The 121,896-nt window shown below is 38.4% G+C and overlaps 4 protein-coding genes across 5 annotated transcripts; 3 read left to right on the top strand and 1 right to left on the bottom strand.

Moving 5' to 3' along the window:
* Positions 1 to 369: 369 nt before the first annotated feature.
* Positions 370 to 15,844, top strand: LOC586735. Of its 2 annotated transcripts, XM_030997901.1 has the most exons (14): positions 370 to 652; positions 2,485 to 2,671; positions 3,725 to 3,917; positions 4,721 to 5,028; positions 5,496 to 5,639; positions 6,682 to 6,896; positions 7,673 to 8,062; positions 8,737 to 8,908; positions 9,971 to 10,090; positions 10,687 to 11,166; positions 11,608 to 13,338; positions 13,864 to 14,051; positions 14,560 to 14,740; positions 15,461 to 15,844. In XM_030997901.1, exons 2-14 carry the CDS (start codon positions 2,536 to 2,538, stop codon positions 15,703 to 15,705), a joined length of 4,503 nt encoding a protein of 1,500 aa, XP_030853761.1. In that variant the 5' UTR covers positions 370 to 652; positions 2,485 to 2,535; the 3' UTR covers positions 15,706 to 15,844. The 2 variants fall into 2 exon arrangements, with proteins under 2 accessions (XP_030853761.1, XP_030853762.1); XM_030997902.1 differs by lacking the exons at positions 6,682 to 6,896; positions 7,673 to 8,062; positions 8,737 to 8,908 and having other exon boundaries at positions 373 to 652.
* A 5,016-nt stretch (positions 15,845 to 20,860) lies between these two features.
* LOC105438121 (enteropeptidase) lies at positions 20,861 to 28,096 on the top strand. Its single transcript, XM_030998175.1, has 6 exons — positions 20,861 to 20,996; positions 22,350 to 22,497; positions 25,618 to 25,822; positions 26,687 to 26,988; positions 27,279 to 27,410; positions 27,860 to 28,096. The coding sequence occupies exons 2-6, from the start codon at positions 22,374 to 22,376 to the stop codon at positions 28,015 to 28,017; spliced, it is 921 nt and encodes a 306-aa protein (XP_030854035.1). The 5' UTR covers positions 20,861 to 20,996; positions 22,350 to 22,373; the 3' UTR covers positions 28,018 to 28,096.
* Positions 28,097 to 28,108: 12 nt separating this feature from the next.
* LOC100893543 lies at positions 28,109 to 38,509 on the top strand. Its single transcript, XM_030998174.1, has 8 exons — positions 28,109 to 28,481; positions 29,207 to 29,378; positions 30,137 to 30,253; positions 30,962 to 31,393; positions 32,262 to 34,172; positions 35,666 to 35,853; positions 36,758 to 36,932; positions 37,924 to 38,509. Exons 1-8 carry the CDS (start codon positions 28,116 to 28,118, stop codon positions 38,187 to 38,189), a joined length of 3,627 nt encoding a protein of 1,208 aa, XP_030854034.1. The 5' UTR covers positions 28,109 to 28,115; the 3' UTR covers positions 38,190 to 38,509.
* Positions 38,510 to 44,593: 6,084 nt separating this feature from the next.
* On the bottom strand, positions 44,594 to 96,082 carry LOC582179 (target of rapamycin complex 2 subunit MAPKAP1). The gene is made up of 11 exons (XM_782141.5): positions 96,000 to 96,082; positions 92,643 to 92,938; positions 81,173 to 81,346; positions 75,912 to 76,054; positions 64,096 to 64,271; positions 58,648 to 58,833; positions 53,340 to 53,449; positions 52,401 to 52,508; positions 51,333 to 51,473; positions 45,930 to 46,070; positions 44,594 to 45,074 (listed from the first exon to the last, which is right to left on the bottom strand). Exons 2-11 carry the CDS (start codon positions 92,830 to 92,832, stop codon positions 44,878 to 44,880), a joined length of 1,566 nt encoding a protein of 521 aa, XP_787234.2. The 5' UTR covers positions 92,833 to 92,938; positions 96,000 to 96,082; the 3' UTR covers positions 44,594 to 44,877.
* Between the last annotated feature and the right edge of the window lie 25,814 nt (positions 96,083 to 121,896).

Here is a 121,896-nt window from a genome sequence, read left to right as displayed (position 1 = left end):
AAGGCTTCTGATGGCTGAACTGGCAATCGCTTTAATTGATTTTTCAAGCATAAAACATGATGTAATTTGAAAGCGATTGTGTTTGGAACAAGGCATAATGAGGAAAATATTATGAAAACAAAACTATTTACGTAGCAACAGCATGCTCCTTGTTCGGAACATAATTACGAGGTATTGAATAATGCACTAAGGTGCCTTGTAGTACCATGGTACCAACTTTCAGGGGGGAGGGGGATTAAAAGAACTTGGGTTCGTTAAAGAAATCGCATGAAAAGACTTTGTTAACGAGATGTAAACCACCTTGGGGAACCCGTGGGAAAGAATAGGCAAATGAAGCGGTTGAGACCCCGGGAAGGTCGGGGTGAACTTCTTCAATAGCTCGCTTATCCGTACCTGCTGCTTTCCGAGGACTATTTAAATAAACCTGGGACGAAGTAAGACCCAGTCTCTGTCTGGATTTGCACGAGAGTCGAGATCTCAGGGTTATCGTCTGGATTTTTAGGATAAGTATAGATTGCAAGCATTCTGCAAAAGCATTTTAAGGCCGGATGAGCTCCGAGAGCGGGTGTTAATTGGACCAAAATTCAAGATCGCTTTCTAGAGTTCGGCTCCACAAGATTTTCCGGTCCTTTTTGGTGCTTGAGGTTTAGGCGTAAGTAAGACTACTTAATTCCATTTTCAATTTTTCGTATAATATTCTAAATTACGTCGAAAATTCGTTTGGCCCCTCCTTTGAGAGAAATAAATTCACGACTTTAGTAAATACACTTAATAATGAGTTACCAAAATTATCCCTTTGTTTTCAATGCAATAAGTTATCCCTTAATATAAATAAAACAAATTTCATGTATTTCAAGCACGCAAATTCTCATGTCATTGACTTTCCTTACAAAATAATTATAGATAATGTCCCTCTCGAAAGAAAGAGAACAAAAAAAAATCGGGTGTCATTATCGATGAAATCTTAACTGGAATGAACATATTCGTCATATCACTACTTGTATTTCTAGGAACGTTGGTTTATTATATAAAATGAAGAAATTAATCCCATGTTATACGCTTGTTACGCTTTATAATTCATTGATATTACCGTATATAACATAGTGCAATTTAGTATGGGCCACCAGCGCCAAAACCAGAATCAACTCTATTTATTTATTGCAAAAGAAAGCCCTTCGTATATTATGTACTTGTTCACCATTTTTATCTCACACAAGTCCAATATTTTACAAACTGAAAACCCTAACAGTATTCGACATAACTTCGCTACAAAGTTTAAGTATTTAAATAATATGCTCCCTCTTTCATTTTTACACTATGAATAAAGCTATTCAATCTTAATTCCGTAATTCCTAAAATTTTGATCTAGTAAACCCGAAATTACCTATTGTCCATGGATCCATAAGACACCATGGTCCTGACTTATGGAGCTCTCTCCCAGAATCTATTAAATCATGTTGTTTCCTCTACTCATTTAATGTTTTAATGTTATTATCTGAATGATCAAGGTAGAATTTCTGTGTCAACTCTTTATTCCTTATCATGTCATCTCTTCTTTCATTCGAATCATTATCACCATCGTCATCATCATCATTATCATCATCATCATCCTCATCATCTTCTTCATCATCATCATCATCATCATCATCATCATCATTATCACCATCGTCATCATCATCGTCATCATCATCATCATCATCATCATCTTCTTCTTCATCATCATCATCATCATCATCATCATCATTATCACCATCGTCATCATCATCATCATCATCATCATCATTATCATCATCACCATCTTCTTCTTCATCATCATCACCATCATCCTCATCTGCATCACCATCATCGAAATTTGTATTTTCAATTACCTATCCGTTTCTGCATAATAAATGTTTTAATATATTTCATGAGTTTTGTCTGGGGGTGTCGTATCATCAAGCAATTATGCTTACAACGACAGTCCTTTTTCCGCAAATAATTTTATAATGTGTACAAATGTTTGAGGAAATTTAGTATTTGTGACAGTTTATCATTTCGTTTTTTAAATTAACATTTTACATATAGGCCTATATGTATTTGCTAATTTATGATTCATTGTCAGAAAAGTACTTTAAAAAAATGCAAACTTACATGAATGCAGAAGAAAATCAAAATCAAATCAAATATTATACTTAGGAATATTATCTTGTTCAAATTATTCTCTGATTAGATATTTTTATATAAATGTATAAGAAGATGGCTTTGTCGGTCTCTGAATGACCTATTATTTAGTCTCCCTCTCTCTCTCTCTCTCTCTCTCTCTCTCTCTCTCTCTCTCTCTCTCTCTCTCCCCCTCTCTCTTTATCTCTCTATCTCGAATGTAACCCTCCTTTTCTCACTCATCTTGTTTCCGTTTCTCTATCATCTTTCTCTCTGCCTCTTATCTTTATAACGACGTCTCTGTGTGCGCATTCTTCTCTCCTATTTTACCCTCTTTTACCCCAGAACGTCCATACACAAGTCAAAAGATAAACCTCCTATATTGATGAGGAGAGCATGGCCTGTCGTGATCGCGTAACCATGATCGCCTACGTGTTGTTGCTGGTGGTCGCCTTCTCGACCGTCGACGCTATGGACTTTTTCTCCAACTTCGATGGCATGTTTGACGACCCCTTTATGCTCATGTTTCAGAGTAAGTGAAGCCATCATCGAATCATTTATGAATACATTGACGAAATTACTTTTTTTTTTCATCACCATCATCACAACCATCATCACCTTCTCATTCATCGTTATAATCATTATTAATAATGATCGCACATCATTATCATCATTATTGTTATCATCATTATCATCATCATCATCATCCTCAGCTATCATCATCAACAACCATCATCATACATCATCATGTTTACCATAATCAAGCCTACCAATCACCATCGTTGTCGTCATCATTGCCATCCCTACAATCATCATCTTCATTATTATCACTATCATCCTCCTCTTCACATCCATCGTTTTAATTATTATTAATAATAATCACCAATCATCATCTTCATCATCATTACAATTATTATTAATAATAATCACCAATCATCATCTTTATCATCATCATCATATTCATCATCATTACAATTATTATTGATAATAATCACCCATCATCATCGTCATCATCTTCATCATCATCATCATCTTCATCAATATCATCATTATCATCATCGTTATTATTATTATTCCTACCATTGTAATCATCATCATCATTACTTTCATCAATATTTTCGTATCAATCGTTATTGCTATTTTTATTACTCATCACTATCGCCATAGTCATCATTTTTTTTTTTCTTTAGGCTTCGTCATTGTTTTGTGTTATAATTTCAAGGGAGGGGGTTATTACCATAAAATTTATTTATTCAAACTAATTGAGTTGTGTATATTGTGTACTTTATATGTTATGTATTTGAAATAAGTTGCATAATGTACATGTATTGAGTGAATACGATAAAGAATACTACAAAAACAAAACAGTATGATTACAATCTACATCATTAATTTTCTTCCATCATTATGTCCAAGTTAAATTATTTGATCTTACCGACCAAATATCTTGTAAAATCTACTTCGTTATAAGCAAATGCACGAAATAATATACATGTACAACAAGACCAATTATGTTGTTTCATGAAATGCCATCATATTTTTGTCGGGAAAAGAGATAACAATTGGACTCCTTTTTTCCCTGTAGATCGGTCGACCTGTGGGCGTCGTACCGTTGCTTCGACGATGACGGGCCCGACCACGCAAGCGGGCGATGGTACGGAGCACGAGGTGGTAGCCGGCGAGTACCCGTGGCAGGTCGCCCTGTATAACGGCGAGATGAAGCTATGCAGCGCCGTACTCATCCACGAGCAATGGTTGCTGACTGCCGCAAGTTGTATGTAAGTTTGGACTTGAGAAATATTCAAAACTTTTAGAACTCTGTTTATCCGTTGTCCTTAATTTCCTACTTATTATTGTATTAAATTAAATTAATTTACTGGTATTTCTCTATGTTTGTTTTAAAAAGAAACATAATGAATAAATGTTATTTTCCCTTACAAAAAATTTCAGTCTTTTCATTCAATTTGATTTTATTTCATTTCATATTTCACATAAAAGACAATTATAATATTGAAACCTTGAAACCTTTAAATGATCACTTTCAGCAGCTCCTAAAGGCTATCCCGGGAATAGGGAGTATTTTATCAATCTAATGTCTGCCTACTCTACATTAAGTTGAGAAATTGAGATCAAAATGAATAGGCTGAAATGTAACTACCTCCTTTACAGTCATTAGTGAAACGTATACAAAAAAATATAATAAGTTGAAGTACGCATCCCTGAGGAAACACTACACTCGACATTTGAATATTCATCATAATCTGTATAATTGTTTATCTTAAATTTGTTTTACTTCAAGACTTCATTTTAATAAAATGCGTGTTTGAAAGATGGCAATCGCTTGATAATAATCACGATAGCAACTCCTCGATTAAGAGTAAAATCGTCCTGGGTGTGAGGATATCCGCTGGTGATTGTCCTAGGGGAGTGATTGTCCTGGTGTTTACCTATACAACTGATCACCGGACTACTATCTCGGGGAGTAGTTGTCCGGAATGGTAGTCGAGAGATCAGTTGTCCTAGAAATTAAACAAAAAAAAGATATGCCTTATGCAACTCATTATTTCCTCGTCGATCTCAGCCCGTACTTAAAGGAACCATACACGGTGATCGCAGGCGCTATCTCACTGCTCCATTCCGACGATGATACCGGCAATGATGACGGTAGTCAACACACGCAGAGGAGAATGACGTCAGAAATCTACATACATCCTGGATACGATGCCCGACGAATGGAGTCGGACATCGCACTCGTCAAGGTCATGATTCCTTTCGAGCTCAATGATAACGTCAACGTCATATGTCTGCCGAATCCCAAAATGCATCGCGACTTCCGCCCAGGGTCCAAAACCGGAATAGCGGGGTGGGGTCACTTACCCCCTGTTACTGGTATGCTTTGACTACTTGTTTTGGGACGGGGTCTATGTATATATTTTTACGTTCTCGAGATATTTTCGAGATAAATCGGAGAAGGGGCTTTTCATCATTCCCTTTCCAATCGTATCAAATGATTTTATAAATACTATGAATAATATTCAAAAACACTTTTATGGTGCTTTTGCTCATAGATTTTTATAAATTTAAATGTTTTTTATATTCATTAGTTATATGTAAAAGTTATTGCATTTTAACAATAGGTTGATACGAGTGATATAGGAAAACACTGAGTGAGTTGCTTTGATATAGTAATTATGTAAAATATGGATTATGTTATGAACAATTTTTTTTTTTAATCCTTAATAGGTTTCTCTTGGTGAGGAGCAAAAATATTGAAACCATTGATGGTGAAATGCCCACTTACCCTTCATAAAAATAGATCGAGTGACAGAAATTTTCGAATCTTTTCTTTCTTAAAGAGCGACCAGGGATGTGCCCCAAACCCACGGGTGACATCCTGAACGAGTGCGACGTCGAAATGTGCGAGACAGACGCCGAGTGCTCAGAAGGAGAGAAATGTTGCCGCAATGGCTGTGACGTCATGACTTGTATGGAGGCTTCACGTAAGTTATCTAATGTATCATGTAGATCTGAGCTGAATTGAATTAATTTGAATTTATTTCCTCCTTTTCATTCAAAACAACATTTATAGAACATGAAAACAAATATTTAAAAACAATATCATGGTAAAACCAAATGTAGAGATAAAACAAGATTAATATCAATGTGGGGGATCATAAAAAATTGGTACAACTTGTAAACATGATCCCATTAACATGAAAACCAAATATACAACAAATTATGTCTTGTTTGTTTGTATGTAACATGCTTGTTTGTTTGTTTGTTTTGTGTGTAAAATGATATTTTAAAAAATAATGTCAGCATAGTTCCTTTACGAATGACTGTCTAAAGCCATGGAGCTACTCTATGCTAAAGCACACCATATGGCAACGAAAGGTGTTCCCCGTCTCATCGTTCGTGCGATTTTTTTTTTCTTCTTCACAATGATGATACTAGTGACAAGGTAACATGCTACATCGACATGGTTACTTGTTTTGGATTTGAATCAAATATCAAATCTCCATCTGAGTTCGTTTTTACTCATATTGTCTTAGCGACCATTCGGTTCTTCCCAGTTTCTTAAAAACAAGTACAAGCAATACAATGTACTCTGCAATCCTTCCAACACCCGAATAAGGTGTCGAGGTTAAGCGGATACGTCACCGGATTGTGAATCACATGGTTCGCGGTTCGAGTCTCGCTGCGACGCTATGTCCTTTGACAAGATATTAATCTACATTAGCCACTCTCCACCCAGGTGTAGTAAATGGGTGCCCGGTAGGAAGAAATTCCTTGAATGCTCTAGCGCCCTATTATGGCAGGTACAGCCGGGTAATAGTATGATACCTTATATTAAGCGCAGTAGAGTATATTCATTAAGTAGCTGCGCTATATAAACTGACCTATTATTATCATTAATATAAAAGCCATCAAGTAACAAGGGGACTAGGAAATTGTGATATCGAGTATAATTAAAATAGAGTAATGTATGCCGAGAAATTTAACAATTGTTACAATTATACTCCTTCCTCTCGTTTCGCACAGCTCCTGGACCGGGGCCACGCCCTGGTGCTCTCATGGGTGGGGTTATCCCCCTCATCAACCACACCATGTGTAACCAAACAATGATGGGAGCGATCCCAAAGGGGGTCATTTGCGCCGGGCCTACCCCTATGAAGCATGAGGGTGGGGGTAAGGAGATGATGGAAGAAGGGGGCATCGTGGCTCTTTTGAAATGGAAGAGAGAGATGAGAGAGATGGTAAGGTTTTTTCTTTGTGATATGAAGCATACGATATCAATTAATTTTCATTATTTAAAGCCCGTCTGCACCAGTTTGGCCAGGAGGGATTAGACCTCCCTGCATGGTCACTGACAGGTGGTTATCTCATCAAATCAGCTCTCACTTAACATATGAAAAAGAGGATCATGGGAGACCAATGGTCACCGATTAGGCATTGTTCGCTATAGCTATAAGTAGTGCAGTGGGACTTTAACACAATCAAAACTATTTTCGAAAACTCAACTCAAGGGCAATTATTATTACGTAATACCTTATTGTCATGTTGACACCTTTTAATGGATGACGCACAAGGTTATTGAAATGACCTCAGTATGATTTTACAAAAGTAGTTGCAAATCTTGTAATTTTATAAATTTGTTAGTTTGTAGTTCATGTCGAAAAGTAAACACATGGATATTGGCTATTGAAATCGACTTACACCTAACATGCATTTTTTTACACTGTATTTTGTTCTTCTTAATCTATATTTTGGGAAGGGGGGGGGGGGGTCAGTGGCCCATAATCATTTTTAAAACCATGAATAGGAAGAAAACCACGAAAAAAAACAAAAAAGAATCATGCTAAAAAGACATTTTAAGTATCCTGTAATTCATGATATTCTCTTCCTAATTTGTTTCGTAAGAAAGTTTCTAAAATTTCTTCGATTGCAGAATATACTGATCTGTTTTCCTTCTATCATTCATCTACGGTGGTAACCATTCATCTCTCGAATATAATGATATTTTTTCATAAAGGAACAAAGAAACGGCGACGACACCGACGATGATGACCGGAATGTTCTGTTCCGTGGCGTCGATTTGGTGCAGACGATGTCTCTCATCGTGAAGCGCATCGAAGGGTCCGATGGCAGTGCCGACGCCTACGGAAGACGACAGAGCGGGGTGTGGTCGATCGGTATGACGGGCGAAGTGATGCGATCACGAACTGTAAGCGACGGCGATGACGATGGTGATGATGGGATGGAGGATGGATGGATGAAGGAAGGAATGGAAGGCGAGGTCGACGATGTCGAAGGAGCATGGATGGGTGACGGAATGGAAGGCGGGATGGAGGATAAGATGAAAGAAGACGTAAGAGCCACGAAAGAGAAGATGATGATGACGATGATGAAAAAGAATTGCAGGGTGAGTCTTATTTGATGTCCATTTCTATACAGTGATGACTAATGATTATATACAAATCAAGCTTAGTTCACTGGGACATTTCTCTGATTTTCATTTAAAAATTTACCATTTAACTTCTTGTTGGACTGAAATTTCTTCAGAAGACTTTTTTAAAGATCCGAAATTTTCTAGATAAAGCAGTTAATACCTTGTAATTGTGTACATCGGTAGAGAAAGGTTTCTAAACGATTCAACTGAAGCAATACTTTTTATATGCATATTTTGGGGGAAATATATCACAAGCTCTCAAACAAATAGTCATTTTCCATCACCCCAATTATTTCAACTGTTTTCCCTTATCCTCATGATTTCTTTCTCTCTGTCTCTGTCTGACCCTGTCTTTGTCTCTGTCTCTTTCTTTCTTTCTCTCTCTCTCTCTCTCTCTCTCTCTCTCCTCGTATCTGTCCCTCTTCCCTCTGCTTTTCTTCCTTCCTTCCTACTTTTTTTTCTTCTCTAAAACGATTTTTTTTTTAACCGCCCCTCTCCTTTTTTGATCGCTCTCCCCCCTCTCTCTCTCTCTCTCTCTCTCCCCGTCTCTCTCCCTCTCTCTCCCCGTCTCTCTCCCTCTCTCTACACATTTTCGTGATGCCCATACCAACGCTTGTTCTCTTGTTTTCAACAACATCTTATGACAGGGGGACTTGGGCAGTCCGCTGGTAGCCGAGTTAGAGGGGCGGTCGTACCTTTTAGGGGTGACCACCCTCCCCCGTGGGTGTCTCTTCGGGGCCTCCCCGGGTCTCTTTACCCATGTCTTCAACCTGCATGAGTGGATCCGACCGATCTTCAACAGAAAAGAACCAAAACGAAGTACGTAATTTGGATTTGTATTATTATTATTACTACTAAGTATTTGGCGTCACATGTGCCTGGGAGGCGAAAAGCGAACTGAATCTCTATAACCCTCGGGTCTCTCCTCCCGGTATAACTGCTTGTAAGTGTGCAGGTGGACTACTACACTGGGGTTTCCCCCTACTCTGATACGAATAGTGCAGTGGGTTCTTAACGTACAAAGGTGGTGACTCTCCTCTACACGGGGCCTCCATTTAATGTCCTATCCGAGGGACAGGATATTTAGGGGTTGTGTTACCATCGAGGCTTATGGTTATAGGTATCTAGTGTTGGGTCCTGGATCGATGAATCGAACAGTTTTAAGAATAAATCAAGTATATCATGCAGTCGGAACCAAGAGATACTCGTTCTGCTTATTTTACCTAATGGCACTATTGCAAAATATTTTTAAAAATCAAACACAGGCCAAGTTCGAAACCGTTTCGTATTGTCCGTTAAAACAAAATTGTGTTCGGATAATGTCATCATACTTATCTACGGGTGATGTGCGCTGCTATCGAATTTATATTTGGTGTCACAAAAGTCTTTCCGATGGCGTTCCTTAATTCGTCTACTGTGCGCAATACAGCTGTAACTGCTGTAATGCCTTCTTGCGCCCAGCCGACGCGACGAGGTCGCGAAGATGGTGCCTTTGCCAAAAGAAAAAAGAAACGTTGGGTCCTTTGGCAAGACAATGATCTACATTTGGCACTCTCCACCCAGGTGTTAAATGGGTACCCGGTATGATGCGAAAACCAATGTAGTATTCTTAGCAATTTGAGCCTAGTAGCTCTTGCTGGAATGCTCCCCATGGAGGGGAGAACAGGCATACATTGTGTGCAGGCAAGCCAGAATCAGATGACAGGGGGTAATAACTGTAAAGCGCTTAGAAAATCTGACTTGCCGATGCATAAAGCGCTATATAAGCAGAAATATTATTATTATTATTGTTTTCTACAATATAACTTGTATAGCATTGATATCAAATTTATTTGAATCGAATTCATACCTTTAATTGTCTGTCCCGGGTTTTTTTTGAAGAGCGAACGATGTGTACGGCTGGAGAGTTCTCCTGCGGCGATGGTTGGTGTATACCTGAAGAGTACAGATGTGATGGGAAGAAAGATTGTAAGCTGGGTACAGACGAAGGACAATTCTGCAGTAAGTAGCTTTAATCTTTCCCATCTTTTATTATATATATCTCCCTCTCCCCCTCTCTCTCTCTCTCTCTCTCTCTTTCTCTCTTTGTCGCTTTGTTTTCTGTCAGTGGTTCTGTGTCTTCCTCTCGGTCAATTTTATGAGTAGTTTGTCTGATATATGCAAAGCAATATTAATCAGTTTTGGTTTCGTGTTATACCCAAGAAATAGCTGATAAAAGGAACGACTTTTGTTGAAAGAACCTTACAGCTATTGACAATGTATTACAGCGAGACGATGATATATTTTATTTTTCTTTCTTTTTTCCTATTTTTTCTTCTCCTTTTCCGGACCTATTTAGTAGAGCAAAGCCATTAATTGATCTGAATAGATCAATGCAGCCGTATTTGTTGATGTTCATAAGTACGTATTAAACTTACATGTATGTTGTTTTTTGTTGTTGTATAAACTGTTATACGGAAAATAAAACCAAACCAAACCAAAATTTCTGAGTTTAATATGTACCTCATGTAGACATTGTGTCGTCATATCAATTCCCCTCTCGACATCGTAAGTCGACACTTCCTAATGCGATCTGAACACCTTGTCCACCTTTTCAGAGGGAGCTATGAAGGGGTTCAACATCTATCTCGATCAACACCTCAACCGGTCGACGGTCGCCCGGCCCTTCCCCGTGACGTCTTTCTCCCAGTGTGCTCAGGCTTGCCTGATGGAACCGTACTTATGCCCGGGGTTCGATGTCATCCTCCTGCCTACAGAGGCGGACTCGCCACCCATCGTTTCTAAACCCTCAACCGACGACGGCGGCGACTATGACGACGACGATGGTGATGACGATGTTGACGATGGGACGAAAGATGTACCCTACGATGTGGAGGATGAACGTGGAGATAAGATGCCAATGATGATGGACGGGATGACGATCATGTGCTTGCTTGCGAATTCAACGTCGAGCGTCGTCGGAAACAAAGGCAAAGACATATCGATTAGCCGTCTGAACAAGGCCATGATGGGGAAGATGCCATTGGCAAAGCCAGTTTATTTGCACTTCAAGCTTCCAAGACATGCTCCTTTAGCAGGTATATACTTCGAGTAAAATACTCGAAGGAAAGATCCGTCAAACTATCAATCAACGTTTCTTTATTTTTTTCTATAGAACATAAATGGAATCTTAATTATGAATTCCTTATCCTAACACTAACCCTCATAAGTCTTCTCCCCGAACCTAGTCACAATCCTTATGCGGACCCAGCCGTAAACCATAAACCTGAATTTCAATCGTTATCCGCGCCCTTCTCAAAATCATAAACAAACCTTAACCTTAAACCCTAACCCAAATCTTAACCCTTACCTTATAAAACCAAGGAAGTAAATTTGTATGTGTTTGCCCTTATATTTCCGTAATCGGGACAGTACGACCACGACAAACCCTTTGATGGGTTAGATTAAATCGTTTCTTGATGAAGTGGTAAAAAGCGAAACAGTGTCATAATCGGAAGTTTTTATGTTCGTCTTTGCAGCTCTCTTTTCTCCTATCATGAATCTGTATCTTCCAACTGGGCTCATCGTTTCGCCATCCTACATCCTTGGTCACGACCTCGCCGCTCTCCTAGAAGACAAGTCGATGGCACTCCGCTTCATCAAGAAACTCCTAATGGAGGACCTCGTCCAAACGAGCTGCATCTTCTGCTTCATGAGTCATCCACGCTGGGGTGCCGTCCGAGAGATGGAGGAGAGGGTGAAGATGATGCGTGAGGAGGCAAAGAATGTGTTGGGGGTGATGATGGACGAAGAGGGGGCAGGTGGAGGGGATGGAGGGATGGAAGGATACGTGATGAGGGTTAGGGAGATGAAGATGCAGATGAGGCAAATGGCGAGGAATTTCACCAGGGTGATGAACGGCATGCAGGCGGACTGTGACGTCATGGATATTAAAAGAGGACTGATGATGAGAATCAGAAGGATGATGGGGAACGCATCTTGCGATATGATGGGGGAGGATGGGGACATGGTAGACGGGGAGCTTCGGGAGATGGAGGGCGGGGAAGACAAAGAGAAGCCGGATAGCGTGATGGCGGTTGTGATGGAGATGATGGAGGAGCTAGGGGAAGTGATGCCGGATCTACTGATGGAGAACATGTACCCTGAGCGGGATGGGATGATGACGATGATGGAGATGGGCCTTGGTGTTAAGATGATGATGGGACGGGGGAGCATGATGGGGGATTCCTGGGGCATGCTGGGAAATGGTGACGTCATGTCGTCTTTCCTGACGGAGAAGGTCGAGACGATGATGGGGATGGACCCAGAGGACCTCGCCCAAAATGTTAATACCAGTAAGCTGGTGACGATGATGACGAGGGAGGTCGTGATGATTGGTCACGCCCTAGCAACAGAGAGATGCAACCAAGGAAACATGACATCGGGCGACGCCCAAGAGGGATGGACGCCTGCTATGGATGCTGACATGGACGCGGATGACATGCCCGAAGCAAACACGTTTGATACGATGAGGATGAAGGAACTTGGAATGAGAGCCAAGGTTGGGCATCAGAAGTGGTCCATCGCTCTGTCTCCTCGCCAAGTCAACACCGTAAACTTCAGGGTCCTTGACGTGAGGGGACCTATGCGCGGGGGCGGAAATATCGGCAAGGGCTTCGGGATGGTTGTTGCGAGAGGACTCGGAGGCGTTCCCATGGCAACGGATATGATCGTGAGTCACGTGATCAGAAAGATGGCGATTACGGATCAGAAGATGATGGATAGGGACTGGGGAAGTCGCGAAGACATGGATGGAATGTCAGACGGGATGGGTTCCCCAATGACCGAGGAAGAGAGGGGTGCAATGGACTGGGACCGGTCAACCGAGGATGCTGACACGGCTGCGATGGGTGGAGTTCTTCCAGGAAACATCGACGAGGATATCTTCTGGAAGGTCGTCGAATCGCTCACCGAAATGACCATCACATCAGAAATGGACCGCGGTTCTGATCTCACTCACCTCATCGAAGCCATCTGGAACGGCGACATCGGTAAGGAGGCGTTCATCCACGGAGTCGGACCATCCGTCTTCCATCGCCTTTACGCTCGTGTGATGATGCAGCAAAAGATGCTCGATGCACCGGGTCGGGCTTATCGATTGGGCGATCTCCATCGGGGGAAATCATTCGACGTCTACGGATCCCTGGTCGATGTCGAGCAGTATACGACCAACGAGAGCGACCACGGTATTCTCATGGAATACAAAGCAGGTAAAGTTCAGTTCAGACTTCAAAACAACCACAAATATCACACTTGATTAGGCCTGAAAAAGATGTTATCTTGCCTGCCAATTCCTTTACCTGAGGGACCGATAAAGCATTCTTTACTTAAAGATTGTCCACGCTTTCCCGGAAAAACACATGCAAGCTTGACGGAGGTTTGTCTGACCAAGTAACAAATAAAAGGAGGCAATTTTTTGGATTGTCGAATTAAAATTTGCCGTACATGAATTAATATATAATATCCGTTTGTTCAAAGCTAAGGTATACGAAAACATCTATATTAATTATATTAAACTAAAAAGAATTACCTGATGATTTCATAATAAAGTGATAAAGTGTTGTTAAAAAGATTGGTGCGTAAAATGTAGCAGTCCCTTTAACCGATACTTTTATTCTCACAATTTCGGACCTGTATTATAATATAACAAACTGGAACTGTTTCAGGGCAAGTAGTCCTACAAAAGAAAACTTAATTGACCTGATACATTATATTACCTTCTCTTTTTTTGGCAGGATGGTCGTGTAACCAGAAGAACAACAAGAACATGAGGGTTCTGACTTCACCGAACTTTCCCAGGGCGTATCCTAGCAACGCGCGATGCAACTCCTTCATCTCGGCACCACCCGGTCACGTGGTTGTTCTCTTTGTGATGCGGTTCAAACTCCAATGGAGTCCCTACTGTCTTCAGGATAGTCTAACGGTAATACAGGGAGATCATAGCGAGAAGAACAGAGAGAGAGAAGAAAAGAGAGAGAGAGGGAGAAAAAGAGAAAGAGAGAGAGAGAGAGAGAGGAGAGAAAAGAAAAGGAAGAGATAGAGAAAGAGAGAGAGATAGAAGAAAAGAGAGACACAGAGAGAGAGAGAGAGAGAGAGAGAAAGAGGAAGTCACACATACATTTTATTCCCAAATAAGTTTTGAATGATTGAGCGGTGAACTTCCATATAACGTAGTACTTTATATGCCATTTTGAATCATATTCACTGCAGCTGCGAATAAATGTAAATTTAAATCAATAATTGCGTAGTATGTGTAGCTATAGCTTACATACATGCCCATCTTTGAATAGGATTTTTTTGTGTGTGAAACCCCTAACGATAAATTACTGAGTATTAAGCTTTTCATATCATTAACATTAACGATAATATTGTTTGGGAAATAAAACAACATTGAAATAATTTTATCTTGATTATGTTTGACTTATCATCAGGTATATGACGAGACGACCCCGCAGAACTGGGTCAAGCTGGGTCAAGGGCCATTCTGCGGGACCACGGTGCCACACATCTTTCGGTCTTCGGGTCAGAATCTTCTGGTGAAGTTCGTGTCTGACGTCTACCATGTTGGAAGCACAGACAAAGGATTCAAAATCATATACGCCTTCCAACCAGGTACTTTAACTATTCGGGATATAACAACCTGAGAAGGGGGTTTTTGCATTTAAAAATTTGCAACTAAAATGGAAGAAATGGAGTCATGTGCAGATGAGCGATTATGATTGGTTAAAAGTCAAGTCGCAATTGATTTTTTTTTAAACCTCAGTTTTATGTCTAAAGGTGACCATGTTGGCTCAGTCAGTAAAGCTCCGCCTCACAACCGGGAGGTCGTAGGTTCGAACCCCGGCCGCGTCATACAAAAAGACGCTAAAAGACGGGAGTTGCTGCTATAGCTTGTTTGGCGTTCAACAATAAGGGATAGAGCAACGTCGATCTGGCGCTGCTCAGTGGCTGCCGGGCTCACGATCAATTGGGCAAAAAGAAGTTCCATTTTCGGTTTAACTTAATACAATTTGGAGTGGATTTTAAAATATTGTTATTATTATTATTATTATTATGTTCAGAGGGTCCAAGATGATCTTAGCCTCTTGTCGCCCTTGCGCCTTGGCTTTCTGGATCGCTTTGCTCGCCAGAATTTTCGCTTCGATGTCGACTACGGACTACGGACTACGGACTCCAATCAGGGGTTATACTTTCCAGATTCAAAGAAAAATATGCCTCCGGCTCCAGGCGTATGTTATTTAGTGCTGCTTTAACCAGTTTTTCATCTACTCTATTATGTAACTCATCTCAAATCACCAAATATTTATCACATTTCTACCTTACAAATCACAGTCGCTAGAGCAATGGCCGACCAGGAGGCGGGTCCCTCGTCGTCCAGTTCGGAGCCTGAGATGACGCGGACCGACGCCCAGACCAACATGAAGGTAATGAGGGACAAACTGATGTGTATGCAGATTTCCCTGGGCGTGATCAGCGGTGTCCTCTTCCTCGTCGTCGTCGTCGGTCTCGTCTGGATCCACTCCCACTCCAAGACCAGGCGAGAGAAGGCCAAGGAAGTCTATGACACAAAATTTTAGATGCTTTATTTGCAAAATTACGCTGTTCACCCATAGCTGTTCAGAGTTTTCTTATTTTCTAAACTAATCAGTGCTCCACTTCCTCAAATTGGCATTTTTTTTTTCTTATTTTCCACTCCATCAAAGGAAAATGTGTTTATTAAAGCCACACTGCACTAGTTGGCCAGGAGGGATTAGACCTCCCTGCATGGTCACTGACAGGTGGTTATCTCATCAACCAAGCTCTCAATTAACATACGAAAAAGAGGATCATGGGGGACCAATACACAGTTAAAATTTTTGTGAACAAGTTGTTTAAAAGTTTAAACAACTCTTGATTAACGGGTGACCTGATCTAAGAGTTGTTTAAAATGTTAAGCAACTCGAGTTGTTTAAAGTTTAAACACTTAGTTGATCAACATTTTGAACAACTTGTTTAAAATCACAATTTAAACAACCGGTGTTGTTTAAAGACGGTTGTTTAAAACGGAGCTGTTGTTCAGTGGAGGTTGTTTACACCAACTGGGTTGTTTAAAGAAAGTTGTTTAAAAAGGAGCTGTTGTTCAGTGGGGGTTGTTTACACCAACTGGGTTGTTTAAAGAAAGTTGTTTAAAAAGGAGCTGTTGTTCAGTGGGGGTTGTTTACACCAACTGGGTTGCTTAAAGAAAGTTGTTTAAAATGGAGCTGTTGTTCAGTTGGGGTTGTTTAAACCAACTGGGTTGTTTAAAGAAAGTTGTTTAAAAAGGAGCTGTTGTTCAGTGGGGGTTGTTTACAACAAAAGGGTTGTATAATGGGGTATAATTTGGGTTTGATACTCTGAATAAGTGCACCACTACTTCTGGGTCTCTATATAGGTATATGAAGACTAGGGTAATTCTGCAATTCATGAATTAGCGCCAAAACAATGCCCATTTTGCATGAGCGCGCATGCACGCACTTATAAACTATAGGGATGCATGCAATCCCTATGGCAAGGAATTTAGCACACGTTATAACCGAGCGCGCGATCAGTGCCGCACTGCATGACGCGACGATTTTAAGTCTACCTGTATTCTGACATTTGCGTACAGATACCGAAAATTTTAACTGTGAACTTACGCTATAAATTAAAAACTTCAAAGTGGTTAATAGAAAAGTGATTTCAATTAAGCCATTGAATCCCCAGTCACTTAGAAGCGCGTCGGTAGCTTGGTCGGCCATGATGTTGTGTTGTGGGTTGGAAAGTAATAACTATTAAGCTAAATAAATGTAAGTATAGAGACAAACAAAATGAAGCCTGCAGAAACACGTGTGGTTGCTTTGGTAGTTTAATCCAGACTCAATGTCCATGTGCTTTTACATATGTATCAATCTGTGTAGTCAGCAAAAGACCCTTGCATACACTTGCATTGTGTGTATGCATCTAATATGAATAACAATGAGCTGTGCCTTAACAGCTGCACTGCATTTCTAAGTGGCATGTCAATTTCAATTGCATGTTAGTTTCAAGGAACCTGTTTCTAAACATAACAATGTGAAATAAAGCCTTTAGCCAACACGCACTTAACTGGCACGAGACACATGACGTCATATGTAAACAACACTGTCTAAAAGCTCTCGTATAGTAAATATAGCAGTCATTAAATTTTAAACAACGAATGTTTAACAAAATTACTTCTGTTTCGAGCAACATTGTTTACAATTTGATCAACTGTTGTTTAAGATAGTGTACAACTGTAAGTGAACATCACTTTTTTAAACAGCGTTTTTACTGTGTAATCACCAATTAGGCATTGTTTGCTATATATAGGGCGCAAATAGCTATAAGTAGTGCAGTGGGGCTTTAAATGAACCAATGTGACAGAAAATTGAAACATTTAACCGAAAATTGCCAATTTGTACACTAAAGTAGTGATTGTATATTTTGATGTTACTTTGATTATGGTGGTGCAGTCCCCTATCTCTTATGTACATAGTTGCGATTGATAATTAATAGTAAAGAAGCTGCCATTAATGTAAACTCGACGGGCCCCAGATCAATTTTTTTTTCTTTCTTTTTTCAACGGCGCACGGGCAGAGTTTAACTAGGGGTTGCCCGAATATTGACTTATAAACTGTTGATACTTTTGAGCGTTTTATGTCTTTACATTGGAATATGTTTTTTGTTCTTAAATAGAAAGAGATCATCGCGCTACTCGAATAGTGGTTTGATGAATAGATTGTCCCACACAAAACATTACTAACCATGCGTGCTAGAAGCCTTGGCTTTCCAGTAATTCAAAATGAATGGTTTATCAAGTTGATCAATAGCTCTCGAAACCGACCCCACAATCTCGGTTCGTGAACTCTCCGAGATATTTTGTGATATAATGCATGCAAGACCATTATACCAGTCTCGTGGGCTGTCACGGTCTCGTAAACATTCTCAAAAACTCCTCAAAATGCTTTTTGTCATCTTAGCTGTAAATATTGATGGCAAACAACGCTTTGAAAACGTGACGGATTTTGTCATGAACATCGACAATGTTGATACATTAACTAATATCAATGAACGACATAGTATTATCCAGTCATTTAAGGCAACAATTTTTGTTTAACATTGTTGTACGAAAGTTGTATGTCAAAATAATGTGGAAATATGATCTCGATGAGGCATATTATTCTCCTATTTCTTGTACATAAGATACATGTAAATCGTACCTTATTTAGACAACCTAACACTATTGTTTGGTAACTAGTTCACAGATTTACATGTCCAATGTTTGCTTATGTATCTTAAGGTTAGTGAATTATAAGATTAATTGATACTGCGTATATTTAATGAAAAAGGAATATGCATTGTTTATACTAATAAAGTAACAATATAGTTGCTAAAAAACTTGTATTTTTTAAAAATAAATATTTATAGATGAATGGCAAAAATGAGAGAGCAAAGCAAGATATGGGAGAGAGAGAGAGAGAGAGGGAGAGAGAGGGAGAGAGAGGGAGAGAGAGAGAGAGAGGGAGAGAGAGGGAGAGAGAGAGAGAGAGAGAGAAAAAAAAAAAACAAGAGAGAGCGAGAGAGAGAGAGAGAGAGAGAGAGAGAGGAGACAGGGTAAGACAGGGAGAGAAAGAGAGAGAAAGAGACACGGAGAGAGATAAAGTGGGAGATAGGCAGAAGTGGAAACGAGGTGTAGCAATAATAAGTGACGATGACATTATTTTTAAGCCGAAAAAAATTCAAAGCCAACATCATCGTTACGAGACAGTCTTTTCTTTTCTTCATCTGATATTAGAGAGGGTGAGAGGAAGGGAGGGAGGGAGAGAGAGCGGGGGAAAATAATCATGTTGAGAGGATGGGGAGTGAGATGAAGAGAGAGAGAGAGAGAGAGAGATTACTCCATTATACACTTCCACACTACCATTACCACTTCCATACTCCTCGAATGAGAACAGCTTTGGCACACACACAAAGGTCCAGTGTTTTGGAATAACATAGATCCAAAGTAGCCTACCAGTCATACACATTTTTAAAAAAGATGAAAATTTAATTTGTAAACACATATGCATGAATGTATACATGTGCTGTCGCCGGTCAGCTGCATTGTTGACATTGCTAACACGTCGCTATATGAATCTCGGTTTGTTTGACTCTCAACTCAATCCCTTTCTTCCTCTTCTGCTGATCTAACCTCCTCTTTCTAGAGCTTTGCAATCATTCATTTTCCTTTTCTATCTTTATTTATTTTTTGCCTTCTACTATTTTCCTCTCTTTTATGTTTTCCCCAAAATTCATAATTTCTTTGCCACATATTTGTTAATTTATTGATTTTCTAAATGTATTTGTCAAACAGCATCTGAGTAATACTTCAACAAGCTCTGCTTCTAGTTAGTTCCTCTTTTCTCGTGCTATTACTACCATATTTTTCGCTGCATTGTATATTTGTTGTAATATACTTATTCATTGTATTATGTTTTGCATGAGAAATAAAAATCATTTTGAATAATTTTATGTGTCAAGGTCTAAATATAGAATATTGACTGTAGGTTGAAAGGCATGGACAAACATTCACAATACCAAGTATTTATGCTTGACAAGCAAAGTATAATAAGTGTTCTCATATTTGTTCGTCAGCAACTGCTGTAAATAGATGATATGGCAAAACTTGAACAGATTATCAATAAGTACGCAAAAGCAGGTCAAGAAAAGACATCATCTCATATCAAGAGATATTAAGAGTAAACAAAGCTTTGTTCTTCTATGTTGATTATTAGCCGTACATGGTTCTATGTAGAACGACAATACACCCGATGGTAGAATGTACTTTACAAAAAGAGAATGAGGAAGAAGAAGAAGAAGAAGAAGTAAAGAAGCAGAGGAAGAATAAGAAGGAGAAGGAGAAGGAGAAGAAGAAGAAGAAGAAGAAGAAGAAATGAAAAAGCAGAGGAAGAATAAGAAGGAGAAGAAGAAGAGAAGAAGAAGAAGGAGAAGAAGAAGAAATGAAAAAGCAGAGGAAGAATAAGAAGGAGAAGAAGAAGAGAAGAAAAAAACAAGAAGCACAGGAACAAGAACAAAAACCAAAACAAGAACGAGAACAAGAACATGAACAAAAAGAAACCCTTTGCCTATTTGGCCTTCTGATAATTTGTGTATATTTTGATATTAATTGCAGCCTTTGCGTTCATTATGCCCCGCCTTTCTCCGGATAGGCCTACACTTTCCATATAAATAATAGTAAAAAAGGTGCTTATATAGCGCTTACCACCGAATTCTCTTAGCGCTATAACAAACAAAATTCAATGATAAACAATTAAATATTAAACAAAACAAAACATTACAAATAAACCTACAAATTACAATACATATCTGTGAACAGAGAAAGTGAATTATCAAAAGCAATTTTGACTAAAAAGTTTTGAATCAGTTGACAGTCTGACAGTTTTCGACATGTAAAAGTAGTTTGTTCCAAAGTTCAGCAGAAGCTTTGCACCTGGTACCTGCCGGTGCCTCTCAAACATAACCACCCATTGTCAATTTGTCCTGTAAAAACGTGAGACAGACAGAAGAAGAGACCTTGGCACCCTGTTTTTAACCAAAGTAACAACAAATGTGTGAAGTAGCATTCCGTGACAACCAATCAAAAGCGTCGACGCACTTCACAATTATTATTCATATTTTGCGATATCGTCGCGACCGGCGTAGATGTTTATCAGCAGATCGTCCGCTGGAAGCAGAGACGATAGCGGTGACATTTTTGTGTTTCTGCTGCTTCAATTTGGCCAGAATTCTCTTGCATTGAGTGACTTAGGCTTTTAAGGATATAAGGGTTTCTGCTCGTTTATTCTGAATTCAGGTAGGTAGAATTATATGTTATACTATCCCATCCGGGATGGCATAAACTATATGTTACTTACGTTATTTCATAATTCTTTATGAAAATTTGATCAAGCATGATTACAAAATTTGCCCGGCTGCAAACTGTTTGGTAATGATTATAATAATAAAGATGGTGGCTTATTATATAGCGCACATGTACGTCACGTCATGACGCTCCTTGCGCTGCCCCGATTATTATCCTGGCTTTAACAAGGCGGACATTACGGAGCTCTAGCATTTCGAGGAATTAACTCCTGTCAGGTACCCGTTTACATCACCAAAGGAATTGTTTTGGGGGCTAAGCGTCATTAGTTTAAATAATCATGAAAACTATACTTTCAATCAATTTTAAATTGAATTTAAAATACCATCGTGTTTAATGTAGTGGATCATTCACTAAATTCTCAATCGACGGATTGAGAGTTTGACTACCAGCCCGGCACTAACGGCTTTTTGCAAGACATTAATCTATATTTGGCGCTCTCTACCCTGGGGTAAATGGTTACCGTGCAATTGCTTTGGTAATGATAAATGCAGGACCCTCTGGGGGAGAGAGAGAGAGCATTGTTGCTGATGAGGCTTCCCTGCATGGGTAAATGCAATAATTATCATTATTAACGTTTACATCATTGTTTTATAATTATTATGATTATTATCATTCTTATCATTATTATTATCATTATAATACTATTATTGATGATAATAACAATAAAAAATAATAAAAATATGATAATAATAATGATAATAATTATATTATTGTTTTGTAATGGTCATTATTACTAGTAATGTTATCATGGTTGTTGTTGTTTGTTGTCATTTGTTATCATCGTTATCATCATTATTAACAAATAACAATAATGATAATAATGATAATAATAATAATTGATTGATTGAAGGTGGACTGGTGGATTAAGGGCCTTCTTAGAATACCTTTAGATGTAAGCTTTAATGTTTCCAGAAACCTTACTCGGGACAAATCAATTTTTTTCACATACTTTTTCACTAAAAAATTATAAAAGTTGGTAAGAGTCGGAACAATTTGGTTATTAACTGTATATGAATTTCTTGGGACTGACTAAGCAAGTCCTTTTAGAGGGGAAATTATGTCATGAATGGGTTATATAATTCAATACTTTATTCATCTTCCACCAGTTTAATTATTCTAAAGCAGATAGTATTACACTGAAATGAAAATTGAGACAATGATAAAGCATAATTTAAAGGACGTTGTCGGGAAATGCACAAGGGCCAAAATATACAGGTAACGTTGTAAATTTATATTTCGATAGATACTGACAGAATAATTACACTATCTTTGTGCTTTTTTCAGACAGGGTAGCCTTTTAGACCAATCATGGCGAGTCTTTCATTGAAACACTTGGTTTTCATTTCGGCTATGGTAGCCTGCTTCTCATTGGCCAATGCAGCGGAGGTAATGGATGACGAATTCTGGACCAATTTCATGTTCATGTATCAAAGTAAGTTCTATTTTGTTTGTTTGTTTGTTTGTTTTCATTTCTATAGGAATAATTAAAAAAGTTAAGGTATACATGCATGGTTTTGAAAAAATATATATATATAAAATGGTGAATAGCCCGTTTGAGGGTCAGGCACATACTGTTCTGCAGTGGGCATTGATCTCTGCAACCCCCCCCCCCCCCCACCCCCTGCCCCTTCTCTCTCTCTCTCTCTCTCTCTCTCTCACTCTCTCTCTCTCTCTCTTTCTCTCGCTTTCTGTCTGTCTGTCTGTCTTTCTCTCTCCTCTGTATCTTTCACTCTTGTCATTTTCTCCCTTTTTCCCATATTCTCCGTTCTATTATCTTTTAAAACGATGACCTATAGAGTAGTTGACTTTAAATTTCTCTGATGGGGATTGTGACTATGGTAAAGTATATTTAGAATATGATACGCTAAGAAGAAGAAAAAGAAGGGAAATAGAAGGAGAGAAAGAATTTTTTAATTTATTTTATTTTATTGAAATATATTTATTTCGGATAACAAGAATCAGATATACATTGTAGATACAAAATCTGTTTTACATCATGGTCCTGAAGAAGAAGGAGGAGGAGAAAAGGATGATGGTGATGATAGTGACGATTATGAAGATGATGATGTTGAGGAAGATGATTATGAGGATGATGACGAAGACGACGACGATGATGATGACGATGAAATTTATGAAGATAATGATGATCACAGTGATGAAGGGGTGCATGGTCGATGAATATTTATCTACAGTACTGAGCTATACAAATCATACAGCTCTAGGTTTCTTGCTCGATGTATCATTTTAATAGGGATCTGTTTATCAGTAAAGCTCTACATTTCTCTCAAGCGTTCTTCATCCTCAAACATATTAGTGTATATACGAATCCATTGAAGTCATTGAAGTGAGAATATAAGGACTAATCAAAAAGATTGATTAACCCAATAGGGCGAATAGTGCCTAAATCCAATCCGCAAAATTACATCATGGGCCTCCTCCGCTGAAATAACCAGTTATAAAACGGGTTTACATAACTTGCCAGAAAGGGAATAACACCTCTACATGTTCAGGTATTGAATATGTACGCGTCAACCTTGACCGTCTCGAGTTTACTTAGTTTTCAGACATTCTTTTGTCACTTGAGACACCATTGTGTATAACCTGAAAATACAAGCACCGAGTCAACATTTACCGACGTTATTGAATATTATTCGATTTGTGGTTGAGCTTGAATTACAATTATTCTGGAAGTTTTTGTTCACGGAAGGCAGGTACCGTGTTTGCGGTACCAGGCAGCGATGTGGGAGAGTGGGTAGGCCCCTCGGAACGTTTTTCAAAGTGGGGGGGGGGGGGGGGCTAAAGTATTTAAGATCAGTTAGAGCGTAGCGAGCAAAGCGAGAGGAGCGTAAATTGGCGTGGGATCCAGGGGGCGGAGCCCCTTGGAACTCAGGGGCTTTAGGCAAATTGCAGTCAAACGAGCATACTTTGAATCCTTATTTGTGACACTGGCAGGTCACTTTATGTTTGTTTAAAGCTACAGTCCCATATACGTCCCGGACCGTCCCGGACCATCCCGGACCCCATCCGGGGTGATCCGGGATTCGGTCCGTGTTGACACCGTGTTGGCACCGGGGTGGTCCTGGATGGTCCTGCATGGTCCTGGATGGTCCTGGGCGGTCCGGGAGTCGACCCCGGATGTTTTTGACGGTCAAAAACTGCCGGGGTGGTCCGGGACGGTCCGGGACAATAGTTTGATTCGGGGTGATCCGTGTAGCCACCGTGCTGGGTCCGGGGTCATCTGTAGTGGCGCCGGGGCGGTCCGTGTTGATCCGTGGCAGTCCGGGAGTGAGTTATTGACCCCGGATCACCCCGGCGCCCCTACGGATGATCCCGGACCCAGCACGGTGGCGACACGGATCACCCTGGACCAGCACGGGATGATCCGTGTTGGCACCGGGATGGTCCGGTGTCATCCGTGTTGGCACCGTGTTGGCACCGGGGTGGTCCGGGACGGTGCGTGGCGGCTCCGTGCTGGGTCTGGAATGATCTGTACTGCTGCCGTGGCTATGCCCGGACGGTCCGGGGCGGTCCGTAGTGGTACCGTGTTGGGTCCGGGGAGACGGTCGGTGGTTGCGATTTTTTGAACAAAACATCCCGGACCATCCCGGATCACCCCAGACCATGGTCCGGGATGGTCCGGAGTGGTCCGTGCTCGTCCGTGCTCGTCCGGCTTTATATGGGACTGGGGCTTATTGATGTAAATCAAGGTCTAAAGCAATGTTTTTGCCGGGGCCTGGGGACCCTCATATTTACTTGAGGACCCTACATTTTTGGATTTTTTGCCACCTCAGAGGTCACTTTCTTTCTTTCTTTTTTTCTATATCTTTAACATACTTTTTCCCCCAAAAAAAATGTGGGGGGGGCTCGAGCCTCCCGAGCCCCACCGTTTCGCGGGACCTAGTGGTTATGTGTGTGTTAGAGAGAGAGAGAAAGAGAGAGAGAGGGAGAGAGGGGGAGAGGGAGAAGGGGAGCGAGAGGGAGAGGGAGGGAGAGAGAGAGAGAGAGAGAGAGGGGGCAGAGAGAGGAGATATAAAGAATGATAGATAAGTATAAGTAACTATTGTAATACATACTTGCTCCGGTGACAATCACTTGTTGATTTGAACTTCTACCCTGTACCCAACATTATACACACTGGTAGAGTGTGGGGAAGGGGATATGTTAACTAACAACAGAAAAAATGTGCCCCTTTCACATTTCCGACCCCAGAGGTACTTGAACTACTCTAAATAAACGCATCCCGATCTCTAACCCTAAAATCTTTGTCGAAATTAAGCCGGTGTTTGGAGGGAGAGCCGCCGAAGCAGCGTTATCACACTAAAATGAATAGATTAATTAATGTCTGAAACGATTTCAAATTGATAAATGATAAATAAGTATTGCCTCTTTCTCTCCTCTTTCCCTTTTTGATACTCCCTCTCTCATTCTCATTCTCTCCTTTTATCTATATCTATGTCACCTTATCTGTCTCTCATTATCTCTATCCCTCCCTCCCACCCTTTCTCTATTTTTTTTTCTCCCTCTCTCTCCCTCTCCCTCTCCCTCTCTGCAGATCATACCACGTGTGGACACGGCATGATGCCGACCACCGACGATGTGGAGCCCGAGATGGAGGGTGACGGGCCTATGATGATGGGTGCTGTGAACGCGATGGAGGGCGAGTTTCCATGGCAGGCCGCCATCTTTCTTAACTCCTACAAGGTCTGCAGTGCAGCTCTGATTCACGAGGAGTGGCTCCTCACTTCAGCAAGCTGTCTGTGAGTACACGATTACAGTCTATGAGACTGACATCCAATGAGACCGACAGCCTGTGAGGCCGACAGTATGTAAGACCGACGGTCCACAAGACTGACATACCATCAGACCAACATGACCGACATCTTGTAGGCCTTTTGACAACGTGTTTAGAGGGTTCACCTGGCCCACCCGCGAGTTGATTGCCTCAAGAATGGTCGGTCCTGAAATGTCGGCCTCATGGCTTTCGGTCTGCGGGGATGTCCCATGTGATATAGGGCCATGCAGGCACAGAGAACCATACTTCGTTGGACCAACATCGGCAAGGACTGGCGTCGGCCTTGAGCTGACGTCGGTCTAACGTTGCGCTATTGTCCTATGCCCGTTGCATGCGAGCCGTCATTCCGAATGCCGTTTTCGTAATGTAATCAAATTTAATGCACAAATCTTTGTTTAGTGCATCGTTACATATTTTTTAATTCATCATACGAATAATATTTTGTATTACTCAGAATGCGATTTGCAATCATTACGACACAAGCAACACACGCATTCTGACGATTGAAACACAATTATTCGTGACAGGTGAATAATATTAGTTTCAAAGCACTTTACAATGATTTGTGCATTAAATTTGATTATATCACAAAAATGGTATATTAGCCCATACTATAAAGTATACACAAAGTTTGTTTTGTTTATGTTGCATCGACTTTGTGCAATATCTTTCTCTTATAATACCTTTAATGGAATTTCTGAATTTGCACATTTTAACAATGGAAACTTGGAGTTTAGGTTTGGTTTATGGTTAAGGTTTAATGTGTATTATAAGACGCTTTTTGAAACTCTGAATAACTCGATGACAAAATATTGATTTCTTGGTCCAGCCCTTTCCTGTACCCAGATAAGTACAAGGTGGTCGTCGGGACGACATCCGTGATCATGAGCGACACCATGGCCGCGGACCACCCCAATATGCAGTACAGCATGGTCAAGGAGTTCTACGTCCATCCCGACTACGACGCACGACGATGGGCCCACGATGTCGCCCTCGTCAAGATCGAAACGGCCTTCGTGCTCAACGACTACGTGAATGTGATCTGCTTGCCGATTCCGACAATGCAAGGTCACTTCCACGGCGGCGTGAAGGCGACCGTGGCTGCCTTTGGGAATCCCATGATGAAGATGGGTAGGATTGAATAATAATTTGTATTCTTCTTCCTAGTATTATTATATTTGAATTATTAAGAGTCTAAGAATATGTTAGATTTAACGCCACCTGCACTTTCTTCGATATTCCCCCTACACCAGTTTGTGTAAGTCATGTTTTATCTCACAAAGGCCTCATTAATCACCAGCGGGCATGCACAAATCGAGGAACACAATCTTAAATCTTCATTGGCGAAGAAAAGGCAATAAAAATGTATTTTGTTTTGCTCTAAATATTAACACATGTATAACGGTGTTTGTATATGATAGAACCACAATGCCCGGATGTAGAAGAGAGCGCTTTTGGAATCTGCACCGAGTCGTGCACGTCAGATGAAGAGTGTCAAGATAATGAGAAATGTTGCAGCAACGGTTGCGGCCACCAATGTACGACGTTGCCAGGTAAATAAAACTACAACTATAACAACCACTGATCCTACTAATAGAACAGCAACAATTACACTAATGATAGAAGCAATGTCGATATCATATGATATAATATAATAAATATTAAATTGCTTCTTTTATAGCGCTATATCCAATTAGAACTGATCAAAGCGCTTTGCAAAACAAATACATCCTGTCGCCCAATCATCAACAACCATATCAACTTAATCATCGACAGCAACAACAACAACAACATCATCGACAACAACAACAATATTCTCAACATCAACGACATCGACAATATCAAGAAAAATATCAACAATATCAGCAACTAATATTGTTTATTCAATATGTTTTTTGTTTTGTACACAAGCTTGAACGAACGATATCATTATTTGCTTCGAACAACCCCATTAACTGTCTGTTAAATTCTTCCGGTTGTCTTTCTCTTTTTCTTTTTTTAGCCCAACCCACAATGATGCCAGAGATGGAAGGGGGCATCACGCCTGGCATTCTCCACAAGTTCAAACTGCCCCTCCTCAACATCTCAACGTGCAGGGGCATGTTCAGCGACGACCTCCCCGACGGTCTCTTCTGCGCCGGGGGATGGGGTACAAGATGAAAGAAGGCGGCCTCCTCCCTTTCCTCAAGAAGAAGATGACGATGATGAAGATGATGGAGGGAGGGATGGATGAAGAGGAAATGATGGGAGAGGAGGGGATGATGAGGATGATGGAGAAGATGGAGATGATGACGGAGGAGGGAGAATTCAACTTTGACCTACTCAGCGTCTTGACGCACCTTCAAAGCAGCGTGGATATGATGGAGGGCGGGGTCGGACGCAACGGGATGCGGGAGGCTGGTACCTGGTCGCTAGGATACGAGGAGATGATGAAGGGGATGGGAGGAGGGATGATGGAGAGAGAAGGCATGGAGGAGGAGGTTGAGGAGGAAGAACATGAAAGGGATGGCGGTATGATGATGGGAGAGAAGGACATGGAGATGGAGCTTATGATGAAGGAGATGATGGAGCATGGCATGGGCAAGGAGGAGATCATGAAGATGATGATGATGAAACAATGCAAGGTACTTTCATATTGATTGATTTATTGATTGGTTGATTGATTGGTTGGTTAGATGACTAGATCGTTCTTTGATTGGTTGGTTGGCTGGTTGGTTGGTTGATTGGATGGTTGGATCGTTCTTTGATTCGTTGGTTGGTTGGCTGTCTCGATGGTAGGTTGGTTAGTTGGTTCATGGTGGGGATTAGTGGTGGGTATGTGGTTTTTCGTGTGAGGGTTGACTGACTGATCGAAACCTACATCAGAAAATTGAATATCGTTTCACACCCTCTTATTTCACGAGAACAGTTTTTAATGTGACTCGTACTTTAGTATTGTACAAGTGTTTCAAGCTCAGCAAAACAATTTACAATTTATTTTGTTTCCTTGATGTATTGAGTACTTCTTGTTCTGTATACATGTATATATCTCCCAATTCCCTTCCTTCGACCCCCCTTACTTTCGTTCTGTCACTCTATCTCTCTCTCTCTCTCTCTCTCTCTTACTCTCTCTCTCTCGTTCACTCGCTCTATTTCACTCACCTTCCCTCTTTCTTTCTTTTATTTCCACATTTCTCTCAAAATGCAACCCCTCCCCTTTTCTTTTCTTTCTCTCTCACTTAACTCTCTCCTTTCTCTTACTTTCTCGTGCACATACCCCTTCCCCCCCCCCTCCCCATGGCCCTCTTCCACAACTCTCCCCATTTCACTTTCTCCCTCTCCCCTTCTCTGCCTGCTTCTTCCACCTCAGGGTGACAAAGGTGGTCCCTTGGTGGCACAGGTGAAAGGCCAATGGTACCTGCTCGGAGTGACCAGCCTTCCCGTCGGGTGCCTTCATCAAAGCTCTTCCGGTCTCTTCACCCAAGTGGACGTCCTAAAGGAATGGATCATGCCAATCTTCAACGGCAAGATGCCCAAAGGAAGTAAGTCTAAATGTCACATTCAGATAAATCAACGACCCCCCCCCCCCCCCATCAAATAACTATCAAAGACTTTATGAAGCTGACTTTCGGGTGACGAGTAGATAAGTCGAACAGACTGTTTATCTCGCCAAAGATATAGATGTTGAAAAGGATATCAAGGATTGTTAGTCGTTTTGTCAAGTTAACAAACTGAGATCCCGACTTATTGCCTTACTGCCCTCAAGAAAGAGACATGATTATATCTCTTTTTTCTCGTCATCTCGGTCACACTTGTTAGGTTAACTTCTGTCATTAGTGATTTAACAGTTTTTTTTATTAACATATTTCTTCTTAAGCATTTTCCCCTAAGGTTCCAACGCCCCATAACGGGGCGTTGTGGTGTGCGCCTGTAATCCAGCTAAAAATTGAAGTTACAAACTGATTCAGCCAAGGACGCAGGTTCGAAACTGAGTCACGTCTTTCGGATGGTGACGTTAAAGGTCGGTCCCCAGAAGTAAAAAATCATATCTGATTGATACACATCTGTAAAAACTCAATTACACACACACACTCCAGGGATTTTAGTCATTTTTGTCAAGTCAATGATGACTGACATCGTCATGCTTCCTTAAAAAATTCAACATGTCAACAACTTTCTCTTCTTTTTGATGGCACTTTTTATTTTCCATTGCTGAGTAAATTTGACATTAAAAAACCCACCAAACAAGACAAAATCATAAACAAAAATCATATTGCTCTTCTTAACCATTTTCCCGAAGAGGACTCGTATTGCCGTATCAGCGAGTTCTGCTGCGGCGATGGATGGTGTATCCCTGAGGAACGCCGATGTGACGGTATCATGGACTGTACTCTAGCAACGGACGAACACTTCTGTGGTAAGTGCGATAATTTATTGTATCAACATAATTATGTTGGCTTCAGCCCACGAGGCCGACAAGCACCAGAGCGACAGCTACAAGATCGAAAACTCAAGAGGCTGATAGTCCACGAGACCAATATCTCACGAGGCCAACGGTAAGTGAATTCACCAGACAGTGGAAGAAGAAGAATACGGCCCATGAGTCCGACATGTTTAGCCTTTCTTGCCTTGCGTAAATTTGTCTATGGATTTACGTACGAGTCAGTCTTGTGGACTGACAATCAAATGAAATGTCCCGAAAGAGGATATTCAACAAATTCAACGAACTTAATACGTGGTAATGCCTCTGACAATATATTCACCAAAGGATATACAGAGAGAAAAAAGTTTTAAGGATACACAAAAGATATCGTTTGGCAACATATCCTTTACATGGTGATGTGGCCTACACTGCCTATGACTCATTTGGAGATTTTTTATTTTTTTTTTTTTTTTTTTTTTTTTTTTTGGGGGGGGGGGGGGAGGGGGGCGTGAGGTATCCAATCCAATCCAGATGATATTGGCGCATTTCTCTTGCACTAACTCAGCGCTACACATATCGATCCACATGTTTTTGCCACATAAAATAAAATCTCACTTCAAAAGACAAGAATAGCTTTCATCGAAAAAAACGAGTACATTATTTTCTTATCTCTCTCATATTTCTGAACACCTCCATGAACAGATGGTGCTCTGAAGGGCTACAACGTCTACTTCAACCAGGCCATCGAACACGAGACCATCGCCCACAACTTCACCGTCACCTCCAAGGCCCAGTGCGCTCTGGCTTGCCTCAAGGCACCCTTCCTCTGTCCCGGCTTCGACGTCTGGATTGTGCCGGAGGGGATGATGATGCCGGGTATGCCAAGCATGGAAGATGCGATGCCGGGATTAATGGGCGGCGAGGAGGAGATGGATGGGGACCACGACGACGATATGCCGATGCCGCAAATGATCTGTGTGCTTGCTGATACGATGTCGAAGGTCCATTACGTCAGTGCGTCGTTGGACATAAGGCTGAAGAAGAGGAACGTGACGATGTTGATGGATGATGATGTGGATGATGATCAGAAGATTAATGTTCACTTCAAGCTGCCACGCATGGCACCTTTCGCAGGTATGTAACTATTGATACAGTGTATAACTTAAAGCCCCACTTATAGCTTCTTGCACCCTCTATATAGCAAACAATGCCTAATCGGTGACTATCGGTCCCCCATGGTCCCCTTTTTCTTATGTTAATTGAGAGCTGATTTGATGAGATAACCACCTGTCAGTGACCATGCAGGGAGGTATAATCCCTCCTGGCCAAACTAGTGCAGAGGGGCTTTAGTGTATGATGGATAAATTCACTTCATAGCTTTTAAAAAGAACTTAAATTTTACGATGCAATTGATTTGAACTCCAGGGACTGTACAGCACAGCAAGGTATACTGATTTGCTACACTATATGGTAGGATCTTCCTGGTTAAAATATATCGTGATTCATTTTGGGAAAGGGTTTCTTAAATGGTTCTCATAATTTTATGAATGAAAAGATTATCACTACGGTAGAAGTCAACGCGGCTGTTAATCTAGAAGGCATATTTCGTTGGAGAGAAATTTATCACTATTATGACAGTACTCATTGCATAAACTAAAGTCTGGAAGCGCGATCAATACAACAACATCAACCTTTAAAATTATTGACCTTTAACACATACACACTAAGAAATAAGGGTGTAATTGGGTGCAGATTTGCATCCACCGACATGTACGCGTATTTGGCAGAAGGTGCTGCTATTGTAGCAGAATTGTACCTTTATTTATTAGTGTGTACATATGGACCTGAAAGTTTTTCTTTTTCTTCATTAAGTCAGTATATTGAGTTTATTCACTGGTTCTCAGAAGAAGAAAATAAATCATAGTGAAAAAGTTCTACAAAGTAGATGAAGAAAAAAAATCACATCGACCTAAAATCCTGTTTTTAATCCGCTTCTTCACAGCTCTGTTGTCACCCTCCCTGAACCTGCGTTCCCAAAAGGGTCTGATCGTCTCTCCATCCTTCATCCTGGGGGAGAACATCTCCAAGCACATTGGCGACCCCCACCTCGTCCTGATGCTGGTGAAGAACGCCCTCATCGAGAAACTGGTAGAGCTGGCCCACAAGGGGTGCTTCATGCATCACGAGCAGTGGCCGCAGATCGAGGAACTGAAGATGAAGCTCAAGCATCTCGGTATGGTTGCCAAGGAGATGAAGCATGATATGATGATGATGATGACCCCAATGGAGGAGGAGATGAACGAAGCGATGAAGATGGAGATGATGAACATGGTGGCGGAGATGAAGAAGAACATGACGTGGGTGAAGGAGCACGTGTACGAGTTGCACAAAAACGCCTCCATGTTGCTTATGGAGGTCGGCATGTCGTGTGACCTTCACAACATCACCAACCACGTCCATGAGATGATACACGGCATCGTTTCTAATTTCTCCTGCGTGATGGGTGATGGTATGGGTGATGGAATGAATGGTACAAGCATGTTTGAGATGCTGATGAAGAAGATTGGACTGTACAACATGTACCACGCGGACATGATGGGAGGAAACATGACGATGGGCGGAGACAATGGAACGAGTGCAGACATGAAGATGAGCATGATGAGCTACCTTAAAGAGATGATGACGGAAAGCGGAACCTTTCTTGGTGATATCTGGGGTATCTTTGGCAACCACGACATGATGTCGATGATGATGACGGAGATGATGGTGTCGTCTGATGAGGGCATGATGCCATCCGAAGACGGTATGATGTCGGAAGATGAAGGCATGATGCCGGAGGATGAGGACATGATGCCGGCGGGTGAGGGAGACATGAAGATGAACATCACGGAGATGAAACACAAGCTGGTGATGAAGATCAAGACGATTGCAGCCATACTGATGATGGGCAAATGCAACATGACAGGTTACTTTGAGAAGATGGGTATGGGCGATATGATGGATATGATGATGGGCGGAGACACGATGATGGGCGGAGACACGATGATGGGCGGGGACACGATGATGGGCGGGGACATGATGATGGGCGGAGAAATGATGGGCGGAGACGTGATGGGAGGAGACGAGATGATGGGCGGCAACATGACGATGAAAAACTGGACGAAGGACCATCACATGATGTTTGAGTTCATCATGATGCTGAAGTCCTGGCCTATGGGACACCACACATGGTCCATCCTCCAATCTCCGCATCGCGCCAACAACTTCCACCTCCGAGCCTTGGCTTCCAGGGGTCCCTACACCTGCGACAACGTGCCCTATGACTTCGGGCTGCTGACGGCCAAAGGAGGAAAGCTCCCAGTGCCGGCGCTGATCTCCGGCGAGATCATGAGGAAGAAGGCGATGATGATGAGGAAGGCTGGTGATGGAGAGATGCCGGAGGAGATGAAGATGATGATGAAGGAGGGTTTGATGCATTACATGGTGTCCATGATTCCGCCAGAGATGATGATGATGATGATGGAAGGAGAGGGAATGGGTTACATGGAGGAGATGATGGGTGACGTCATGGGCATGATGCTTGAAAACATGATGGGCGGGGACATGATGATGGGCGGAGACATGATGATGGGCGGAGATATGATGATGGGCGGGGACACGATGATGGGCGGGGATGGAATGATGGGAGGAGAAGAAATGAAAAAGGAGATACCGGAAGAAATCAAAGAAAAACTTCACGCTGCGTTCGAAAAACTCTTCAAGTACATGAAGATGAACGAGGGCCAGGGAATAGACAGATGCATTGGAGAACTGCACAAGAACCCATCCATTTGGTTTGCAGGATCACACGCCCTCGTCACACAATACTCAAACAAACCAGACCACCATGGCGTCGTCATGGAGTACTATTCAGGTGTGTATTAGTATTCAAATAATACACATCATTTTGTTCGGGCACTAGTTAGAATTACCCCCACACGGTACCTAGTTTGGAACAGTCTAACACGCCCGAGGCGGTAGCCGAGGGTGTTTGGACTGTTTTTGAAGGTACCGAGTGTGGGTAATTTTATGATGTGTATAATTTGTTTTATAAGATTTTATAACATGATTTTACTAATGACCGGTCATTATCAAAATTACGTGTTAGGCAAAATAAATGCCTTGTCACGTGTACGCTCTCAACCAATCATTTGATGAGAATCCACGTCATCATCTTATAATGCATCGTATTTGACTCGCTTTTACAAATTAATTAAGAAATGTTCGATTAATGTGTCACTTTTTAATTTAATTTGACAAATTTTTCTAATTTTAGAGCAAGTACCTTCAATACACTATTCATATATTTCAGTTCTGTCCATAAAGTTCCTTTTCCAAATGACATGATTTTCAGATTATGAACCCTGTCAAAAATTGATGAACCAATAATTAACGTTATAAAAATATGTTTGCTTTGTCATTAAAGAGCAACAATTTGTAATATAATTGGACATAAGGACTGTCAACTAATAACTGCTTAAATAATGACAAATCATCAATCAAATTCATTTGGAATTGCTTTTATTTCATCGAGCTAGCATCCCTTAAATTGATTTTCTCAAGCGACCATTTTCTAATCTACCGATATCTTGATTCTGATCAGAATGAAGAGCTTGTAATTCGATTTTAAAAAATAGTTTGATATTGCCTTTTACACGCTGATGAATTATTATATTTGAAGTGCAATTGTTCATAATAATTCTAATCAACTTTTGGTATTTACAGTAGAAATGGATACAAAGTCATCATGGTGTCGGATTTAGTAATAAAGATGAAATAATTAATGTAACTTAAAATGGAAGCGTTCGTTAAAGAGATCTGTCACCAGTAATAATGAATTGTATTTTATTAGTAGACATAAGATCATACCTTTAACAAAAACACATTCTTATTGTTAAGAATTAAAGAGCATAAAGGGAAAGAAAAAATCGTATCAAGGTCTGAAAGGAAGTTTACCAGGAGTTACCTTTCTAGCGCGCCAAATATTAAGCTGGTGTGTCAAATGATAAATTCTCACATCGCTTTATTTGAAAAATTCCAGCATGGAAACTCAAAAAACATGGTAGCAAACACTTTCGTGATTTTGAAACCCTTTTATATGTGCCATTGAAATCACGTTCGCATTAATTATATAGGCCTGCCTTACTGTAATATTCGCACATTTCAAAAAGGGTGAGCGACAATTAGGCTTTTTAAATTGCCTTAGGTTGATTTTTCGAAAGCCTTTGCGTTTGTGTTAAACGGACACAGAACAATAATGTTTTCAGTTACAAGTCTCCTCTAAAACTTGAATTTATGCTGCGATACACATTAAAATGTATATTAAAATTGTACATTTGAATACGCTTTCGCATGTCTCCCTTCCAGATTACGCATGCGACAAGACCATCACATCGGGACCCGGAGTTCTGACGTCACCCATGTTCCCGTTCAAGTATCCTAGCAACGTGGAATGCAACCAGAAGATTGTGGCGCCACCCGGTCACGTGGTCGCTCTCTTCATGCTCCGCTTCAAGACCCAATGGGACGCCCACTGCATGCATGATAGTCTTTCTGTAAGTCACAACAAAAAAAACCTGGCCAAATATCTACTTCCTTTCTCACGACCGAAAATACTGAATCAAAAGTGTTTTGAATTGATGCAAAATTCATATCATTGCGAAGGGGAAGGCTTACTGATCAAATATAACAACTTCCCTTTTCAAAATATGTATGGGGTCAGCAACCATCTCTCAAATAATGTTAATTTTGAGATCCAGATTTTCTGGCTTAATTCAGCGGTCCTTCGTGAACGTCGAAATTCGTAACGTCACATGCGAGACACAGCTAGCCACAAAGCAAATGTACGCCTTTCCATGATATCTATATGATTTTCCAGCAAAATTATTCGGGTTTTTCAAGAGAAAATATTTCCATCCATATATAATTTGTCCATAATTATGATTTGTCGTGAATTTTCTTCGGGTGACTACTTTAAACAAATCAACTTAAAAAGAAAATTGGGTTCAGCGAAGGGTGAAAAATAATTTATGAGCTTTTGCATTTTTGTTTATGTCAGTGCGGAAGAGTATCACAGAGAAAGTGTCGACTGATCAGAATGGCTCATATCAAATGCCCTCATATTCGAAATAATGACAAGTAACACCTAAAGATTGCGAAGTTCCATATACACATTATTAGCTGATTGCTTTGATATTGATTTAAACCGGTAGGTTACGGCAATTTCATATCTTAATAATATTCTTAAGTATGTATGATAAAGTAATTTATTTCAGATTTGCAATTTAGATAATAGAAACCGAAGAAAAATACATTCGTAAGTATAATTATCATGACCAACCTAAAATGTACAAATTGGTTTTATACCAAAATTATTTTAGGTTTCAAAATTTGATATGGTCTCTTATTACGAAAGTTGATTCATATTAAAACAAAAAAACACTGTTGCTATGTTTACAGGTGTACGACTATGATGTTGAATCAGACGAGTGGTCTAAGCTGGGTGAGAGGTCATTCTGTGGATCCATGGTGCCTCACGTCTTCCGGTCCAGCGGTCAGAAGATGCATGTCAAGTTCGAGTCTGATCACAGCACTGAGGACATGGGCTTCAAGGCCGTCTACATGTTCATCCCAGGTAACTATAACATGATGCAACCATTCAGTGGCGTATCCATGGAGGGATTGATTTCTTACAAGCCAAAACATAAAGAGCGGTCATCCACAGAAATCATCTCTCAAGGGGTTCCACAAGGATCCGTATTAGGCCCAATCTTATTTAACCTCTTTACATCTTCAGTGGCGCCTCCTTGGAGGGATAAATTTCTAACAAGCCCAAACATAAGACATAATATATTTGGGTTGCAATTAAAGCCGAAATTCCCAGACAAGAACAATATTTGTTTACTTTTTCTTCAGATGCCTTTTGTGGCTCAATTTTCTAAGAGGAGGGGGGGGGGGGGGGAGTGGCTGTGTTACAAATTGGGCCACATTTTCCAAGTATGTGTACTTACGTAAGTTTATGATATTAAATTATACTAGATTGAGTCCCCCCCCCCCCCCCCACTGGAAGTGGATTTAGGATTAGTCTTATGGAGGGGCTAAATGTCCGGTTAAACTCCTAAACAGTGACGTTACCACTGTGAGCGTTATTATGAGTTTAGTGAGCAAGCAACAACAACAAAATATGCAATTTTCAGTATTGAGATTATTTTGAGTGCTACTATACTAAGGAATAGATTATGATTATTTTTTATTTTGGGGCACTTTTTTATATTTTCGGGATGAGGGAACAGCACCTCGGAGCACCATTCCGATTTATTTCTCTCTTTTTTTTTGTTGGGGAGGGGGGCAGCCCTTCTCCTTACAGCCCCTTGGCTACAGCCGCTTCAAAATGCAAGTTCACTCGAAAAAGCTTTGGTTTTCAAAAGGGGGCGCGGTTGAGTTTTGTTTCTGCTATGTGGATCCACCGTTGTCTAACAGAGCCTGCGGAATTATTTTCAGTGTTTCAGTCAGCAACGTTCTGTGTACCATTTATTTCAACAAACAAATTGGGCCTATTTAAGTCATCCAAAATCTTGAAAGACTGATTAATTGTCCGTGTTGTCTTTCCTTCTGCTTCCTTTTAGAACACAAGATGGACGAATCGCTGATGCCGATGCCTACCAGTCCCACGGATAGGACGATGATGGATGATCCCAATGGGGTCGACGCCGAGATGGTTAGACGCTTAATGGCTCTCACTGAGCAGGCTGAGACCTACAAGATCGCCATGATCGTCGTCGCCTGCGTCCTCGGCGCCGTGCTCATCATCAGTATGGTCGTCATGTATCATCACTACAACAACAAGATCAAGAAGATTTCAGAGAAGGACGTAATGAACACCAAGTTTTAGACCGGTGTTTCTCGATCATAGCATATTGAAAGAGAAAGTTGTGACACATTATATGCGCGGTCAAGGGTTAATTCATGGAACTCCGAAAAGAGCCTCAAATGAAATGAATGACCAATCAGGAGCAACGTCCGGTGACGTAACTATCTCTTTCAACTAGCTACGATGGTTTTTAAATGGCGCCTCACTTGCGTGAACTTAAGATAAATGCAACTCAATTAAATGAAGAGTAAATCGGAAATAAGCGATTCGGATAAACGGATATTTTGCCTTTCGTGTCGCCTCGTAGTATTATTACTGTTGTTATTATCATTATTGTTACTGTTGTTATAATTATTATTATCATTATCATTATTATTATTATTGTTATTATTATTATCATTATTATTATTATTATTATTATTATAATTATTTATTATCATTATTATCATTATTATTATAATTATTTATTATCATTATTATCATTATTATTATCATTCATTTATTTATCTATTTATTCATTTTTTAAATTATTATTATTAACATTCCTTTATTGCAACCCACATTTTGGATTTCAAATACGAATAGAAATACAAAGTGAAACAAAAAAAAAAAAAGTTACGAATTTACAAATATTCATTATATTCCGCTAATTCATTTCATATAACAGATTGATTTGAATGGTGAGAACAAATGTAGCCATCTGGTATATTGCAAATTATCTGAAACAGATTATATTAATTCTTTCAAACTTTACTAGCTAATTGTGTATTTCGGGGTAATCTAGTACCTGAGGATGTAAGTATTTTTGGAAGTAGTTGATAAAAAGAACTTCATCGAAATCACTGGATTGGTTCCTGATTTTATAAGGCCAGTCTCTGCATCTGTGTATTGAAATAGTTTAATGATATAGTTGGTGGTTTATCTATAAACACTACAAACAACTTATTTAGGGAGATATTGAGTAAATTACGAACTGAGATTTTCAATTTCGTGGTTTGTATTTTGTTTCTGAATTTTTCTTGCACGTTGACATGTCTTATAACCACACGGTGTTTGATACGGGCTATCAAAAGGTATTGAAGTTAATTTCTGATCTAAGATGAAATATGGTTTTATGTGTATATTAGTCTGAATTTTTATTGTAATTTTGCGCTCACACTTTGCTTTATTGTATCCAATAGTTCTCATTAAAAAAAAATGTCCAGTACTTTGTATGTAATTCCAGGAGAATTATGCAGATAATATTATGCAATTCTTATTAATAAACAGTTTGATTCGAAAATTTCTGTTCCCTTGTCTTTTATCCAGTTGTCTTGGAAAATATCTTAATAGAAAATCCTATATTATTTGAAAGTTGATTTTAAATTTCATCTCACTTTTACAAAATCGGGTATGAAAATTTAAAAATACATACAATTTTACTTCATATTTTCGTGAACAGACCTTTCGTTATATTTATTTACGTGCCTAATTTGTGGATGCTCAGTACATTCTCTGCCCCAACACGACCGTGACCGCGGCCAAATACATTGCGCATGAGCAGAGAAGAGGCGGGGGGGGGGGGGGGGGGGGTAGGGGGCAATGTGACAGTCGTGGAAGCCACAGAGTACCGAGCGGGAAAGGGCCTTTGAGATTACTTACACCCCCATAAAAAGAATGCTCAGCCCAAGTGAAAATATTATTGATTTTTATGTTGATAAGCCTTCCCTAATATATCCTCCGTCTCCGTCCCTTCCTCTTTTCTCCATTTTCCCTCCTACCCTACATCCTCTCTCCGCCCCTCCCTCTTTTCCCTTCTATCCCATCTCTTCTCTCTCCCTCTCTCTCTCTCTGACTCTCTCTCTCTCTCTCTCTCTCTCTTTCTCTCTCTCCCTCTCTGTCCCTTCCTCCTTTTCTCTCTTCTTCCTCCCATTTAATAACTTTTATTTACCCAGGGTAGCCACTTCAGTTATGAAACTGGTCTCCCAGCGGGCCCTGCATATTACTACCCTTCTCCAATCTAATGATGCTGAGCGCCTAGCTAGAAGACAGAAGGTCCCATTGTTATAAGTCTTTGGTATGACTCGGCCGGGGTTCGAACCCACGACCTCCCGTTCATGAGGCGGGCGCTCTAACGACTGAGCCACCATGCCCGGTTTATCTTCTCTATCTCTCTATCCACTCGTCTCGAATTCACTTCCCGTACTATGATCCCTTCATCTTTTCTCTCTTCTTCCCTCTATCTCCCCCCTACCATCTACTCTCTCGCCATCTCTCCTTCCTTTTCTCTACCTTTCCCTCCTACCCTATATCCTCTCTCCGCCCCTCCCTCTTTTCCCTCCTATCCCATCTCTTCTCTCTCTCTCTCTCTCTCTCTTTCTCTCTCTCTTTCTCTCTCTCTCTCTCTCTTTCTCTCTCTCTCTTTCTCTTTCTCTCGCTCTCTCTGTCCCTTCCTCTTTTTCTCTCTTCTTCCTCCCATATATCTTCTCTATCTCTCCATCCACTCGTCTCGAATTCGCTCCCCGCTATTATGATCCCTCCGTCTTTTCTCTCTTCTTACCTCTTATCTCCTTTCTCCCTCTGACCCTCTCACTTGTGTCTATCTTTCCCTCCTACCATATCTACTCCCTCGCCGTCTCTCCTTCCTTTTCTCTATCTTTCCCTCCTATGGCTACCCATCTCTTCTCTCTCTCTCTTTCTGCCCCTCCCTTTTCTCCCTCCTATCCCATCTCTCCCCCCCCCCCCCTCTCTCTCTCTCTCTCTCTCTCTCTCTCCCCCCCCTTTTCTCTATTTTACCTAATTTCTCCCTCTGACCCTCTCACTTGTCTCTATCTGTCCCTCCTACCATATCTTCTCTCTCGGTCCCTCTCTCTTTTCTCCCTCCTTTCCCATCTCTTCTCTCTCTGTCCCTCCCTCTTTCTCTCTCTTCTTCCATCCATATATCTTCTCTATCTTTCTGTCCACTCGTTTCAAATTCACTCCCCACTACTACGATCCCTCTGCCCCCCCCCCCCTCCCTCAATCTTTTCTCCCTCCTTTCCCATCTCTACTCTCTCTCTCTCTCCCACTTTCTCTCTCTTCTTCCATCCATATATCTTCTCCATCTCTCCATCTACTCGTCTTGAATTCACTCCCTCCTACTATGATCCATCATCTTTTTTCCTTCCTTCCCTCAATCTTTTCTCACTTCTCCAAACCTCCTCTCCCTCCTTCACACTCTTTCTCTCTCTCTCTTCTGTCTCTCTCCCTTTCTCCCACCATCATCCCTCTCTTCCCCTCTCCCTCCCCCTCCATCTCTCTCACGCTCACACCCTCTCCATCCCTCTCACTTGTGTCTATCTTTCCCTCCTACCATATCTACTCTCTCGCCGTCTCTCCTTCCCTTTCTCTATCTTTCCCTCTTACCCTATCTCCTCTCTCTCCGCCCCTCCCTCTTTTCTCCCTCCTTCCCTCCTATCTCATCTCTTTTCTCTGTCCCTCCCTCTTTTTCTCTCTTCTTTCTCCCATATACCTTCTCTATCTCTCTTTCTTTCTTTTCTGTCACCATCATCGCCTCCAGTTTATAAACCGTTACAGTAACACACTACAAAATACTAATGCATCATTGTTTTCAATATTTTCTTTTTATTCTCTTCCTCCCTTTCATTTCACATTATTGCACATTCAGTTGAATATGTGAGTTCGTCAGTGGCAAAGAGCATACATACATGTACATAAATGACAAAACATGATGACATAGAACATTTGATTTCTTCTTAACATCAAGAAGTTATCACAAAGTGACTCCTTGATAATACATTTTGGCACCCGTTTTCAAGCAGAAGAAAAAACTAAAATAGGGTTCGCATCAATAAATGACTGCGTTTTAGTGCCGATTTATAGAATCTGAAGAAATACAAGATACATTCTTAACAATGGCAATGACATCCAATTCATTAAAAATAAAATCTGTTGTGCCTGGTCATGATGGACAATACACTGTTACAACATGAAATAAATCTTCAAATACATGAAAATCTCGTGAAAGTATAATTAAACAATAAAGCAGAAAGTTGTGTTTCAATTTTGAATTTGAAATAATAAAATTCTCGCTGGATTGGTAAAAGGAAGAATACAGAAAATGATAGATATAGAACAACAAAAACAGATTTGACCCATAAAAGTTCAGATTTTTGTTTAAGGTTTAAGAGAATCAGTTTTGATTCCTCAAATTGGCAACATCACTTTGTAAATGATAATACAGATATAACTCCGCATTGCCAATTTGAGACTTCAAAGATTATTTTCAATTAAATCGCTCTTATTCATGAATAGCACAATGTAGTGCCACAGAAATGGAATCAAATTTTCCAGTGATTTTTGCACGTTCTGCTTGTACACAGTTTGAAATGCATTCATTCATTCATTCTGGATCAAAAGACCAAAATAAAATGTCACTAAAAGGTGACGATAACCGGCTATGGGTTTAGAGACAACTTGTGTACATTCTGGGGGGTGTTTCATAATGATCATAAGTTGAACTTAACTCTAAGTTAGACTGAAGCATTATGGAGAGCCATTGGTAGCTTTAAAAAAATATATATTCAAAGGCGAAAAATCTAAAATTTTAGACTTTTCATAAATTCCACATTAAGAACATAAAATCTCCATGATAATAGAAAATTCAATGATTTGAATCAACAATTTACGCCTTTTAAAATAACTTTTACAAAACATTTTTAAAGATGCTAACGGCTTACCATAATTGTTAAGTCCAACTTAGGATCTTTGTGAAACACCCCCCAGGTATGATGTGAGAATATACCAATATGATTCCAGCTGTGGACTTGCAAATGAAGTTGTGTGATCACTAACGGTTGGCCTGCAAGCTTTTCAAATTCTCATACTGAAACAGCACCATCAATGGCAAGACTTTGCACATTGCTTTTGGTCTGACTTCATGGCCTGTAGTACTGCCTGGCTAAAATGTTGCAAAATAGACTGATTTATTAACATATTCAGATTAATGGATGTTCCTTTCTTGGGGACTAGTGACAACTTATTTCATTAACCTGTTATTAATGAATGAACTGCAATACTTGGAATCCAGTCTACATACATTTCTTGTTGCTATGTCAGACAAGCCTTGGGAAAGTTTTCAGTTTGTCAAGAACAAACATTTTTTTTATTTGCATAAAATTCGAATTTGTTAGTAAACTGGTCTATTTGATCAATATCACTGTATACGTCAGAAGAATTATTCATATGGGGTATTACACGTACCTAATGGTGAGGTATGGAAATTTGTACAGAAAACTTTGTGGATAGTGTGGACATCTAAAGACTTACCAAAAGCAAGAAAGAAAAGATTATGAAGAAGAATCTCTAAGAGGAAAACAAATTATCCCCATGATTTATGTAAATTCAGCGTTTAATTAACAATAAGTCCATCAATTAATTAGCTAAGCATTCAATTTATTCCTAAAGCAAAGGCATATACAGTGCTATCAGCCATTGACGAAAGACTTTATGCATGGCTGATTGTCAACGAAACGGAGTTAAGTCTTTTGTCAATGACGTTTGTTGCTACGGCAGGCAGGTAGTGAAAACGAATTTGTTAAATCAAATTATGGAAATGCAAGCATTACTTTAAATGAACAGAACTTTGTTATTCCTCGCTCATTTTTCCTGATTGAGGTGTCATATGAAAGGGCAGAAACCGAACTTTCTAGAAATGTGAGTTTCTCTTTAAAATACAGATACCGTCCACCAAATGACTTTTTGGTTTCCTCTCTTCAAATTGATTTTAATCACTCATGCGTGAAATATGCATCATATGAATTGCATCAAATGAAAGAAGAGGGTCTAAGCTTTACAAATATGTGTCATTTATTAATTATAATTGTGATTAAGTTATGATAAAACATTGATAATTCTTGGTGTCTTTTTTCCTGGGACGCACTGTACAGACATCCTTTGTACAAAATACATGATTAAGTAGAATACCGCATAAGTGAAGCTGCATGAATATGATAATTTCTTTGTAAAAGAGATAGACGGAACAGACATGATCATCTCTTCATACAATATCATCTATTTATCTTCTAAATGATATAAGGTGGACTGGAAACTTTAGGAAAATTGAATTTTCACAAATACTGAAGGAGCTGTTTTTACTGTTAGAAGCTTACAATAAATTATGCATTTTGTAGGAAAAAACTTGGGTGTTGTGAGTCAGTTATTTCACAAATCTGAACCAATTGTAAACTTTGCATAAGTTTCACACTTTGTGTTATAACACCACATTCAGATATGCTTGGGTAAACCACTTCTTTTTTTAAGACGACGCAAGTATAAAATGCTTAATATTTCCGTATCGTACAACACAGAACAAAGTGAATACTCATTGGACCTTTGTCCCATGCAGTGGCTATTCATTTTGTATACATGAACACTTTCTTTAAATGCCGGTTTTACTGCAACATATCTGATGAGCCTTACGATATAGAAATGTGAGGTATATCACCCTTGCATCTTTATGAAAAACATGCAGCAGTTTTCAACATCATATAATAATAATAATATTAATAATACTCAGCTTCTATATAGCGCGAATTACAATGAAGTCTCTAAGCGCTTCCAAACTCGGAGATTATTACCCAGGCTTTGGCTGTGCTGCCATTACGGCGCTCCAGCATATGTGAACAGAACTTCTTATATCCCCTATTAAGAACAACGTTATATACCTATGCTATTTATCGTGGGCCTTTCTACTATGTCTCCTCTCTCTCCACAGCGTGTAGTCGTTTCGTACGGAGCTTGCTCGAAGCTCGAGAATGTGGTTGATACGGTTGACGATCTGTTTGGTGAGGTTGGTTCCGGTCTCAAAGTCGTAGTGCTTGAACTCATGGTTGGGACTCTTGAATGTCAGTCGGAATGTGGACTTCCCTGTGGGATTAAGAGGAAAAAGATTAGATTAGATTAGATTAGATTAGATAGGGCTATGATACATTGGATTTAGACAGTCGTGTTTGGATATGTGGTTTAGATACTAGAATGTTAGTTCAAATGTGGACTTATCTAGGTCATACAAAGGGTTAAGATTTTAGATTATATTAGATTGGTATGGATTACATCAGGTAACTATGGAGTTGGTTAGATAAGGATTAACAGGATTGGATTAGATCTCAGCAACCCTACAATCCCTCATTGCTTAATGATTGTTGGACCTAACGATAGGACACTTCTATATCAGCTCTATGGCAGTTTACCACTAGCCCTTCAAGTAAGACCCCTGGCTGTAAGCTCCCTGGCAGGCCTCAGGGGAACAGACTCAGATTGTGTGCCGCACAAAGTACAAGTACTACCTCCACAAAATAGGAGCCGAGCAATCTGAATACTGTGAATTAGACGAAGAACAGATGCTCGAACATTTGGTCTCCAAATGCAACATCCACTAGCTCACAGCGGTTTTGAAGGCTTGAAAGTGCTTGGTGAAAGCACAATGGATCAGCTTTCAAGCAGCCTTCTTGTACAACTGATCTTGGCAGAAGTTGGCAACCACACACATTAACTAACAAATGAATTGAATTAGATGAGATCAAAATGGATTTGAATGCATTGAACTAGATTAGATAAGATTGAATAAAATTTGGTTATTCAAGTTGGATTTAACTGACAGTTCACGTCTGCAGAAGATGTCTGAACTCTAGACATCCAAACTGTTACAGGGGACATTTTCATTTTGGATGTAGTACAAGTACTTTCAAATCATTCCTTTACTTTTACTTCATGTTTTCATACCTGATGGTTTATCATCTGTGATGTTACAGAAGGCAAGCCTGTCGGACTCGATGGAGACGGCTTTCTGCTTGCCCCAGAACTTGGCCGGCGTGTTCCTTGGTTGGGCTACCGGGTCGATTTCAATCTTATCCCCTGAGATACCTACAGAGGGCAAGCAATGAGATGTGTAGATGATGAGTAGAGTGCTAATGTTTTAGTATTTCTAAATAGCCGCCTCACTTTAAGGCCAGCTTTGAACCATGCCTAAACACACAGAGTTAGTCAAGCAACTTAGGGAATATCAAATGACAACCTACCTCTTTAACTTGTACAAAGCACCATAATTCTAACTAAATGAAGATACAAACACTGGTTTCTCCACAATTTTCTTATTTTCATGTCATTACCAAAGTGCTTGGGACAAACAGAGATGAGGAAAGTCAGTCAATTGAAATGTAAAGATATAAATGTTTGTAAATCATAATTTTACAGTCTTTTAAAATGTATTATATACCTCATACATAGATTCTTATTCACTGATTGGTCAAAACTATATCACATGACAAGGAGCATCTCGATCTATCAATGCGTCAGAGGGTTTTGGCATTCAATCAAAGGAATAAAAACGAGTCATGTGCTCATGAATTTTTCTCCTTTAAAAAAATAATCTTAAGCTTATCATTAAAATCTGTAGCCATATGGGCACATTGTTAACCCCTCATTGCAATTTTCTCTGCAAGTCACAGAATATTTGATTTGTGCCCCCTCTCCCCAAGAATCCTGGATCCACTACTGATAGTACAGGGCTTGGGACAAAGGAAAAGCAGTAAAAGTCAGTTACAGTCAACTGAAATGTAAAGATAACAATACAAATCCAATGTTTGGACAACAGGTACATGAGCAAAAGTCGAATACAGGAGACATATTCTGAACATAAAAGAACAAAAATGATTTGACAAAGGAAGATTATCAAAGTGACAGTTAGGCACAGTCAACTGTAGTAATAAGACTAAAGAGTACAGGGTTGAACACAGGAAGATGAGCAAAATTTGGGAAAACAAAACTGAAATGGAGAGATAAAAATCAAAAAGGGTGCTGGGGACACAGATATAAGTTACTTACAATAACCTTTAAAAAGTAAAGATAACCCTCATTTACAGGGGAAAAAATACACGGGGGCTCGGGGCGAATTAGCCCCCAAAATGCTCAAAAGAGCACCCGAAAGTCATAAAAGAGCCCCCCAAAATTGCATAGAGTTCAATGCAAAACAAAATAAAGAGTGTTATTTTCATGCAAGCAAGCTTGAAAAGTAGCCCCCGAAATGTTTAAAGTATTTTTTTACATGCCTCAAAACAGAGTACTTCAACAACAAGGATGATGAACAAAAGTCAGTTAAAACAAAACTGAAATAGAGAGATAAAAACAATACAGTGCGAAGTCAGTTACAATAAACTGAAAAGTAAAGATCACAATCAAAATGCATTTTTTTGACAACAAAGGAAGATGAGCAAAATTCAGTGTCAGCCATCTGAAGCGAACCACACACATGAAGGAAACATGTGTGGCATGGAGAAAACATGATCTTCCTGCGCCCAAACCAGGAACAAATTACCCAGAAATCCAAACCAGACCATATCACGCACCCCATTTTGAGCACAACTCTTGAATTTAAAGTGCTGATCAAACCTCATTGATACTGATATTTAAAGCCCCACTGCACTACTTATAGCTACTTGCGCCCTCTATATAGCAAACAATACCTAATCGGTGACCATGGGTCCCCCATGATCCTCTTTTTTGCATGTTATGTGAGAGCTGATTTGATGAGATAACCACCTGTCAGTGACCTTGCAGGGAGGTCTAATCCCCCTGGCTAAACTAGTGCAGACGGGATTTAAAGCAACATGTATATGCCTTTGATGCACGGTGTCCCACAGGGATATGCTGATGGGCCACTCTTGTAATGTATTAATAATAATAACATTAGATGTGGTCACACCTGAATGATAACATTATTAGGTTCTGTCCAAAAGCACAAGGAAACACTGCCAACATTTCTTCTGAATCGACCTCAAATCAAAGGAGCACAATTATCAGCCCTCAGATAATATCGTTGAGGTCTGTTCTACGAAAATTGGTTGTGTAGCGATTTGAACGAGAAGATGTAATCGTTGAGAGGTGCTCATTAGTATGAATCTTTAAAATCTGACCCACAACAAAGATTTCCACTGCCTTAGTAAACATTAACAAGAGAGGAGAAATTTGGAAAACATTCATCGTTATCATTATCATTACTGGTGAGATGTGACCAGCTCTTTAAAAGGGAAAAAGATTCAAAGACGTTTGAATTGGAGACGGATGATTTGATGTCTTCTCAGACTTCGGGGAAAATTTATCTTAGGGATGACAGTAAAACACACAGAAGTAAAGCACTTGTAGCAGTTAATTTCCCGCGTGTTTGATGTGTTGTCAGCTTGCGAGAATGAAATCGAAACTAATTTCACTGTCAGGAGGGGTTGTTGACTCTCTTTATCAGAGTTTGATCAGATAACTATAGAGGGCGACATTTGATCCTCTCTATACACCATGATACTAGTTAAACCATCCTTCATCTATTGTAAGGGGAAATGCTAAACTCTTTTAAGTCTCTTGTTATGAAATATTATTGTAATATCAGAAAGGTTGGTGGAGGTCAAACTTTTAACAGATTTTACAGATTTGTACATACAAATCAATAAGTTTCAAAGACCTGGCAGAGAGGACAAACAAAAGAAATTGTAATTCAAGCAGACAGAGAGACCGATTATAATGTACATAGAACACTGCTAAACATAATTGACCCTTTCGCTGATCAACTGTCTAAACACTTCCCCTGTGACAGGTGATCAACTCCCATGAGTGTTCGGATGGATCGAATGTCCACAGGAAGACACAGGACCAATTCTGGGTTAACATTTGCTGCGTTTAATTGCTTTCAACATTTGTGGGTCTGGCTTCACTCTCGCTAAAGGATGCATGCAAAATGAACTGTCAACTGATAAAGTCAGAGTCGTATTTTTTTTTTAAATGTAAAGGCTTTCATGCCACAGCTTTAATTATGATAATTGTAATAGACGGAAAAGGTTTTATAAAATTAATGTTATAACATTTATCAAAGGGAACAGAAATCTTGTACAATTTCTGGATTTAAATATACAACATCTCCCTGCTTTCTCAAGGATACATGGTAATTTAAATGTTAAATGTTACCTGAGTAAGTCACAATTCGATAAAAATCTAGGCTATCATAATGCAGCATTAAAATATGTTAATTGTCCAAAACAAAAAGAAATGGTCATCGAATCAAGAAGCAGAAGTCTACAACTAACGTTTGCCTTCTCAAATCAATTTTGCGATATACCCTTCATTTAAATTTATATACATGTACCTCCCACTCAGTATTTGTTCTTTCCCCAATATTTAGAAATTATAACTTAATAAATGTTTATATATTCTTCAAGTGAAAGTCTGAATTATTGTTTGTGTGAGATAATAGATCTTCAAAACACATGCCGTATATATCTTCCACACTCTTCTACTAATTAATTACACTTTATGAAAAGGATATGAACTTATTGTATATTGATAATAATGAAAATGAGAGTGATATATTTTTCTTTCTTAGTACATGCACATGTTTATCAGTTAAATAAAACAGATATTCCTGATTTCTATAGTCAGTGTAATATGTAGTCTGAATGCGATCCACACCATTCCAGTTTTCATTCAGTTTAAACCAAGTCTGTATACTCAGAGAGCCATGCTTCTTCCATCACAGCAATTCTTAATATTAAAAAAGTCTTTCAAAAGAGTCAATACTATATTTCTAAGCAGTAGTCATCTTAAGACCCTCCTCGCTGCTTTCCTCTCGCTATTACTAAGACATACACTGTATTTAGGGTTTCTATGATGAGGAACAGAATGGACCTTGGGGTGCAGCGCTGCCCCCCTCCTGCCCCCCTCAATCTCCTGGGAGGACACAAGAAACATTTTTAATAGGGTGGGTTTGGCCCGCCTTGATTCAATTTCCTATTTTGCTAACTTTTGACACAATTCCGTGACATGATGTATGAATAAAAGAGGATTAAGTTGACTAATACGTGACTAATTTCTTCCCTCTTTTCTCTGTTTTATGAGACAATTTGGCACAGCATCTGGAAGAAGTTTCACGATTCCTTACTCTTGTAAGCACGTTTGCTGCCAAAAATGCATTCCAAATGGAATTAGTTGTCGTAAAACAAATATTTAATTAGTTAGAATGCAAAATTCCTTAAGTAGTGCAGAATATATCTGCTTATACAGGTATCTATAAATAATTGCTCCTCTATATCAATTGTTAATCAGGGACTTTGTTTCAGTTTTTTTGAGGAGGTCTTGTTGTAATAGGGGGCTGCAATCTACAAGCCCAGCTTTTCAGCAGTCCCCTCCATGACCAACCTGTTCTATATGCCTGTTGTACACTGTGGACCAATTACAAATATATTGTTAAGTTTCATTGTTTTACTATGTACAATGCAATCCCATGTACTTTATTTATTTGTTGCAAATGGAAATAAACGAAATGAAAAATGGAAATGAAATGTTTTTGCTTAAAAGATATCTTGGACCTCATGGTTGGTAAGCCTAATTCTTTTAGCTGACATGCATTATCAAATTCAGCGTTTAAACCCTGACTACGTTTAGCAATCAAGTTCGAATTGTTTTCGGCGGGAAAAAAGTGAGTCTTATACACAGAGATTTACGGTACTCATTTTGAGACAGAATCGTTAAATTTTGAAATGTTTACAACATGATAGAGTTTACTTGCAGTGATGATTATATTGGTGGACTAAGCAAAACAAAGTCTGACTTTGACTGCTTCTTTATATACAGATCAGTATTTTAATAATAATAGTAATAATAACAATATTCAGTTCTTGTATAGCGCATATCACATTACAACGTCTCTATGCGCTTCCAAAGAGCTTTGAAAAATGTTACTCAGGCTTTTTATAGCAAAACTGCTATTACGGCACTCTAGCATTTCAAGGAATTAATTCCTGCCAGGCACCCATTTACCTCACCTGGGTCGAGTGTGGCAAATGTAGATTAATGTCTTGCCAAAGGACATTAGTGCCGCAGCGGGATTCGAACCGCAGACCTTGTGATCCACGGTCCGGTGACATGTCCACTCGACCGAGACACCAAGATTGATTAATACTTTAGGCGGGGCCCTGTTTTATAAACAATTGCGATTGTAATCAATCTCAACTATGTACATAAGAGATAGGAAACTGCAAACTTGCGATTGATTCAGATCAATCGCAACTCTTTAGAAGACAGGGCTCACCCAGATAGCCCAATTTTCTTCCCTATACATGATAGATAGAAGCCATGGGAACCAACCTAGCTGAATCTCTGTGGCAGGTCTCAGCTTGTGCAGCATGCTGACTCGGAACGATCGGTACTGGGTACTCAACACTAGAGGGGGCTCTCTATCGCCGGAGTAGGGTCGCGTCCTGTCGCTCTTCAGGTAGTCTCTCCTACCTACGTACCACAAAGGAAAACAAAAAGAACAGGATTGATTATTACGAGGAAGCAACAACATTTTTACAGTTAACAACTAAATTATTCATACCCTTTGCATATTTATGATTTTTTTGTAACTCAAGAATGAAAGCTGGACTGGGTGAATTAGGGCCTTTCTTTAATACTTTTAGATATAAGCTTTAATTCGTCATATTCTCAAGAACATAAATCCGGACATACAAATTTTTCTTGTGCTTTACAAAAATTACAAAACTTGGTAAGGGTATGAATAATTTAGCTGCTAACTGTATATGAATGAATGAATGGGATACAAGGATATATCCCACGAGCTGAGGAGCATATTCCATGAGTCGGCACAAAGAGAAAAATATCCTCAAAGCAAGTGGAAAGTTACCCACGTGTCCCACAAAAGAAATCCTTTAATTATTATTATTATTAGTTGTATGTATCCTAGCATCTCAATTTTCGTCATTACATCCTTCTTTTTTTGTTTTAAGTTGCACATTAAATATGCAGAGAGAAAAAAAAACATATTGTGCACCAACTGTGCCTCTTTCCGGCAAATTTGCATGCCATATAAGTACAGAATTATTGATATCATTATTATTATCTTGCACAGCTTCAGGTCTAAGTTAAAGACAGACCAACATACTGATGCTTAAACATGAACTGTTTATATATCTTAAAGCCCCACTGCACTAGTTTGGCCAGGAGGGATAAGACCTCCCTGCATGGTCACTGACAGATGGTTATGTCATCAAATCAGCTCTCATAAGAAAAATAAGGGAAAGGGGATCATGGGGGACCAATGGCCACCGATTAGGCATTTTTTGCTATACAGAGGGCGCAAGTAGCTTTAAATATTGCAGTGGGGCTTTAAGTTGAACTATAAACTCTACTCCTTATGACAGAGGACCGACTTACTATGTTCTCTGACCATAATGAAGTCCATGGATTCTGTTTCGCAGAGTTTCAGGTCCAGATCTAGCGGAACCCCTGGTGCAGACTTCTTCTCCAGCAGATAATGAGGCCCTACAAAATACAGGGATCAAACAACATTATAAACACTGACGCCAAATGCACAGACTTCTTCTCAAGCAGATAAAGAGGTCCTAGAACATACAGGGATCAAACAACATTATAAACACTAACGCCAAATGCACAGACTTCTTCTCAAGCAGATAATGAGGTCCTAGAAAATACAGGGATCAAACAACATTATAAACACTGACGCCAAATGCACAGACTTCTTCTCAAGCAGATAAAGAGGTCCTAAAACATACAGGGATCAAACAACATAAACACTGAAGTCAAATGCACAGACTTCTTCTCCAGCAGATAATGAGGTCCTACAAAATACAGGGATCAATCAACATTATAAATACTGAAGCCAAATGCACAATCAACGATTCAGTTGCGTCAAGATTTTTTTTGGGAAAGATTGTTTTTTAAGGTTAGATATTTTTAGGGTTTGTTACATAATTTCAAATGATTTCTTTATTAGATATTCAAATTTTTATAATAAATATTCATATATTCAATGTACGATACTCTTGTTGAATATTCATGCAAGGTAACCATTTTCTACACCCGGATGGGGAGTGGCAAACTTACCCGCAGTTGGAATGATACCCCTTCTTTTCTAATAATTGCTTCAGTAAGATTCTTTTAAAAGGGCTCTTGACATTCTAAGCAATGAATTCAACCATTTTCTTCACCATGGTAGAGAATGGCAAACTTACCTGGAATGATACGTCTTCTTTTCTAATAATTGCTTCAGTAAGAATTTTTTGAAAAAACTCTGACATTCTAAGCAATGAATTCAACCCTTTTCTAAACCTGGATAGAGATTGGCAAACTTACCCGCAGTTGGAATGATACCCTTTCTTTTTCTGAGAGCTTTGGTTAAGATCTGTCGGAGGGTGATCTGAGTCGAGTCCACCGCAAGCCTGGATTCACCATCTGAAGATTTACTGTTAAGAAAAAATAGATATTCCAAGATCAAATTGTGATTCAGTCAGATTCAATTCATTTCCTTATTTTATCAAATGCAAATTAAAATTCCATGTTAATATCTAAATATTTAGAGGAAGGATGCAAGGTTCCTTAAAAGCATGAGGCTTATGATAGAGTCACGAGGACAAATGTACTGTACATATCAATCTACTTAAAAAGTGAAAACTGTACACTGTGTAACAATGGGTGTGACTGCTGCATCAGATTACTTTTGTTTGTTTTGTCTGAAGGGATTTGAAATGTTAAATAATTACATGAAACATTGAACTCAAATGGAAATATTTAAACATTGGATTAATATAGTACTGTATCCAACAAAAGCAGAGAGAAATAGCAGATAAAGTTACACACAAACAACACCCTAACACTATTGTACGCAATGGCTACAAGACACAAATAACGTGGAGAAAATTATTGTAAACCAGTATAAATGCGAGCCATATTCACTACATAAATATTGTTTTTTCTACACAAGTGGGTAGAAAAAAAAGCTTTTTCACAACAAAATGTAAATTAATGGAAAAAGACACAACCTTTTTAAGACTGATGCATATTTCAAACCAGCCACCTTTTCCTGCTGCTTAACTAGCATATTTCTCATTTTTCATTTATCAAATCCAATATAAAGTGCTATTTTGGGATCTCATTATATAAGTTGTTTTTATTTCAATTGTCTTTTATTACATGTATGATTGTTTTGTTTCAATGAGTATTACACTCATATTCTAGAATTCTAGAACATCAAAATATCACTTTTTTTACATTTGTTTTTGTTTTTGTTCGTATGTGTACAACCTGTACTGTTTTGTACATGTAGATACTACCATACATAGAATTAATTTGCCATATGTAGTTTGGATACAATACTGTATTTTGGTTTCAAGCTGTTTTCCAACCATTTCACAACAAGACAGTGCACTAAATCTAGGTTCACACATTATAGTTCATCATCCTACAACAATGATTGAAATAACACATTTCTCTGGTCAGGTTTCTCTCAAAATAACCTATTCTTGCCGAGAATATCACATTATCGAAATGATGACACATTAATTACTCGGCAGATAGCGTCCTTGTTGTCTACAATTCCTTCACACAAGAGTCGTCTCTGTGCTTCTCAAATCAAATATAGATTAAAAGCCTGAATTGTTATGTAGGTTGAAAATTATCGTCTTATCATTCTGCAGTAGAAATCTTAACTGAAGATAAAAAAAAGAAGTATTTAGTATTCCTCTCCTCTGTTCATTACTCAAGTGATGCGTACATCTACAATATATGTTTTCCTGTGAAACATGTTATCATCTGTTCGGAGCCAGAAGGGCATTAACTCATATACTTAAACACAGAGATAACACCATTCTGGCACATAACAGATGGTATCTTGTTTCAATCATAGCTGTCATGTTTTGTGAGAATACAAGAAGATATGAAACACTTTTTTACATTTGTTCAAAACGTTTTATGAATATTAAAACAACTTTAAGAATATAAAAAACATGGTCCTCTTCTTTTGAAAGATTGGAAGTGCAAATGACTTATAATACAGAAACTTACAGCACAATAGATATGAATGACCTGTCTCTCTGCCTCCCCTCCCTCTCTCTCTCTCTCTCCTTCTCTCACCGTCTTACTCTCTATCTCCCACTGCACTCTCTCACTCACTCTTTACCTCCCTCCCTGTCTCCCATCTCTTTCTGATTTCTCTAGTCCTCCTCTTTCTCTTTCTTTCTCTATTACATGCCATATACATTTACCTTGACTTTTAACTATTACTTTATTACTGTCTCCTTTCTTTCTCTAAAGTCATTTTAATCTTTCTCACAATTGCTCCAGTATATCTACAATAAAACCCTCATTATCAAAATTATATATAGCAAAGTCTTTCACATAAAAAAGCAACATCCGCATGCATGGATCACTTTCACAAATGACGTTTCTTCAAACACCAAATGCTGCATCATTCTGCTCCCCTCAATACATATTTGACTCAAAATCTGCAAAATACGAAATTGATTAAAGCATATCCATGATTAATGGACACATTTCACCAGCGAAAAACAAAAAACAAGAACATATGAAAGAGCGGCCTCAGGCTCTGTGGCCCTATTTCTTGGTGCACATCAAAACAAAAATTGAATGGGGGAGAGAAGGGGGGGGGGCTAAAAGAGAAGAAAATGCAAAGCCCCCGATGGGATTGTCGCCCTGGAGGGGGAGGGGGGAATGTTTGAATATTCATGGGCACATTGGGTGGTGGAATCCGCCCCCAGCGTATGGGGGTCAAAACCATTAGTGATTAATAACGGTGTCTCTCAGTCCCATACCATACTGATCAATGTCAGCATATACCTGGTGGCTAACACAGACTCTAAGAGCATGATGCCATGAAATGCTTTAAAGGTGCATTCCCATCTCTCCATCTCTATCAGACACAATGTTTAAAAAAAACCTTTTTGCAGCTTTAAATAGACATATTAAGTGTTTCATCTACAATTGCTGAACATTTGTTGTATCAAGACCTAGGCCATGTTCATAAAACTTATAATCAATAACAAATACTAAATTTGTATGACAAATTTGCTCTCAGCCAATCGAATGCCAGAATTGCAGTAGCTTATAACAGTTATTGTAAATTGTTATTAATAACAAGTTTGACGAAACAGGGCCCTGGGGTTCCGAGACCGAGACTAGGGGAAAATTGATTTTAATAAGATTAATTAAGAATTAGTTCTTAGGATCATGGATAAGACTGAGACATGTAGAAGTAGGGGCCAAGATTTTTTCTTTCTTTCTGTATCATTCAGTCTTAATGAGCAGGATGCATTATAAACTATTAAACTTAAAAATTGGATTGGCAATCTTTATAAACAATGAGATACTTCATGACATCATGATTTTTGAAAGGAGACAAAATTCATGACTGTGTTCATCCTTTACTTTTAATGGGTGGTGTGTGTGATGACAGTTGAACTAATAAATTTATTGAAATCTACATTTTCTATTAATTCATGATTAGCAGTATACAATGCTCTATCCAACATATCAATTCACATTGTCTTCTTCACATTTACCTTCTCAAGTCAAATAATCCCAATTCCTGCTTTAATTACCCAGATACTGTACAAGTGCTCACCTGAGAGAGAGTAAGAGCATTCACGTCTCCTCACTCCATCTCACGACCACCTCCTCCCTCCTCCTCGATCGCCCATTCACATGTCAGAACCTCTTACTCCAAAACTCCCCTCGCCTGACGCATGGTGTGACATATTATTCGGCAATTACAAACTTCCTAATTGCGCCAAGCTTCACTTCTAATTTAGCCCCGACTGACATATTTACAAGGTTTAAGTGCTCTGTTGGTGTTCCATCTTTTGTGGTGGGTGCTTTTTCTGCTTGAATTCAAACTGCGATCCCTCTCCCAGGTAAAAGCGATACCCCTGACACAGAGGTGAGGGTATCTCTTGGCCCCCCTATTCAAATTATTCCTCCGTAAAAGGCTAAAGGCAGGTTCGACTGTGCAGAATTTTGAGATCTGCTCTCAATGTATGTGTATGGATTTACTTTTATAAGGGGTCGTCCTATTCATTTCCATTTTCTGTTCATTTGTTTTTGTTTATCTGTCTCTCTTTCTCTGTCTGTTTTAATTGTCTGTCTGTGTTTGTCTGCCTGTCTGTCTCTCTGTCTCTCTCTTTCTCTCTCACTCTCTCTTTGTTGATGCATTCCCTCAATATACTCTTCTCTCCCTCTCTCTATCACTCCTAGATTTCATTTCTCTCTCAGTATCATCTCATTTCCTACATTTACTTTTCATTAAATAAGGACCATCTAGCTCTACATCACAGCTATTTCTGAATATTTCTATCTTTCTCTTGTTCCTTCATTGGTTCTACATTTTAATCTCTCTCTCCTTCTGAAGAATGTCCTAGCAAAAAGTTAAAAATACTCTCTACATGTCTCTATCTCTCTACGTCTCTTTAGACCACTTCACAATGTTTAAGTCATTTGACCATGAACACAACATTTTACAAAGAACAAGAGAAAGAAACGGACAAAGAAGAAAAATGAACGATATGAAGAAAACTAAGAAAAAGAAAGAAGGAAGAAAAGGAAGTAAAAAAAGATTATTAAAAAAAAAAAAAAATGAACAGAAGAAGAAGCAAGAAGACGAAAGAAAAAGAAGAAAATGAAAAAGAAGAAAAAGAAGAGAAAGAAGAAGAAAGAGAAAGAAGAAAATGAAAAAGAAGAAAATGAAAAAGAAGAAAAAGAAGAGAAAGAAGACGAAAGAAAAAGAAGAAGAAGAAGAAAAAGAAAATAAAGAAGAAAGGAGAAGGAGAAGAAAAAGAAGATAAAGAAGAAGAAAAGGAGAAGAAAAAGAAGCAGAAAAAGAAGAAGAAAAAGGAGAAGAAGTAGAGGAGGAAGAAGAAGAAGAAGAAACATCCATTTTACCGTATTTTCCGGCGTAAAGGCTGCAGTATTTTCGGGTGAGAAAAAATCAAAAAGTCGGGGTGCGGCGTATACGCAACAACAACAAAATTCAGCGGTCAAAACATCACGTCCATTTGCACGTATGGGACTATAGGAACGGTAGCATGACTAGACAACGGTACAGGACAATTCTAGAATAACTCCACACAACTTACCGACAAGTTTATGTTGCATAGTTGACATGAAGACGAAAAAACTTATTTTTCTAATAAAATCTGCCGATAGATCTAGATCTAAGTCCATACCATTGCATCGCCAAAAAGTAAACAAAGGGACAGGCCGTTACTTACGGAGCTAGCTGCCGCGCAACGCAACTGCGCAGGTCGAAAAATGCTATTTCGGATTACACCGCACATCGAGGAAGGGGTATTGTAGGATACCAAATCTGCGTACGATACAGTACTAGCTTAAAAGTCGATGAAGATCTGCTAAATTATGATCATTTTTGAGGTTAACTTCTTGTTGATTTATAAGAATATTGATGAATTTGGTATAGTTTGTAAAAAAAAAAGAGTGTTCTACAAGAAAATTACGATCATTTTGTTTGGTCCGTTTTTTTTTTTCTCTTTTTTTTTTTTTGTTGTAGTTTTTTTTTTTCCTATACGAAATGTCAAAGTTGGGGGTGCGGCCTATACGGCGGTGCAGCCTTTACGCCGGCAAATACGGTACTCACATTGTGACAATGATATTGTCTTTGCTTCCCGGTTTCCCGTCATCTTCTGGTGCGTCCTTCTCGACGAGCGCCAGAGTGTTGAAGCCGAACTTTGAGATGGCCTCTCTGCTATCCAGGGCCGGGAAGTCTGTATCCACCTCTCCGTCCTCCTCTGATATCATCAGACAGTAGCTTTCCAAGTTCTCTCTATCATGAGTGAGAGAAGAACAACATGTTACTTTCATGTAAATCTTTTTGAGAGAGAGAGATAGAGAGAGAGAGAGAAAGGGGAGAGAGAGAGAGAGAGAGAGAGAGAGAGAGAGAGAGAGAGAGTGAGAGATAGAGAGAGAGAGAGAGAGAGAGAGAGAGAGAGGTGTGTATGTGAGAGAGAGAGAAATAGAGAGAGGGGCGAACAAGTCCATTCATCCATCTCATCGTCCTCCTCCCCTATCATTGGGCATCAGCTCTCCACATTTTCTCTATCATGCGTAAAGGAAAAGCAACAAATAATATTCAATACAGATATTTATATTTTTATATATAAACAGAGCTCTCTAGATATCAGAGAGAGGTGAAGTCCATAAACCCCCACTCCCCTTCTCTGCTATAATTTAGCAATCAATCTCAACATTCTCTCTATCATGAGTATGAGAACAATTATAAATTGAAACCTATACAACAGTACTAGCTTATAGACAGGTGAAATTTATACACAAGTTCATGCACAATGAATGACTAAAAATTGGCAAAATTCATTGTCATTTTATGAGAGACTTAATGACTTCTTCAAACTTGTACCTTATAAGTTTTAAAAATTATATTTTGAGCAGTCTAAAACCATGCTCAGCAAGCACATTGTCCAAATTTATCAAAGTGAATATTGACAAAGTTCTCAAATCATAGTTCAGGTACACATGAAAATGTCAAGCGTCGATGAAGCATGCATGGGGGCTTAATACAGTTTGATAGCCTACTTCTGCAAGCAGTTACCAACTCATGGGGGAGTTGCGTGCGAGCTGTGTAAAACCGCAGTCCGCACTAAACATCTTCAGCCGTTCCTAGGGAGAAGGAATCGATTAATAGGTCTTTGGAAGGCAGAAATGGCCAGTGACAACTCAGAGACGTGAGAAGACCCTTTTGCTTTGTTGTAGCGACAGCGCCGTATTCAATCTGCGCCGAGCAACGTTGCGACCGCGAAGCAACAATGACAGTTTCTGGAGAATGTTACAGGAAGGATATGATAGCTTAATACGGATCATCATCCCCAAAGAATCTTTTCACAAATTCTATTGCCCCCTTTTCAAGAGTTGCAACTTTGTGGCTTGGCTCAGTATGACATGTAGCTTTCGATTCAGAGCCTTAATCTGTATCAGATGCATCAGTACAAAGAGGAAAAATTGCTGCAAACAATTTGTCCTAGAATCTAATACTAATCATTAAAAGATTTTTTTTAGCTCATGTCTGATAGCAGTAACCAAACATTTGCTTGAGGATTTATTGCACCAAAGATATATATTACAAGAGGTTGCAATTAGGCTTTAGGTTACTTTTACTTCCGGATTAGGTTTAGGGTTGGAGTAAGGGTTATGGTCCAGGATAGGATTGTTCAGTGTAGTCATGACTTCAGTTAAATTGTTCATGACAGCAAAACTACTGTCTTGTGAGCATATGCGGTATCATCTTGATAGCATCATATTTTGGGACCCAACATTTGCTCCTACTACATGCTCCAAGCATAATTTGTCAACTGGGTTAAGGTTGCAATTGGGTTTTAGGGCTAGGTATAGGGTTTAGGTGTAGGGTTGGGTGAAGTATTGGATCCAAGGTTGAAGTTCAGATTTTGGCTAGTTACAGAGTTGAAGTAGATTAAGTGTTAATTACAAGAGCAATTGTTATACAACCTGTCAACACTACTATATTTATCCATGACAGTTCCACCTAACAAAATAGTCCTACACAAAGGTGATCGTTGCAGATGTCAGAGAATGTTTACGATGAATTTGATATTCTGGGAAATCTTGCGGTTCATCTGGGAGGCTGGGACATCATTACCAAAGATTTAGCACTTCCACCTTCTACAGATTTGATGGTAATTTCTAGTGAGAGGCTAACAGCACTGGTTAATATACAGTGACAGTGAACTGTCTCTCTTTTCCTAATTATTCAAAAACTATTTCTTTTCTTTCAAAAACATCACTCTTTATATTTGTAATTACAATAACAAAATTGATACCTATCTTCAATGTATTTCTTGTGGGGCTGTTTTAGTGACCCGAGAAGAAGAATGTTTTTCTTAAATCGCAATATGACATTTCTTATCATTTCTTTTGACCAAAGTTTTCAAAACAGTCTGATCCTTTACAATGTCATTTCTGCCCTTTAGGACTCCTATTGCATTTCATATTTTTTGTAAATACCTATAGATATGTTTACAATACTAAAATGGATATATCTCAGCAAAAACTTAACGTCCCTTTCAGTCATCTTCCAGTCGACATCTGCGCTTTCATAAAAGTATTGTCCTCCTAAAATTTTCTTCAGATTCCTTTATTCTCATATTACCCCATCAATTTTTCTTCTTAGATATTTCCCTGTAAAAATGATGTACAGTCAACAAGATCTCTAGTTGCCAAACTTTTCTTCTTCTTTAAAACACCAATAGGTCTAGCTCACATTTCTTCTCGCAAATTCTTCCCTTTTTCGATGATAAGGTCTTGTTTACCTTGTTCCCTTCGTTTGGTTGTTGAACCTGAATTTGCTCATGTATCTTTAGAGGCAAGTTACTAATCTGTCTTCTTCTATCTCCCCTTTTGTTTTATCCTCTGCTCAAAGTCGAACTGATACTCCTCTCCGTTTCTTATAAGACAGCAGTGTAATGCAATTAAGTCGCCCGAAGCTAGTGTAGGACCCATCACACATATTGAATTTTTGCAGCCGGATTTTCTTTCATCTCTATTCATATTGATCAATCATTTCAGCTAGGACGTAATCAAACAGCTTTTTTGGTAATACATCGGCGGTCGGGCGGGCGGGCGGGCAGCCGGGACAGACGCATAGTGGTCACACCCCCCGGAAGCGAGAGACGGAGGTGGATCTATTACACCCATCCGCAGTCAAGGTTGAGATGCGGAGACGGAGGAAATCAGAGATAGATGGACAAAGATAATTTGGAGAAATAGCATCTCCTCGGGGCATCACGCTTTACAATATCCTCTTCCGTTTCTTTCGACTTTACCATTTCTCCTCATCTTCCTCATTTTTCTTCCCTTAAATTCCTTATTTTCGCTTACCGGTATTCATTTTCTAAATATTGTTTACCATATCTCATCTGTTTGTAAGGAGTGAAGATATTTTAGTCTGGTGGCTGATTTGTTAGACTAATGATCAACTATGTTTGTTGGACTCACAGATATGGTACCGTCTGTAATTTGGTAATTATTTAAAAATACAAGACTGCCCCTCTTTACCCAAGTGTAGTATTGCCTTGCCACTGTTTACTGCAGGCTCAATTTTGTCAGGTTTTGTCAGGTTAGAGCAAGGGTCGCATCAGGATTTTAGGCTAGATTAAGGGTTTAGGTTAAGAGTAAGGTTGGGTCTAGGTGGAGGGTTAGGGGCAGGGGTAAGGTACATGTATACTACTAGATCAGTGGTTGAAGTTACGAATTACATTATCATTAGGGGTTTTGCTCCATGTGTGCCTGGGAGGGTAAAGTGAACTCAATCACAGTGACCCTCGGGTCTCTCCTTCCGGTATAACTGATTGGGATTTGCATGTGGACCGCTACACTGGGATTCCCCCCTACTCTTCTCCAAAAAGTGCAGTGGGTTATTAACGTGCAACGGTGGTGATTCTTCTCCACACAAGGCCTCCATTTAACGTCCTATCCAAGGGGTGGAGTGTTTTCCACTGTCTATGAAACAGGAGAGAAGCAGGTTAACACACAATGCAGGTTCTAGTCATCCGTCTGGGTTGGATTTGAACCCACGATCTTTCGTTCGACAGGCAGACGCTTTATCGATTGAGCCAACATGTTGTTCGTGTTAGAGATTGACTGCAGAGCAACTGCTGTAGAAGCACCTGTCTCACAATCATATTTTTACCTGGAAGACGAAATCCCTAGATGCCTTGAATGGTACATATACATATAAAATGGTGGTCTGGCTACAATTAGAGTACCAATTGTACTTTCTTGTTTCAACTAGCATCAAGTCTGTGCGAGCCTTGGTCAGTTACTCATATTTGGACGGATCCAGTATGTGCCAACTGCTATGGTGGGTACATTTGATTACAATGTCAACATTAAATGTTGAAAATATGTTGTAAGATGCAGACTTATACGAGAAGAATTATTCATTCCTTTTGTAAACTTAACCGGGACATGGACCCCTAGATAATTTGCAGTTTTGGTGGTCTATAACCTTTCTATCTTGCTGTGAATTAACCGCACCCCCTATAATTTTGCTTGCTGGCAGGCAAAAATGTGTGATTTATACAACATTGTTTATGGTAATAATACATAACTGCAACTTGCAATACGCACAACTTTGAGTATATCAAAATTACGAAACATCTCCATGTCATTATTACTTTTATTAACTTCACTATTATAGCCCTGCTCTTGCTCACCGTTTGCAAATCTTTATTCTCATAACCCAACCGTTTATCATTCTCGTCTCCTTGACAACGACCGGGGATAGACGTCAATTACGAACGCAATAATCTGACACAGAATCATAAATGACAGATTTGAAATCACTCATATACAGTTGGTAATTGTCCAGGATGTCATAAGAGAAGAGCGGCATAAAGACAGAAAGCAAGCAAACATCAAATATTCATGGTGAAGAAAGAAAAGGACGGCCATGATCTGGGGCAAAGAGAGACGGCATAACGGTGGAGGCTGGGCAATCGTACATTCGGCTGATACGTAACAGTTACACAATGCCATTTTTACTTCCCAGAATGCATTAGCGGAGGAGATGGGCAGGAAGGAGGTGAAGAATAGACAAATTTCAAGAGAAAAAAAAAGATTGAATTTTTAACCACTTCATAAACACAGTGACCACCATACATGTAGGTCAACTGCATATTGGTTACGTCTACGATTTCAAATATTTGTTTTGGTGTTCTTACTTACATTCAACCAGATAGTTATTAAAGCGGGACTGCACTACTTGTAGCTACTTGCGCCCTCTATACAGCCAACAATGCCTAAGCGGTACCCGTTGATCCCCCATGGTCCCCTTTTTCTCATGTTAATCGAGAGCTGATTTGATGAGATAACCACCTGCCAGTGACCACGCAGGGAGGTCTAATCCCCCCTGGCCAAACTAGTACAGACGTGCTTTAAATGCAACCAGATAGTTATTAAAAAAGGCAAATTTATGCTTGCACATACATTTGCATGTACATCGAGTTCACCACCAAGGGACCTATGGCTCTAAACAAACAAAATATGAAAGACCTACTTGAGTTCTGGTTGAAGACCCTTGTTGACATAGTGCCAGCAGATGAGACCGATCAGATCCTGGACCTTAGCGTTGTTGGTCACGACAACCTTCAAGAATCTCCTGTCTGGTATCGTCGGTTCCACCATCGTCAAGAAGATCTCGATTCGCTTCACGCCCCCGCCTCCTGCGTGGCCCTACCAAACCAAAGATAAATAAAAGAGGAATATTTTAAAGGGATCCGGCTATAGAAATACTTGACATCATGAAAAAGTACACTCATCAAAACATCACATTTTAATATTTAATTTCATATCATTATGAACCTGGTAATCATGATGTTAGATCACGAAAGAGATTCAAGACTTCATGTATATTCATAAGAAGCTCTCTGGAGAAGTCATGAAAACCTTTTCCATGATTATAGATGTCATAAAGAGCAGAATCCTTAATGTTTTCATGCCCTTTTTGAAACTTTGATCATTTTTGCCCGGAGATCATGCCCTTTCTGGCTTCCGCTGATGACTACATTACATCAGAGATGCCAACCTCTTGACACAAAAAAAAACAGACTAAGTATCATTTTTTTGTTTAAATCAGATTTTGGAGAGAAAAATCAGATTTCCATGAAAACTCGACACTACCACTGGCTCATTGGCCCTGGGCCAGTAAAATTTCAGGAAAACGTTTTACTACTACATGTAAGTACGGTCAAGTTAAATGTTTGTTCTTTCATTAAGATTTTATGAGAAAATTGTAAAGCAAAGTTTTTGTTGGGGTTGCGGCGGTTTACTTGTGCATGCTTGTATGCGATTCCACAGTTTTTATGGGTTTAATTTTTAATTTTCAAAAAAAAATTTAGAGATGAAAAATCATATTTTAAGGGGTGATATCGTATTGTCGTATTTCAGTCTTATTATCGTACTAAATAGGATTTAATCGTGTTACATGTGTTTAACCCATTTACACATCCCTAGCACCATTTTGAAAAATCATCAATTTTTCTAACTGTCGTTTACACTACTGGCTAAACCCCATGAAAAATAGTTGATGTTTGATCATACTGATTTCTGGTGAGTAGTAAACATGCTCGACTGTTAGCTACTCTGCGTGCGATCATATACAGAAACGAGGAGAGTCACATGACCAAAAAACGGCATCACACCAAAGTTTCAATTTACACTGCAAAGATCAGAGCAATTTCAACAGGCGTTTAAAGCACCACTGTCCTACTTGTAGCTACTTGCTCCCTCTATATAGTAAACTTCCCCAATCGGTGCCTGTTGGTCCCCCATGATCCTCTTTTTCTTATGTTAGTTGAGAGCTGAGTTAATAAGATAGCCACCTGTCAGTGACCTCGCTGTGTGGTCTAATCCCTTCTGGCCCAGTAGTATATGCGGTATTTAAAAGAAACACACCCCAGAGGTGCATTTTTTTATTCAGGTTTTGCATTATGTTTGCCGATAGTTGCAATGCAACTTCCAAAGAAACACCGGAAATGTGAGAAAAATTAACAATTTTTGTTCGCAGTGAAAATGAAGCTAATTCAGTTTATCAAAAATTCACATGAAGATCAATTTTCCGAGTTTACTGAAAGGTGTAAATCTAAAACAAGATTTAATGCATTGTAAAAATACATAATGAAGACATTATAAGTTGTTTACGAAGACCTCTCAGAACAATACCATTTCCTACGTTCGCATAAAAACATAGTTATGCCAGATTTTAATGGCGACTGTACTTGAGTAGGTTACGAGTTGCAAAGCTAACAACAAATATAAAGATAGGTCTATAACAGCAACAACAATAACATAAATGGGAGTGGTTAATGATTTAGCTCTCAAAAGCTCAAAAATTGCTGGTAAAAATGATAAATTATTCAAATCACTGTGAAAAACATCACACTTAAACAAGACCAAATCCCAAGAGAGCTCCTGCAAATAAGAAAAGTATATGTTGTTGTTGTTCGTTTGGTATTATAATGGCTATTAGTCAAATTTGACTATTGTTGCCAATTTCATCGCATCTCTTTCTTTTCATGTCTTGGTAAAATTATTATTTCTTTCTTTCTTTTTCCAATCTCATTTTAATATAATATTAGTCATAGTCTACAAAAATTAAAAACAAACAATTATTTCAAATTAAACCACGATCCGCACACAGTTCCAACTCACGCTGGCCCTGTCCTTTCTATGATGCCTTCTTACCAGCCCAGCGAGTTATGTTACGCCGTACGCTTCTCGGTTGATAAACTCAACCTAGGTCACTCTGGCATAGACAAGGGGGCGTCGTGTACCTGTATGTTTAGAGGGTTTATTTATTTATTAGGAGAAAGACAACTGCATAAGCAAAACACTTGTGGGCTTTATTAGTTTATATGAGTTAGTTCATGAGATTATTTATATAGCGCATGACTTTTAACTACTATAATCATTGGGGGGTGACATGCTTTCGAGTAATGATATAGCAAGTTTTAATTGCTTTTTTTTTTTTTTTTTTTTTTTTTTTTTTTTTTTTAAACAGGTCTATGGTATCTTCAATTTGCATACAACCAGGAAATATGAAAAGAACATTTTCTCTCTCTTTTCAGGGAATCAGTAAAAATTTAGTACCAGTACGTCTGTTTTTGATTTTGCAGTAATAACCATCGCTTTCTTCATAACTTTCTTTTTTGGGGTCAGATTTAATTCATACTTTCTTGATCTTTTCAGGGAATTATACAAGTTAGATCAAAGAGTACAGTAAATAAATTTAGTATGTCTGTTTTCATTGTTATTTTTATCGATTTTGCAGAACTAACCATCTCTTTATTCACAACTTTCTTTTTGGGGGTCAGATTTAATTCAAACGTTCATCAGTCTGCTTCCCTGGCGATTCTGCTTTTTTTTTAGTTGTTGTCTGTTGAGGTTGGGTTTCCCTTTAAAGGCATTGTTTAACAATGTTAAATCTGAGATGCATGGGCCTACGTGGTATCAGTGTCTGTGATGTGGTATCATATTGAAGCCCTAAAAGAAAAATTGCTTCAAAATGATCATGAAGTGCCTCAAGAAAAGTAACAATCCTTGAGTGACCGGTTTCACCATACTCATTTTTCCGAATAGACTGTAGTGTTATAAAAACCGTTAGGAAAGCAAAAAATGAAATTTTGATTTCCAATCATAAATATCTTGATAATCAGACAGGCGATCGACAGTCATGGGGTTCCTGACTGACCTAAAGGTTTATAATTATGATTGCGGCATGAGCTAAATCCAGGATTTTGTTTCAGAATCTGAGGCAACGTTACCGAGTCACTTTAACCTCATCTCTGAGCGTACACGATCCCTTCATCAATGGGATGAATTACCTTCCATTAATTAAATGACTGCTGATTGACGAAGCAATCTAATGCAAATGATGGAGGATGATTAATAGGGTAAAACTCAACGAACAATTAAACAGAAAAAGGTTCGAAGGAGCTCGGTTAATTTCTTTTAATCTGACATCTCAGATGTCTTCTTGTCAGTTTTCTTTTGTGCCTCCCCAAATTTGTCCTCCGCCACTTGTAGATTAGTGTGTCATCTATAACCATTAAGACAGCAAGGGAATCGCCTGTTTACAAAGTACGTGTAATGGCATAATTGTATCGTCCGCTGAGAGCCAGAAGGATGTTTACGGAATGTTTAAAGGAGGTGGAGCATGGAAAATACTGGTTAACGCCATCTATGACTTCTTTTGGACAACTGCACGTAAACGAATGGGCTTGATTAACGGTCAGCGCTTCGGTTTTGCGTATGTTGCACACACATGAATACTACGGTTGCCTCGTCCGGAGTCATATTATACCGGATTGGCCCGGAGTCAGGCCACGGGAAAGACATATTCTTGTCATGCTACACCCCCTTTAATATGATATAACGCCCTTTTCGTTCTTAACTCGGCGAACATTATCTTTCACAACTCCACATGAACATTGCTCACCATGTAAGGAATAACCTTATAGTCTTTTGAGAGCCAGAAGGTGTTAAATTTATGTTGATATGAAATTACGCCCTTATAGCTCTCAGCTGATAATCTTCCATAAAAAAAAATTCTTGTGGAATGGTTGATCATGGTTCTGAGAAGAGATCACGCATTCAGACAAGGTAGTGTTTTTTCCAATGTTTTCCAAAGTTCCAATGTAAGAACATATAATCTCCTTCGAACAATGATTTTTTTTGTTTATAAAAGCAATTTTTGATGATTCCAAGTACTTGTTTTCAATGTTTTCAGAGCAATAGCCAACTGCTCCCATGGTATAAACCAAAAAATAAGTCTGCGTCATCTAAAGTCCTTCTTCCGCAAATAATTTCATGGTGTTTGATAATAGTATTTATGACAGTTTATCCTTTCATTTTTGAAAATAATTGTTTTACCGGTATATATATTTGCTTATTTATGATTCAATGTCAGAAACATACTTATTGTATTTGATATTACTATTATTACCGAAAAACTGCATACTTATATGAATGCAGAAGAAAATCAAATCAAATCGAATCAAATCAAAACTTCACTACCACTATAAGACAGTCTTCATTCAGACTGTATTATGATAAAACAGTGGTCAATATTTTTACTGGCTACAACATTCACACAATGAAGCAGGGTCAATGAACATCAGAAAGGATCGCGAGCCGAGATGTGTTAGACTAATTAAATTGTATTTAGGGCTTTCTCAACAAGTCTTAAGTAGAAGGACAATAGCAATCATGATTGATGGTACATGTATTTTCAATAACGGTCCTTCATAAAAAAAAAACATTAAAAAAGAAAATAATTATTGCTTGAGTGATAAATGAGGTATCTCCGTGAAATCATTGCATGCTTAAAGGGATAGTTGAGTTCTGTTGCAGAGGGCGCTACACAAAATAATTTTTTTATGAGATAATGAAAAACTGAGTGTCAAATTTGAAAGAACATAATATTTAAATGACAAAATCATCTTTGTTTGATCAAAATCGGTTCAGAGACGGCTGAAATATAACGATTTCTAATAATTGTGTACTACCACAAATATTAGATATTTTGAAAAATTTGAAAAAACCAATGAAAAATTTGAAAAAACCGATGAAAACCGTTGAAAAAACCCTGAAATAACGCCTTTAACGTCGTATTTCAGCCAATGCCGATGTTGGCTTTTTGGTTGGCATTTTCGTGTTGTTTATATTATCCACATTCAGCCGGCTCATTTATTGTTATTTTTAATTAAATAATTAATTAACGGTCGCCGTGTTTTCTTTTAAGTGGAGCTGAAGAGGTATGATCGTATTGGCTAAATTTCACACATTTTGGGGTCTAAAATTACCTTCATAGCAATTTTATGTTCTAGGGCACTAGAAATGTCATAGATCAGAATAAGAGCAATAACCGTGCACTTTGAAGGCATTTTCGGTCTGAAAACAGAACTCAACTATCCCTTTAAAGGAGTTGCAAAGCTCCAAGTTCTAGATAACGGCTATTATTAAAAATCCAGATACTGTAACAAGGAAAGTATTACAAAATCACTGAGAGTTTGCAAAAAAGTTCATCAGAGATAAACAGACTAATAATATACCTTTTATGTACTACGGTGGTAAAATTGTCAAGTTATGAAACAATGTATGAATAATTTACTACGATATGTTTGGTAACAGCTCAAAATTGCTGTTATCAAGACGACTTTGAGTGAACAAAGAGTATGTGTATGTCTATAAATATATATATTTTTGCCTAGAAGCCTATTTCTAATATTCTCACATGCTCATTTACCTACATGTAATGAACAATTTGTGTATCTTTTCAGCCATTAACTATCCTCGTTATTGTATTTGTCTAATCAATTTTTTTATCTTCTCCCTCCTGCCATTTCTATTTTTGTACTCACTGTCTATAAATCCTCTCTTTCTTTTCCTCCGTTGTTATCTTATTTCTTAATTTTACCCAATCCTGTCTATTAAAAAAAAGAATCTTGCTATTCAATCAATTATGCTCTTTCTCTGTATATTTTCATATCTCTTTCTCTCTCTCTCTCTCTCTCTCTCTCTCTCTCTCTCTTTGTCTCTGCCTCTCTCTCTTTCTCTGTGTCTTTTTCTCTCCCTTCTCTCTCTTTTTCTCTCCTCTCTCTCTCTCTCTCGCTCCATCCTTCCCTTTTTCACAAAATATTCCATAAACACTTCTTATTCTACATCTCCTCTCGTCTGATTTTTGCCATTTGAGAGCCTTTTTGCGGGCATGAACATCGACACGTACCTCATCGACGTAATGGTTATCAAAATCATGCACAATACACTTTCCAAGCTAGTCATAACAAGTGTCCTGCGGGAAACTCCCATTTTAATGTTCATCCATCATTATTTGAAAGAATGCTACAGCAAAACCACCTGCCCTCTTTGCGAATAAAATGTCATTGTCTGATGCGAGCCAGAAGGGTGTTCCCTTGGTACAAAAAAACATAGAGTTGGTGCCTTTCTGGCACTAACGAAATATAAAAGCTCTAATCACGGGATGGCTACACGTCATCTGACCAGAGCCAGAGAGATCTTGACTTTGGCTCTGAGGAGATGAAATATCGGCTGTTGAGAATGAGAAGGGCGTTAACCCTGTGTTGGGTTATGGAAGTTAGTGCCCTTCTGGCGTTGTGAAGATGACTGGCTCTCAGGAAACGAAATATCAAAGCTCTAATGAAGGCTAAATGTATGCCGTCTGGCCAGAGCCAGGAAGATCTTAACTTTGTAAAGAGTTATAGAGTTAATGACCATCTGACTCTGGGAAGATGAAATATTGCCTTTTGAGAACAAGACCCCTGTGTCAGGTCGTGTGATGTAGTGCCCTTCTGGCTATCACAAAATAAATATCATAGCTCTCATCACCTGAAGGCTACATGTCATCTGACCAGAGCTAGAAAGATTACCGGTATAACTTTTTAAAGAGTTATTGATTTAATGCTCTTCTTACTCTGGGAAGATGATCTTCTATAAACTTTTCTTGCATAGGGTTCATCACCATGTATGGTACAGGAAAGACTGGAGCATGGTTATTTCGTCCTCTCGGAGTTAACTCAGATAGTTAACCTTCTGGCGCTCTTTGGATAAGTCTTTCCTGTACCATACACGATGATCAACCCTGTGTTGTATTCAGGATGGTTGTATTGCCTGTTAAGAGCCAAAAGGGTATTACTCAAACCAACAGGACCAATGTCAAACCGACAAAAGACCAAACAAATCAGAACATTACCCCAAAGGCTTTAATAAGTACGGTCGGTTTTAATTTGGTTTGGTGATCTGGCTGATGTATCACTCTGTATGCATTAACGTTCTTTTGGCTTTCACATGTACATGTAGCTGATGAAACAGTTTCATCTAGTGAGAGCCAGAAAGGAGACCGATGGCCCAGTGGTAGAGCAGTGGTCTCGTAACCCCGGTTCGAAACCAAGTCGATGCGCTAGTGCCCTTTGGTAAGGCTTAATCCTCATTAACAAGTCCCTCAGAGAGGACTAAAAGGTCCCCTGGTTGCTTACTTACAAGCATCCACATGCTTTCTTAGCAGTCAGTTAAAAACAAACCATCAAACCAAACCAAACCAAAACATTACAGCTAACCCTGGGTTTTGTGACAGGGGATAACGGATGCCCTCCTGGCTCCGAGCAGATGTTATCAAGTTTTCTTTGCAGTAAACTCAATAGTGTAACACACAGATTCCCAAATTCTATACTGCCTTTCCAGTAATTATCATTGAAAATTCAATAATCTGGAATACACTTTAGAAATTTACATCAACTGCCATTGAAACAATGTATCTTAACTTGCAAACTCTTCATAAAATGTTATAAATGCGAGGGAGGGTGGGGGTGGGGGATGAGAGGTTAATGTCTCAGGCTCTAATTACAATCCACTGAAAAGTTCCATGTATGTACCTACAGAAAATATAGCTAGCTACTTTTAGTTGGTTAAGAAAAATGTTCTCCTTACATCGAATTAAAAACAGAGGGATGAAGAAATCAAAAAGACAGAAGTAGACGAGTATGCAGCTATCAAAATGCACGCATCGAACAATTAATCACGCGATAATCAGTATGCGCCTGCAATGCGTTACCTGGAGGGCGCATGTCAAATAGTCTTTTTGCGTTTCTGACGAGGCGGACCATGTCCCTCGCCGTGCACCACAATACTGCCTAATTGAGATTGAAGGACCGACTGTGGCAGTCACAAAGAAATGTTTAAATGCCAAACGGGAGGAACAAGGATATTCCTCCAGCAATTGGTAACACTATTTTTTTTTCTTCTCACAAATAAACTCAAGAAGATAAAGCGAATTAAAATTTCACATTGAAAAAAAAACAGCTTTCTGCATTTTTTAAAAATTTGTCCTCTTGTTTTTGGATTGTTACAAACAGCAGTTGAAGCCCATGATTTCATGCGATCACGTCTAGAAATTTGAATTTCATGGCTGCACAATAGCCTTGAGTTAACATCTTATTTCTGTGGAATTTCTTTGGTTCTCAGCAGAAAGGTATAAAGAGATGCAAGGCAAAATTGAAAGTTCTCATAAAATGTGTTTTAAAGTTTAGTCATTAGGCTTTGACTTAAATAAGAAGAGGAAGTGGAGAAGATGAAAAAGTAGAAGAAGAAGAAGAAAAGGGAAAAGGAAAAGAAGAAGATGGAGAAAAAAACTAAAAGAAGAAGAAGAAGAAGATAAAAGAAAGGAAAGAGAAGAAGATAAAAAGAAAGAAAAGAGAAGAAGAACTAGAAGAATGATTGGAAGAAGAAGAACAACAACAAGGAGAAAAGGAAGAACAAGAAGGAGAACAAGAAGAAAAAGAAAAAGAACAAGGAACAAAGGAGAAGAAAGGTAGAAAGAAAGAAATTAGAAAAATAGGGATTGACACATTTTTGGTCAACACTGAAGCTAGATAATCTGCCCAAATCCCTCTGGTATCCTGTCAAAAATAAACAGAAAATTAGAGAGATCCTGTCTGGTTATTGTATTCTTAATCCACCCACATGCCTACATTTACATGTCAGTGCTTCATGAATATTAATGGTAAATGAGTTATGAATATTCATTATTCAATACTGCATGAATTCACTAAAATAAAATAAATTAATTAGGTGTATTCATCTGAGTGTTTAATCTATTTTTCCTTTGGATACTTGTACAAGATAATCAGAAATAAGTATTTAAAGATCCTGGCTGCTTATGTTATTCTTTTTACCTGCGAACTTAGGCTTGTCAATGCTTCATGAATATTCATACTAATATCACATACATAAACATGATTATTCATGTGAACCCAGTTTTACACACACAAACAAATAAAACTTACATGCTCTTTTTTTTATTTTTTAAGTGGTTCATCATTTTTCTGTATCAACATCTCAAGACATATCCAGATTTGTACAACACTTTGTACTTCCAGTGAAACCTGTCTTTAATAGTGGCCACTTCACTAAAATGGCCACCTGTCTATAGTGGTTAACGGTATGTATTTCGTCTCCCTTGAGAGGGAAAGAAATGTGTGTTGTAGAACCTCTCTATAAAGGCCGTCTGTCAAGTGGCCACTCATGTTTCCCTTGGGTGGCCTTAATAGACAGGTTATGCAACCCTACCCTAAACCTCAATAACAACCTAAACTCCAATCACAAACCTAACCCTAATCCCATACCATACCAAAATAAATCTTTGAGCAGAGCAGAGCTTTAATGCTCCTTCATAATGCTCTCGCAAGTTGACCCAAAATCATAACTTTTTGAGTGATGCACCTAGTGCGAAAGATTGTCAGCTATCTTAATCTAGGGATACAAACTTGTCAGGTTCAATAAAGTTTTAGAAGATAGCTTTGCAGTCAAGATTAAAAGTGAAAGAGAGGCCTTGAAAATGATGAGGTGTCACTTTTGTGCTAATGGGTGGTTCCGTATTAGACAAAGTGGACATTTTTGACAACATTGTCAAGTTTCTAATGAAAAGACTAATTAGTGAAAGTTTTTGTTTGGGGGCAATCATAAATGACTATGAGAAAGTCACACTAGGCGATGGTCATTGGGGGTGATTCATCATTTTGGGGCGACATTAATGATAACATGGCACATTTTGATTATGCCATTTCTGTTTGCTGTACTAATGACTATATAAGAGAAAAGTTTTTTTTTTTTTAAGTTGCTAATCCAGATATTTTTTTTAATGGAAACAAGATTTTATTCATGTATAATTTCCCCTCCCCTTTACTTGATACTTTGTAATTCTCATTATTCTAAACCGCTATTTGTCTAAAAGCTTGTATATGTATTCTCCCTCTTCCTATCTTCTACCTCCTACTCCCATTCCTTACTAGGCTTTTCAATCTACTCCTCTTTTCCTTCCCTCCTCCCTTCCCCCTACTTTTTTCCTCCCTTCACTACCCTTCCTTCCCCTCTTCTTCCCCTCCTCCTTTCCCCCTTCCCTCTACCTCCCTCCCTCCCTCCCTCCCTCCCTCCCTCCCTCCCTCCCTCCCTCGCTCCCTCCCTCCCTCCTATTCCCCTCCTCCTTCCTCCCACCATCCATTACTTTCATTTCTTTCTTCGACTCCACTTCTTTTCCCACCCCATTCTCCTCCCATCCCTTTTCTCGTTCTCCCCCTCCTCCCTCCCTTCCCTCCTTTCACCTCTTCCTTTGACTCCACTTCTTTACCCACCCCATTCTCCTACCTTCCTTCTTCTCCTCCTCCTCTCCCCTTTCTCCTCCCTAAGCCCTCTCCATTTTTGTATCTCCTCCTCTTCCTCCTCCTTCAATCTCCCTTCTCATCCAATTCCTTCCTTTCTCTTTCTAAGGCACACATCATCCCCCTTCCCTCCTCCCCTCTACCATCCCATCCTTTCCCCTTCTATCATTCTACTCTTTTCCTCTAATCTCCCAAGACTATTTTCTAACAAGTTTCTTCCTTCTTCCAGCACTAACCCTACCATTTTGAGCAAACTCAGCAGGATTCTTCTAAAAATAATTTCCCAGCAACAAAAAGTGCTACGTACCATCAAGACGAAAAGCCAAGGAAGAAACAAATACTCTGTAGTATACTTCATCTTTCAATCAAGATTATCCTTTCCATGATTCACAGTGAATCGCCAATTAACTTTGATTAAATCTCCAGAAATAAGGTAGAAACCTTGTGATAATTAGGCAAAACTTAAAATAGATATTTGAAGCTATCCAGTTTCAATAGCTATGGTAACTTGACACTTGTAACTTTTTTGTTCAAATGAAAAATGTGAAGAATCACAGTCTTCATGACCCCTGGAAAAGCACATCAAAGAATTTGTCATAATTGGTGAGGATATGAAATTTCTTCTTCTTTTTTTGTTGTTAATTAATCTTGAAACAGAAAGTCTTGCCCAACTGTGCAAACAAGGAAAAACCAATTTGATCTACATGTACATGCATTAAACTGTGCCCATACAACAACATTACACTTTTTGAAATTATGTTTCAATTTCATATAATGGCAAGAAACAAGATATTTTGAAGTTTTGAACACTTATATTCTATAAGAAGTTTAAACTCGATGCTGGCATTTGTTCCAAAAATTGATAGTAATTTCAATATCTCCTGTATGGGGATAGCCTCTAAAATCAAGTTATCATTTTAGAAGCATAATACCATTACATGTACATGTAGGTCAGAATGATCAGCTGTCCCAGTAATCCAAAGGCAATCATTCGAAAAACATGTCAAAACAATAAATAAAAAGATGTCACATGAATTAGAAAATCATTTTCAAGCAACTATTCTGATAAGACTAACCCCATCATGTTGAGTAAAATAAGAAAAAAATGCAAGCTAAAGTACAAGCTTAGTTCGAGCGTACGTACCTTTCCATCAAAGTTGGCATATTCAGCAAAGATGTTGGTGGCTTGGTCAGGGAACCGTTCCAGCTGGATCGACAGCGACGACTTCAAAATCTTCGGCTTTTCTTTTACTTCCTTCTTCCCAAATAGGTCCTCAAGTTCCTCCTCTTTATAATGAAAGAAAGGGGGAAACATTGTCAAATTAAACTTGTATCTCTTTGATGTTCAATTGCATCTCCTCAAAGTAAAACAACAAGAAAAATCAGAAATACAGGGCATTGTCATATAAATATGGGTCTGTATTTTACTGACAGTTCTTCTTTTTTCATTTGGAACTGATAGCATGTTTTCAATGTTGCTTGAAACTTATGCCTTTTTAATTTGCCTCTATATATTTTCATCAATCATCAATAACAAGCAACTTATCTTTTTCTGTAAATGATTCAGGCAATATTTAGAAAATTAAATTTAGGTTGAAAAAAACATAGAATTTGTTATAAGCTATTAAGTGGTAATTTCAATACCTTTTTAAAAAACAATGCTAAGCCTACTATATCAGGATTCTAATCTATTAATACAAAATAACATTTAAGAAAAAATTATAATCTTGGCTTGATTAAGAATAGATTCAGGTCAAAACCTAAAGCGAGAGGAAGAGGAGAATAAAAAACAAACCAGTAGATCTGGGCCCTGTTTCATAAAACTAGTTACCAGTAAAAAGTTACAATACACTGTGAATACGACGGACAAAGAAAGCGGACAAAATATACAGTTCCTCAGGTAGACAAAGGAACATCCCTTCACTGCTATTATGTACAAATGTGTAGAACAGGTGAATATGCATGTGACATCTGTTCTACACATTTTTACATAATAGCAGTGAAGAGATGTTCCTTTGTCTACCTGAGGAACTGTATATTTTGTCCGCTTTCTTTGTCAGTCATATTCATAGTGATAACTGATACACCCAATGTAATAAGCTTCTGAAATCATAGCATTTGATTGGCTGAGAGCAAACGTTTCATAGAAATGTTGCATTTGTTAATAATAACAAGTTTCCTGAAACATGGCCCTCTTATCTACAATGATGCAACTTGATAGAGTATTGTATGTGACCACTTTTGAACCTGTAGATCGTTGTGTAGAAATGTAGAGAGAAAGATAGAAATAAGGATGACCTAAATTTAAACGATTCATAACTTAAATATATGTACCGAGTATAACAAATTGCATCACGGCAAAAGATCACAATAGTGAATGTAATCCGAATTTAAACGAGGAAGGGGGAAGAGCGAGGAGGGGAAAGAACAAGGAGGGGGAGAACTAGGATGGCCTGTACAAAACAAACCATAATCAGGTTTTAAGCTGCGGTGGCAAGACATTGACACGACCTGACACATCCGCCATCCATGACGCACATGAGGACATTACCCCTCGATAGCTCGACTGTTTTCATTAAAAGACCTTTCTTTCCGATTTCTCTTCAATTTGTCACATTTTTAAATCAGGCTAAACTGCTGCTGTCCAAAATCGGCTTCCAGGGTTTTCTCCCCTCCCCTTCCCCCGTATTTCAAAACAGAAGATGTACCAGCTATTTTTTCGGCCTGTCATGGACACTTCTATCCTGTTCTCGTTAATGGCTTATGGCAAGCCACACATGCACATAATTACCGCTAATGATATGCCTCAGTCTCCCCATTCTTTAAGCTTTTATTCTCCCGTCATTATGATTCATTTCTCAACTGGCTTCCCATACATCTTGACAAGGGCAGCCTCTCTTTTGTCCCCATGTCAAGAATCATTGCGTCCTCTTCTCGGGTGCACGGAACGCTGGCGAGAGGGGGGTAATTAATGTCAGACTCATCACTGCAACATGGAAATACTCGACCATTTTTTATCTTCTTAATCACCCTGTGGGTTTCTCCACCATGCTTCCTGCCCTGGAGGAACCCCTCTCCTTTCCCCCTTTATTTTCGCTAATTTGGTAGTTTTTTTCAGGGAGGAAGTCAGCTGAATGGCGGGCGGTGCTGCGCATGGAGCACTGCCAGGGCAACATAAGAATAAAATGTGGGGCATGACTGGGAGAAAAAATTATTAACAAAATATTTAGCTTTCGACCAGCAGGCAATTAGGCTATTAATTTCAAGTTTGAAAGATGACTTTCCTCAAGGAAGGCACGTCACTCTAATGATCTGCGACTGGTTATAACGGATGGTTGGTGTCCCTACAAGGAAATTCAACTCATGCCTGTTGAGAGGTTCTAGCTACATATACCACTACATAGACTTGTAGCATACACTTGTTTCATTCGTAATGAAAGTAACCTGTACATGTACATGTAGCTAATTATTATTTCAAAGTGGCAGATTTATTACAGATGGATAACTTTGTCTCCATACTGTCACAAACATAATTGCAGCAACTTCTCCCATAAGAATCTGCGCGTAATCATTAGTCCATACATGTATGACACAACTTAAATTTGGTATAAATGTAATTGTTTTTAAAAAAAATCATATGTCAAAGTGTTTCCAAAGATTGCAGTCTTCAAAACAATCTACATATACACATTGGCCCATATGCTACTGAAATTTAAACCCAATGCCAGATTTATATTTTTGTTGAAAATCAGAAACTCTCGAAACATCGCCTCTGTGCGATCACATGCAGAGCAGCAACAAGTCGTACAAGCACACTACTCACCCAGAAAATCGTAACAAGCAAACATCAATGGATATTTTAAAGGTAAAGACCAGTTATGGTCATGCGATTGCATTGTGAAAGAAACGTTGTGGAATTGATCAGAAAAGGTTAATCATCTAGCATCTAGCATCTGCAAGGTTCTGGAATCATCAAAATGATAAAAAATTTGGCCCATTCTTCGTAAAGTTACAAGCACTATACACAGAAAGATGTATATGGGACTACCCTATATCTCTCACAGACCATGAGAGAAACAAATTTACCAAATATATGAATTAGTAGGCAGTTTCCCGGCAATTTTTTTATCATCATGTATTAGTCAAAACATATTCTTTCACATGATTGGGTAATGAGAGCTTCCATTTCATTTTTTGAAATTGGGGCGTTTCCAATACTGGTCTTTACCTTTAAGGGTTTTTCAGTTTTTCCAGTAGTGTACACTGTAAATGGCACTAAAAAAATTTCAAAATGGTGTTTGGACTGTGTAAATGGGCCTATATTTGAACTTGTGACATTTACAGTAGCTTTAACGAGCCATTCCCATTGAAAACATAAACAGCTATAAAACTCATATCACTACATCTGAAACCTAATTAATTCCAGATCGGTCCATCCCCAAAATTCACTTACTGAGTCAACTGCACTTCTTAAACATGTGTATTTAGTTTTAGTTTTTTTTGGTCAGGAATGCTTTGGCTCTGATCCAATTTGTGTATGTTATAAACCACTATGACAGCGTATGACCCACTTCATGTTGGTCCCTTAGAAGAGTAAAAATACTTCTGGGAATGTTTCATAAAAGACTAAGATTGACTTAAGTTGGACTTGAACTATGGTAGGCCGTTCATGCCACTGGTTGCTCTCACCAGCCCTGGCATTGTTTTTTCAAGGGACGTACAAATTGTGGTGACATTTTTTTATTGTTTTTTATTGAAGGAAAAAATACTATCTAAAGATCATAATTTCTAAGGTTTTTTCCCTCTAATTTTACATCTAGTTCAAGACCTTTAAGGGCATAAATTGCATAAGTTTACAATGTAATTAACTTTTTTTCTTCAACAATGAACTATCAAAAATGTAAATTCTTTAGATTTGTGACGTCCCTTGAGAGACCCAATGGTGAGAGGAACCAGTGGCATGAACGGCCTGCCATGGTTCAAGTCCAACTTAAGTCGATCTTAGTCTTTGTGAAACACCCCCCTGATGTACATACATGTAGGCCTGCTGATAAGTGTTACATGTACATCTGAATAATTACTGTAAATTATATAAGGAGTCATCTAATAGTTTTTAGTTCTACAAGTGAGCACATCGTTGAAAATCTAAATACTTTCTAAGCAGCTGATTTATGAGGATAAAAATTATGTTTCGTTTCTTTTTCAAGACTAATTTCTTTAATGAACGTTATTCTACTAGCAATTCAACAAAACATGCATTTCTTTAAATCCAAGAAATTTGAATACATACTGTATAACGCATCCACCTGCTAGAAAGGTTGTATATTGTGGTTGTTGCGATGTTGGGTAAGCCTGTTGTACAAGCTGTTAAGTTTAAGCAAGTCAGCAGATGTAGATATATGTACACAGTGTGAATAATTGGCCTATTTCATGAACTGCTGTATGAATTGGTGATTGATTGAAGACTGATCGACTAATTGATTGATTGATTGATTGATTGATAGACAGACAGACAGACAGACAGACAGACAGACAGACAGACAGACAGATAGATAGATAGATAGATAGATAGATAGATAGATAGATAGACAGACAGACAGACAGATAGATAGATAGATAGATAGATTGATCGATCGATTGATTGATTGATTAATTGATTGATTGATTGATTGAAGACTGATTGACTAATTGATTGTTTGATTGATTGATAGATAGACAGACAGACAGACAGACAGACAGACAGACAGACAGACAGACAGACAGACAGACAGATAGATAGATAGATAGATAGATAGATAGATAGATAGATAGATAGATAGATAGATAGATAGATTGATTGATTGATCGATTGATTGATTGATTGATTGATTGATTGATTGATTGATTGATTGATCAACTTGAATGATCATCTGGCTGCTCAGAAAAGTATATTTGTTTGGAGACAAGTACAGTCAAACCTCCTTTAACAACCACCTGTATAGAAAGACCACCTGTCTACAAAGACCACATTTGTTGTTTCCCTTGAAAATGGTTTCTCATTGAAACATGTACTATTAAAAGGAACCTGTACATAATGACCACCTGCCAATTTAAAGATCACTATTCTTGTCTCCCTTGAGTGGTCTTTATAGACAGGTTTCGCTGTACTAGCAAACCGATGGACCTTGAACACTTAGTCCTATTTGAGGGACTTGATAACTGAAAGTTCATGCCTTACCCAAGGGTAAAAGTACATCGACTTGGTTTTGAACCCAGGACCTTCTAGTTACAAGACCTCTGCTCTACCACTAAGCCATGACACCTAATCTTTATGGAAGGGAAAGATCCCCCCCCCCTCCAAAAAACAAAAAAATAGAAATTTTTGTACAATCCTTGATGAAAAATGCAAGGAAAAGGGAAAATTACCTGGGAAATCAGAGGCCTCCTCTTTCCATTTGATCCTCTGGCATTGGGTTTGTGTCATCCTATCGTGGCGAAGCTTGTCGAGTCGGACGGCGGTGTTAGAGCGGTGACGGAAGCTGTAGTCAAAGCTCGACTCGATCTCGTAAGACTCTCCGTAGATTTCAACATCATCATATCCTGGGTGTGTCAGAGAAAAATACAAATAAGAAACGTTTGATAAATGTTTTGATAACATAGATTCATGAACTATTACAATCACAGTAATTTTTCTATTAAATCGTACTAAACACATAGAGTGCACATAACACATGAAACCATATAATGTTTGTATGCACCTTATGTTGGTTGGCTTGTTTTATCTGACTGCTAAGAAAGCATGTATGCTTGTATAGTATGCAAGCAACTAGGGGACTGACAGGATGAATGCCTTACCAAAGGGCACGAGGCATCGGATTGGTTTCGAACCTGGGACCTCCCGGTTACGAGACCACTGCTCTACAAATGAGGCGTCATGTCTCACACAGAGTACCATGCTCTTATGCGCACCAAAAAGGATTGGATATTTTGAATTATTAGATTTTAAAAATCTAATTCAAATTAATTTATTTCTTTAAAGCAATTAGCTGACTTCTTATGAAATTAAAATGAAGAGAAAAGCTCAAAAACTTTTGAAACTTTTCATGGAAAATTTAGTTTTACGATTGAAAGGGGCAGGAGAAATACTCTGCTAATTTCAACTGTGAATAAAACCAAGTGTAGGTAAAAATAAGTAACACTTTAATTACAGAGAACAAATATTAATGTGTTGTCAATAAGATACATACTGTACATCAATGTATCAACATATTTACAGGGTATACAGTTACATGGCATCTTATCAAATGCTCTTAAGAAAACGTTTTAACAAAAGGGCCTACTTTACCATCCTCAGTTACAGATATTTCCTGCAATATTTTGTGTGTCATTCTCAATCAAAATTATGGCCCATCGGCTTTATCGATCTCCCTATACAAAACACATACACTGAATACCATGCTCATCTTGCATCATTAATACAGCCCTAAAACAACCAAGGGCAATATCAAAACAGACAAATACAAAAAGAAAGGAAAACGTTGTGCTCCTGTTTAATTTGATCTCGTATTTGACTAATGACTCATTCCGAACCCATCCTCTCTCTTTTTTCTTTTTCTTACGAGAAATCCCAGAAGTATGCCCTTAGGGTGGGAAGTATGCGCATGGACGCAGGAAAGGGAGAGAGAAGGCCTGTCTTCATCAGCTCGAGATTGCCAAAAAGCATGCTATTCCTGATTTGGGAAATAATCCTGCAGTTACAAATCGCGTCTTCATCAGCTCGAGATGTGACCTCGAAACTTGAAATTCAAGCTCGAGAAATTAGCTTGAGATATTTTGCTCTGCATTCGCGCATAGTGCAAGTCTTTGGGCCGGGATATTTTGCAAACTAGCCCAAGATATCTTGGGATGATTATCTCGACCAAATATCACGCTAATTGCAACTTCTGGCTGATGAAGACGCAAATTAACTGGATAATTTGCGATCTGGATAGTTCAAATAGCGGGATATTTGGCAATCTCGAGCTGATGAAGACAGGCCTAGCGAGAGAGAGAGACAGAGGATCAATAGTAAAATGGGGGCAAGATCAATTAAGTTCAAGTTCAAACAAGAAAGCGATAACGCCACAGCTCCGGTGGTGCCGCCGCCACTGCCAGCCGAGAACCCAAAACAAATCCAATTATAACTGCAGCGCAAACAAAGGAGGGTGCTCGTCGCCGTTGCAATGACACGTTTTTGCGCTGGCCCCGTTGGTGATCCGGTGGCGCGCTTGATTAACAGTTTTGATGATATGGTGTTTATATATACATGTACCCATGTACTCCAAGATCTGAGAATCTGAAAGTATGACTTTATCAACATGAGATGCTTAAGTTACTGGTATCAAGCGGGTTAACACACTGACTGAATCATACTAAGCTCGACATACATGTACATCTCAAGAGTATAACAGACATCAAGACAAACACATGTAAGAAAACTTTTTCTTTTTGTTTCAAAGAAAATGTAGTGGGTGTTTTGTCAAATACCTGGACATAGAAAAACATGGAAAATATCTGTTTGAACTTTATACTGTGCATTTACCTAAAACTTATACAATTATATGTAATTCATTTAGCTTAATGGAAACATTTATTTATCCAAGAGAGAGATATCAATGTGTAGTAATGACAGCACAAGATATGGAAAAATAGAAAATAGAAGCTTTAAGCACCAATAAAACATAGACAAAAGAAGAGAAGAGGAAAGAAAGAAAAAGGAGGGAGAGAGAAAAAAAAGTGAGATAGAGATAGTAAAGGGAAGAGAAGGGAAGAAGGGAGAAAGAGAGAGGAAATGGTGGACATTACTTAAGAATTCATCAGAAACAAACCAAAATCAAGAGATAAAGGGAAACAGAGGGAAAAAAATAGAGGGAGACAGAGAAAGAGAGAGAGAGAGAGAGAGAGAAAGTGAGAGAGATAGGAGAGAGAGGAAAGAGAGAGAGAGAGAGAGAGAGAGGTGGTGGACATACAGTAACTTAAGAATTCATACAGAAACAAACTAAAATCAAGAGATAAAGGGAAACAGAGGGAAAGAAATAGAGGGAGACAGAGAAAGAGAGAGATAGGAAAGAGAGAGAGGAGAGAGAGGAAAGAGAGAAAGGGAGAGAAAGAGAGAGGAAGAGAAAGGGAAAGAAAGAGAGAGAGAGAGAGAGAGAGGTGGACATACAGTAACTTAAGAATTCATACAGAAACAAACTTAAATCAAGAGATAAAGGGAAACAGAGGGAAAGAAATAGAGGGAGCGACAGAGAAAGAGAGAGAGAAAGAGAAAGAGAAAGTGACAGAAAAAAGGAGAGAAAGAGAGAGTGACAGAGAAAGAGAAAGAGAAAGAGAGAGAGAGAGAGGGAGACACAGGAAGGTGGTGGGAACAACTTCAGCATTCATCAAATCACCACACCACCAGCTATCCATCCATCCATTCAAAGCACCTCTCCTTTTTTGCATATTTATATCTTGGTGCATTTAGGCTGGTAATTACCCCTACACAAGTGCTCCTCCCCCCATCCAATGATTTGATTTACTAGCTTCATTATTCAACCGATAGCCACCCATCACAACGGGCGGGGCGTGTGTCGTTTTCAAGGAGTAGAACGTGTCCTGCATTTCTGTCACCGAGCCATCCCATTCAGACCATAAAAAAAAGAGACAAAACCTTAATAAGAGAATTATAAGATATTTCTATACTGCATATTGCATTATGCCTGTAAACGGTTTAAAAGGAAAATAGTTAATAAACAAAGTAAACAGAATTCGCAATACAAATTACATCAAATCAATAAACATTAAAACTTTGTAGCTAGCTGCATGAGAAGGGAAATATGATTTGTTGTTTCTAAATGAAATACATACATGTGCAGTATAACAGTGTTGTAGAGTGAAATGGAGGTTTGAGCATCATTTGGAATGGAAAAAAAAAGATGAAGAGAAACTGGGTCTATTTCCAATGGGAACAAAAATGTTTACCTGAGGAGGGGGGGGGGGGGGATAGGGGTAAAATTGAACGCATCAAGGTGTGTGGATCAAGTGTGCCACACGGAGCTTGCTTAGCTGCTGCACAAAAATTGCACAGCCAGGTGCGATGTAAAACCTTCAATCACAAACATGCGACTTAAATACAAGTTTGCCATTGGCTTCATTCTTAAACCCGACTTATACAGATTTCCTACACATATTTTCTCCTGGTGTGAATGACCTGTAGAGAAAGAGAGGGAGAAGTTTGAAGAGAGAAAGAGAGCGAGAAAATCACAAGGGCAAGGAGAGACAATAAGTGCCGTGTATCCATTAAGTAAAGGATAAATACATTACACCATGCTTGTATCACTTGCAGTCCATCACAAAATGAGTTGTCATTGGTCAAATAATTTGTTGTCTTAATGCAAGCAGTAGCACTTAACCCTTCATCTGCAGCATTCTTTTGTTGTTTTTTTGTTGCAGCTCTTGCTTATGAATCACTTGCACTCCATCACAAATGAGTTGTCATAAACCAAATAATTTGTTGTCTTACTGAAAAGCACTAAGACACCTAACCCTTCGTTTGTGGCAGTCGAGTTTTGTTTGCAGTTCTTGCTTGTGGATCACTTGTAGTCCATCACAAATAAGTTGTCATAAACCAAATAATTTGTTGTCTTACTAAAAAGCAGTAAGACTCCTAACCTTTTGTCTGCCGCAGTCAATTTTTCTTAAAGTTCTCGAAGTTGCTAAAGGTGGTACAATATTTGCTCCAGGAAGAAGAAAAAAATGTGGAATTCTAGTTCAAAATAAAAGCAACAGAAAATAACTAAATCAAGTAATCAATGTTAACAGTTTCAATTAACTTATGTTATTTATAGTTATATATTCTTTCTTGTTTAGAGCGAATGTATTTCTTCAATAATATTTATTTATACTGATCAAAAAACAAAAAAATATCTTTAAATCATTCAAAGTCAAAGTATAATGTTACGATTCTAATGAAAATTACAAAAGTCAATTTTCTTCTTACTTATCCTTGTCATTGCAGTCAGCAGTGAATAAATATTACTCATACCAAGTTTCACTTTCCAAAAGGAACACAAATTAAATCCATAATTTTATGAAACTGAATTAATGAAGTTCAAACTTTCACTGTTTGAATGGAGGAGAATAAGAAGAAACCTCTTCGAAAACAATTAGGCCAATTTCCATGCCCCTTCCTCTGATTTCCACCCTTTCCTGCCTATTTTTGTATCGAAGCGATCCCAAAGAATCAATTTCAAAATTGATGTCTGAGGATAATGCCATTTATTTAGAAAAAATGTAATTTGATATTATTATCAATAAATGTATTATTATCATTCTTATCATTATTATTATTATCATTGTTATTGTTAGTGTTGTTGTTGTTGTTTTTATCATTAGTATTATAATTACAATTATTATTATCATTCTTATCATTATCATTATTAATACTATAATTATTATTCTTATTATTATTTTTATTATTATTATTTTTATTATTATTATGATGTTGTTGTTTTGGTGATGTTTATAGTTTTTCAATTTGAACGGTACAAGTTTATTTTTTGAGGGGCACTGGGGGCAGTGAACTCCTTGATCAGCCCACCAAAGCTCTCAGCACAATGAACAAATTTGTCCTGTTGTCACAAGTTTAAAGAACATAGAAGAAAATATTAAGAAATATGATATCAAACACTTCCTTGGTCATTGTGGAGTCAGGATTTACTTGTACCTGCACAGTTTTTAACAATCTTATATATGTATTCAATAATGTTACGGTAAGTGATATCATCATTGTGTCAATATTTTGAAAAATGAAAAAGAGAACCTTCAAAATTTATATTGTCTAATTTTGTGTTTAAGAATACTCTATTATAAATGGTGAAATCCAGGGTTTATTTTTTTGTTAAGGCAAATGAAGCGTCAATCAACTCAACTACTAGTACTTGCATTGAAGCTTAAATAGGATATTCAACTTCTTGAGAATAGGTGCCAATATACTTTCTACCAGATATTATTATTGGTTTTAAATAAATACATTATCTTCAAGATAAGTTGTGGCAAATATCTGTTTAAAAACATAAACAAAGCTGCATGTTTTGAGATGAAACTCAAAGGGGTGCAAGCACCCATGAACAAATTCATTTAAAAGTACCGGTAATCAGGATTTCTGCTTCAAAAGAAATGAAAGTGTAGTATTTGGCCTACAAAAGATTGACTCATACAGTTCAGACCTTTTATACACAGCCTGTAGATGTGTAGCACTACTATGATGAACAAAATAATTAAAATAATATTCCGCTTTTATATAGTACTTAAATAAATACATCGAAAATGTCTCTAAGCAGTTCACAGATATACATTGTATTATTAAACTGGTCAGCAGATTCACGCTTGCCCACCCATCCCATTCTTTAATCTTCTTTTAATTTTATCTTTCAATTTCATCTTTCTCTCTCTTTCTCTAAATACATGTACTGTGTTTAGAGTGACAATTACCAGTATCTCTTTTCTCCTCTCTCTCCTCCTCTTCGTTGGAGGCAGAACAGCTGCAGTAATTTTGAGTAATGATCATTTACAAGTACAAAAAAGGTCTGACGACTCTCAAAAACCTTTCTTTCTTTCGTCTATGTTAATTCTTCTCTCTTTCTTTTACCTCCCTAAATGCTGTATTAGTACCCATTCTCCCTATTTACAGATTGGATTAAGACAAATTATAATTACAAACCATGAAAAGACTGCATTTAAGCATCCGTCAGCCTGTCAGCAAGGCAGAGACGGCCCTATCAATTCGACCCGTTTAACACCACAAATGCAGACTGACACGGCATATTATCAAATTATCCCAGGGTACTTCTACAGTAGCCCCATTGACACTGCAGAAAAAACGATCTTAAAAAAAGATCAGCCTTTATAACTATATTGTACCATTCATACTACTGGGGAAAAAAAGCATAAACGTCAGTGTCTGCTAATTCTGTTTTTTTTTTTGGGGGGGGGGGGGAAGTGAAGAGGATCACACAAGGAAAAATCTGAATAATCTACATGTACCTGTGTTTTCAGAGCAAGCATTTACCAGTATGCTGCAAATACTGATGTATTTTTTATATTTTAAACTCACCCCAGAGTTGCATTTTTATTCATGTTTTTATTCATATTTATGGGTACAACTTCCATTGAAATTTTGATTGCAACAAAAATTCATGGTTTTTTCTAGCAGTGTAAAAGCCCCTGGTCATGCGTGTTCCTAATTCTCACTCTGAGGGGTGAAATAAAGAATGGCCAGTCTGAAATTGTCACAAGAAATTACTGATGATGGCATTTCGAGGGTAGGACCGAGCCCTATTGAAGACAAAGAATAACACAATCCATTCTTGGTTTGGATTATTTCCTCTTTTATGTCCATTCTCCCTCAGTATTCCATCATTCTGTCTGACATCATTAAGAGAGAAATGTCCTTTTTTTTTTTTTTGGTGATGCAGCAGGTTGCTCATCCTCTCACTCTCTCTCTCTCTCTTTCTTTCTCTCTTTCTACTTTTCTTTTTCCTTATCTCTCTCTCTCTCTCTCTCTCTCTCTCTTGCTCTCCTTCTCTATCTCTTTCTCTCTCTCTCTCTCTCTCTGTCTCTCTCTCTCTCTCTCTATGTCTCTCTTGCTCTCTCACTCTTTCTCCCTCTCATTCTCACTATCTCGCTTTCTCTCTCTCTCTCTCTCTCCCTCTCTCTCTCTCTCTCTCTCTCTCTCTTGCTCTCTCTCTCTCTCTCTTTCTTTCACTTTGTACCATAATTTGTTTTCAAACCCTTTGCCTTTGAGTAAGAGCAGGGTAAACAATGGGATTGCATTGGTAGGTCTACTGGTAAGCCAAAATTAAGCCCAACTTTTCCGTGATTAATAGAAACAATGACAACGATGATGATGATAACGATGATAATAATGATAATTATGATAATAATGAATAATAATTCTAGTTAGTCTAATATAATAATAATTTAAAAAAACACTACTGCTACTACTACTGATAATAATGATAATTACAATCATCATCATAAATATATAAATGAATAATCAATTTTTGGTTGAATTACTTCCCCTTTTTGACCATTCTCTGACTCTCCCTCCCTCCCTCCTCTTTCTTTCCCATGCCATTAAATAATAATGTACATAAAGAAGTACCGTAGTTGTATTCAGTTCTTCTATTCTTTTCATCTAGTTACATGCCCAAACCACTGTACCTGTCCCCTCTTCACAATTGTGATGAGGTGATCATGTTCCCTTATAGAGTGGTGAAGTGTGACGTCATCAAAAATCTATTTTTAGAATTTCTCAATTTTTTCTTCATATTCCGAAATAACATCAAAAATAATGTCCAAATGTCGATAACCAATTGAATATGTTAAGTATTGGCTGAGATATGACCATCTGAATGAATATATGTCCTATAGGAACTCAGTGTTATATTCTCTGGCTCCTAACCATTGAAGAAAAATTGAGAAATTCTAAAAATAGATATTTATGACGTCACAGCTTCGGTACTCTATACAACTATCCATTATCCTTCTTACTGTCTTGTTGGATGTACAGTATGCGAAGTGCAGTGGATCTGCAGAAGCCTTCTCATACAATTCATCGCAAAAGCATTGATTTGCTTTACCATCTCTGCATTCAGTGTCCATTTATATCATGTCATAGCCATACAGAAAGACTGATGTTACCAGTGATCTCAAAAGGCTCAATCTACATGTAGCTGTCATTGTGATGTTCCGGTCATTCTAAATTGTCTAAACAGTTTTGATTTTGACTTCCTGAGCAGATGTAGCATCATTTGCGATAGTTGACCCTAGATATTTGGATTGATCAACAGTTTCAAGCCGTTTTGTTCCAATAGTAGCTGTAACATTCTCCTCAGAACCCATCCCTAGGATCTCGCTTTTCTCAGCACTGTGTCATACCAAGCTTTCTTGCACTTTCTTCCAGTCTTGTTGTCAGGAAACTGAGCTCATCTGACCAGTATTCCAACAATCAAGCCGATGTCATTAGCGAATCTCAGATTGGTTAAACAGATTCTCCACCTACATGTATGCTTATTGATCCCTAACAACCTTCAAGATATGTTCCAAGAAAATGTTAAAGATGGTGGGTGAAAGCAAACAACCTTGCCTGATGCCAACTTTGGTAGGAACCATTCAGTCAGCTCATCTCCATGTAAGAAAGCACTGTGAGATGTCGTGTAGCGGGCCTCAAATGCATGATAGCTGATGTTAAACTTCAAAGACACCCTATCACTCCAGCCTACCAGACAAGGTCAAATGCTTTCTTGAAAACTATGAAATTATGGAAGAGTGCCTTCTGGTCAGTCCTGAATTTCTCACTTAGAATTATCAGATTAAAGATTTGCTCCACCGTGCTGCGGCCTTTCCTCTATCCTGACTGTTCTTCTGCAATGATTCTTTCTGCTCATGGGCAGAGTCTATCAAGGATCACTCTCAGGAATATCTTGGTGGGATAACTGATCAGACGGATTGTACGGTAGTTGTTACAGGTATTGAGGTTGTCTTTTTTGGGGGAGTGGTCTGATGATCGAACTAGACCATGCAGATGGCCATGCACCAATTGTCCACACCTTATTGCAGAGCTTTGTGTATGCCTCAATTATGGTTCACCCAATATGCTTGAGGAATTCTGTAAGTACAATGTCTATACCTAGGACCCGTTTCACAAATTCAGTGACAAATCTGCAGATAACCAATCAGAATCAAGGATTTCACTAGCTTATAAAAAAAACTGTCATTTGTCACTGATGACAAGTTTTGTGGAACTGGCCCTTGGTGATTTTCCATCTTTTAAGCTCTTAACTGCCATATTTTTTTTTACTCGCACCTTGCAATTGTTTCTGTTTATACTTTATAACAACTTCACTATCGGCCATTGACTGCATGTGCACCCCATCCCAGTTTAGCTTCCAGAGTGAGATTCAAAAGGGATTTGTGCTTCAAACGGCTTCTTCAACGTCAGGCTAAAGAATCAGTCGGTCTTCCTCCTGCTCAGTAACTGTGACTGAACTCAGCTTACCTAGCAGTTTCTGACCTGATGTTAGTTGGTAACTATAGAGTTCATCAACGTATTCCTTACACCTACTCAGAACGTCCTTCTTTTCTGTAAGGAGGTTGCCATTTCTGTCTTCTATGACCATCATTCTTGTTTCCTTCCTTCCATCTAATGAGGCCCATGATTGTTTCTAGGCTGCTGCTATGTTGTTACATTTCATGTGGTTGTGGTTGATGTTTTTGCACTGGTCATTGGTCCACTTTTCTTTGGCTCCTTTCTTAACTGCCTTGGTGGATTGTCCATATGTTTGACAGTCAGCATCACTGATGAACCTTTTCTTCTTTGACTCCCTGTACATGTCACACGACTGCAACACCTCATCAATCATCCATTTGTTCTTCATGACCCTTGTTCTTCCACGAACCTCCTTTGCAAAGGCAATCTTACTTACGAGGAAAGAGCATCTAAAGTCTGTTTTTCTCTAGCACTCTAATTCTCAACTTGTGTGCAAGGTGACAATGGGAGGATTAGAACTCTATTGAAATGTCTGTGAAGGATTGACCAGATTGTGCTAAAACTTGGCACACCAATTATTAAAGCATATCCTGTTCTATATTTTGTCCAGGTATCAATGCAACAGCTACATCTCTTTCAAAGATATCAAACTGAGCCCAACAATCAGGGTTTTAAACAATTAAAGATTACTACAACAAACACAGGATCAGACCAACATAGGTCCACAAAACACTGCCAAATGCTTCCAAATCTTGAAGTGACATGAACAAATGTATTCTATTTCAGAAAATTTCATAAAGTAATATTTGATTATCCTGGCCAACTACACTTTTATTGAACTGAAATTATACCATGTGACTTTTAGCTTAGTGGTGCTTAGTCACATATTGAATGTAATCATTTTGTAATCATGTTTTTAATCAAAAAATGTTCAGTATCTGACGAATACTTCAATAGTTCAATTTGAACTGTCATATTGTTGTTAATTCAAGGATATTCCTCATAATAATTCTTGGTACCAAACATGGGATGTGTCACGAAATTAGTAGCAGAGAGTGCACAAAGGTTCGTACAAACAATACATTTGTACGAATCTCCCTGTTTTCCATGGTCTTCCCAAATTTCCATGGCCTGAAAATCGTTCGTATGGTGTTCATAGCAGTTTGTAATGGTATTTGTGACCGAGGCATAAGGATCTTGTATATTTTGGGGCTGTAAATCAATCACTTATTGAGTCAATCCACACAAAAAAGTGAGCAACTCTCTAATCCCTAAATCAAAAACACCGCTTTTCTATACTATGTGTTAAATGCTATTTTTCTTACTCTTTGACATGCATGTACATGTAGTTTCTGTCTGTGTACATACTTTCCAGATTAAAACAAATGTAGCAATGAATGAAGGAATAATAATCATATTTGCTTATATAGCGCCTAACACTTACTCAATCAAACGTCTCTAAGCGCTCTACAATAATGCAGCATAATTACCCTGGCTTTAGCAGTGCAGCTGTTACGCGCGCTGCGTTTCAAGGAATAAATTCCTACCAGGTCCCCTTTTACTTCACCTGGATGGAGTGTGGCAAGTGTCTTACCAAAGGACATTAGTGCCGCAGCGGAACTTGAACCGCTGCCCTTGTGATCAACAGTTGGGCGATGTATCCACTCAACCACAACACCTAGAAAATACTATTGTTGTTGATTTGAAGAACAAAAAGCAAATTAATTTGGTCCACCTGCACACACCCTAGTTCAGTATGATAATACTCTGCAAAAAGGTATGTACTCAAAATGGAAGAAGAAGAAGAAGAAAGAAAGTACATACCTTGGTCATTATCAAAACTGTCAAACTGGGCCTTATTTGACTTTCTCTTCTCTTCCATCTCCTTCTTCTTCTGTGGCCAGTCTAGTTCTTCGTTCATGATGGCCATCTCGCACATTCCTGTGTCATCACTCGTGATGAAGGAATGGCGGATGTGAGCAATTATGAAGGCAGGGTCATCTAGGAGAGCCATGATTGGTCAATTACAGCTAGGCAAGACAGAATGCACCAATCACATGGGTTGGCTTATGTCATGGGTTGGGTTATGTCATGGGAGACAGAGGCAACACTGAAGGTTTCTGGAGGTGAAAGAGGGTAAGAGTTTATTTAAGTCCAAATCTTTCAAAATCTGAAATAAAGTGAACAATGTCAACCATGTACATACATGTACAAAAAAAAAGAATTACCTAAAGGTTTAGGATAACATTCTAAACATCAGTACATGCATCTACTATTGAGTCCCTGATAGCCTATGTTGATTACCACGAAAGAAGCATAGGCGCATGGTAAAGTGATTTTCATGAACAGGGGCTTCCCATACATTTTAAAATCCTTACTACACATGTGTGAGACGTTGGATTAAAATCCAACTACCGGTATCAAGAAATGCAGTGGCGCTACATTTCGTCAAACTCTATGGCCTGAAGTCACAATGGAGGTTTAAATTTAACCCATGGTTTAAACCCCCATTTACATAACCCATGGTATAAAATTAGCGCAAATTAAGCATACAGTACCTCGCGTTGCGGGCTTCTAATATTGGACCTCTGATTGTGTCTCGCAAATTTGGGGTTAATATTAAACCATGGGTTATGTAAATGAAGATATAAACCATGGGTTAACTTTAATCCTCCGTTGTGCCTTCGGGCCTACATCATGTATGAAATTAATTCATGAACAGTTCCATATCTCCCAAAAATGGTAAGAATTTGTAAATGTGATATCACCAATGGAATGAGGAACATAAAATTGGATGTAAAATCATGTCCATTCTGATAAAAATATGAACTTTATGACAGAGGTCTGGAAATCTTCATTTTGAGAGAATACATGTATGTCATAAAAATTGAAAGGACATGTAAAAAGTAATACCAACTCTGATTGTATGATATTTTGAGTTGCAATTTATCCAATTTCATTTCCTTTCATGGATTGCATTATTTGATAAATCACTAGTAGTTGTACACTCCCATCAATTTTGATGACATTTTCTTCAGTTGTAGAGCACTCCCCAAATCCAACTTTGAGGTCGTAACTCGTATCAATTGATGTAGTCTATCTAAAGTAAAGGAGGGGGTTTTAAGACTTAAGACAAAATCCCATTTTTGGGACTCTTTACTTCCTATTTATTATCATTTCTTGTTTAAATCATGAAGCAAATATTGTTATTATTTAAACAAAAAAAAGAATCCCAGAAAAAAATCATGAATTGCCATGACAATATTCATTTCAATTTTCACTGTTTCGGAGGCAGTTATCGACATAGCGAGCCAGTTTTCGACCGCATGTACAAATTCAATAGGAAGCGCGCGCACGCACCCCCATTTCCGCGCTGATCTATAGCACTAGCGGGCAGAGCAGGTATCCCACGCCGGAGCTCCCCGGTGCTCGCCAGGTCGAAAACTAGCACTGCGTTGATCGGAAATTGGAATCTGAATTAGACAGAGATATCGTGTGTGCGTTGCGGTGTCCGGCTGCATTGATTTAATACATGCGATGAGATACTTTTGAGCTTGCGACTCGCACAAAATCGGGCTCTAAATCTGAAAAATACTTGAAATACTTGAAATAAAGCTCATTTTATGGTACCCATATTTCTTACAGACACGCGTAAGATACTCAATTTTTCAGATTCGGGTAGCAGACCGCCGATAACATCGCTAAAATGTGATATTTTAGGATATATTTTCCATTGCAAATGTGGTTCTTCAGTGACTCTGGCATGGTATGGTATGTGTGGGATATGTGATATGCTATTATGCGATGTATTTTAAAGGGATTTTACCATGCATCCAACCAATCAGCCGAAAACTGGAGATGGTCGATTACCCTAGACAGAAATAACCATCTGATTTGGGTCATTTCTTTAATAAAACTGACATTTGTTGACATTCCCCAATACAGATGGTAACCCAGAGATCTCGTACCGTGGGGGTAATTTAGAGCCACAGCGGAACATCTTTTCGTTCCCGACATTTCTCCCCCGATTTTCTTTATTTAGATCTAATTTTCTGATTTCTAAATCAGATGTAAATTAGGTTGGTATGTCAGTTATCAACAGTTATCAAAATTTGATAACTTAATATTAAATACATAATTTACGGACTTACTTATTATGAATTATCCAATTTTATCTCAGAACCGCGAAGCAGTACGTTCATGCATTCGAACTATTACCCGGCGGCCGATATATTTCCGGTTCAACCTACCAAAACATAGCCAATGGCCAATCAGAGCACTCGTTTCGTGGGAGTTCGTTGTTCAAGCCGGGCTGACTCGTACGTAGCTACGGTAGCTATTGAACATTCGAAAAGAAAAAATGAATATTCATCAACTAAAACCAAGACGGATAATGTTGACGAGACTTTCTCGGATTAATCATTAATTTAGGATCTAAATGAGCAAGCTATCGTAAGTCAAATAAGCTATATATATGTTATTTTTAATTTTTATCATAATTGCAGCAGTTATGAGGATGTAAAGAGTGAAAATCTCGTTGCATATCTCATTCATCGCGGTCCGGTCGAGACGAACCATTTGTTCCGTACAGTCCCGATAGGCAATACTTCAGTCTTTATAATCGGAGGTCTAGTGGAGCCAGACGTAGTCTCAGTGGAACAACCGACGATTTAGAGAGACTGAAGTTTTCGGTCTACGATTACCCCAGCTGGCAGCTGCATCCTTTACTAGAATATGATTAGATCTAGATCTATGAGAAATCATTAATCGAATATCACTTTCTTAATTATTTTTGTTAATGTCCCCAAATGTGGACAACCCATCATATAGATCTACTATTGTAGTCTGCTTGAATCGCGGGCCGATATACGATCCCGTCGGATGTGCATGCCAACATGAATGGGAGATGCAATATTACCGGCTTGTGTCATACTCAGTCATTCACTGCACTGCCACTCACTGACTATACGTGTAAGGGGATTCACCGTGTAAATAGTATAGGCCTAACGCCGGTGTACAGTCGTGAAATGCAAAGACATGTCACATTGATTTACAACTGCCCACAACTATATACATGGATATAAACATATGGTACATTATCATATACGTTCATCTATTCTACTCTGCCATTATTTGACGACAAACATCGAACAATGTCTTTTAAATCTCAATTTTTGTTACCTAGACTGTAGCAGAATATACCGGACAGGAAGCTGCCATGTTGTTTACAACTATATCCGTAACCTTTCAACTTTGGGAGAGTGCACTTTGTAAATAGGGGAGAACAACTGGGAATATTCGTAGTATTGATACAAAATATTACTTTGTGTGCTTACTGCACTTATATACCACTTTATCTGAAGTGTCTAAATAAATGTATCGAATGAAAACAGCAAAAAAAGCTGTAAAATAGTAATGTATTTGACGGGAGTTTTCCTTTTTATATGAATTTCACTTCAAATACCCTACTTGTAAAATAGACTCGTCAATTAGGGTGGAGTCTGCAAAATATGATTTGGAGGAGGGATGAGATGTAAAGAGGAGGGGTCTTTTGATCGAGGGGGAGGGTGGTACTCCTAATGTAAATAAACAATGTAAGATAAAAACGTATTGGATGTATCTATTGATAGAAACTCTACGCCCCTATTAAAGTATCTCATCATATTGAATTTTCCTTATTCGTCATCAACGTTTACATGATTATTATCCCGGATTATAAACCTTGGCCTACTATATCCTTATCACATTTGTATAAGTACGAATGTATGTGTTTGCAGGGATCTTGTTGGAGATTTTAAATGTGCGTACACCTGGTTTGATACTAACCTTTTTGGTTTAAAATATTTTTAAATATCTAAAAATCTTCCCTATTTCAAACTCAACTGGGGGATCTCATGGTATTTTTAAAACCTATATGAACTTTTCAATACTGAAATTTAACTCAGTGGGGAGGGGTGGGGTATCAAGGGAGTGTGAGTATTTTTAAACATTAAAACAAAAAATTCTGCTTGTTCAAGGCATACGAAATGGGACCTGGCTCAGGTTTGAAAAGGACAGATAATTAGTTATCTAGAGTGTTGGGAAGTTGATTTGCCGAACATTGACCTCTACTAGGGTATAATAGAAATTTCAGTTTTATCGCAGTGTAGAAATTGTTAAAGTAACAATAGTAAAAGAAGCAGTTAACATTTAGTAGTGATGGTAGTAGTAGTAGTAGTAGTAGTAGTAGTAGTAGTAGTAGTAGTAGTAGTAGTAGTAGTAGTAGTAGTAGTAGTATAGTGGTAGTGGTGGTGGTGGTTGTAGTAGTAGTAGTATAGTAGTAGTAGTAGTAGTAGTAGTAGTAGTAGTAGTAGTAGTATATAGTAGTAGTATATAGTAGTTGTTGTAGTAGTAATTATAGGCCTAATAGTTGTAGTAGTTGTGATAGTGGTGGTAGAACTAGTTATAGTAGTGGTGGACTGGTGGTAGTGGTGGTGGTGGTGGTGGTGGTGGGGGTGGTGGTTGTGATAGTGGTATTGGTGGATGTAGTGGTAGTGGTGGTAGTCGTGGTAGTAGTGTTGGTGGTTACGATGATGTTGTTGATGGTGGTGGGTAACATTCGCAATCGAGCAGCAATCATCTACTCTAAACGAAAATTATTAAATTCCAGGTATTACTATCATTGCATCAATTTAAAAAATACACATAGATTAAAAATCCAAATCACTTAAAAGGCATCGGCTATGTCTAACTATAAACATCATTGTTTTGCAACCATGTGCCCTTGATCACAAATTCCACAAACAAGTCATGTCTTTGCAATTTGCTAATTAATGTTCTCTGATTTATGCCTCGTAAAGCTATTATAGACTCATCATCTTTCCCTCATTACACATTCTTATGGGCAGGTGTCGGGCAGCACTCTCAATACATTCTTCTCTCCCTCTCTCTCTCTCTCTCTCTCTCTCTCATCTCTCTCTCTCTCTCTCTCCCGTCGTCTCTCTCTCTCTCTCTCTCACTCTCCCCCTCTCCCTTGATGAGGAGAGGACTCTTGTAATATTCATGTTGCCATGGAAAGGAGATGGATGAAGATGATGCTATCCGGAGTCGGGTGGTGCAAACCGACAATCAAGAGAACGATTTGAGGAGGAGGGAGAAGGAACTGTGATTGATTTGTTGGCTAAAATGACAGTGCACATACTTAATGACAAGATAATTCTCCTTTGATAGACGCGTCGTCATTATAATCACTATCATCACCGCCATTATAACACCTACGTGTCTATCAAAATGACGAGATAGAAACTAAACTTTTAAAAAGTATTTATTTCGCCCCCCCCCCTCCTGTCTCTATTTCTTTCTATCTTTCTATCTCCCTATTTTTTCTTCCCGCTCTCTATTTACTTCTCTCCTTCCTTCACCCCCTCTCTCTCCATCTCAATCTTTCTTCCCTTCTTTCCTTCACCCTCTCTCTCTCCTTTCCTCACTCTGTTTCTGTCTCTGTCTGTCTTTCTTTGTCTCTTTCATTCTAATATGTATATTTTGGAAGTGGATTCATTGAAGGATATAATAATATGATCACTGATGAAGAAAAAAATTGTAAGGTAAATATGATTTTACATTTATAGGTTTTCTTGGGCAACATTCATACTAGGATGAGCCGAATAATTTTGTTCCCCTTTTTTCCCCTGCCACATGCAGGGTCCTTTATTTTTAAAACAAATTTCATCATGTACAGTATATCCATACTTTTATACAAATAATTAAAGAAATAATTTTCATACATAATGGCTTAAGCTCAGATAACGATCATCACGACCGAAAACATTGTGGCAGATAAAATACAAACATTTATGACAAAATTATTAGTTTAATAGAAATACCAAACATACCGAATAAAATACCGAATCAACGACGGCGACTTTGAATTTAAAACGCAGACAAAGTTCCTTACATCATCAAAAACATCATTGGCTCTGTATTCTTCCTAGTAATTAATAATTTGTCCATCCTTCCATTTATCCATATTTCCAACCACCCATCTATCTATCTATCAATGTTTATATCTTTATTGTTTATCTAATATCATAAATGTTAATAGAATAATTGTTTTGAAATTTGAACCGAGGTTCTTGCCTTTTGTAAATATCATTGTGTTATATAGTTCTTTGTATTTAATCACAGAACATATTTTAGCCTAGATGTAGAATAGCTTGTAGCGTTATTCATATTTATTCATTACATTTACATTCATTGCTGTGATATGCTACTTTTGTGTGTTAGTGGTACTAGACACGATTAGTATTTAATGCTATTTTCTGGTCCCATTTATCCTTTCAATGTTGAACATTCACATTCGATTGTTATATTGATGTACAGTTTCTGTTTGGATATATGTTTGGATTATAAAACTTCAAACTCAATTCAAAACTCAAACTCGTCTAGCTAAATCTCTCTCTTATCTCATTCATTAAAAAGAAATACCTATGACTTATCAAACGAATGGAGAAATGTTACGCGGATGGGAAGCAAAGTGGGTAATATGTACTTTGCTCGATCATGAACTTCAATTCTAGCGGGAGAGTTGGTCAGACGGGGCGTATTAGAATTAATCATTGATATTCTAATTTGGACACCTCTTCGTTAAGCATTTGTCATAATATCGTCCATGCTGTCTCTGCAATGTGCAGGCGTGCGAGAAATCGCAAAAGCTGCATCGTCCGTCGCACTTTTGGCAGGGTTTAAGACAACTTGGCTATAACAGTAGCATATTATTATATCTTTTTCTCTCTCTCTCTCTCTCTTTGATTATCTTTCTCTGTATCTTTCTCTTTTGGTTTGTCCGTCTCTCCATGTCTCTCTCCCCTTCCCACTCTCACACTCTCCCACTCTTTCTCTCTCTCTCTTTTGGTCAGTTTGTCTGTCTCTCCATTCTCCTCCTCTTTCCCGTTATTTCTTCTTCTCCCTCTTATTCTCTCTTTCTCTCTCTTGTTACTTTTATCTTCCATGTTTTGCTTAATTTACTTCTCCTCATTTCCCTCATCTTTCTCCTCCCCTTCCTCCTCCTCCTCCTCCTGTTCTTCTTCTTCTTCCTTTTCTTCTTCTTCTTCTTCTTCTTCTTCTTCTTCTTCTTCTTTTTCTTCTTCTTCTTCTTCTTCTTCTTCTTCTTCTTCTTCTTCTTCTTCTTCTTTATCTTGAGCATAATATGCCAGGGCAAAACATTATTTTGCTTGGCACATCGATTCTCAGGCTCGTTCTCAGTTGCTCACAACATGGCAAGGTCCAATGCATGCTCTCCCGCTTCTGTTCCCTCGCTAATCCCCTTATTTAAATTCTAATCGGAGTTATATAGACCTAATCTAATTTCTCCGAGATGAGTATTTCATAGTAATGTTCCTAGCTCCCTTACAAGACTATCCATCTTCATTTCAGACGCATTATTTAACAGCAACATTTAGTATTCCAAATGCAATCGCATGTGTGACGGAGCACCAGCCGCGTCACGTAGCTAGGCGAACTCGATTAATAAAGACAATACAAGACGCAATATAACGGAACGAACTTGCGCAACATCAAGTGCCGAAGAAAATTGCACGATAAAGGTCGGGGAAGTCTATCCCCATAAATTCAGGGCCAAATTAGCCGTAAATTTGACTTTTAGAGGAGAAAGGATTCACCATTATTAAGATGGATTTGGGTTATGATGGCTCTAGGCGGTTTGAGGACGTGACCCCATTTGAGATGAAACACCAAGTTAAAGGAAGAACCGAAGACGTTACATTACTTTCCTCTTTCTGTTTATGTGGTACAAATCTATCCAGTTCTTTGTACTTCACTAATGGCTTGAACTAGAACCCCTTGCAGGTAGTTTAGCCGGACAGTTCTAGCATACAGACGGACAGAAAAAGCAGTAGATCGACAATTGACCATTTGTAACGTAATACATACGTGAAGATGAAAGTAAAACATTAACTTTTCCTCTTTCTTCTTTCTTTTATGTGGTACAAATCTATCCGGTTCTTTGTACTTCACTAACGGCTTAAACTAGAACTCCTTGCAGGAAAGATTCAACATAATAGACAGACAGAAAAAGGAGTAAAGCGGCAACTGACCATTTGTAATGAAATACCAAGTTGAAGATGAAAGTAAAGACGTTACATTTCCTTTTATATTCTTTCTTTTATGTGGTACAAAATTGTAGTTCACTAATGGCTTAAACTAGAACCCCTTGCAGAAATGTTTGCAGGAAAGATTCAATATTATAGACAGAGAGAAAACATTAGAGTGACATCTGACCATTTGTAATGAAATAACAACTTGAACAAGAGCTGAAGACATTACATTTCTCCTTTCTTCTTTCTTTTATTATGTAGTACAAATCAATTCATTTCTTTGTACTTCACTAATGGCTTACTAAAACCCCTTGCAGGTAGTTTTGCAGGACAGATCCAACATAATAGACAGACCAACAAAAACATTAGAGCGACAACTGACCATTTGCAATGAATTAACAACTTGAAGAAAGAGCCGAAGACGTTACATTTCTCATTTCTTCTCTCTTTTATGTGGTACAAAATTCTATCCGGTTCTTTGTAATTCACTAATGGCTTTTCCTTGCAGGTAGTTTAGCAGGAGAGATCTATAACATATAGACGGACCAACAAAAGCAGTACAGCGACAACTGACCATTTGTAATGAAATACATACTTGAAGATGAAAGTAAAGACGTTACATTTGCTTCTTTTGTCTTTCTTAAGTAGTAGTATACTCAGTCCGGTCCTTTGTACTCCTCTAATTGCTTTAACTAGAACTCCTTGCAGGTATTTTTGCAGGAAAGATTCAACATATAGACGGACATGAAACAACAATAGAGCGACAACTGACCATTTGTAATGAAATACGTACTTGAAGATGAAAGTAAAAACGTTAACTTTTCCTCTTTCTTCTTTCTTTTATGTGGTACAAATCAATCCAGTTCTTTGTACTTCGCTAATAGATTTAACTAGAACCCCTTGCAGAAAAGATTCAATATTATAGACAGAGAGAAAAACATTAGAGCGACAACTGACCATTTGTTATGAAACTTAAAGATGAAAGTAAGGACGTTATATTTTCACCTTCTTTTTTCTTTTAATGTGGTATAATAATTACGTTTTTTAAATTGTTATAAATATAGTTTTCTATAATGGCTTAAACTATAGAAGCGTTTGCAGGTAGTTTTGCAAGATAGATTGGAATATTAGGCCGACAACTGACCATTTGTGTTGAAATACCAACTTGGAGAAGAAAGTAATGACATTACATTTTATTTCCTCTTTTCCTTCATTTTGTAGAAATCATTTCTATTCGACCCTATAATGGCTTGCAGGTAATTTGCGATAAGAGATTTTTGTTTTAAACAGCACACGGGCAACCGTCCATCTAGGTTGAAATATCAACTTGAAGATTAAGATAAGATGTTACATTAACGATATGTTATTCCTTCTTTCTTCCAAATTAAAGGGATCGTTTAACAATGTTAATCTTAGATGCACGGCCCTACGTGTTATCAATGTCTGTGAAATTGTGTTATATTGATGATCAAGAAGTGCCTCAAAAAAGTAAAAACCTTTGAGTGACCGGTTTTACCATACCGGTACTCGTTCTCCCCAATAGACTGTAGTGTTATGAAAACCGTTTGGCAAACGCAAAATTTGATTTCGGTTTTCAATCATAAATATCTTGATAATCAGACAGGCGATCGGCTTGTTAAAGTCATGGGGTTCCTGATTGACCTAAAGGTTTGTAATTATCACTGCAGCATGAGCTAAATCAAGGATTTTTTTAAAGGATCTAAGACGAAGTTACCGGATCCCTTTAAGAAGTGTTTGCATTGCTTTGCAGGAATGAGTGGCAACAGAAAGAACGCCTAAACAACAGTCGGACAACTGCTTAAAAAAAAAGATAAACGATGCTTAACAAGAGAAGGAACTCTTTAGTTTTTATTTAATAAAACTGATAAATAACAGAAGAGATCTAAATTATGATTTGAATAAGATGAGGAACAGAGAAGTAGTAAATAAATAGGAAAAGAATACATTAAGCAGTTTATTTCCTTAAAACGCAACGACTATTGAAACAAATAAACAAGCACCTACCAGAACCCATGATGTTACAAAGTGTTTCGTATTTCGACATACACATTTCTGGGAGTGGCTTACAATAGACACGCCCTTTTCGATTTGCTTGCTGCAAATGGAGCAAAACGATGCCCTGGTAAACAATGGATTTTTTAATCTACGGATAATTCAAAAAAATTATAAGAAAATAAAGCAAAGGGTTTTGTGACCATTTCTGACCGTTGTGTAAATAAAAATCCCAACAATATATGTCGGTGAAGCAAACAATATATTTTTCTGATGGCTTTTGGATTAGCAGTGTAGATTTTGACATCTTTCATGTTTACTTGTTCCCCCTTCTATTTATGCTATATAATTTTATTCATTTCATTAGCTTAATACAAGGCCAACTTCAGCTTGATTGGGAACTTTTCCATATTATTTCTAAAGAAGAAAATTAAGGCATGACTCTATAAAATAAATATTTTATTCTAAACCCCTCTCTAGAAATGTATCTTTCTATCTCCCTCTCGCTCTCTTCCCCTCATTTCCATCCTCCCTTCCTCTGTATATCTATCTATCTATCTATCTATCAATCCATCTATTTATATATCCGTATGTCTGTCTATATATCTATCTATGTCTTCTATATATCTATCCGTCTATTTATCTATCTAACCCTTTATCTACGTATCTATCTTTTCCCTCTCTATCTTTCTATCCCATCCCCTCCTTTCCATCCTCCCTTCCTCTGTCTATCTATCTATCTCTATCTATCTATCTATCCATCTATTTATATATCCGTCTGTCTGTCTGTCTATCTATCCACCCCCTCGCTATGTCTTCTGTCTATCTATCCGTCTATCTATCTATCTATCTAACCATCTCTCTACGTATCTATATTTCCCCTCTCTGTCTGTCTATCCATCCCCCTCCTTTCCGTCCTCTCTTCCTCTGTCTATCTATCTATCTATCTATCCGTCTATCTGTCTATCTATCTACCCCCTCTCTATGTCTTCTATCTATCTTTCTAACCATCTATCTACGTATCTATCTTTCCCCTCTCTATCTGTCTATCCCTCCCCTCGATGTCATCTCGTCTTCGCGCACGATCTTGACATTCGACCAGACCGAGCTTCATGACACGAATCCGTCATCGATCCCCTGGTTGAAATCGAAGCCGTCCATTTGAGACGTCGGGCTGGATGGCGAGTCGACGCCACGCCGATCATCAGCAAGAGACGAGCTAAGCAAAGAGAGAGAGAGAGAGCTGTATAGAAACGAAAGAGACTGAAATAGAGAGAGAGGGGGACGAGAGGGAGAGGGGAGAGAGAGAGAGAGAGAGAGAGAAAAGGGGGGGGGGCAGAGTTAGATGATGAGTGAGAGGGAGGGAGAGGGACGAGAGAAAGAGAGAAAAATGAAACACAGATAAGAAGTGGCAGAGATGACATGGATATTAAGAGGGTGGGGGAAGGAAAAAACAGAGATAAGCGACCGAGAGATGAGATGAAGAGAGAGAAAGAGATACAGAGGGAGAGTATGACAGAGAGGCAGAGACAGACAAGAAAAGAAAAAAAGAGATAAGCGACCGAGAGATGAGATGAAGAGAGATAAAGAGAAACAGACAGAGAGAGAGAGAGAGACAGAGACAGAGACAGACAGACAGACATAGTTGGAGGAGAGAGAGGAAAAAGGCGGGAGGAGGAAACCTTACAAAAATGTTTGTTTTCATGCTCGTGCCAGGAGCCATGGATTTCACGCAGAACTGAATACCTTCCCTTTCGGCGGTTAAAGCCGGTATCGTCAACTCGTCCTGACATAATATTCGTCTGCGGAGACAGTCAATTTGAGAGCCAGAACGGCGTTGAATTTATGTAAAATTGAATAAGTTAACACCCTTCTGGCTCTCAGAGTGATTTTTACTGGTGAAAAAGAGGATGTAAGTATAGACCATACAAACATTTTAAGGATAATGTTTTTAATTTCCAACTATTCATTTTGGGGGTAAAATGAACGCCAAGCCGACAGGAAACACTTTACAATCGCGTGGCTAAATTGGTAAACCCTTAACCGTTATTAATCGTACTAATCTTCTTCGAGAACTTAACAAAAACTAACTTTGATAATAATGTCCTGTTCAAATTATCACATATCGGAAGGTCTCGGATTCGAAACTCGTTTAATTCCCTTTGGAAAGGAATTAGTACTCGATTTTTGTCACTTGGGACATAAATCCGTAGGTCCCTGGTTGCCTATATGAGAATGCGTTCTCATTTTTCTATTATCATTATCATCGTCATCATCATCATCACTGTCGTCGTCGTCGTCCTCATCCTCTTTCTCCTCCATCACCAGCACCACCTCATGACATCAAAGAGGTTCTTTGCATTCCAAACTCAAGATTCGCATTTCGAGATTTTGCCCCCAGTTTTGAATTATTTACTGTAGGTCTACCCATTACCATTTTAAATAAACATGTTAAGAAATACCATCCGTAGGGAAGAAGTATATGTGAATTTCAATCAACCAGTCCATCAATCAACCACCTTTATCATAATCATCGTCATCATCATCATGATCGTCATCACCATTGTTATCATAATCATCACCATTGTCATCATCATCACCATCATTAACCTGAACTCTTCAAGAAACATCTCAAAACATATCTTTTCAATTATGCTTTTAATTAAATCATGGTTCGTAGATTAATTTTAGATAATAATTATGTTTGTTGTTTAATATTGTTTTGTATCTTAAGTGTAGAATAAGATATTGATATTGTTTTGAATTTTTAAGTGTATAGAATACGGTATTATCTTGGATGTAAAGCGCGTTGAGAGTTCTGTCAGTTCTGAAATGCGCAGTATAAAAATGTATTATTATTATCATCATCATCGCCGTCATAATCACTGCCATCAGTCGTTACCAGTATCCTCATACTTTTTATCAACGTCCTCACCATCATCATCACCATCATCACCACTATCAACATAATTTGTTATCACCAACATCGTCATCATCACCATCGTCATCATCATCACCGTTTTTATTACTACCACCGCCACTGCCATGCACCACCATCGCCATCATCATCACCACCACAATCACCACCACCACCATCACCACCACTACCGTCATCATCATTACCATAATCAATCGTCATCACCTTGATAAATATGATGATAATGACAATGATGATCATCGTCATCATCGTCAGTTAACGTAGCAGGAATACATGGTCTTTAATATCAACTTATTCAGAGAGAGATCATGGATGTCACACTCACCATCTCTCAATGGGATAGCACTGGGATATTAAGCTCTGGGAGCTCGGGCTTTGCTCCGTCTGAATCTCGATTTTTGACTGCATCTCGTTTCCACCACCAGAGAGGTATGCGAGGAGGAGGAAGAGTTGTTGAGACTATTGGCGTATCTAGTATTGAATAGAGGAAATATGTCCTTTTCATGTCCCAACATCCCTCCCCGGCTGAACCCACCCCACCCCCCACCCACATCCCCCCCCTCTCTCTAACTCCATAAATTCTTAAAAGTAATGATAATGAAAAAAATTGCAATGGATGTATGGTATTTCTGCATTCCATGTACATTTTTTTAATGGGAGAGTGGATTCGGCCCACTGTTGTTTATAATTCCTGGAAACTCCGCTTACACGGATAAAACAGTACACCGATTTAATGAATGTATATACACATTTTTTTATATTCAAATTCAACAATGTTACTATGTCCTTTTGATGACCGAAAATGTGCCTGATATAGCGACAACTGCATGTGTGCACATTGTATTCTTACATTATGATAGGCCTTCAAGGACTCAAAACATATACAATCATTTATCAAGAAAGATAATATGCTTCAAACGCATATCCTATACCTATAACAGGTGAGATGCAACACTTTGGCGCGAATGTTATTAAAACCTAGCGAATTTTTATCAGACTTTTGCTAACATCTTAACAATGCTTGGTATGCAGAAAAAAAACATGTCGCCTTCCTTTTCTATATAACAAACATGTGGTTATTCGTAAAAACAGACACTTTGTGGCAAGCAACTTCCAGTGTGTTAGATAAATACCACAATCTTAACAAGCTTTCAACGTATTCTCAAATTTCTCCAAGGTATATCTGCCCATCTCACCTTTAAGATCTTCATGTTGAAGCAAACTTTGAAATTACAAAACTGATGTGGAGTCGCTCTTTTTTTTCTATTTTTTACTTGGCAAACCGCGGTGTAATTGAGATATGGTTAATAACATGGGAGCGCACGTGTACAGGACTTGTCGACAAACAAGATTTTCTTCCGTAAACGCCAGGCGCCACATACATATTTGCTTTTGCTCAGCAGTCTTTCCAATAATAAAACACACACTCAACAAGCAACAGAGGAGAGAGAGATGGGGGATAATACAAAAAAGGAACGAAGAAAGCAAAAATCATCGTAATGAAATCGAACTACATGGGAATATGCAGACAAATGATGAATCCAGATCACTCTCTTTTCTTATTGCGATAGCCTTGTTCTCTCAATTTATTGTGTCGTCTGATGTATTATTTCGGTTTCTTTGCAGACAATTTGACCGACTTTCTTTTCTTGCCCCTTTCTTTTTCTTCTTCTTCTTTTTTTTTTTGCGGCTACATTGAAATTTAGATGGTCGCATTTCTGTCTAATAATCAGACTATATGTATGTTTGTCATTTTCCTTCAAAACGTCTGTCTCCTAACTTTCATTTTAGACCGTAAAGATAAACCTCTGTTTGCCCTCTCTCTCCCTATCTCTCTCTCTCTCTCTCTCTCTCTCTCTCTTTATATATATATATATATATATATATATATCCTTCTTTCTCTCTCCATCTTTCTTCGTTCTATGTCTCTTCTTTAAATTTAACATTTCTTTCGATCTTTATCTCTCTTTTAACATAATTTTTAGAGTGACATTTAATAATTTCTACAAAAAAAATATTGTAGAAATTATGTTTATACTATCTCCTCTCTGTGTATTTTCATACTTTCTCTACCTCTTTCCTTCCTCTTTCTCACCTCACTCTCTCTATCTCTCTCTCTTTCTCTCTCTCTCTCTCTCTCTCTCTCTCTATATATATATATATGTATATATATATATATATCTCTCTTTCCACACAATCTTCCCCCTCCCAGCCCGTCTCCCTATTTTAATCCAAGCATTTATCTCTCTGTCTGTCTGTATTTACCTTTTTCTTTCTTTCTCTCTCTCTCTCTTCTCTCTCTCCTCTTTTTTTTTCTCTCTCTCTCTCTCTTCTCTATCCCGCTCTCTCTCGCTGCCTCCTGTTCCCCCCTTCTCTCCATAACTCACACCTTCACTCCCCATCTTCCTCTCCCTGCATTCCCCGAGTGTCACCGTCCAACCCTCTACATGTACATACAATGTGTGATCTACTGAAGATCTTAACACACTTTCCTACCACCCAAACTCGTAGTATTTGGATAATGCCTCATTCACGGTCGATATCAATGCATACACATTGAATGAGGATAAGCAATTAGCTAAATGGGCATGTAAATGGGCAGCCCCAGTTTATTTTCACCCCAGGCATGGCCTGTATATGCAACCTATATTGATCTACACGTATAGTCATGGTAAACGGTGATCTCAACATTGCTTCGGCGACATCTTGCCACGGGCATTGTTTCGTCACCGGACTTAGTCAGAGACAAAGGTTAAGGGCTTGGAGTGCGACTGTGGTTTAGGTTAGGTTTAGGTTGAAGGTTGGGTTAGGTTATAGTGTCATTTCCTGAGTTTAAGTGAGGTTTAAGTGAGGAATTCACCTAAAAGTGTTGGAAACTGATCGCGTTTCAGTCGCCGCCGAAGAGTGTGTCGTACACATTAGTCTATGAGTGCATACTGGAGTCTTTCCATCATCGGACCCTTTAATGTATAGTTGCATTAATGTTGACGTTTTATTACGTTCGGAAGGCATTGAGATGTTTTGCATGGTTCTATTTTTTGTTCATGACCCAGGCTTAGTTTCTATATTCTAGTATACGTGAGCCTAATTATACCTTTGGGAAACAAAGAAAAGAAAAAAGAACAAAAAGACAAAAAATAAAGGAAATAATAAGAAACAAAATCTACAATGTTCATTAAGATTTTGACAAATGATTACTTCATTGTATAAAAAGTAATTTGGATTTGCATTTTAGACCCGATATTATTATATAAAGGCATATATGGCAATAGTACTTATTAGACTATTTCCATTAAAACATGTTAGAAGAAAACAAATCATATATGACAACACCGGTTCGCACGCCTTCGGTAAGATTGCCCTTTATTTGGCCACGCCCTATTCCGTTCTCTTTTTTTCCTCCTAATTGCAAGCCACGCCCATGCGTACGCCCACGCGTTCGCGTACAAACCCCGCCCACCTGTTGCAACACACACAATTTACAGAAAATGTTTCTCGAGCTTGTACGAGATAATATTGCTATTTATGTCCCCCCCCCCCCCCCCCCCCCATCTCCCTTGCCATTACCAAAAAAAATCAACATGCTTAAAACGACACTTTCCAATGATCTTGATTCATCCAAGGTTATATAGGTATTTAAGATGTTTACGTTTGTTCAGTTAAAAATCAATGCGTTATGTGTCATTTTCGTTCTTCAAAATTCACACATTAGTGCCGCTGAAGCGGTTTATGTAAAAAAGAAAAGAAATGAGAAGGGGTTATAGAAGTGTGCCAAATTCACTATTCTAGAATCGCTTCAAATTATGCCGATTTTTGGTTTAAATGGAGAGGAATGTGGACTAGGATTGTGGTGAAGGGTTTTACAATACCGAGCAGTGTTATTGTTGGCGTAACTATTACAAAAATGAATGGGAAAGATCATAAGAGGATAAGTAATGAATTAACAAGGAGTGTTTATCGTCGCTATCAGAATTGTAAAATTCAATATCATTGAATATAGCTGTTTGGGTGCAGAAGTAGGAGTTTCAGTCTCACGGATAGCACAATGTATGTATTGATACTCAACAGAATATAGCACCGTAAATGAATTGTGTTAAAGTGTCAACATGAAAGGTTCGGCGAAAGGAATATATTTTAGAGAATAATTTATAGAGGTTATAAATATAGGGAGAGAAGGAGATTGAGAGAAAAAACAAAAAGGAGGGAACGTGAATTAGGTAAAGGGTGGGAAGACAGGGGACAAAAAAGAGAATGGTGATCGGGAAGGGGAGGGAGAAACAGAGGGAAAGAGTCCACAGAGAAAGGGAGTGAGAAAAGGGAGAGAGAGAGAGAGAGAGCGGGAGAGAAAATGAAAGAGAGAGATAGAGTGAGAAATGGAGAGAGAGACAGGAGAAAAAACTAGGAGAGTGTGTTGGGAGAGGGGTACAACTTGAGTTGGAGGAAAGAGAATGAGAGAATGAGAGCAAGAAAGAGGGGGAGGCGTAGACAGATAGACAAACAGACTGACAAACAGAGAGCGGAGGAATGGAAGGGGGAAAGGTGGGAAAACTCGGAACACCAAACGTCACAATGTGACAATCGTGAAATCGACACCACACCTGATCAATACAGAAAAATCGACTCCTATAAAGATCCAAAGCTGTATCACTCGGTAACTGGTCAGTTCATGGTCAACCCCCCCCCACCCTGTCCGTCAACGGTCAGTCTCTTTGCGGTCAGACCTTTGAAAGATGTCGGTGAATGATCGGGACAATGATTACGATGACTCAACTCCAATCTCGTTAGTGTGATCTGAACGGAAAGAGGAGTTTGCGGTTTATACACGGTTACTCTCGTTCGAAAGAGCAAAGCATGTATACTCGGTAGAGAGAGAGAGAGTGGTCGATGACGCTGATTTTGTTTATTATTTATTTATAAAGATTTTTTATTCAAGAAGGGGTTGTAGGTTTACATGGAAAACAAAACTTCCCAAAGAGTAGGTTTTAAAAGAGTTTAAATAGCTCCCAATTTGTGCTATGGTGAATTTTCACGACACTGAAAAATGCAAAAGTGAAACATTCACCATAACAATAATATTTGTAAAACGGATAATAATGTGATAGTGCATGAGTGCAGTGATGAGTATTAGAAATTCTTTCAATATTGTATAGTGCATCTGAGTTAAACTAAGAGGTGTCGTAGCCAAGTGGTTCGATCACTAACTTGCGGTTCAATCCGCGGCATGAACCATATTGTAAATAAGCTAGCCCACACTCGGCTTCGTGCATGATTGTGGAAACCCTGTCAAACCTATTCCTTCCGATTATTTAGGTTTCTTATGCCTTAAAGTATACTTGACGAACATTTCACATTAACTCCAATTTAGCTCATCTCAGTATAGTAAGGTATCTTATCCAAATTGCCGCTCTCTATCCAGGTGTGAAATTTTGACACATATGCGATGTATAAGTCATTGTCGTGATTGTCCTTACAAATTTTATGCTGATTTTTTAAAACATCCTGGTAAAATTCGATGAAGGCTCAAGTTACTGATTAGAAAACAGGTTCTCGAAAACGGAAACGTGTACCATTCGTTGTTAGGCGTATTCATAACATGTAGATGTCTACCAACCTTAATATTCTTTAGGCAAACGTGTATCGTTTGCACAAACTCTTTGATCCTTGTAATATATAGGCCCACTTGCATGTCTTTTTTGCCATTAGCCTACTTCTGTTTCCACTGTGTTATTCTTTTCCTTAAACAGCTCAAATTCCCAGTTGTGCTTTTTTGACGTTGTGCTATCTTTTTAAAAGTAAATCTCTGCCGTGACTTTGCTGTTGTATCCATTTACACCATTACGAGGGTAAATCAAAGGAAAATGAAAGACAAATCAGTCCTTTCCAAAACGAAAATAAATCGAACGCTCTTTGTCGATGGCCGTCCGTACATGCTGCTCTCCAGACGATACACTTATTGCAATCGAGCGAGAGCGCGTATCGATTAGATAAGTGGTTGGTAGCTAGACTCTCTTCAGATCGATTTCAGTTAAAATACGCCTCAACGCCTCAAAAGTTCAGAATCCAACGGGTTTCATTTTGTTTTTAGCACACCCCTACACCTACCGACGGAATCAAATAGCTACTTTGTACCATCCTTAATTTTTCCCTCTCCCTTTCGCATTATTTGATATATGGAAAAAGGAAATTCTTGAACGAGACTAATGATGCAGAACTAAAATAAGGGAGCGCGCTTCACTTGTTGCGCGGTTGTGAACTGAAACGGGAAAAGGAGAAAAACTTGGGAAGTATTTTTTCTTATTTAAACAGAAGCAGCTTTGCTCGATTAAGCGATGAGATTCTTAAAAGCTGCGATCGGAAAGTCATTTTCCGCTACATGTCACTGCAGATAAGAGAAATACAACCGCCATTTACATATTTTCTCCACGCATTACTTGCAAATCTATCGCAGGGCTCGCAGAAAGTACAAGACTGGCGGACGTACAAGTAACTATAGCTCGTAGTGCTGTGCGCGCTTGATGTATCAATAGCTTTTACCCTTTTTCTTCGGCCATCCCCCTTTCTTTTCTTTTCTCCGCATGCAAATATTTCATATCCTGGCCACTCAATAAGAAACATGCCGAGCGTTTAGGCTCATGTCACTTCGTGTTAATTTATACCTCATCTCTTTTACAAGATCTGTCACATAATCTCGTGCGATTTCCCTCGCCTATTTCACGCTCTTATCCACACCAGTCTTGCTACTGTCATCTCATACAAGCCGCAAACACGCAAGCCTGCCTTTTTCTCAAACATCTTCTTTTCCGCGGATAAACTTCGACAATTTTAATGACGTCTTTCTTTCGCCAGATCTCAAATAAAGCTCACTTACCAGGGTAATTCACTGTCGCAACAAAAAAGGTCAGATTCCGACTTTTTGATGATGATAAAATGTGAGGATTGTGATCAAGACTCGCTGAGTAATTTAAGCAAATAATTATATGCATGCATGGCGTGGAAGGTAGATTTCTTTTTTTGTTCTCCGTCAGAAAAGGGAAGAGTGACACAGTATGTCATTCCGTTTATTTAATTTTGTATATTTTCTGTCAATATTTCCGTTTCAAATTACCGGTGTTCAAATTATAGGGCCCATCACTCTATACTCTCTCTCTCTCTCTCTCTCTCTCTCCTCTCCTCTTTCCACGATTACTACTACTTCTGCTGCTAGTATACTACTGCTACTACAATAAAAACAACAACAATTACTACTACTACGACTTCTACTTCTACTGCAACTACTACTACTACTACTACTACTACTACTACTACTACTACTACTACTACCACGACGACGACAACTACTTCTATACAAATACTACTACTGCAACGAGTACTACTACTACTACTACTACTACTACTACTCCTACTACTTCTACTACAACAACTACTATGACTACTACTACGACATCGACGACTACTAATACTGCTACCTCTACCAATTATCGACTATACACATAGTTTACTAGTAATTACATGTATAATGAAAAATAAAAACATCATTTAAAAACATCATTCAATAGTTATACACAAAGGAAGAGAAGGGAACGATACATTAGCGACAATCATACATTAAACCTTTTGACTCATAATATCGTCAATAAGAAGTCGTTTATTCAAGCATTCAAATTGTTTATCTGTCTAACTATTTTTTAATTTTGATGGGAGTTAATAATAATATTAATGATAATATAATTATGATAATAATCATCACATTGAAATTGATACTAATACTACTTCTACTACTATACTACTACTACTTCTACTACTACTACTACTACTACTCCTACTACTTCTACTTCTATTAACGATATTAATGATAATAATAACATTATCAATAATAATAATGATAATAATAATATTAATGATAATAATGATAGTGATAATAATAATGATAATAATAATGATAATAATAGAGGATGCTCAAGGCAAATGCAAAGTAGTATTATTACCCTGGCTAAAACCCAGCTATAACCCTGGCTATAACCCTAAGGAGCTAAAAGCATTCAAGAAATGAATTTCTACCAAGTACCCAAGCGCGTAGCCAGGATTTCATTTTAGGGGGGGCGGTAGTGAGCACGCGAAGCGTGCGAATCACTTACAGAGCGCGCGTAGCGCGCTCCCTAGGGGGGAGGGTGCAGGGAGGGGGGAGTTTCCCCCCTCCCGCGCGAAGCGCGAAAGCTTTGAGGTTTCATCAAATTATAAGAGAAAGAAGACGATTCGTTGGACCGTTCTCGACTCTTAATCCTAGTAAATTCAGTTTCTGTTGACGTTTCATTAGGGAAAGAAGACGATTCGCTGTACCGTCCTCGACTCTTAATCTTTGTTTGAATCAAGTTCCCCTGCCTCCGCGCGTAGCGCGGAAGCTCTGAAGTTTTATTAGATTATTAAAGAAAGAAGACGATTCGTTGTACCATTCTCGACTCTTAATCCTTCAATTTCTTTTGACGTTTCATTAGAGAAAGAAGACGATTCGCTGTACCGTCCTCGACTCTTAATCCTTTATTTGTATCAAGTTCCCCTTCCTCCGCGGAAGCTGTAGCGCGGAAGCTCTGAAGTTTTATTAGATTATTAAAGAAAGAAGAAGATTCGTTGTACCATTCTCGATCGACTATTAATCCTTGTCTGAATTCAGTTCCCCCTCCCCTCCCGCGGCCAGCTTTGACGTTTCATAAATTATTAGAGAAAGAAGACGATTTGTTGTACCGTTCTCGACTCTTAGTCCTTATCTGAATTCAGTCCCCCCCCCCCCCCTCCCCTACCGCGCGAAGCGCGGAAGCTTAGACGTTTCATTAAATTATTAGAGAAAGAAGACGATTCGTTGTACCGTTCTCGACTCTTAATCCTTTTTCTTCCTACGTCCTCTTCCTTTCTTTTTTTTTTCTCTTTTTTTTTTGGGGGGGGCCGGCGTTTTGGGGGGGGGGGGCGACCGCCCCCACCGCCCCCCCCCCTGGCTACGCGCCTGCAAGTACCCATTTACTACACCTGGACGGAATAAATGAATGCCTGCCCCAGACGGAATCGCTCACATTATTTTATTGTTAGTTTAGTGTTTTGTTACACTGGTTCTTTTTCACTGCATTATAATACTCCAAATTTGTTAATAATAATCAAAGAAAAGGATTAAATTATTGCAGTCAAAAATAAAAAGGTTTGGCTTTGATACGTAAAACAATCTCTCTGCATGTTCAAAAATTTAAAAACGTTAAAATGGACTTAAGTGATCAGCACTATCGAAGTGGGGAGAAGTCCTGTTTTACGTTATGCAATTGAGAAAATCATTTTAAAAATGCAAAATATTTTAGAGATAAACAAAAGTATAAAACATTTTTTAATTTGTTATTATGGTGAAATCAATAAGTTGATACAATATAATATATATATATATATATATTATGTATGAAAATGAATAGAGTTTAGAGACATAAAGATGACAGCATAATAGTAATAGAAAGATAACAGTTTCGTTCACAGATCACAATGACGAGTCCTGCCTCGACTATACTGTTTTAGAGTAATTAGTCCTTCCGGCAGATTCAATTCATGTTTTCCCATTATTTGAGGAAATCATTGCTCGGCGTCCTGCACATTTTATGAGTTGATGAAGACGACCGATACATCACAAACCTTGATCGACGCGATCGCATCAACCGATAGCTACGGCGGCATCTTCTGAAAACTCTGAAATATTGCTTTATGAATGATGACGTATGGCCTCGAGTCTAATTAATAGCTATATCACTCAGGTTGTGCCCGCTGTCATCTCGAATCGTGACTCGGCTGGATAAACTAACGGGTTGATGGCCATTTTTACAAGATTATTTACTTCCCCTCCATTCCCGCCTACCTCCCTCCTTTCCGTCGCCTTTTCTATTCTATTTCTTCGCGCGTAGTCCTTTCTGAAGATTCTACCTGTCCGGCTTGGTTTGAGCGGAGTGAGATCGTGACAGCCCCGCTGATCCCTCGGGGAAGATGTCGGGCAGTGCGTCGATGTGTCGTCAACATGGCATGGACTTTTACTTCAACGTGAAAATAATATACTTTTAGCTTTGATTCCTTCAGGGGTGCTTGGATGTTCATGGACAACAAATTTCACTCTTCAGTTTTCTTAGCCTTTTAGCCATTCCGATGATGACAAACACATTTTAGCATTTGGCATGAGTACATGATGATCATGATGATGAAAGTAGCAGAAATGAAGGTGACAAAGAAAGTTCTAACTACGACTCTAATCTTCTTCACATTTATTACACCTTTATCCTCTTATTATGAACACCATCTTAAAATCAAATCATACTTTCGTTTATACATCCTTTGTCACCGTTTACATGCAGTTCATCTGGGCTAGTATTGTCCCCAATATTTTGTTGGAGTTTCACACTTTTACTATCCGTAGGATCTGTCCTATAAGATATAACGTCCCTATATTATACGCGCTTAAAAAGTGCTTTGTAAATTACATTGATTCACTTTCAATTTCTGTTTCATTTTCAAAATCATGGTCAAATTGAAAATTGTTCTGCCTACGTATTACATATGCAATATGGATATCATTGTATCGTTACAATCATAAGTTCAAAACACATCACACTTACTAAACTTACTATACGGTATCTTTAAACTGGCTAGCATACTAATAATAATAAAAGTTATAATAATAGTAATGATAATAATGATATTAATACTACTACTAATGATAATAGTGGGTTCTTTTATAGCGCCCATTGTGTGTCAAGCTTGCTTTAGCATGGCTGCCATTATGGCGCTCTAGCATTTTTAATAAATATTGATTCCTACCAGGTACCCGTTCACCGCACCTGGGTCGAGTATGGCAAATGTAAAGAAATGCCTTGCCAAAGGACATTAGTGCCGCAGCGGGAACCGAGAACCACTGTCAGGTGACTTATCCACTATACCACGACATTTCTACCTTATGATGATGATGATGATGATAATAATAAAAGCAACAATAATAATAATAATAATAATAATGATAATAATAATAATAATAATAATAATAATAATAATAATGATAATAATAATAATAATATAAATAATAATAACGATAATAATAAAAAAAAAAGTGAATGTGCGACATGACCTGGTTCGTACATTTTTTCAAGGGGGGGGGGGGGGCTTTCAGAGATTTAGGAGACCTTTTTTCTGTTCGCTTGACAGATATTTTTAATGCAATTGCGATGTTGAAGACGATTTCGATCCGAACCCTGTGTGTAAAGTTCCCAAGAACACCATCTGTCTCGCAGACACCGAAACCACCTGCCCCTGATTTGTGCCCAAAGGGCGTTTCGCAATTTTACGTCATTTATAGTTTTGCAAGAAGACGAAGAAAGCTATACTAAGAAAGGACTTTGTAAATATCATTGCCAAGGGCGTCGACACATCTTCAGGATTGGGGAAGAGGGGGGAAATCCCCTGAATTAAATCCACGGTAAATTTTATCAGCGTACATATAAATGTAAACATGTGCATTTAGTACTGAACGACTTATACATTAAATATTTTTCGCTTGCTATATATACAGTGCGTCCAAGCAAAAAATGAAACGCGAAAGAAACGATAAATATGAGAAAACTTAGCAATCGCAACTCTTAATAAGACGAGGCCCATGAGTTATATACGAGATATCACTTTCTTGTGGAGTTGATTCCACTCCCTAGAAGAGTTTTGACTCAATCTTATGATAGTGGATTTCGTGGATATTGTCCTTTAGCAAAGTATTAATCTACATTTGCGTCTCCATACCCCAGAGAGAAATGGTGACCTGTTAGGGTGACGTAAGCCTTTGTGTTAGTAATTGCCATTATATGCCCTCACGCGCGGTGACCATTATGGTAGGAATACTCCCCAGTGAGTGGAGATGGTGCACATTGTGCGTGAATGAATCCGATGACCGGGGTAATAATAATAATTTTCTGTAAAAAAATTAGAGACGGTACTTCGTTGTTAACGCTATATAAATCCAGATTACTTTAATGTCGAAGTGGATTTCTACTTAATAACTGAGTAAGGAGAATTAGAAGTCTTGAATTAATAAATGAATTCTCTAATTCTTCTCGACTTACATCTCGAATTAGCCTACAAACATCACATAAATCTCAAGGTGGTTGTGTGTAATTTGTAAAAGCATGACACGTAATGCATTTTCCCGCCCAAAGTAGACTTGCAACAAATGCCACATGTTGGCTGTCTGCACGATGACGTACATTTGTTTTCGATACGCAAATGTTTTCATTTGATTTGGGAAGTCGTAGAGTGCAACAGGGGTCAATGAAAATGTTAGATGATAAATAAATTGTAATGTTATAAATAAACGATATTCTAGATTATTATCAGGGGATTAAAAAGTAAGGACTATGGAGGAAATAATAGGTTATAGCATGTTTGCAAAATGTATTTAACTTTTGAGGGCTATCGAAACAACCTCATAAAAAGTGTACATAATTGATGATTATAAAGATGATAGTGATAACGAAGATGATAATGATAAATGGGAATAGTGATCATGATAATGATAATGATAATAATAATGATGATTCTAATAATTTTGGTAATAATTTTTTTTTAAATAACAAAAGAGGATAATTTTATAAAAACTGATGTAATTATGAAACAATATGCAATCGCTGAATGAATGTTGATGAAAGTTTATGAGTGGCATTTTTGAATGTTTTCAAGACGGTCAAGTTGGGTGCCATTTTAAATCGATGACATCGGTAAAGGAAAGCGGGACAAACTAATATGAGGTGTTGGAAAGGCTATTCGGTCGATTAAAAATATTAGTCATAATCAAAGTTTAATGACGTTATAGAGGCATATCACTGCACTGATTGACGTGCAGTCAATGGGTAATCTGGTCATACCTTATGCACACACTAGGGACCCTCTTTTATATATCAAAATCGGTGGACACTAACTTGCAGATTGTTATATGGTTGCGTAGTTATTGGGAATAGGGGAAGCCCCTTAATTAAGAAGAACAACCATCCGATTAAATACGTTGCAACCGTTGGAATAATTGTGGCTTTCTAGTGAGTAAACTCATTAAATAATTTGTTTAATAAATGAAAAATTTAGGTTAATTTTCATCTTGTCTCTCTTCACATCCATTTTCTTCATAATTTCTCTTTTCATTTCTATTTCTGTTATCTCCCTTTTACTTTCTTAGCAAATTCTTGGTAATTTTCTTCTCCATTAAGGGGCTTCCCCCACTCCCAATATCTACGCAACCGTAATAATCTGCAGGAGGCCGTTTCTCGAAACCGTCAGAAGTCTAACTTCTTGGACATCCCATTGAAACGTGTGTTAGTAGAATTAGCACAGTTTCGAGAAACTGGACCCGGGACCCGTTTCACAAAGCCTTTTTTCAATGACAAATGAAAAAATCAGTGACAAATCTGTTGATTACCAATCAGAAGCAAGGATTTCAGTAGCTTATAACAAACATTGTCATTTGTAACTGATGACAAGTTTTGTGAAACACCCCCCTGGTGTCTTTAATTTCCATGGAGTGCTATATACCACCTCAACGTGTCCCTTTAATCTTGTCACGGTCCCATGCCCCGCTTCTCTGGCGGCCATGCGGTACGAATTTGCCCCCCTTCCTCGCGCCCTCGCCCCCCTCGGATGTGACTCACGCACTCGATGGACGGACACAGGGCTCAAACAAGATAAGAAGTCATCCCAAGAAAGAAGAAAACAAGAAAATAATCACAGAATTGAGAGTAAAATGGAGGAAAATCCTTGCCCCTAACAATAAGATATCATCTAAATCCAGAGGAGTCAAGAACCGAGACGAAAAAGAGGGAGAGCCTTTACTTTCGTTCCTCGTCCACTCCCCTCTAAAATAATAAAACCCTTTTCAGTGTAGTTCGCTTCGAGACTGTCAAGTTTCTTCCTTTTGTATTTATAATCCTTCGGTATGTTATGAGCAATGACTTATTGCATTACCTTGTGACCAATCGTTATAGTTAAATCGTCCACTATCAAAATACATTTTTTTTTTTTTTTTTTTTTTTTTTGGGGGGGGGGGGGGTACAATATTATTGGCGCGTGCCCCCTTTTTTGAAGTGACGTTTTTCCTTCTTCTATTTGACATAATAGAGGGAGTAAAAGGGCGCTGAAAAAATCCGGATGGCTTTTTTTTCTTTTTAGCAAATTTTCCGACAATTTTTAAAAAAAATTCTAGATCTGCCCTTTGCATATACCTACACAGTAATAGTAAATGTACTGTGAATTTAATACTGTTGTTATGTTTACAGAACACCCGTGCATGAATAGGTTTATTTGATGGAAATGATGTACACCATTTTCGTTTAATTTGTAAATGTAATATGAATAATAAACGGACACAATGGATGAAAGTAGAAAGTTTTCAGAAAAATGCAACCTGTTTTACTGAAATGTCTTCATGTTGTTATACCGAGTAACAACAATGCATGATAATATGCTCATGTTAGGCCTGCTATGACCTTCAAAATCATTTATATAATTCATTTTAATATGACCAGTGATTTTGATAACTCTTTATATGCCATATATCCTGTGCAACATGGTATTTATCATGGTATAGATATATACCAGGCAAGGTCTTCAAGATAAGTTTACAGTTTCCAGTGAAAGATTATTTTATAATGGTGATAAAAGGGTTGTCATGGAGCTAATTTAGTTAATGTGTAATTCTGCAAAGCCATTGAGTTGAAGAAAAGGCAATTATTCCGTCAATATTATTGGTGTCTATTATTCTGTGCAAAATTGCACGAGTGACAAACGGGTGGCCGTGCAGAGGCGAAGAAAGCAACCGAAGTATTAATGTGAAAAAATTGAAAGTAAATCAATTCTACTGTGAATTGAATTGAATTTTTTTCAAAGGGCCAGTTTTATGGAAAAATATTCCGTTTAATATGAAAAACTCTAATTCAATGAATATTTTCAAACGATTGTATAAATCCCATCTTTTATCATTGTATTCAATCTAAAAATAAATGACGTCACGTTTCAGTTAATGCACTTTGTAATGTATTCCCCCTCCCCTTCCCTTTTCCTTCCCTTTTCCCCCTTGTATTGGTGTTCAGTTTTTGTCTGCTTTTCTTTTCCTTTTTTTCTTTTCTCAACAATACAGTGTATATTTTATAAGGGGCTAACGATCATAACGCTAATTGCACTTTTTGTTAACCCCACATTTCCATAAAATGTTGTTTACTCCTTCTCTTTGTATTTTTCTTGTTATTGATCTTTATCTGTATAATTATCATTGTGTATGTTATAATGTTTTTTATGGAGAATGAAAATAAATGAATTGAGTTGAATTGAATGGCATTATATCACTGGCAGCGAAACGTCCATTCATTTTCATTACTTCACGAAAATTGTCTCTTGACAGATTTCAGTCGCATTAATAATACCTGCAAAGAAACCGCATGGTTTAAGGAAGCGAAGACGAGTACAAGAGTATCTTTTAATACGCTTGTAAGGATTTGTAGAGGGTTCACGTGGTGTTTCTCGTCGGCGAGCGCCCGGCAGGACGTGAATCACCGATCCGCTCTACGGACGCGAGGCATCACAGAGATAAGAATACTCATCCCGATCTGTTCAAGAAAAAACAAACACGAAAGAAAAAATAAAGTTAGGATAATTAACGTGTTTTTTCCTTTTAGAACTGATATAAAATTATGATAATAATCTTAATTAAGTGTTAAGGTGATTTTTTCTTCTTCAACGCATTGCATTTCGGACAGCTTTTGTATAGCCTACTCTTATAGTATTGGGATTATTTAAGCAAACAATGTGTGCACCATCTTCATTCTGCACCCCTATGCAAAACAGCACTCGTGTTGATACAAGTGTTAAACAAATAAATAAATAAATACAATTAGATAAAACATTTCTCTGGAGAATCTTTCATAATATAAAATCAATCAATAAATATAAATTCGTTTAATTGATATTAAATTTTCAAAAGAGATGTCTTTATTCGTAGCCGGAA

The sequence above is a fragment of the Strongylocentrotus purpuratus genome, unplaced genomic scaffold (genome assembly GCF_000002235.5).
Source record: "Strongylocentrotus purpuratus isolate Spur 01 unplaced genomic scaffold, Spur_5.0 spur5_scaffold_4, whole genome shotgun sequence".
NCBI classification, from domain to species: Eukaryota; Metazoa; Echinodermata; class Echinoidea; order Camarodonta; family Strongylocentrotidae; genus Strongylocentrotus; species Strongylocentrotus purpuratus.
Note: the sequence above shows the minus strand (reverse complement) of the source record. Positions and strands in the feature narration are given on the sequence as shown.

What these genes read in the sequence shown, in the direction of transcription:
- LOC586735 (XM_030997901.1), top strand. Translation starts at nt 2,536, where the DNA reads ATGGCCTGTCGTGATCGCGTAACCATGATCGCCTACGTGTTGTTGCTG. An exon ending in AGAGAGAGATGAGAGAGATG is followed by an intron (nt 6,897 to 7,672) that starts GTAAGGTTTTTT and finishes TTTTTCATAAAG; the next exon opens with GAACAAAGAAACGGCGACGA. An exon ending in TCTCATGGAATACAAAGCAG is followed by an intron (nt 13,339 to 13,863) that starts GTAAAGTTCAGT and finishes TTTTTTTGGCAG; the next exon opens with GATGGTCGTGTAACCAGAAG.
- LOC105438121 (XM_030998175.1), top strand. Translation starts at nt 22,374, where the DNA reads ATGGCGAGTCTTTCATTGAAACACTTGGTTTTCATTTCGGCTATGGTA. An exon ending in GAATCCCATGATGAAGATGG is followed by an intron (nt 26,989 to 27,278) that starts GTAGGATTGAAT and finishes TGTATATGATAG; the next exon opens with AACCACAATGCCCGGATGTA. An exon ending in CCAATGTACGACGTTGCCAG is followed by an intron (nt 27,411 to 27,859) that starts GTAAATAAAACT and finishes TTCTTTTTTTAG; the next exon opens with CCCAACCCACAATGATGCCA.
- LOC582179 (XM_782141.5), bottom strand. Translation starts at nt 92,832, where the DNA reads ATGGCTCTCCTAGATGACCCTGCCTTCATAATTGCTCACATCCGCCAT. An exon ending in CATTATGGTCAGAGAACATA is followed by an intron (nt 51,474 to 52,400) that starts GTAAGTCGGTCC and finishes TGTGGTACGTAG; the next exon opens with GTAGGAGAGACTACCTGAAG. An exon ending in CACAGATGATAAACCATCAG is followed by an intron (nt 45,075 to 45,929) that starts GTATGAAAACAT and finishes TTAATCCCACAG; the next exon opens with GGAAGTCCACATTCCGACTG.
- LOC100893543 (XM_030998174.1), top strand. Translation starts at nt 28,116, where the DNA reads ATGATGAGGATGATGGAGAAGATGGAGATGATGACGGAGGAGGGAGAA. An exon ending in AACGGACGAACACTTCTGTG is followed by an intron (nt 30,254 to 30,961) that starts GTAAGTGCGATA and finishes CTCCATGAACAG; the next exon opens with ATGGTGCTCTGAAGGGCTAC. An exon ending in CGTCTACATGTTCATCCCAG is followed by an intron (nt 36,933 to 37,923) that starts GTAACTATAACA and finishes GCTTCCTTTTAG; the next exon opens with AACACAAGATGGACGAATCG.